At 36.0% G+C, this 131,365-nt stretch overlaps 3 protein-coding genes and 2 non-coding genes across 20 annotated transcripts; 1 reads left to right on the plus strand and 4 right to left on the minus strand.

The window, feature by feature from the left end:
• Nucleotides 1–215: 215 nt before the first annotated feature.
• On the minus strand, nucleotides 216–20,949 carry TUBD1 (tubulin delta 1). Of its 5 annotated transcripts, none has more exons than XM_039885809.1 (9): nucleotides 20,743–20,895; nucleotides 19,699–19,914; nucleotides 17,948–18,095; nucleotides 16,947–17,163; nucleotides 15,953–16,184; nucleotides 12,643–12,807; nucleotides 5,695–5,742; nucleotides 4,124–4,307; nucleotides 216–2,547 (listed from the first exon to the last, which is right to left on the minus strand). In XM_039885809.1, the coding sequence occupies exons 2-9, from the start codon at nucleotides 19,868–19,870 to the stop codon at nucleotides 2,439–2,441; spliced, it is 1,275 nt and encodes a 424-aa protein (XP_039741743.1). In that variant the 5' UTR covers nucleotides 19,871–19,914; nucleotides 20,743–20,895; the 3' UTR covers nucleotides 216–2,438. The 5 variants fall into 5 exon arrangements, with proteins under 5 accessions (XP_039741743.1, XP_039741738.1, XP_039741741.1 ...); XM_039885804.1 differs by having other exon boundaries at nucleotides 5,617–5,742; XM_039885807.1 differs by lacking the exon at nucleotides 20,743–20,895 and adding an exon at nucleotides 20,930–20,949 and having other exon boundaries at nucleotides 2,361–2,547; nucleotides 5,617–5,742.
• A 175-nt stretch (nucleotides 20,950–21,124) lies between these two features.
• Nucleotides 21,125–68,535, plus strand: RPS6KB1 (ribosomal protein S6 kinase B1). Of its 9 annotated transcripts, none has more exons than XR_005657993.1 (17): nucleotides 21,125–21,363; nucleotides 28,197–28,246; nucleotides 29,281–29,401; nucleotides 30,629–30,697; nucleotides 39,490–39,637; nucleotides 41,692–41,749; nucleotides 41,946–42,018; nucleotides 42,117–42,184; nucleotides 42,377–42,629; nucleotides 43,192–43,292; nucleotides 44,997–45,087; nucleotides 45,271–45,361; nucleotides 45,869–45,976; nucleotides 46,219–46,532; nucleotides 49,094–49,201; nucleotides 51,632–51,744; nucleotides 52,741–54,364. XR_005657993.1 is itself a non-coding variant. In XM_039885799.1 (15 exons), exons 1-15 carry the CDS (start codon nucleotides 21,223–21,225, stop codon nucleotides 68,518–68,520), a joined length of 1,560 nt encoding a protein of 519 aa, XP_039741733.1. In that variant the 5' UTR covers nucleotides 21,132–21,222; the 3' UTR covers nucleotides 68,521–68,535. The 9 variants fall into 9 exon arrangements, 6 of the variants coding, with proteins under 6 accessions (XP_039741733.1, XP_039741736.1, XP_039741732.1 ...); XR_005657992.1 differs by having other exon boundaries at nucleotides 21,126–21,363; nucleotides 42,117–42,275; XR_005657991.1 differs by lacking the exons at nucleotides 42,117–42,184; nucleotides 42,377–42,629 and having other exon boundaries at nucleotides 21,128–21,363; nucleotides 46,219–46,281; nucleotides 46,455–46,532.
• LOC120621333 (5S ribosomal RNA) lies at nucleotides 34,697–34,815 on the minus strand. The gene has a single exon (XR_005658110.1). It is a non-coding gene; the product is annotated as a 5S ribosomal RNA (ribosomal RNA).
• Nucleotides 58,108–68,777, minus strand: RNFT1 (ring finger protein, transmembrane 1). Of its 4 annotated transcripts, XM_039885821.1 has the most exons (10): nucleotides 68,636–68,765; nucleotides 68,124–68,210; nucleotides 66,493–66,949; nucleotides 66,225–66,301; nucleotides 65,036–65,136; nucleotides 63,462–63,615; nucleotides 62,709–62,867; nucleotides 61,990–62,055; nucleotides 59,604–59,705; nucleotides 58,115–58,973 (listed from the first exon to the last, which is right to left on the minus strand). In XM_039885821.1, the coding sequence occupies exons 3-10, from the start codon at nucleotides 66,893–66,895 to the stop codon at nucleotides 58,839–58,841; spliced, it is 1,197 nt and encodes a 398-aa protein (XP_039741755.1). In that variant the 5' UTR covers nucleotides 66,896–66,949; nucleotides 68,124–68,210; nucleotides 68,636–68,765; the 3' UTR covers nucleotides 58,115–58,838. The 4 variants fall into 4 exon arrangements, with proteins under 4 accessions (XP_039741753.1, XP_039741755.1, XP_039741754.1 ...); XM_039885819.1 differs by lacking the exon at nucleotides 68,124–68,210 and having other exon boundaries at nucleotides 58,108–58,973; nucleotides 68,636–68,777; XM_039885820.1 differs by lacking the exon at nucleotides 68,636–68,765 and having other exon boundaries at nucleotides 68,124–68,306.
• Nucleotides 68,778–107,565: 38,788 nt separating this feature from the next.
• TRNAI-UAU (transfer RNA isoleucine (anticodon UAU)) lies at nucleotides 107,566–107,639 on the minus strand. Its single transcript has one exon. It is a non-coding gene; the product is annotated as a tRNA-Ile (tRNA).
• Nucleotides 107,640–131,365: the final 23,726 nt, after the last annotated feature.

Raw genomic sequence — 131,365 nt, forward strand, 5'->3', positions numbered from 1 at the left:
CCCATATACCACCACATCTTTCTTGTAAAAAAGTTGAATGTGGATATGGGCAAGATAATAAGCAATAATTAGGAAATTAGAATTGCAGTACCAGACATCGTAAGCGTATTCATTTAAGACTGTATGGTATTGATCTCTATATCTTTAATATTTTGTTCAGTGCCTGGCACTGAATAGATAGATATTGGTTGAATTAATGAATTGACTGAGAACAGTGAACTGTGGCACACTTACTGAGTTCTAAGTGACAGGTTAAGTAAAGGAAAAAGATGTTGCAGATTGGACAGTATCGGGTGGGGAGAACCCAAAGCTAGAAGCAAGAGGAAGTGATGGGAAGAAACAGGTTTTAGAGTTTAGAGTTCTTGAGGAAAACACAAATCGGGGAGAGTGAAAAGGATTGAAAATAAAAAGTCTGAATTACACTGTACTCACTAGCTATAGGAGTGCATCCTGGCTCCGTGGGATAATGTCTGAGTGAAAATAGTACTCCAGTTACCCAGTAATCTAAGAAATGACATGTTCAAAGTTTCCGGATCTGTATGCCTAGGAAGTTACGATTCTAATGTTGTCCTGGCTGATTAGCCATTTTGTGCACACAAATCAAAGTACATTTCTAATGCCACCCTTTATCTTGAAGTTTGGAATCAGCTTCTTTGTGTTAATTTTCAAGTTAAAATTCCAACTCTAACAGCAAAAATTTTATATTATTCCAAATAGACAAGAACAGATTTTCCATGTAAACGTTTAAAACAACTTTGTAAATATTTAGGTGTTCACACATATCAAATAATATGGGAGATACCATGATCACGAAGGTGGTTTTCCCAGGGCGAGGCTTATCCATTGCACTCAAATAATATAGTTGTGGATCATAAAAAGGGTCAACTCACATCAGTGAATGGACCCAGAGCTCTGTCTAATTGGGTTTACTTTCAATATTCACCTGCCTTTGATTCCATGAGTTGCCAAATTAGAAATAGACTTGTCCCTAAGGTACTTCATGGTACCTTGCTCAAATATAAAATGATTTCAAACTTATGACTTTGTTGAAGCTTAACTTTTCAGCAAGTTTCTTCATAATCAGCTTAACCCCTGGGGAGGTCATTCAGTTACAGATCTTCAATAATGCTGGTTTAGTTTGGTGGCTGTAGTCTTTGGATCTCTTCAATGCTAAACAATTACTTTTAACTTTATTTTATAAAAATTATGATCTAATTATTTTTCAAGTAGACTTGGGTTAACAAAATGCAGCAGTGGGGTGTGCCTTTTAGCAGCTGAACAGACCACTTTTTACATTCTTTAGAAATAAGATATGGTTCAGTATTTTAAATCATAGCAACAGTTGATAAGAAAAACAGCAAAAAAGGTAATCATTTCCATATGGAAAGAAAAGGAAGAACCAGTGAAGCTGTGAACTGTCTTTGTTCCAAATAAAAATAAGTCACCACTGGTAGATTTGGCAGAGAGGGCAAGCAAATGTTCCTATTTGTTTTCCATTTTACGTTTGTTAATACATTGCATGTGATGTCTTTAACTGAAATACACCACTCCCCTCAAATTCAGCTGCCAATTTCCAAGTGTGTTTTGTCCTTCTGAGTGAAACCTGAGTGTACCAATTTCATCAAGCACAGTATTTCCTTCGTGATAATTTTCTCAACATAGTGAAATATTGGTGAAAGCTCTTAACGCCTTTTACTGAAAATCATATAACCTTCTTTCACATCAGCTAAATACCTATAAGTAATTTTAAAGCACTAAAATCAGTTTCTGCCTTCGCATTCTAAGGTCTAAGAGAAAACTGACCCAATTTTCTTATGCCCAAAAAGTTGAAGAAAAGCAAACGAAGTAACATTTACTTATTTTCTTTAGTATTTAAACATGATGTACATTTATTAACAAAATCCTGAAATTTATATTTAAGTAGTTGCTTAAAGTGGAAAATCTTACCTGTTACAGAATATTCAAGAGAGGTTCACACTATAGAGTTTAACAACAGCTCCCTCTTGTGGTTCAAAGCATTCATTTCAGAGATGAATACATTTATATACAGAATTGCAATTTCTTAGCTTAAAATTGTGCTGCGAAAGTTTAGCTCATATTTAGTGAATCCTTTTTGGAATAGAGAAGGAAGAGTTAGGAATTTAGGGACAAAACAGAATATTCCCTTTTTGGGATAGTTCCAGAGTTCTAACATCTCAGCAAAGTATTTCCAAAGTTCTTATAGAAGCACCAATTTTTTTCTTACAAATGAGAATACCAAGTAGATGTTTTCATTGAAAACATGCTATTTTCTCCATTTAAAAGGTTTTCCTCCTGTTCTGTGGGCATAGTATACAGAAGGAATCGGCATGTTACTTTGTCGTTTGAAACCTTATAGGGAAAGCAATATGGAAAATATTTTAGTCCAAAAATGATGTAAGGTACTTTTCCCCCTTTGTTCAAAATCGGAGGTTGCAGTAACTGGCAATAACCTGTTCTAACAATGTGAAACTGTCCAAAAAGTCCTCTTCTTCAATTCCAAATTTTGTGTACTGATGAATGTAGGCTCTGGTAAAAGAAACAAAATGTAAAATAAAAAAATCTCAGGCAAATGAATAATTCATAAAAATCATACAATAAATATGCCTTCCCCAGCTCATGAACATTTTAAGATGAGAGAATTTCTTAAGTTTTATACTTGCTTCAAAGATTAGCAAACTTTCAAAGTTTATGCAGGCTGCCTGTCTTTTTAGCACCCAAGAGAATGACAAAAAGCAGCACATAGGAAAAAGAAGCAGGTTCAGATTTGGTTGTCCACCTAGCACATAATCAACACCCTAAAGGAGGTGATGGGGTTTAATATAAACCCTGAAAAGTGCCTGAGAAGTTTTATGTAAAGCTTGAAACTGTAGAAACACATTAATCCAGTACTAGGAATAAGGTGAAGCCTTCCAAGTGTTTTTCAGACAACACTTAATTTGTAGTTATGCCAGGTTTTCTTGATACCTCTAGCCCTGCAAAATGTTCTGAGGCAGGAGACTCGCGTTAAAATGCATAGCAAGGCAGACATGAATTAAGTTGATGTAATAATGGCTACTATCATTTAATGAGTGGAAAGAGAATGTATACCAGAAAAGGGCAGAGTTCACGGTCCTGAGGAGTAGGGGTCTTAGACTGGCCATGTGCAGGATGGGGGGCCATTAGGAATCCTACCTAATCCAAGTAGAGGCATTGTCCAATCATTTGAGGAATTTTGCTTCGACATTAATTAATTGTGGCAGAGGTCAGGAAACCTGATAATACATTTCTTTGTATCAAGTGGAGTTGAACGTGTAGGATTTCTTACTGAGCAAGATTAGGATCTCTTCCATTCTTCTAAGGATCTTGTTTTGGAAAACTATCTTATTGTCCCTGCCTTGTAATGAAATTTCTACTATAATATCATTTCATTTAGAAATTACTCATTTAGTCAACAATCATAATATCAAAAAATTATTAACCATTAACTAGTCAGGTACCGTACTAGGTATTTTTACATGATTATCTCATTTAATCCTCACTACAGATCCTCTCAGTTTGGACGCATTGTACCAATCAGGAAATGAAGCCTGAAGTAACACGACTACAGTTTCACACCTACAAAGTGGGGGCCATGCTTATTCCATGCTATAGACTGAATGTCTATATTCCCCCCAAATTCACATGTTGGAATCCTAACCCCCAAGGTGCTGGTATTATAGATGAGGCCTTTAGGCGGTGATTAGGTCATGAGGGTGGAGCTCTTGTGAATGGGATTCGTGCCCATGTAAAAGAGGACCATGAAAGCTCTTTTGCCTTTTCTGCCATTTGAGGACACAGGGAAAAGACACCACCCATGAACCAGTAAGTGGGTCTTCTCCAGACATCAAAACATCTGGCAAATTAAGTGTTGTCTGAAAAACACTTGCTCAGCACCTTAATCTTAGACTTCCCAATCTCCAGAAATGTGAGAAGTAAATTTCTGTTCTTTATAAGCTACCTACCCAGTCTCTGCTATTTTTGTTATAGCATCCCAAATAGACCAAAGACACTCCAAATTCTGCTTCGTGTTTTAACATTGTATTATCTAAGGTTAGAAAGATTTATAGATTTATCTTTTACTTACTTTGAAGCAAACATATTCCATGCTTTGCCCACAATCATATCAAGTGGTTTTACTAAGAACTGGCTATTGCTGACCAACGCTGCAGACTTTTCATATTTGCTAAAGGCTCGCTGGGTTTTCCACACACTGAAAGCATTGTCAGGCTCTAACCAGGAAGTATAGAGAGCTGGATCTTTAAATCCCCCTAGAGTAAAATAACATAAGCCATTGTTTACAGAATAAATCATTAATTTTGGAAACAAATTAAGAAAGGAATATTTTCTTATCCATTTCACCAAAAATCTCCTTTTATTTTGCTTTTTTAAAACTAGCTTTAAATTGCTTTTGGATAAATGATTCATATTCATCATTAAATAGAAGGAATAATTCACATTTAGAAAATTTTATTACAAAGAAAATTTAAGTCAGCTGAACAGATGAAATGCCACTGTGCAGAAATAATGACCATGAAGTTTGCTGACTCTCTTGTGTAATTTTACATACATGCTCTTCTGTAGTCTGCATTTTTCATTTACCAGTATGTTGTGAACTACTTTTCTATTATAATAATATCACTCATATTTAAAGGCTCCTTACACGAATATGCCATAATTTATTTAACACATTTCCTACTGTTTGGACATTTAGGTTATTTCCACATATTTGTTAGTGTGAAAGATATTGCAATGACTGTCAGTGTAAGAACACTTCTATGCACCTGTGTCGTTTGCTGTGGGTAAGTTTTTAGAAGTTAGATTATATATCCTTTTATTCTCTTATTTTAAAATCTACAATGAAGACTATGAAGAAAGTACACCATCTAATTGACTTAAAGTGACCTCTTTTTAATTGTTACTAGTTTTCTTTTATCTAAGGGGTATTACCAGAACTAGATTGTTTGGTTTTCTTTATAGCCAATTTGATACTGCTGAAATCACCAAATAAGGATAATAAAAACCTAGAGACTTGTCAAGAGTATTGCTCTTTCAACTTTGTGAAAATGTTGTAACAAAATACTTGGCAAAGATAACATTAGTTGTCTCACAATACCTGTTCTCTAGTAAACAAATTCCAAAATTTTAACTGTGCTCATGGTCACCATTGCAGCTAAGTGTAGCACATAATGATTCAGTTCCAGTCAAAGGGATATAAATACAAGTGTGGTGTGTGACCCTAGGAGAAGGAGGTATGCCTTCTTTGCTTATTCTTGTGTGATTTGATGGCTGAAACTCAAACACATGTCTTAGACTAAAAGGAGGAAGCCACAAGGTAAGGACAACAGAGCAACCATATTCAGGAAGAAAGAATTAAACTTGTGTCTTGTTTAAACCACTTCTATTTTGGTGTTCAGTCACATACTAACTGATAAAATGGTTACATTTTGCTACTAAAACACAGTTATTATTTCCCTTTCTCTAAAAATAAATTCGGGGACTTTTTTCTCCTTTTTTATCACGTGTACCATGGATATGTGCCAAATGTACATCTTAATTTTCACCTTAACTTCTGCTCACCCAGATCCGCAGTGTGCACACTTTTCCCACGAAGGATAACTAAGTTAGCAATGGAAGTGTTAAAATGGAGCTCCTTACTGAGAGTAGGAAGTCCTGATACAGGAGGCCGTACATGCCAATTGATACCTACCAAAAGAAAAAAAGCAAGAGACTTTATCAATGGCTTTGAACAAGAGAAACGTGTATAATGGTATGTGCATTTTATATGTATTTTTATTTGATAACTAAAAGTTTGTTGTTGTTTTTTTGTCCGATGAAAGTTTAAAAAAATCCTTATCTGGTAGACCTAAAGTGATCCAAACTACTCAGTCCTGAGAAAGGCATGAAATATTCTTCATTGACTATTAAAGGATAGGGGTAGGTGCATGGAATTCAACTCAGCAATAAAAAGAAAGTAACTCCTGATACACATAACAACATGGATAAATCTCAAAAGCATTATGCTGAGTGAAACAAGCCTGACTCAAAAGATTACATATTGTATGATTCCATTTATAGAACTGGAAAAGGCAAAACCATAGGAATAAAATTCAGATCAGTAGTTGCTAGGGACTAGGGGTAGAGGGAAGAGACTGCCTACTAAGGGTATGAAGGAACTTTCTGAGATGATGGAAATACTCTATCTCAATTGTGGTAGTGGTTACACACTGTATGTTTGTCAGAACTGACAGGACTATACGCCTAAAATGGGTGAACTTTATATACCATTATGAACAAACTAACAAAAAACATACAAAAATGTTAAGGAATGTAGAAACATAAAACCAAAATAGGATTGCAAATTGACTAGTCATGTAGAAATATCAAGAAAATATTCTTAAATTATACATAGGATAGGGATAAAATTCAGTGTGCAGTAACAGATGGATTTTCAGCAAAAATGGAAATACAACAAATCAAAAATTTTGGTATGCTGAACTCAATAAGACAAGGCTAATTTAAAAATTGGAGAGGTATTTGAATAAAAATTTCACCAATGAAGATTAACAGATGACTAATAAGCACATGAAAAAATTCTCAACAATACTGTCATTAGGAAAATACAAATTGAAACCACAAGGAGACACTACTGTACATCTATTAGAATGGCTACACTCAAAAAGACTCACAATATCAGATGCTGGCAAGGATGTGGAAAAACCGAAACCCTCTTAAACTGCTTGTGGGAATGTAAAATGGTGCAGCCACTATGGAAAAGAGTTTAGCAGTTATTTAAAAGGTTAAACATAGACTTATCCTTCAACCTAGCAATGAGTCTCCTAGGTATATATGCAAGAGACGGAAAACATATGTCCACACAAAGACTTATATGTGAATGTTCTTAATGGCATTATTCATAATAGTCACAAAGTGAAAACAATCTTAATGTCCATCAACTGTTGGACATATAAACAAAGTGTGGCATATCCATTCGATGGAATACTATTCAACAGTACAAAGGACTGAACTAGTGACATATGCTACAACATGGATAAACCTTAAAAATGCTATGCTAAATGAAAGAAGTCAGACACAAAAGACTATATAGTATATAATTCCACTTATATGAAATGTCCAAAATAGGCAAATCTAAAGAGACAAAAAGCACATCAGTGGTTGGTTGGGGCTAGGAATAAAAAAGGAAATTGAATGCAAATGGATATAGGAACTTTTTTGGAGTGGCAGAAATGTTCTAAAACTGGATTGTGATAATAGTTGCACAACTATAAATTTACTAAAAAAATCCTTGAACTGTACTCATAATAGGTGAAGTATATGATATATAAATTATACTTCAATAAAACCATTAAAAATGACATGCAAAAAAACATATCACATGCTGTCAAAGCTCTATTTGTTAGATAATTCTTCACTCTATATTACTAAAAAATAAAGGTAATCAACTCTAAAAGTTTCAAAAAGAAAAAAAAAAGAAGCCAATCCAAAGTTGGGCCCTTGAAAAACTGATGTTCAAAAAATAAAAAAGAAAAATTAAGTAAATAAAATTTAAAATGGGAGAGGAAATAACAAAGAAGGCATTATCAAAAATAAAAAGAGTAGGAGGGAGGGGGGAGGAGTGAGGTGGATGGGGTAGAAGGGGTCAAATATGTGGTAACATTAAAGAACTAAAAATAAATTAATTAAAAATAAATCCCAGATGGGTAAAAATTTAAATATTAAATATAAAACGATAAAAAATACGGAGAAACAATAGAGAATATTTTTATATCTTTGGAGTAGGCAAGGCTCAGAATCTATAAAGGAAGATTTATAGCTTTGCTTGCATAAAAATGTAAAACTTCCATATGGTGAAAAACATCATACAAAAGACAAAAATGATGGACAGAAATGTTTGTAATTCATGTAACAAAAATGGGGTATAAATCCATAATATTACATTTCCTTCCAAGATACCATTGATTATAAGAAAAAATATTATCAATTAAATTATTCACTTATATTATTAAATTTTATACTTATTTAAAGAGTTCTTTTAGAGTAAATTAGATTTAGATTTTAAATATATATACTTATATATAACTATATATAACTAAATCAATTAGTTAAGGTTTTCCTAAAATGCCTTCACATTCAATGACTATTACTTTTTGACACAGCATTAATCATGCCTGTATTCTCACACATTATCCTCTGTGCCTCCAGAACATCAGCAATTCAGCATTCTTCAAGGGAATCCATGAAAACACTGTTATTAGCTCTTAAATTGGCTTTGCAATCATGTAGAGCCCATTCACCTTTGACTCCTGCTTAAGAAATGTTGCTAAACTTGTCTGTTTATCATGATGACTGCCTCATCTCTACCCTAGCAGAAAACGAAAGGTTTATTTTCTTGAGAAGATATGACTGAGGGTCTCTGGTCTGGAGAACACCAGGCAGAGGTAAGGGTAGGGTACACACTGAAACCAGAGAGATCAAGTGAAAACCAGGAAAAACATGACCACTGGGGCTTTGTCTAAACCCTCTGAGCAGAATATCCACCAGGCAGAGGGAAGGGTAGGGTACACACTGAAACCAGAGAGATCGAGTGAAAACCAGGAAAAACATGATCACTGGGGCTTTGTCTAAACCCTCCAAGCAGAATATCCAACATTGGAGACAGGCAAAGAGAATACCCAGGATGACAAATGTACATTGGCTATAGAGAGTGAGAAATCCACACTGAAGCAAGTCAGAAGACTCTAGGAGAGATTTCTTAAAGAAGATGAAACTGATAGAATACTTCAATATATCGAGAAAAAATTTAGACAAGTAGAAAAATAATTAGGGTTGAATAATTGACAGTACGTAGAAAAACTAAGCAAACAAGAAAACAAGGCAACTATTAACTCCGAAGAAAATTTAAAAAATTATACCGGAAAAGAAAAGTAATCACAGGATACTACAGGGCTCAGCTGTGACTAGCATTTATTTGGTCTTGATCGTGTAAAGCTGGATATTGCTTTAACCCAGTGATGACACTACTATATTAGACTGATGACAAGACAGAAGGGTGTCTTGTCTGTAGGCCTTAGGGGCCAGTGTTGGGGGAAAAAGATCTAAATCCTAACTCTACAGTGGGAAGTAAATAGGTAATACCTAAATAACTGAAAAAGCAATGAACAGTAACGAATAGTTGAAAACAGTCAAAGAACCAGCAAAAGAATTTTGAAAAATGGTTGCCTCTGGAAAGGAGAAAATAGAGGAAGGTTATGGACTAATAGTTTTAACAACCAGCTTTGTAGAACTGACTTTTTAATCTATGTGCATATAATAAATTAGAGTACATATATAGTAAGTAGAAAACTGTAGCTATTAAAGTGAATAAGGCATGTCTAAATGTGCTGAATTGGAGGCCACAAAATATTATGTTGAAAAAAAGTTATGAAAAAAAATACATACAATGTGATGCCAGTTTCATTTTTAAAATGTCTTTTTATAGAGAGCTTTAGAACTGACTCTATTCTTACATGCATGAATTAATCCAAACTAGAAAAACAAATCTACTAATAAAATTTAAAAAAATATTTTAAATAAAACATAAAAATAAATAAACAAGTATATTATAATTGTTTGATTCAGAGGGGCAAGCGAAAAGCCCTGAAAAATTATTCCCAGGCCTTACATTTTAATCAAGAAACTGCCAGCACATGCCCTGATGAATTGTTAGGGACCAACGACTCCTGCATGCTTTTCATTTACCCATTTTTTTAAAAGGAGTGTCTACCAGTTACCCTATGCCTGTTCTACCAGGATCTGTTGGGGCCAGCTGGGAGGAACTGTACTCAAAGAGCTGTACTCAAGAACTCTCACCTGAGAAGTATAAATCCACACCCAGACTTGCTTCTAGATGACAGGATCCTGCACTTTAGGCTAATGTGCTAATGGGACATAGCTTTTGGGGTCCTTGGGAGGAGTTAAATATATTCTGCATATGGGAGGACATGACTCATCAGGCAACAGAGGACAGAGAATGGTAGCTGGCCTCCAAGATGAACCTCAATGATCCTTGCCTCCTGGTATTCAGGCCCTTGTGTGGTCTCCTCCCACATGGGATAGGGCTAACCTTAAAAATAAAAAGGATGGTGCAGAAATGATGGTGTGTGACCTCCATAGCTAGGTCATCAAAGGCAATGTAATTTCTGCCTGGTTCTCTCTTAGATCACTCATTCTTCCTGTTGCTAGGACCTAGGGAAACAAGTCAGTCGCTGATGGCAATATGAATGCGGTCAATCTTCATATAGAGGAGTCTGAAAACATCTGATGAGATTTAAAACTACATTCTTCAACCTGATGAGTGATGTGTGTGTGTGTGTATATTCATTCATATTTATTCACATGCATATATACAAACATTTATATGTTCAAAGCTCCATTTAGAACTGTGAAAAAATATTAATATCTTAAAGTTCTGCATGGGAGCCCAGGGCAGCACGCCTCACACTACCCTGAGGAATACTGTGATCCTTGAGATGTTAACAGGTATTGCCAGGAAAAAAGAGACATACTGTAACCAAAAATTTCAGGAAGCATTTAAGATATGAACTATCTCCAAACCTCAGGCACTACAATCTAAAATTGTAAAAATAAGATATTACAAATAAATGTAGAGGAAATCCACTTCCACAGTATTGAAACCTAAGTTAGTGTAATTTGTGGTAAAATACATGCTGCAAAAATAATATGAAGTAGTCATTTCCAGTTAAACATGACAGACTGAATATATCAGTTTACTGCCACTCTCTCCTCAAAGCTCACTAACAAGATAATACAGAGATTGTAAAAAAGACATAAGCAAGAAAAAAGGGAATGGGAGAGGAGAGGAGATAATGGCAACAAAATTTTAGAAGCTGGAAAGCAAATGAACCAGTGGTTAGCAACTTAGCAACCAGGGAAAGCTGAAACTTCTGTCCACAGTGGAGGACCTGGAAGCAGGCCAGGCACTTCTAAAAAAATGAAGAAACAAGAGGATTAGCTAAAAACCTGAGAAGCAGTGAGAGCCACAGACCCTTCCCATTCCCTGCAGCAGGAGGAGCGCACCCCTCCATTCTGAAAGGTTTGTGCTCAGGAAAGGCTAAACTCGGCAACACTATGTGCTGGGCCACTGTTCCAGGCTCTGAAGAGATAGCATTAAACAAAATAGATAAAAACCCCTGTCTTTGTAAAGCTTACATTTTACCGAGATAAAACTTCCACACTAAGGAATCCCAGAATGCTAGAAACAAAGAGAAAAACCCTAAAAGATTCACGAGAGAACAAAACAGGATTAGGAATCAGACTGACACAGGACTTCTCAACAGTAACACTGGAAGCTGGAAGATAATAGAGCAATGCTTTCAAAATGCTAAGTAAAAATAATTCCCAACTTCAAATTCTGTACCTGGCCAAACTATCAATGTGCTGTAAGGGCAGAATAATTACATTTGCAGCCTTAAAATTTTTACCTTCCTTGTACTCTTAGGAAGCTCATGGAGGATATGGTATAGAAATATCGGGGAATAAACCAGGAGAGAGAAAGATATCAAACCTAGGAAACGAGATAGAATACAGAATTAGGCAGAAATGCCAGTGCTGGTTGCTTATCAAGCCAGGAGAGCAACCAGTGCAGACTGAACAGGAGGATGAAGGTCTCCTAAAGGGACATCGCCAAGCAGATAATGAAAGTATTAGATTACTTGATGGGCTTGAACATGTTAAGGGATTCATTTTTATGGAAAAGTTTAGGGATAGATTATTGACAGGTACATAGAATATTGACCAAATAAATATAATTTAACTCTAGGAGGAAAAAATAAACTGTACCTGAAATAAAATATAATCTGTGTATATAGTACCTGGCTCAACTGTGAATAATATTTATATATCTTAAGTAATTCAAACACCGAAAAGCGATCTAACCCCAAAGTGTGTGTGTGTGTGTAGAGGAGGTATAAGAAGATTCAACCCTCAGTTTTCACATTTAGAAGGCAACCGATAATTTCTAAACCTGGAAAATAAAACAAATAATAGCATAAGTAAGATATTTAGAAATATAGAGGCGAATACCAGAAGAAACAGCTAAAAACGTTGAAAGCGGGGCATCGGTTGGGCAGTGGAGAAGTGTAGGACAGACTGCTGTTTTCCTCATTACAAATTCATGCAGGACTTTTCTAAAAAATAGAGATATAATACACATACAACGAAATGTATGTAAACATAAAATCTATAAATATTTTATGTTTATAAATAAATACAAATCTGTAAAAATTAAAACAGATTTAAGCATGTACTTAGATGAATTCTGACTTGATTTTTTAAAACTATGTTCATCTATTACTTTGATAAAAATAAAATAAAAACAAATGTCACACTCATCAAATTTTTTTGGGAAATGACATTGTGAAAATGTGACTGAGAAGGCCTGTGATATACTGGTTAGTTTTTGCACGAACCTCCCTGGGCAGAAGAAGGGACCATTATTTCAACTGGCCCAAGCCAGTTTATACTGAGAACTCTAGTTAAGGCATTTTTCCCAGCTTGTGGGCTACGTATTTTTAAAATACCCTTTACCTTCTTCCATTTTCGCATTTGAAATGAGCATCTGTCTCAAATGCTTGAGGAGGCCAGCCCAAGTAAATGTGCTGTACGCCAGTGAGTTCTCAGACATTTGAGGAATGTTACGAACACCCAGCATCTTGAATTCAGGATGGGGAACTAAATTCTCCATTAAGTCTCCTGTAAAGAAAAAAAAAAACCTGAACTAAATATTTTAATTCCACACTGTTTCTGTTGGCCTGTACACAACCATGATATGATGGTCTTTGGGTGTTTTCTCCTCTAAGTCTAGAATTGCTTAAATTTTAAAATGTAAATAAAATTTCAGAGACAATGTCTATTACAGACTACGTATTTGCTTAATTTTTGGCACCTATTTTAGCATGAGTGAGAATCCACACTTTGCCAAAAAGGAAACAAGAATTTACAAGCCAAGTAACCAGAACTATGAATATTTAGCTAAACCCCAGGAAAACAAAGTAAGCATGAGAGTTAATATGTTTTTGTTGTCATTCTGTGTTCACTAAATATTCCTTTAGAAAATTTCCTAGATCTCACATTTATTTTATCTAGTTAAATGATAATCAGAACCTATTTACATCAAACTGTACTAGAGAAGAAGACAGGATTAGTAATTCTTGAAGGCAGGAATATGTCTGCCTTTAGAAATCTGTATTTGTAATGAAACAAAATTAAGGAGAAAGGCTAATTTATTTTGCATTCAGAGCTGTTTTACATATTTAAAGAAAATACATAGAGAGGAAAAAACATATTACCATAACACGAAAGATAAATTTAACGATAACATTGAGTGCAAACTCATATACTATGACCTAATGAAAAGAACCAATTTTGATATAACATCTATGAATTACTGTGCAAATGATCTTACAGCTAGTGGAGTTTCCTCTAAGCATAAGAATCCTTTTCTGTAAAATACCTAGAGCTGATTTTATTGCATAACACTAACAAACAAACAAAAGTCAGCAAATGGTGTTTAAAGCCATGGAACTAGGTCAGTCATCTGAGAAGAGGGCCCAAAACTAACATTTTGAGTTTGGGAAAAGGAGGAGGAGCTGAAAAAGGAGGAAAAGAGGGGAACAAAAAAAGTAGTCTTGGAGATAGGAGGAAAATCTGGAGAGGGGGTGTCACCAAAGACAAAGAGGAAACTTGGAAGACAAGAGGTAAGCCATGTCACATTCTACTGAGAGGTTGATGGAAATGAGGGCAGTAAAGTATCCACTGAATTTGGCAATGTGGACATGCCTGTGACTTTAAAAAGCAATTTCAGAAACGTGATGGGGAAAAACTAGATCAGTATGGGCTGAGGAGCAAATAGATGGTGAGGAAATGAGGACAGCTAGGATAGACAGCCCTTTGAGGATGGTTATTCTAAATAATAGACAAACAGTACAATCAATAGAGGTGATGTCAAGACAGCATTTTTCCAGCGTGAGAGATGCCAAAAAGTAGTTAGTTGTAAGGGGAGTAAGCCATGAAAGAGGCATAAATTAATGATGTGGGAGGATGAGAGATGAGTGAGGAATTAAGTCCCTGAGAAGGGATAAGTTATGGGTCCCAGAACCCACGTGAGAAGTTGGCTTTTAATAGGAGCAGGACTTCTCCCACTGTGAAACAAGGTGAAATGCAAATGTGGGCCTAGTGCAGTAAAATTTTTAGAGATGGTGGTAGGAGTCAAGGGAGCTCCCATCTAATTAACCACCTCTATTTTCTTAGTACAGTTCAGTGAGATAAAGCCATCACAACCTCTCCAGGGAATGACTGCACCAGTCTCCAGATGCAACCTCCAAACAGCTCTCCACAGGCAGTGCGGTGGACCTTTTCAAGAGTAAGAGTGATTATGTCACGAACCTGCTTAAAATCTTTCAATGGCTTTCCCCTATGCTTAGGCTGATGAGGAAGGCCTTTAAATGGCTTACAAGGATCTGCAAGTTCTGCCCATGCTCACCACTCTAGCCTCAGATTCCAATCATCTCCTACATCACTCTCTGTGCTCCAATGATAATGGATTGCTCTCTGGTTTTGATATGGTACGCTTACTTTAGCCACATGGCCTTTGCACATGCTATTCCCTCTGCACACCTTATTCCCTTCTCCTTCCCTTTGCTTAGTCAACTCCAAATCCTCATCCAACTCCTGGCTTGAGTCTTATTCCCTGCCCCTGCTACGTCTGGTTCTTTCAAGACACATTCTCTTGGAACTGTTCTCTTTTCCCTCAGAGCATTTAACTCAGTTTTTAGTTATATATTCTTAGTGTAATTATTTGTTTAATGTCTCTCCTTCACAGTAAACACGACATCTGCATTGGCTTCCCAATGGATGCCAACATTTAGCATAGTGCCTGGCTCCTGGCAGGCAGTCAATAAATATTAGTTGAATGAACAGATGTATGATACGGTAAGTATGGTAAAATGTACAGAAATGAACAAGACGCAGATCTGCAAATTAGTGGGGAGTACAAAACATGCACAGGACAGAATCCCTCTCTAAAGAAACACATGGTGCTAGTTACAGTGGCACTATCTGGGAAGGAGTGGGAGAGAGACTAGAACAAGGCTGGTTTGCCTCGTATTTGTACACAATATTAGTTGAGAGATATTGTTACCCTGAACCAATGTCAGAGAGATAGGGAAGAAGGGGAAGAATACTGACAGATGGCGCCTACAAGTCTGAGCCTACTGATGAGATATGAGGACAGTAGGAGAAATCAGGTGACAGGAATTGAGGAAGACGGGGTAGGGGGAAGAAGACAGGAAAAAAAGGGTAGATCCATTCAGAACATGCTAAATTTGAAGAAGCAGAAGGCAACTAAGGAAACTGGGACTGGTACTATTTGGAAAAGAGATTAGGACTAGGGGGCATAAATTATGGAGTTGTTTACATCTAGATGATTTGAATTGATAAGGCACCACTTGCTGAATAAGCTGAAAAAAGAATAGTGGGTTTCTTTATGGAGTGATGAAAGTGATAGTTGAATAACTTTGTGAATATGCTGAAAAAGAAAACCCTTAAATGGGTGAATTGTATGGTATGTGAATTATATCTCAAAGTTTTTATAAAAAAAAAAGAAAGAATCTTGAAGAATGGAGTCAATGTGTATCTACCACTCTTTTGAGAAACTTAGTAACTTCTCAAAACTTTTCAATAAGACAGTTCAGAGAGCTAAGCAGCTCTTTAGGAAGGTTGCTGAGATGAGGGGGACCCAAGTGTATCTTCAGGCAGAGGGGAGGAGTCCATGAAAGATAACTTTGAGGCTTTCAGAACATAAGACTTTACTACAAATAACATACAGGAGGACAAATACCTAAAGGATTTCTTCTGTAGTGAAATGAGCCTTCCACACTATAAGTCGGCTGGAACACACTTCCCAGCTGATGGGCGAGGACTTGATTTATATCGCTAAAGGAGATCTGCTTGATATTCATCAGTTTCGCACAGATCTTATGAACAGCATCATTCTCATGAACAAGGAGGGCGTCTGAAGATCGGTACAAGTGAGAAAGAGTCAAAATGGAGTTGTAGTTCTGAACAATAACCTGGAGAGAAAAAGGTCAGAAATAAGAAAGGCAGGAGAGAATAGCGGTTAACAGGGTAGATTTTTTAAAGGGCATCCTGCCTGAGATCAAATCTTGCTCTGTTACCTTTTAGCTATATGATCTTGGAAAAGTTATTTAATCTCTCTATGTCTCAGTTTCCTCATTTGTAAAGTGGGAATAACAATTATACCAGCCTCCTAGAGTTGTAAAAGTTAATGATAGAATGCAAATAAAGAACTTAGAACAGTGCCCTGTATATAGTAAGGTTTCAATAAATGGTAACCACTACTATTATACTTTATTCCTAAATTATTTCCTATAGTGACTTATCGCATCTTTTTTTTTTTTTATTTCTCCCACTAGGTTGGTCAACAGGAAGTTGGCCTAGGTAGTAATTTCCTCTTAATAGAAAGAAACGAAAAGTCTTTGAAGGTTGGCAATGGCATGCTGAACCCCAACATGAGGTCAAAGTCCCTGCTTCACATACTGTCGCCAGAGCCAGAGAGACTAATCCAAAAATGGGTTCTTAAGAAGAAATGCACAATTGCCTTCTTTGGAATTTTTAAAAACAAGGACATTTCATTTGTTTGAAAAAGTTTAAGCAAAGTTAAATGAATTGTTTATGCAATTACCAGACGGTATAATCATTCCTGACGTAGTAGTTTAACATTTCCAAAGAAAGGGTCAGATCAATCTTTTACCTACATTGATTTTAACTGCAAAGAATACGAAATATAAAAATTTCAATTAATGTGTTCGTACCTCACCAGTTCCATAAGGCCATATAATCTGATTCATTTTCAAAGAGTTGGAGTACTGATCTTGTAAATTCTGTGTAACGAAGGCTCCTAACCCTGATCCTGTGCCCCCAGCCATACTCATTATGATGAAAAAACCACTTAATGAGTCACATTTTTCCACTTCTTTCTGAATTAGGTTCATTATAGATTCTTCATGCCTGGGTCCATGAACAGAGTAACTATGAAATGCAAAAAGAACAGATACAATCACCTTTAAATTTAACCAGAGAGATGTAAAGTAGAAAGATATAGGATAGAGAAGGCTTTTTAAACCTATGAAAGTGAACTCTCATGAAAAGCACATAATTTAAAATATACAAGTTAAAAATATCTAACAGGTAAATAGGACTGCTAAGAGAGTGAATTTACTGGGTACAGAAATTCCTTTTTATAGGCCATTCATTTAGCTATAGACTTCAATTACCAGGTAGTCCTGTTAGTTTATGATACAACATAATCAATTCTCATAACAATACTCCTAAAGCAGTGGTTCTTGAACTTTGCTGCACATTACAATCACCTAGAGAAGCTCTGAAGAATCCCAACATTTGGGCTCATCTCAAACCAATTAACTCAAAATTTCTTGAATTGAGCCCTAAGGACTCAAATTTTCCAAAGAACACCAGGAAATACTACTGCCTTGTTGTATTCCTTATTAGCTGGAATATCTGCCAGATAAAGATATTATATTGATAATAAGTTAGCTGGCAGAACAACAGTGAAGAAGTGAAAAATTCTGCTGCAAGAGATCTTTGGTTTCATTACCTGTACCTGAAGCACAGACATACATGAGATGGAATGAGAGTTTCTTTTGGGTGAAGTCACACCCTAAATTTTAAAACAGCAATTTTAAGACTATGTGCTCAGTATACCAACTGTGTAGTTGTAACTACACTGTATTAATTGACTATGTATGAAACTACATTGACTATGACTATGAAACTCGTGATGAATTAGTCTTACCCGTATGCCCAGTTATTTCCAGAACCTTTTTTTTGACAGAAGCATGAATGTTGGCCATATTTCCATCGGCCAGACTGGGCAGCCTTTGATAGTGTTTGATTGATAACTTTAGGTTCCATGTCAACAAGTACAGCTCGGGCAATTGGAACTGGAGAGGGGGAAAAAAAAATCAAAAGAAAAATATTTCATATTTCTTATTTGGGTTAACACAAAGCATAAACTTCTAAGTCCAAAACAAAAAACAAAACAAAAAAAAAACAAAGGTTGAGGATAGAAAGGTCCATCATACTGCTTAGAAACTGAGGTGGGCAGCTGCAGGTATATATAGATGTTTCATAATGCCTAGCATTCTGCTAAACAAGATGAATCAGTGTGGGCTAAAATGATCACAGGGTCAGGTCTACAAACATCTGCTCAATGCTTACAATGTGCCATGTACTGTGCTGGGAACATAGAGATGAAGACCACATCAATCTAGCCCTAGAAGGATAGTGGGAGAAATGAAACACATCAACACTTAGTCACTGTATCATGTGATATGACCCATAACTAATCCACACCAACGGAGTAGCATATTCAGAGGTACAAAATACCCTGACAGAACAAGCAGTTTAGGATTGTTGAAGCACAAGATGGAGAACAAGGAGGTAGAAAAAGTGATGAATGGGAATGAAAAACAGGCAGGGCTCAGATCTTGGAAGTTCTTGTATGCAATCAAAACTTGAAATTTATCTTTTAGGTAATGTGAAACCATTGAAAATGTTCAAGCAGGGGAAGAACAGTCAGACATCTTTTTTGATATAGCAGTGTGAAAGATAGATGTGACAGATACAAGAGTCTAGACAGGGAAACTCAGGAGGAGTGTTTTGAAACAGTCCAGGTGAGAGAAGACTACAGCCAGAACTAAGGCAATGACAGTGAAGATAGAATGGAGAGAAGAATTTCAAGAGATATGTAGCTGATAAATTAAGCGTATCTTAATGTCTGATGGTATGTGGGCAGTGAGAGCCCAAGACGCTCTTTAAAGGAAAGATAATGAATGCTCTTGGGTATGGAGATGTTGAGTTTGAGGTACACATGGGAGATACAGGTGGAGATGTCCACTAAATCAGTCTGCAGCTTGGAAGAGAGGCTAGGCTAGAGATTTGAAAGTCATGGTGTAAAAGATGTAGCAAATTATGAGAGTAATTAAAATTGCCCAGAGAGAACTATACAAGTGAGGACAGAGTAGAGCCTGAGATGCAACCACCGGAGAAGAAAAGTTCAGACACTAAGGAAAAGGAGTTTCAGGGAGGGCGTTTTATAGTTAATGTTATCAAACCCCACAAAAAAGTTAAGTGAATTAAGAAAAGAAAAATAGTCATTGGATCTGGTAATTAGGAAATCATTGAGAACGTTTCCTAGAGCAGCTTTAGTGGTTTAGGGCAGAAGCAGGATTACAGTTGGTTAAAGAGGGTTCTCCTTTGGGAACCTTAGATGAGAAGGCAAAGAGGTAAGAAAGAAGGAAAAAGCTATAGTCAAAAGATAAGTTTTGTTTGTTGTTAGATTGGCAAGATCTGAGCATGCTCTTGTGCTGAGAGGAAGATGCCACCATAGAGGCAAAGGTTGTTAACATAGAAACAAAGGGTCAAGAACAAAAGTCATTCCTTACTAAAATGAGAAGGGACTGGGTTCAGACATCATGTGGATGGCCTGGCCTTGAAGTGGTTGGTTATATCACAGTGAAGGAGAGGGCCGTGGACCACACGTACCTCCATTTTCTTCCTCACTGAAGAATCTTTCTTTGCAAGATGCCTGATAGGCCTCATTCTCTCTTTTAGAGCAGAGTCCCTGGTGATAGTGTGCATCACTAAATAAAGCATCGAACACTTCAAAACCAATCTGATTGCCACACTGACCAAGTTGCAGTGTTACTATTGACATGCTGAGACACACTCTAGGCCTATTTCCTCAAAAAATTGAGCAACCTGTAATAAAAAAATATAGACTTTGAGAACCACTACATTACTACTAAAGAATAAAATGCAATATGTGTTTATATCAATAAAAATACATAATTTTAAAATATCATATATGTATATGGTGTTATAGATGAAATAGTTATGTTGTCTAAGGAGCCAATCATTCAAGCAAGTTGTTCTCTTTCTCTATATGGTTTTTGGATTTGGGATTTAATATACCCAAATCCACTTATACAAAGCTCAATAGTTTCCAGAATCTGATTTGTATTCACTATTTTCCTATATACACATTTAAAACAAAATAAAGCAAAATGAATGAAGGAATTAACAGTATATACTTCTCACCACAGGGACACATAGAATGCAGAAGTTAGCTCAGCAATTGTACATTTAGTTAATGTTAATTTTCTATTTTCCAAATAATGGCTTTCTCCACCAAATCACCTTTCTGCCCTGGTAACTACAGTTAACACTTTTAAGAAAGACTTTGTATGTATTTAGTTTAGGTAGGACAGCAAGGAAAAGCCTGGAAAAACTAGACCAGATGAAATATTAGAGCAAGTCTTCATTATTTTTTAACAATGAAAAGAGACAATTTTTGGTAAATATCTCACACCACGTCTATGCAGTAGTGGAAAGAGCAGTGGCTTGTGAACCATACTCTGTACTTGAAATTGTCAACCCAACAAACTGGGTATCACTATTCTCATTTTATTGATAAGGAAACTGAGGCTCTGAAGGCTATGTGACTTTCGCAAGGCCACTGAACTAGTAACTATCATAGCCAAGACTCTCCCTTTCCCCACCAACCCTAGGAGTTCCCCATTAACTCACTGACAACCCCAAGACCAGCCGTTTCTGTCCCGTTCAAACGTCAGAGAGCGATTATGCGCATGCTCACTTTCAACTCCCCAAAAGCTAGGGAGAACGAATGCGCATGTTCCACAAATGAAGAGTTATGTTGTGTTTTTTTTCCTATTCAGAAAGGTTAATTACGCATGTTCAATTTCAATTTATCAACCTCAGATACGGTACGCATGCTCACTGTCCATCAAAAGCTTTAGCTGACAATGCGCATGGTCTAGCTTCCAGGAGAGGCTTCGGCTGGGGTTCTGCGCATGTTTCCGCCAGCACCTGGCTCTCGGCGATAGTTCTACGCATGTTCATTGCCCACGGTTTGGCTTCACAGAACCCTGTGCGCATGCTCTAGCGCTGAACTTGAGGAGCCAGTCTAAGGCCTAGGCGCAGACGCACTGAGCCCAAGCAGCCGGTGATGGCGGCAGCGGCGGCGGTGGCTGCGGCGGGTCCGGGCCCATGAGGCGACGACGGAGGCGGGACGGCTTTTACCCAGCGCCAGACTTCCGAGACAGGGAAGCTGAGGACATGGCAGGAGTGTTTGACATAGACCTAGACCAGCCAGAGGACGCGGGCTCTGAGGATGAGCTGGAGGAGGGGGTGAGGCCCGGGGTCCCGGGGGGCCCGAGGTGACAGGGCCAGGGCGGCGGCGCGGGCCCTGGAAGCCGGGCGCGTCCGAGAGCGCGGAGACCCAGGGGGCGCGAGTAGTCTCCTGGAGGAGCCGAAGCGCCCCGTGGCCCGAGGCAGGGGAGCGGGTGGGGCGGACCTGGCCCTAGGTGTGAGGCCGCTGTGGGGTTTGCAGGTGCAGGTCGCGCCCCTAGCCCCAGATCAGCGCAGCCTGGAGCAGTCTGTGGAGGGAACGAGAAAGGACGCGTGGTCGATCCCTCCAGCTGTTGGACTTGAGTGTGGCGGGCCGCTAGTGGTGTAGCGTGTGTTGGGGGAGGGGGACTGCGCTTGCTGGGTGTCCCGTAAGTGCAGGTGAAGTGCGGAAGGGTTACCCTTCGAGTGTAAGATTTCAAATATTAAATCTTCAGACCTCCCACAACCACCTCTCTTCTCGGCCTGTCGCTTCTCTCCTAGGAAGCGCTCAGCTGTTAGAAGTGACAGCTGAAAACTTCTGTCGGGAGTAGCGCTGCCGCTGCTGTTACAGCCACCAGGAGTTTTATTTCGGGAGCAAGGGGGCTCTGCTGCATCTTCCAGGGTTTGTTTGTTTGCTTTTTTTTTTTTTAACCCCCTTCCGTGTGACTTCTTTTTAAAGCATTTATAACGACACACGGCGGTTTTAACTTACTTTTCCCCCAGCTGAAGATGTCTACATTTTTTCAAAATACTTTATGTAATTTTGGGATGGAAAAAAACCAGCGTTGACAGCTGTGATTTGTCTTGCCAAAAATAAGTTGCTTGAACTGAGACTTGTGAATGGTGGTGTGAGGGCTTTCCTTGATGTAATTTAGGGTGCTAAATTTAGAATTGTTTTTTCTAATGCATAGCTTGGTTTTACCTTTGCTATCTTAGTTGTTTGTTATTCTTTATGGAATATTATTATTTTTTCCAAGATAAATTTATTGAAAAATCACAAATTGCACCTCAAGTTCAAAAATGGTGTTGTCATACCAAATCACTGATTCTGGGCAAATGATCATCTATAATAACTTCATAGTAATTTAGATTCTAAATTCCATTGTCTGGATGAGTACATGGATTAATGACTGATGTCAGATGTTTGCTTTAACTGCATAAGGAGCTACCCTTTCTTTCCCTCACTCAATTTTCTTACTCTGGCAAGTAAGTTATTCCCTGTTTGTTGACAAAAGATTGAGATTCTATATATAAAGAACTTTGAAAACTTTAAGAAACTAAGTGGGCTAAAATAATTCTGTTCTTTTCATGATGAAATCAATCTAAATCAAAATTACACAGTTTGGAAGGTGAGTATTGAGATGTGTACTTTTAACATGTTTGCATATGTAATTCCAGTTAGCCTCTTAATCATACATGTGATACACTAAATACAATTGGAAACAAAATGAGATTACATATTGCATATCCTCATCAATTACGTTGGCTCCATATGGAACTGGCTTTGGAGCAGGGCAGAGAAAACTTGATAGGAAGGGTGCTTTATAAAATCTTTATCAGTTGAACTAGAGTTTTCTAGAGCTTGGGTTTATCAGAAGTCTTAAAGGAGTTAGAAGTAAAATACTGTATTAAGATTTCTGTTATGGACTGGAACCTTGTTGGGTTTTGGCCTACTCTGGGACATTTGTTTTTTTGGGTACAAAGAAATAGGATTTTGAGAGGGTGTGGAAGAGGAGACCAGAGAAATTGGTGAAAATAGGAAAAAGAAATGTGGCCACTACCCTGGGGAGATGAACTTTGGGGAAAGAGCAAAGGTAATTAAAGAGGATTTTGAGGAAGAACTTTCAGCAAAATACATCTTAGCAATGCTTTTGGAGTTGAAATGTTTCTTTTGAGTGTGTTGTCCTGAGAAGTGCCTCAGGTGGAAAGCTAAGAGTTGGAGTGGGATTGGGTTGACTACCTTAGGAGATTCGGTGACATCCAGGTTCCTCTAAAATAAAATTTAAAAATTATGAAAAATGAGAGAAGTTTAGATTTTTTTGAAAAATCAGACTTTTGTGAATTTATACTAATATAATTTATATTCTGGCTATTGTGTAACCTTTAGTACACAAACTTTTTAAACATTGGTACATATCAAAGTAGCCTCACTTCTTCATTTTCATAGTAAGGAAACTGAGGCATAGGCCAGAGACGATTGCCCAAGACCACATAGATAACTAGTGGTAGTGTCTTCTGACTCAATTCAACAAGCTTCACTGTACAGCTTCTTCACCGCATTTACTAGTCTTGTTCATAATGTACCTCTTTGTGGTGTGTCGAAAGTGAATTCAAATCCTTCCAGCCAAGCTCACTGACTGTGACCTAGAATAAATTGCTTAATCTCTGACACTTTTTTTTCTCTAAAAAATGAGGATTACGTGAGATAAAGTATATAAAGTACTCTTAAAAATATCCTGGCATATTAAGCAGTTAGCTGGTTCATGGTAATTTAGCTTGTCGGTGTTACTCATTGCCAAGGAACTGATCATTCAAGTTTTCTCTTATCTATGCCTAGAGACTTAATAAATGCAGTTATACTAAGAAGTGCTGTATTTTTAAAGCAATAGTATCCTTTTTAAAAAATTAAATCATTGGTCCTATTTAGAGATATATGCCTTTTTAGGCATGTTACATTGAGTGAATCTGTATTACTAAGTATATGTATTTACATAACATCGTTAATTCTTCAATGAGTAGAAGATGAGAAGAGTAATTTAATACATTTATGCATAAAGTTGAATGTCTGCTACCTAACTGAAAAAAAGACACTGATCGAATACTTCTAAGGACTATTTTAAAACCAACGGATAAGAGGGTTTTTTGAGGAGAGATTGGGTTTAAGTCTTTTTTTTTTTTTTTTTGGTTTACTGGTGATGGTATAATTTGAGGGAAAGTTTTCCTCTAGAGATTTTCATTACATTTTGAAATTGTTGGTAACCTCTGCTTTCTGTGGAGACACAGAATTAAAAGAGTAATAGAAAATTGAAATGCAGTAGTAAAAATCCTCAATTTTTACTCTATTAATTCAAAATTTGAAGTAATCACAGAACTTGCACAAGTTTCAGATTGGGATATCAGATTTTTATGAGCAAAAAGTTTAAAAAGTTTTAGTGCTTTGAAAAAATAGTGCTACATAAATAGTATACATGTAAATATTCATTATTATAAAAATTATAGAGAAAAATCTCATTATCAGTGCTTATCTTGCTTGTAATAGATACTTACCAAAAAGCGTTTTTAAGTAGCCCAAGATTTTGGGCAGAGTTCATCCTTTTTTTCTCACTCATCTGAGTTACTTAATTTTATATTATAAGGAAATGTCTGTGGACAGCCAGGCAAGTGGATAAGCAGTTTAATGAATACCTGCATTAAGAATATTTCACCCATTCTGTAACAATTCATTTAAATTTTTATAAAATGAGCTCTTTCATTGGGACTTGAGGCATATTAAGTTGAATTTATATACAATTTTAATTTAAAACTCAGCAAATAGTCATTCTGATAGGCTAGTTTGAAACAGTGTATCTTGTATAATACTTAGAAGAGCAAGATTCTACTTTGTCAATCATAGTAGCTGACCAAAAAAGCATTGGTTGGGTCATAAAGCTTAGGGCAGCAGAAAAAAATCTGAATAAAGAGATTCCTGTAAAAAAAAAAAGTTGTCAGTATGTATTATGTAATGTTAGTTTAATGCTTCTGATGTGAAACTTTTCTAAGAGTAACTTTGAGTAGCAGAAAAGAATGCTTCGGGAGGTAACTGTAGGAAGTTATGAACATAGATGCAGGTGTTAATATAGGCTTGGCCAGTTCCGGAAATGAAACATAGCCACAGGCATATATTTCTAGGTGGCTTCAGAGTCATGCTTCAGTGTTAACTACTCTGTGGTCTTTAAGTTAGAATTAAGTAAAACTTAACATTAAAGAAAGAAACAATTATGTAATACCAGTTTTATTATAGCTGAGAGAAGTCAGTCTTTTGTTCTTAAAGTGACAGCATCATAGGTGATTATATGAAACCCCAGAGACCAAAAAACTTTTAGCTGTAACCACCCTGACTCTTCGCCCCTAAGAAACTGTTTCAAGTAGAAACTGCAAGAATTTTTTTCCCTCGATACTGACCATCCATATTCTTCAGTCCAATCATGACTCACACATCCCTGGTGTTAGATGTCATCTTGTTCACACCATGAGCAAGCTATGACTAAAAACTTGTTTGGGCATTGGAACATACATAGTGTAAGAATACTATCAGTATTCTTTGTGTATCTTGACTGTGTAGTAGTACCTTTAAAGAGAGATGTTAATATTAAATATTTTTAAATATTTAAGATATTAAATATTTTTTGAATTATTTCAAATTTTCAACAAAAACTTAACTTCTGTTTTAGAGCCCATTTTCAATTAAGTGATATCCTTTTGTATAAATTGAAAGAATTCATAATCAGACCATATTCAAGAATACTCATTTTAAAACCATATATATTTTAATATTAATATAACTGAATTTCTGCTGCTAAGTTACTATTTTTACAGTTCAGTGACTTTTAGTATATCGAGTTGTACAACCATCACCACAATTTACTTTTAGAACATTTTTGTGACCCTAAAAAGAAACTTAGGGCCCATTTACAGTTTCATTGCCACCTTGAACTCCATTGGGCTAACCACAAGTCTACTTTTCATTTCTATAAATTTGCCTTTTCTGGACATTCCATATAAATGGAATTGTATAACATGTGGCCTTTTTAGTCTGGCTTCTTTCACTTAACATAATGTTTTTGAGGATCATCTAGGTTGTAGCATGTATCACTCCTTCATTCCTTTTTATGGCCAAATAGTATTCTGTTACATGGATCAACCACATTTTATTTATCAGTTCTTCAGTTGATTTTCATTTGAGTTGTTTCCATTTTTTGGCCGTTGGGAATAATGCTGCTGTGAACATTTGCGCCTCTGTCTTTGTGGACCATATATTTTCATTTCTCTTGGGTAGATATCTTGAAGTAGATTTGCTGGATCATATGGTAATTCTATGTTTAGTTTTTGAAGAAACTGACAAACTTTTCCAAAGTGGTTGTACCATTTACATTCCTGCCATCAATGTATGAGGGTTCCAGTTTATCTACATTCTTGCCAAACTTGTTATTTTTCTGTCATTTTCATTTTAACTATCTTAGTGGGTATAAAGTGATATCTCGGAATGGTTTTGGTTTGTACTTTCATAATGGTTAATGATGTTGAATGTCTTTCCATGTGCTTATTGGCCATTTGTATTATCTTTTTTGGAAAAATACCTTTGCAAATCATACCCTATCTTTTAAAAAATTGGATTATCTGGTTTATTTTAATTATTGAGTTGTAGAAATTCTTTATGTATTCTTATTCTGTGAGTTTTCACTTTCTTGATAGTGTCTTTTGAAGTACAAGAGTTTTAAGCTTTGAACAAGTCCAATTTATTGATTTGTTCTTCAGTCGTTTGTGCCTTTGATGATGTGTCTTAATAAATGTTTGTCCACCCCAAGATCATGAAGATTTACTCCCTCTTAGGTTTCTTCCAAGAATATTATAGTTTTATCTCTTACATATAGGTCTATGATCTATTGAGGTAATTTTTATGTATTGTGTGAAGTAGGGGTCCAAATTAATTTTTTGTATGTGGATATCCAATTGTCCCCAGCACCATTTATTGAAAGATTTTTTTCTTTCTCATTGAATTTTTTTGTCATCTTTGTCAAAAATCAGTTGACTATAAGTGTAAAGGTTTATTTCTAGGCTTTCAGGTCTATTTAATTGATCTCTATGACTGTGTTATGCCAATACTACATCGTCTTGATTGCTACCGCTTTATGGTACATTTTGAAATCAGGAAGTGTCAGTCCTCCAACTTTGTTCTTCTTTTTCAAGATTATTTTGACTATTTTTGGGTCCTTTGCTTTTCTATATGAATTTTAGGATCAGCTTGTCAATTTCTGCAAGAAAGGAACCTGGGATTTCAATAGGATTAAGTTGAATCTGTAGAGCAATTTGGTTAGTATTGCTATCTTAATCTTAAACCGTCTGATCCATGAATGTGGAATGTCTTCAGTTTCTTTCAACAATATTTTATAGTTATCAAGTGTACAAGTATTGTACTTTTTTCTTACATTTTTTCTAAGTATTTTATTAATGATGCTATTGTGAATGGAGTTATCTTAATTTCATTTTTGAATTGTTCATTGTTAGTATACAGCAGGTTAATTAAATTTTGCATCCATTTATACTGTAGTCTTAATAAGTGTTTGTCCAACATGACTCTTAACAATTTGAGAACGTTGCTTAATTATTTTGCTTTGATCAGCCACATTGTATGCTATAATATCTTGGACCGGTTGTGGTTACCTTAGGCTTAGTTAAGTTCTAATTACATAAGGCTTATAGTATTTTGTTAGTCTTATGTATCAGAACAGCACTTTGTATGAATCATTAGATTTAGTAAGTCATACTAGAATATAGTACCTTTAGTTCATAATATGCGTAATATATTTTTTGAATAAATGTAATTTTTGAAGGAAAACTCACCTGGTTTTATTTGTAGGTCATTAATGAGTAAGTAGCATCTGTAGCTGAGTTGTCATATAAAATTAAAAGTGAAATCTCCATGGCATTCTTTTGTGTACCTTATTTTGTTTATCACCACATTACCTGTTATTAAGGTATAAAGAATTTTTAATCTGATATCTGTTATTCTCTTGTAGTAATGGGGTGAAGCATTAAACGTTTTTGTTTTATGTTTGTGAGATTATTTATCTTTAAAACTTTAACATATTTTTCAGGGTCAGTTAAATGAAAGCATGGACCATGGGGGAGTTGGACCATATGAACTGTAAGTTTATATGAAAAGATTTCATTGTGCTGTCTTTCTTACAAGTAGGTTATATCGGCTCCAGTTTTTAGTCATCATGTGATTCCAGTAACCTGTTCTGAAATATCTAGTCATATATACATAGACTTGGTTTATTGAGTTTGGTACCAATATAATGACATATCCAGAGGTTTGAGATCATGTTTGGATTTTGAGAAAAAAGATATTCATTAAAATTTAGAGTGAACTGAATATGAGTCTGAGTGGGTTAGGGATTTTTCTTAGTTTAATATAGAGAACCACCTTTTCTTACTGAAAAATAAATTTTTTAGAAATGCCCCCAAAAGTCAAATGGTTTTGTTCTTTTTGTAATACACCATTCAAACAGAGATTTGTGCAATCTTAAGTCATTTTAGGTAAGCTCTATTAGGTGAGTATGGTGATTAATCCACTCTGTACCCCAACTCTTGGGTTGTGGGGAGACTGAGAAGATCACTCATATAGAAAGCACTTAAGTGTCAGACAAAATTGCCACCCTTTTTGGAGTCTTTAAATCAAGCTTGTAGCAGATATGGAAGATGTGTGAATATATTTTGTCAGCAAGAATTTTTGTAGCATAATGACTTGAACTAATTGGGTACTTCTAGAAACTCCCAGGTTTTCTGCTAGAGTTGCCAAATGAGGTTGGATAATACCTAATCTTATAGACATTTTAAGTGAACTTAATTTGAATAACTGGAAGACTTTTTCTTTTGTCAACATCATAAACTTGTTCTAATTTATCTTAGTTTGGGGGTGCTTGATGCCTATGAAAATAATTGATAGTACTTTATATAAACAAACAGATAAGTAAGCAATTTATCAAACCACCTTAATCTTGACATACCATGTCATCGAATCATTAGTTTTAACTTAGAGCACAGGTACTAAATTTGCTATTAGATACTTTTTTTTTTCTGTTACTAAATTGGATTACATTTCTTTTTCTCTTCTCTGTAACAGTATGCTGAAAGTAATTTAACTTTTTGCAAATTTGGTTTTGCTTTTCTCCCCAGTGGCATGGAACATTGTGAGAAATTTGAAATCTCAGAAACTAGTGTGAACAGAGGGCCAGAAAAAATCAGACCAGAATGTTTTGAGCTACTTCGGGTACTTGGTAAAGGGGGCTATGGAAAGGTAGGAAGTATTTTTGAAATGAAAGCTGTTGTCTGTCTTGGGCAGAATGATTGTTATTCCCTGGTTTTAGTCCTCTTCAATTTTTGTTTGCTACCTGTCAGCGAAGGAAGGATATGATCACTTGCCCTGTATTATTTGAGGGATATACGGTAGTTCTCTTCCTAGCACCATACACGTAAAAGCCTGGCATGTAGTAGACAGTATTTGTTGAATAAATAAATAGACAACTTTGCTAGACAAAGTCTGTTATTTGAGGATTCTTTTCTTCCTTTGGTTAGTTGGTACCCTCTATAAGTATCCTCTTAGAAAACAAACTACTCCTTACTTTTAAGAGGCATGGCATATTAAGTTGTTATCTGTTAGTGAGAACTTAATCCGAATTGGTTTTCTTTGATTTGCAGTATCTAGAGCAATAGACTTAGGGAAGTTGAAGAGTGTGAGAGACAAGAAAAATGAGTAGAACTTCTTAGTTTCGTAGTTTTACCCAAGACTTTCTAATTTAAGTCCTCACCTTTGTATGGTCTGCCTGAGAAAATTTATACCTGGCCATGCTCTATCAAAGGACAATTTAGATAACATTTCAGTTAGGATTACGTTTGAGAATTATTTATTGTGTAGTGTTAATTTTTGCAAAGCGTGACATTTGTAGTTTATTCTTAGGCTTTAGGATACATTCTAATATGTTCTCATCATCTTGAATGTGTGGCACATGTACTTTGAGCCTCACATATTTTAGCTGTTGCATGAAAGTGTTTTATAGCAAGCTGTTTCAGGGAAAAGGTAAATGGTAATTCTTGTCAACTATTATTAAACAGTTTTATGCGAAGCAAGAACAGTGGCATCCGTTGAAGAAATTTATGACTATTTTGTAATTTTTAAGTTTTGTATTTTGCTTCTGGGAACCCCGAGTATAGCTTTTTCTAAGCAAACTTGGATTTTAAGTACAAAGTAAAACATGGAGTGCTCATCATTAGATGATCATTGCCCAGCTTTGCCACCAGATGTCAGCAGACCAAATGAGACAGTCTCATGCGTAACATTTCACTACTAAATCTTTAATATAGTCTGTTCTTTTAGCTCCTCATTTTTGCACATAGCCCTTCTTGGTACTAGCTTTTGTAAGAATATAAACTACTGTACCATTTGTTTTTATAAATAGGAATAAAGGGGAGTGTGACTAGCATAGCTTAGCGTTTAATAACACAAACACTTTTATTTTTTGTACAGGTTTTTCAAGTACGAAAAGTAACAGGAGCAAATACTGGGAAAATATTTGCCATGAAGGTGCTTAAAAAGGTGATTTCTTCCCCCCTCTTTCTTCTCCAAACTATATTCTTAAATGCTATAAAATCCACATTTTGGCCTAAAATTCTTAGTCAAAAATTGTATTCTTAACACAATTGTAAATCTCCTTAGAATATGAGATATGTTGATTATTATTTCCACTTTATTTCTGCTTGGTGAGGGTGGAAAGGAGAGCTCTTTCAGTTCTCTGAGGTTACTTTTACCTCTTTGTTCTGGCCTCCATATTTCTAAGTAATAAGCATATAATGCTGTCACTTAATTCAGCAGTTGTAAAGTTATGTATTGACTTCCTATTTTACTCTTTTACACCTTCCTCACTTCTTCTTACCCTCTCATTTTGCTTTGATTTCATTGAATCTACTGTTGTCTTCCCATACTTTCCAACAACTCTGTAAAACACTTTTCAGGCCAATATTCTATGGTCACACTTATTAGATAATTTATCAGTTCCATTTATTTTTCTAGAGATGTCCCATAGAAACCTTCTTTACCGATAGCTCCCTAGACATAGCTGTCGTTACTGGACTTGCCCTTCACCGCGATGCATGGAATCCTCTTGGCTCCTTCAACATTGGACACCTTTGTTTCCTGGATCCCATATCTTCCTTTTTCATAGATTATGCCCTTGTTCCCTTGTTTTAGTGATCATCTACTAGCGGCTTCCTGAGAAAGGATGCATGAAGATAAATTTTTTTTTTTAATTTATTTTTCAATTGCACTTGACATACAATATTACGTTAGTTTCAAGTGTACAACATAGTGATTAGACATTTATATACCTTACAAAGTGATCACCTCAATAAGTGTAGTACCCAGGTGACACCATACATAGTGTGAACGAAAAAGGAGTCCTATGGAAAGTAACCTGACAGGGCGATCTGATCATAAATTCCCAACTGGGCATGTCAAGGAGAGTAGTCATGCCCCAAGCATGTAACTTTAGTAAAAGGTTTATCTTTGCCTTCAGCAAGCCCTGTTAATTGTTTCTGTGTACCTAAATTAACATACTTTTGAAATACTTCTTTTCAGACCCTCAAGAAAAATCACCCTTAAGAGAACACATAATCTTGTTAACTCTCCCATAATCCAATCCTCCCTTGCTTTCTCCCACTTTCTGTGATCTTTGCATGAAGAAATTTTTTTTGGAAATATTGCATATTTGAAAATATCCTTCTTATACTCTCATATTTGTTTGTGTAGGTGCAGTTTTGAAGTCGAAAATAATTACCACTCAGGATTTTGCTCCATTTTTGCCTGGCTTTGAGAAGTCCCTCGCCATTCCGATTCCCAATCTTTTAAGATTTGATTTTCTTTGATGATATTTAATATTTTCTTTTTATTTATGGTGTTCTAAATTTTTATACTGCTGTGTCTTGCTTTGATTCTTATTATTTTGTTTATTTTTACTCTTTTAATCTTAAAAGTTTCAATCCTTCAGCTCTAGGAAATTTTCTTATGATCTCTTTGATAATTTATTGTTTTCTTGTCTTGAAATTGCAGTTTGTTGGATGTTGGACCTCCTGGCTTTAGCATCTATTTTTCTTAGCTTTTCTGTTTGTTCATTTCCTTGTCTTTTTGTTTATTTTCTGAGATTTTTCTAGAAATTTATTTTCTAATCCTTTTACTAATTTTTTTTTAGCTATCATATTTGTGGTTCCTCAGAGTTCTTTTTGCTGTTTTTCTTTTTATAACAACCTATTTTAGAAGTACAGTATCTTTTCTTATCCCTCTGAAGGTTGATTATAATTCTTTAAAATGTTCTTTTGTTCCGTGCATTGTGTCTTTTTCTAAGTTCCCCCTTTTTTTTTTTAACTTTGATTTAATCTTTTTCTTCCTTGTCAAAGGTTTTCTTAGAAATCTGGTATGCTTCATTGATCATATTTAAGAGTGGAACTCTGAAAAGCTAATTAGAAGTTTTATGTGCTGTGAGATTCTCAGCAGTGTAGGCATGTGGTTACCTGGCAATTGACTGAGAACCTCCGTATATCAGTGTCTGTAGGTCTTTCTTCTAGTATGGATAAGTTGGGGCTGAGAAAGATCCTCTATTCCTTTGCCTAGAAAAAGCACGCTGGAGCTGAATGAGAGAGAAGAGATGGAGATCTCACTTTTCAACATGCAGACTTTCACTGAAGTTGAGTTTTTACTTTAGTATTTCACTCTGTATCTGATCCTTCACTTTTTTTTCCCCCCCTGTAGGGTACACCTTTCCGAATGGTATTCCCTGGCTAGTTAGTGTGGGGATGACAACCTTGTTGGTATATATGTTCTCTATACATACGTTCAGATAATCTCCCTGTTTTTAGTTCTCTACCTTCTGCAGTCCCTGATGACTCTGATTTTTTTCTTCTTCTTTTTTTTGCCTCTGATTTTTGAACCCTGCTACGGTTCTGTAGATGGAATCAACTTCTTTGAATTATTCCTCTTTGCAGGCATTTAAGTGATCATATCCCACTTAAGTCATGTATTATTGCTTTATCCCAATTCTGTCTTTGCTTTTTGAAGTGTGGAGTCACACGTGTTTCCTAGTTTTATTGAAGATAGATTATGTATGTTTGGTTTCTTGTTCTTTTTGTTTGGGTTTGATTTCTGAAAAGATCACACTGTCTTAAAACAAGTATTAGTAGAAAACTATATTAAAATATAATCAAAATGACTTTTTAAAAAAATGATAGGGTTCGTAATATTTTGGTCCTTCTTGATTTTTACTTAAGCAGTATAACTTCTTAATTTAAAAGCTGAGAAACAAATACTATGACCACACTTTATAGGTGATTGTTTTAAGGAAGCAGTTTAGGTATTCTGAATATCAATTTCTGCATCAGTAAGTCAGGATTACTCTGCTGTCTGGCTTTTTTTTTGGAATCGTGATATTAATGATTTTTTATTTGTAAACCATATTAGATGTGAAATTGGAGACAGGATGATAATGCTTGTTCTAGAAATGTTAAGTACTGGTCAAGATTCTTAGAGTAATCCTTTCCTTTTTATAGGTTGTTTATTCATGCCTGATAATCAGAGCTGACCATAATCAATCATAGTTATATCTTGAGTAAAGTATGTGTCTGGAACAGATACCTGTAATGAAAAGGAAGGTGGTGTTTGTTTCCACTGTTGGTGGGTGGGTGTGGTGTATTGGGAAGTCCATAGACTTAATTACTGCTGAATGTGAGGCCTCCTTTTTGGGCCCAGGCATCTAAGAGCTATCTTGCTTGCCTCTCCTTTTACTTAGTTACTACTCCTTCTCACTCTCAGGGTTTTTCTTTCTTTAGGCCTGACTAAAGAATCAGATGCTGTTTTATTCTTTTTTCTATTGTCTTTAAAAAAGCTCACAGCAAAAATAATGAAGTAAAGAGGTTGCTAGGGTTAAGTCCAGGGTTTGAATTTCTAAATCCCTAGATAAGATGACTGTATGCTCCCTTTGAGTTTCTTCCTTCTGATTTTTTATCCTGGAAGCAGAGAGTACTAACCCTCTTGAACTGAGTATGTGGTAAGAATATATCTCTTTCCAGCCTTGAAGATGGAATAAGAGTAGAACCAATTGTCCCCTTTTATTAAATGAGTTGTTTGTATCTGGACAGTCTGTCTGGATTTATTGGTTCTCCTGGGATTGTATACTTCTTACATGAATGGTCCCATTTGGGTATTTGCTCATGGTGGAATGTTGAGGAAAAGACTCTTTCCAACAAGTATATCTCTCCCTTACCAGTTTCAACAAAAATACACCCTGGAAGCAAACTGCTGTTGCTCATGGCATTAGTTTGGTACACACTGTAAATTTTAGAACCTTTGGCCAAAGACTTGTGGCTCATAGATTGGTTATACTTCTTCCATTCCTTTTGTTGAACCAATTGAGAATTTGCAATGTGCCAGGCATTATGCTAGATACTAGGATTTAGCATTTGAAACAAGTGTAGTGTTTGCCTCTCACTCTGCTTACTGCATAATTCAAAGGAAGAACTAATAAGCTTATTTATTTATTTATTTTTTTAGTGCCTACAGCACCTGGTATTCCTAGGTGGTCTCCCACCCTAGTACTAACCAGACCTGACCCTGCTTAGCTTCCGAGATCAGATGAGATCGGGCACATTAAAGGTGGCATGGCTGTAGACTTAATAAGCTTATTCTTAAAGTTGCTCTTTTACCTTTTGGTCAAAACCATGTCTACGTTGAGGTTTAAGCATATACTGCTCTTTCACCTTTTATCTGTCTTTTTCTTCCCACTTCCAAGTCTTGTCATCCTGGGTGTCTTCATTGACTTTGTATTAAATGAACAATCAATACCCTAGCCTTCTGATTCTTTGATGATCTCAATTCCATTAGCTTTTACCTTCTTTTCACGTTAACAGCCCCCATGGCTGTATCCTCTACCTCTGAAATGTTGGGTTAAAATAGAAGAATAACTTTCTTCTTTATTCTCATAATCTTGGTCTTTGGCCCTTAAGCCCTTTAGTTCTTTGACTTTTCTGTTTTTTTCCTCAAGTTCATAGCTCTTTTCTTATTTCACTTTATTCTGAATCCAGCCTAATCAGCATGATCTGCCACTTCAGTCACTTGCTACCTCCATTGACCTTATGTTCAGGAAAGTCCTAATCTTATTTAGTTTAGTTGATAGTGCTCCTTTTTTCCTGTATCTTAGCTACTGAGCATTACTGGCAGAAATCACACAAACTTGTAGATTGCTGCTAAACAGATTCATAGTCCCCAATTATTTGGATCCTCGGTACTCACCAGACATTTTTCTACATGTCCCTAGACAACTCCCATTCTCTACAACTGTTAGAGCCTTTACTGTCAGTTCCTCTACTTCTTTAGCAGACTGCCTCTCTTCCTCACTTCCTGTTTGAGGCTGTCAGATGTGATTCCCTTTGACTTCCCAAATTAATGCCTACCCCCAGTACTTTATCTATCATCATTTTCACCTTTCTTTACTTCCTTCTTTCCAGTCTTAGTGGGAGATGTGTTCCTTCTTCTTTTCCAGGCCAAGCCTTCTCTTTATGTTTTGGATCCATCCCTCTCTGCCTCTTCAGGGTCTTTTCTCTGTCACTTCTCTCTTTTCCATTCTCTATCCTGACTTTTTAAATTTAAATATATTCATGTCTTTGTCATATTTAGCAAAACAAATCTTTCCTTTACGTGAGGTCTTTCCCATTTTTTGGCTTTCCCTTTTTTTGGCTTTCATGGCTGAATTTCTTGAGAAGTCATGTTTTTTTTCTTATTTTCATTTAGTATGTTTTGACTTAATGACTACTGTTTCAATGAAACTCTTATTCCCTAGGTCACCACCACTCTCTTAATTGCTGAATCCAGTTGTCTTTACTTAATTCATCCTAAATTTACTTCTCTGTTATCTTGAAGCTATTGACCACAGCATTTTGAAACACTGCTTCCTTGATTTCTGTAATTCTACTTTACTACTTTTTCATCTTACCTTTTAGTCCCTTGCTTCTCAGACTCTCTTAAAAATTCCTTATTTAAAAAATTCAAATCTCCTGAGCAGTTAAAAAATAATATATCTTTGAGGTTTTTCAGCCTTTCCAGAGTTGCAAGAATACAGAGATCACCAGTTGTTAAGTTTGCCATATCTTCTTTGTCTACCCCCCTACCCTTCATCCCTTCTCTCTCTGTGTAGATGTATATTCAAAATTTTATTTTTTTGCTGTACAGTTTGAAAGTTAGTTGTAGGCATCATGATACTTTGCCCTTAATTTTTTTTTTTTAATCTCTCTGTATGTATCTCCTAAGAATAAGGACATTTTCATACATAACTACAGTTAATTATCACACTTGAGAAATTTAACATTGGTACACAATACTGTTTTTTTAATATATCGTCCATACTTAAACTTTCCCAATTGTGTCAGTAATATCCTTTATAGCTGTTTTGTTTTTAGCTATACAGGATTTAATCAAGGATCACACACTGAATTTAGTTGTCTTGTCTCTTTATTTTCCTTTACCCTAGAGCCATTTCCCACTCCCCCTCCTCTGTGTGTGTGTGTGCGTGTGTGTGTGTGTGTGTGTGTTTCATGACATTGACATTCTTTTGAAGAACCCAGGACAGTTTCATTATTTCCTCATGAAAACACATTTTAAATTTAGGTTAAATATTTTTTGCAGGAACATTATATCCTCAGTGCATGAGCTCAGGAAGCACATATGTCAGTCTATCCTACTATTTGGTAAGATTGAGTTCAGTAACTTGGTTAAGGTAGTGTCCACCATACTTTGCATTGTACAGATACCTTCTTCCCTTTGTAATTAACAAGTATATATGGAATGACTGAATATTCCCAATAATCTTTTCCCCAGTGGTTTTATCATCCATTGTTTCTTGTCCAAATCAGCTATTATTATGGTAATTATAAAATGGAGACTTGTTTAGTTTTATCATTTTTTCTATATTAGTATAATTCTTCTATATTAGTATAATTCTTCTATTCTAATATAATTTTCTATATTAGTATAATTTCTGTATTAGTATAATTAGTAAATAAGAGTTTTTCATACTTTCTTTTTAAAATTTAATTATTTTAAAAGTGTCAATATAGACTTTTTTCCCCTAGTGTGTTATCCATTTCTTTCATTATTCATTTTGGTCCTCAAATTGTCCCAAATTTTGCTAGAGAGAGCTCTGTTAAGATGACTTCTATATTCTTTTAACGTATATCTGTCAGTTTTTGAATCTTCTTTGCTTTCTGGTACAGTAGAGTGGTCCAGGTTTACCTTGTGCTTTCCCTGTCCCTGGCCCAGGACCACCCATTTCTCCAAGGAACTTTGGTTTCTTTTGATAGAGAAACCAAGATACAGGTGTCAGCTACACTCCTTGCTACTAAAATGTCATTGTTTCTGGCTCTTTCAGTGGGCAGAGCTAGGAAGTTTTTGTTTTTGTTTTAAATTATGGCTTCATATTGATAGCCCTAATCCCAGTCCAGTTCCATAGGGTTCTTCTTCTTCCCTCAGTCCATATTTGCATCTGTTTTTCTACAGTGAAAAGCCTGATAGCATTGATAAATTTACTCATTTGCTCAGTTGTACAATATATGCAATATAGTTTGAGACTATACCAGTACTATTAATAGCTACAAACCTACAAAGGGTGTTTTAAAATTTCTTTGCTATTTTTGTTATGCTTACATATGTCGCTAAGAGTGTACAGTGTAAAATTGTTTAAATTTCTTTTTTCTCCTGTGGTAAAATTATCAGTGTAATGTTCAGTTATGTATATGTGTTTCTGTTGTATTCAGTTTATTTCTCTTCCTCATCCTTGTTTAATTTTATTTTTGGAATGTATAAAACATTAACATGGTGCAGAATTCCAAATCTTTGTTTTATAATCACAGTAATATTTGATTTAGAAAAGATAAAAAAATGAGTGCTAAAACCATTGAGGTATATATCTCAGAAGGTAAATTTCATTCTCTTTTCTACCTTTCCACTGTCCTTAGCTTTGGTTTATCTTAGTTATGTTTATCATTACAGATGTAAGCAGATACATATATATATATTCTTATTTTTCTCTTACATAAAAGGTAGCATACTGTGTATATTGTCATGTCATGTATGCTCCTTTGTACCTTGCTTCATTCTTTCTTTGTAGAGCTGTTCCTCATTCTTTGTAGAGCTTTTCTACACATTGTGTAGCTAGTCCATAGGTTTTCAGCCAAATGCTACGCATGGGCATTTAGGTTGTTTCTAATGTTTCACTTTTAAAATGATATTGCAACTAATAACCTAGCATATATGCTTTTCTCATGTTGCTGGAGGTGCGCCAGAATTTAGTAATAGGACATAAACTTAATACATCCAAAAAAATGCATCATTTTCCCCAAACCATTTCCCGTTATTGAATGACACCATTATCTATCCTATTACCATTATCTATCCTATTACACCATAGTATTATTATTTCTTATCACATCTAGTTAGTCAGCAAATGCTAATGATATACCTTTACCCTTTCTTTTTTTTTCACCTTCATTTTCTTAGTTACAGGTCTTCTTTGCTTAGTTTACTGTATTGGCCTCCTAAATGCTCTCATTTCTTTTCTGGAACTCCACATTTTTACTAGAATGGCCTTTCTTAAAGCCACATGATATTATTTTCCTTACTTCAGCATTTCTCTTCTGCCTCTAAGATAAGATTCAAACATCTTTGCTTAGATGCCCAAGCCTTCCATTTCCTGGCCTCCTCCTAATCTCTAACCACTTGTAACCTTACTGAACTACTTATAGAATCCCTAGATGTGTCCTGACAAACCTCTTTTGCACTAGGAATGCTTTTCAATGTCCTCCACATTTTATCTTAATAACTTTTCACGGTACAACTTAGGTATGACCACCTCAAGGAAGACCTCTTGCCAGGTCAGATGCAGTTCCCCTGTTCACCCATAGCACTTTATGCTTACCTCCATTGACTTGTCTCTCTTCCCTGAGACTTTGGGCTCCTTTAGACTTGAGACTCCTGCTAGTTTTGCTTTCTTGTTACAGAGCCCAGAGCATGGTAGACATTCAACAGTTAATGAATATATGAATAAACTTAATAAGCTGTTTACATTTTTAAAAAATTATCTTTAGATTTTCATTTACATGTTCACTACAGAAAATCCAAACAGTACAGCTGTATATAAGTAGTAAATGTCTTGCATTTACCCCTATCTCAATTTCTAGTGGGAACTGTGATTCATATTTTAATATTGGCAAGAAAAGCACAAATTAGATTTTCCAGTTACTGCAGAATAAAAATGTCTACTATTTTGTTCTTATAGATCATCTCTTTTCCTTTAGGCAATGATAGTAAGAAATGCTAAAGATACAGCTCATACAAAAGCAGAACGGAATATTCTGGAGGAAGTAAAGCATCCCTTCATTGTGGATTTAATTTATGCCTTTCAGACTGGTGGAAAACTCTACCTCATCCTTGAGTATCTCAGCGGTCAGTACACACAGTTTGGTGTAATTATTTGCATTTGCTCCAGAAAAAGGGTCAAAACATTATTTTCCAATGGAAAAATGCTTTTTCCCAATGTGATCAGATAGTTCTTAAAATTGACAAATACATTGACATAAGGAATTCAGATGTGACCAAGTGTTTCTTTTTTCAGATAAATATGAAGGAAATTTTAAAGGTTAAGTTTTTTTCCCATCTGTAAAATTTTATCTTAATCCTTTTGTAATCAATTAACTAAATAACAAACACCTAATTGATACAGAGCCATCAAATTGACTGCACTTGGGTAAGATACTATAATTCAAATAAACCATTAAAGTGTTTCTTTCTAAACTGAAATGAAAAACTTACTTCAGAATATTGTTTAAGATACTGAGTATTTTTAGAATTGCATCTTAAAACAAGACTTTTTTGGTTTAATGTAGTTTTATTGATAGATTATGCAGTTTACATTAGAAATCATCCACATTTTCCAAAGTTTACTACCTCCTAGGAACTAGTCGCTTTTCATATCATTTCTAGATCATAGGTATTGTTTTCCAGCAAACACACTTGAGTTTTCTGAAAAACAGATTTTCCAATAGCCTGTAACATGGAAGAGAAAGCTGCAGAATTTAGTAACTTTTTTGTGACTGTTGCCATTTTTTTCTTGTAACTTTATTTTGACATAATTTTATAGATTTATTCAAAAAAATTTTAAGTATAGCACAGATAGTTCCCACATACCCTTCACCTTGATTTCTCCAAGCCTTATCATTTTAGTTTTGTTTCATCCTTCTTTCTCTCTCTATGTATGTGTATATATATGTATGTGTGTATATATCTTGTATATACACAAATGAATACATATATAATTTTTTTCTGAACTCTTTAAGAGAGTGTTGCAGATATGATTTCCCTTTATTCCTAAATACTGTAGTGTATTTTTTCTGAAATCAGTGACAGTATCTTGCATAACTAACTAAAATTATTAAAAATAGGAAATTAACAATAATAACAATAATATCTCCTTAGTTTCCTCTAATCTGGAACAGTTCCTCAATCTTTCTTTGTCTTTCATGACCTTGACATTTTTAAAGAGTACAGGCCAGTTATTTTGTAGAACGTATCAATTTGGGCTTATCATTGTTTGCTCAGGATTAGATTCAGGTTATGCATTTTGGGGAAGGCCATCTAAGTAACATTATTTCCTTCTTTGTGTATCAGATTAGGAGGTACATGATATATATATGTTTGTATCTTTGTTCCATCACTTTGTTCCAGTAAAGTTGATGTTAAGTTTGACCACATGTGTAAGTTGGTGTCTGCCAGTTTTTACCCTGGTGAGGTTTGCCCTTTATAATTATCTTGATATATCAAGCTTTCACATAGTTTTAGCATCTATTGATTCTTGCCTGAAACAGTTAATTATGATGATTGCCAAGTGATTTTTCTTATTCCATCATGCCTCCTTCATTTATTATTTGACATTCAGCTGGAATGAAGAGCTTTCCTTCTTCCCCATTTTAAAACTTTATCTATTTGATTTATATCACTATGAATTCATGGATTCTAAGATTATTCAGTAGGATATAACCCTTTATTAATCATTTATTTTGATATTCAAATCATGTCATGCTTTTTAAAAGGCCACTACCAGGTTCATCTAGTTTCTGACAGTTATGAGAATATGGACATTTTCTAATTTGCAAGGGTGATTTTAATCATGTACTAACATTTTTGTACTTATGGGTAAAATGTTAGAGAAGCTTTAATCAAAATTTCTTTAACTCCAATCTGGAATCTATAAACATTTTGAAGTTTATAAGTATAAAAATCTAGAATTCCAAATCTTAGATATTTCACATAAGAATAAGAACACCACTAAAAGCAGAATTCTGAGGACTTAGTTTTAAACCTATAATTTTGAAGATTTTTTTGATTTTTAAGGGGCTGATGTCTTTTAATTATGGTTAAAAGGAGAGCACAAACCCTCTCATTAGAAATGGGTTGGAAATAAAGATCGTTTTATTTCAAATGTCTTTTCCTTTTCTTTACAGGAGGAGAATTATTTATGCAGTTAGAAAGAGAAGGAATATTTATGGAAGATACAGCCTGGTAAGTGAAATTTTTGTGGTTGCATGGATTCAGGTAATGATTCATATAATTAAAAGCAAAGCCCTATTCCCACTGTGGGCAGCCAAATGATTTAATAAATTGTTCTGGAGCCAGTCAGTCACTCAGGACTTAAAGGGGGAGAAGCAGCTTTTGGACTGGGCAGCTATTGGAGGTCACATCATTCCTTTGCCCCCAGGCCTTGGGTGGAACGCTCTTCACGCCAGTTCCTAACAGAACCATTCTCACTGGGGCTTTCTTTCCTTGAATTGGTAAGCTGCCTGCCTTGGCTGTGGGTGAGTGTGATTTTCCAGTGAAACTTTATGTGTAGAACAATGGAAAGTATCAGCAATCATTTCTTTTTTTTTAGACTTTCCAGTTCCAAGGTGCAGTCTTAGGGAGGTGATAAGCCTGCACACATCATCTGTGGATTCTATGGTCAGAATGGGATATACCGTCCTTATTTCTTAAGATGGCATCTACTTCAAATTAAAAATATATACATCCTTTTGAGAAATGACAGTATTGGGTAACAATAAATCAGTTTATCCTACACATTAATTGAATAGAAAACACTTAAATGTTTTTTCTACCTTAATTACCAAACTGCATTCCATTGTTTAATTTCAGGCCTTTTCTAACACAGAAGCTGCATTTAAGAGCCTTAGGGATGAAGTGCCCTTTTTTGGAGGAGGCTCTCTGAGCCGTGTTGGAGGCTGTGTTTGTGGTCCTGCTGGCTGTGAAACTGCCTCAGTCCTCTAGGACACACCCTCTCCATCCTGGAGTAATCTGCAGGATTGCAACATTGTTATGCAGCCAGTATTGCAGTGCCTTGTGCTTTTCGAATCCAGACAGGGTTGACTCAGCCCTTTATTCTTTTGAGGTAGATAAATTTGAGTGTCACACAGTTTATAGTTGTGGGCTGGCTGGCAAGAGGGAGGGCAGATACTGTGGGCATGAGCTGTATGAAAATATGCAGCTGTAATAAGTAAGGGATGAGTGGGCTTCTAAGGGTCAGTTTATAAGGTATCTTTTGAAACTAAGATTTGCTCTCTGAGTATAACAAAATTCTTATTTCCTATGGGGTTTTAAAATTGGGGGTGGGTGGGAGAAATTTGCTTTGATCTGAATGACTATTGGCCCAATTCCTACACAGAACAAAACATGACCAGTAACAGTTTGGCATATTCTGGACTTTGCAATTTTAGCAGTATGTTTTAATGATAAAATAAAATATTTTTTAGTTTCACTAAATGAGTGAAACAAATGTCTCCATACCTTTTGGCAGCATCCTATGCCATCTCTTTCCCCAGTGCCCCCTCCACCCGCCCGCCCCCCGCACTAGTCTTTGGTGCATGTCTGTTTCTTCCAAGGTATTTTGCTCCATACATAAACTGCTTTAAGTAGATTATTCTTTAATTTTGTTAAATCACTTTTGTTTCCAGCTTTTACTTGGCAGAAATCTCCATGGCTTTGGGGCATTTACATCAAAAGGGGATCATCTACAGAGACCTGAAGCCGGAGAATATCATGCTTAATCACCAAGGTGGAGATATACTGTAAACAATTCTATAGTAAATAATCATCTTAAAATCCTCCCACACAGGTTATGGTCATTTTAAAGCCCCATAGTCATGTGTCAATTATTATATATTTCTCCTGCAGAATTTATGGCATCATGCTACTTGTTGAGATTTAAATATTTAGATGTTTATGGTTGATGAGATTAAAGGGAGTTGAAGATGCTTGGCCATTCAGTTACCTTTTTGATTTAATCTTTACTCTATAGCTTGTCATTCTTTAGAAATCCTTACATTATGTGGGGTGAGTCAAAGCCAGTCCAAACACAAATTTTGTGTTATTCCATAAATTGGAAAGTGAATCTTAACCTTTACAGTTTACAGACTGAGTTTTCTTTAATGATGAAAATACATAAATATGAGAAGCAATACTTTTATGATAATTTTTATTAATACTGTACAAAAGGACAGGATTAGAATTGAACCAAAATATATGATGTAGCCGTGGAAATAAAACGTTTAATAGGCATCAATTTATTCTTGCTGTTGGTTTGTGACAACAAACATAAAAATCAAACAGGTTAATATTCTTTACAGCTACAGGTATAATCAAAGTGGCCTTGATTATAACTACATGCTGCTACAGACAGTTCAATTTATGTGAAAGTAATCAGGGCTGGATAGACTTGGCAGTTCACTTCATACCCCAAAGGAGCAACTAGACAACCAGGAGGTCTGGTAGCAGCTGCTGATCCTTAGATGTCTGTAAAATTCTTGTGCAGAAAATGGTATATGGACAATTGATGCCCATATGAATGTTTCAAATTGTGCTCCCTCCCCCTTTCCTTTTTTGTTTTGGAGAGTGCTATGCTTAACCAAGCACCCATCACCCCCCAACATGAATTCTGATTCTGAATTTCAACACAAAGGATAGGATAGGGAAGTGACTAGTTAACATCTTTGATTCATGAAATTGTGTATCAGGTGCTTTTGTGAAAATAAAGGTCATATTTCTTCTGTGTCAGAGTAAAGTACACATTTACATTTGAATCAGGCCATTGCCTCTTCCTTTTTCTGAAATAAACCTGGAATAGTAAGGTCTCTGGGGTTGTTGAACCATGGATATCTAATGACAGCTCAGTAAAGCTCACCTTGAACTGAAATTTTCTTTGTGTCAGGTGGTGAGTTTTTCACTCTGGATCAGGGATGATCTCATGCCATGTAACAATTTCATTTATTTTTCTAAACTGTTAGCATTGGCAGAATAAGCTAACTTGTTATAATGACTTTCTGAGACTATTTTAAGAACTGTCAAGTCACAGTTCACTGTGATAAAAGCTATGTATTTGAAGTAGAGTTACACCTTTGTTTAAAAGGTATAGAATATCTGTATTAGGGTCTGTGTACTTAAACCAGACTCACCAAGAAGTTTTCCTAGGACTTACTTTTTCAAGATGGTAGAGAATTCTAGGTATAGGTAAAGCTGGAGCCTTAGACAAGCTTTTTCACTTATCTTTATTTTCCATTTACCAGATAGATAATCTCAGTGGCAAAAGATGATTCTGCCCTAACCTTAAATTGTTAACATCTCATTTTATGGATATCTTCAAAAAAATTAAAGCAGAAAAAGTTAAATGGATCGATTATTGTCTTGTATGATGTGTTCAATGTTCAAATATTGCGCATACTTAGAAATCTCACAATAACCATGCTATGATCTTTTATTGTAGGTCATGTGAAACTAACAGACTTTGGACTATGCAAAGAATCTATTCATGATGGAACAGTTACACACACATTTTGTGGAACAATAGAATACATGTGAGCTGCATGTTAAAAGAAATATAACTGGTTTGGGGGTAATAGCTAACTTTTACCTGGTTTAAGTAATAGTGTGCTAAATTTTTTGTAGCATCATTGCCTTCATATTTTGTTTTTAAAATTCTAATTCAGATGATATACAAATGGGTGGATTTTTTAGACATATTATTTTTCTCATTGTAGGGCCCCTGAAATCTTGATGAGAAGTGGCCACAATCGTGCTGTGGATTGGTGGAGTTTGGGAGCATTAATGTATGACATGCTGACTGGAGCAGTAGGTGCACAGTTAAAAGCTGCATGAATTTTGTATGGTCTGTGCTGAGTAGTTGCCAAATCACTATAGCAAGAGACCTTTCCTATGCTTCTTGAAAATATTACCAATGGAGTTGTTTTTTTAAAATTTAGCACTACAAATGCTTTATTAGTAGTAGTATGGTCCCCCGTACTTTTAAAAACAATTTCATTTAAGTGATCTATGTCATGGCAGTCCCATGAAATAGACGTAAAAATAGATACTGCCCTAATTTTATAAATGGAGAAAGTGAAGCACAAAATCACATGGCTCACCCATTATCACACAGAGTTAATGGTGAAAACCCATTTTCTTCCAGGATATTTCTATTTCCTCTGTCACATTGTTTAAAAACTACAGGTATTTAGCAGTGCCTACATCACAGTATACATTTCTGATCTCTGTGCCTGACTAATTCAGTAAATGGTAATTGTTATTTAAAATTTGATTTTTTATATGCTAATGTTTCTCACTCTCTTCTACTCTTAGCCCCCATTCACTGGGGAGAATAGAAAGAAAACAATTGACAAAATCCTCAAATGTAAACTCAATTTGCCTCCCTACCTCACACAAGAAGCCAGAGATCTGCTTAAAAAGGTAGGGTTCTTAAATAGGCACTCAACTACTAGGATTTAAATAGATAAAGATTGAATGAAAAAGCCTATAGTTTTTGTGGGGGAAGTACAAATTTGTTTAAGGATTTTATTTTATTATTATTCCCAAACAATATTTAATAGTAACTAACAAATCATGTTTTCTGAAGGCAAAATAGACAAGCAGATACTATAAAGAAAAAATTTGACTAAAGTTCATCCATGTTTTCTTTTTCCTCCCTAAAGCTGCTGAAAAGAAATGCTGCTTCTCGTCTTGGAGCTGGTCCTGGGGATGCTGGAGAAGTTCAAGTAGGGATTGGCATGTTTGGTGGTTTGAGGGGAAGATAACGCTAATTTTATGAATTTGTACAGTTTGTTTGTAGTTGCTTATAAGTATAGCTTCTTTTGTTATCAGTAACTTCAAACAGGGAGTGGTCAATCCAGTGAAGTCTGTTCCCCTTGACTTCCTGCTTTTTTTCTAGGCTCATCCATTCTTCAGACATATTAACTGGGAGGAACTGCTGGGTAGGAAGGTGGAGCCCCCCTTTAAACCTCTGTTGGTATGTATACATGAATGCATATAATTTGAGGGACCTGATACTTTTCTAGAATATCTCAGTCAGAAATATTATATTTATTAACAGTTTAATAAACTTTGGTCTATCCTCTTTTCTCTTCAGAATCTTCTGTAGTCTTTTTAAGAACTACCTCTAGTAGCAATTGATGACTGTATTAATTGTTTTTAAGTTGGTTGCCTCAGACAAATATTTCAAGTACATGGGAATTTTTTTTTTTTTCTTGGCGCTTTGTTTAATTCAACCCTATTTTAAATTTGATTTTCTGGGAATTTTTTTCTTCAAAATATAGAATATATGTTTGCTAGGGTTGCAGACAAATATTACAAACTAGGGGACTTAAACCACAGAAATTTACTGTGTACTGTTCTGGTGGCTAGAGGTCTGAGATCAAGGTATTGGCAGTGTTGGTTCCTTCTGAAGGCTGAGAGGGAGACTCTGCTTCATGCCTCATTCCTAGCTTCTGGTGGTTTGATGGCAATCTTTGGCATTCGTCGGCTTATAGGCACATCACCTGATTTCTGCCTTCATGTTCACAGGTCATTCTCTTTCTACGCTGGCCTCTGTTCCATTTTTCCCTTTTTATGAGGACACTAGTCATACTGAATTAGGGTCTACCCTATTCCAGTATGACTTCTTAACTAATTACATTTGCAATGACCCTCATTCCAAATAAGGTCACATTCTGAGTTAGAACTTCAATATATGAATATTGGGGAGGGAGGTGCACAATTTAAACCATAACAATATGTTTATATGTATATGAGTTAATATGTTAGTTCTTGTGTTTCTCCCACCTTAGAATTTGAGGAAATATAATTTCTTTTTCTGTTTTATGGGATAAAGGTAGAGTTGGAGAGGATAATGATGATTATCCTCTTGTCCTTGGTGCACCAGGTGACTTGCTTTAAAATTTCAACATACATAATTGTAAGGAGGATAATTAAACCCTCATATACCAGTTGCCCAGCTTCAAAAATTATCAGGTCATCTTGTTTAAACATAAACATAAACCTAACCACCATGCTATCATCACAGTTAAAAAACTAACAATTTCCTTATTCTCTTTTTTTCCTTGCTGGTTTGTTTCAATAAGGATTCAATTAAGGCCTATCCAGTTTTGTTACTATGTCTCTTAGGTCTCTTTCCATCTATAGATATCCCCTTTCAATTCCTCCCCTGAGAATTTACTGAAGAAACTGGACCATTTGTCCTGTGGGGCTCCTCACATTTTGATTTTGCTGACTTTAATCCCATGGTGTCATTGACCATGTTCATCTTTCCTTGTATTTCTAAAAACTGGTGGTTAGATTTAGATACTTGATCTGATTCAGATTAAACTTTTGATATTGTGTATTTTGCTCAGGAGACAGAATGTGTATTTTTGTTTCTTTAGTGATGTGTTTGTGTTTCTTTCATTGTCTTTGCCTACAACAATGGTTCTCAGCCAGGATCAATATGGCAATGTCTGGAGATAGGTTGTCACAGCTTGGGAAAGGGGTGCTACTGGTATCTAGGGGTAGAGGCCAGAGATGCTGCTAAATATCCTGACAGTCCCCTACAAAAGTTATCAAGCCTAAAATGTCAGTAGTACTGAGGATGAGAAGCTGGCCTAGTTTCAGGATTTCGTTAGGGGTTTGTAAAATCGTCTTATTCTAATATTGTTATTCATTCTTTATTTGTTGGAATTCTTCCATAAAGAGAAATTCTTTACATCAGTTGTTTGCTTACCTGTTCATACAGGAAAGGTAGGATATGTTTGTTTCTTTCCCAGTGTTCAAAATAACGAATTAGTTTTCCGACATCTTCTAAAATTGACCAATGAATTATGTGTTTGTTTTTTTAAGTATGATTATGAACTCATGCCTTTTAACTTATTTGTGTTTCAATCTATTGTAGTTTTTTAAAATTGATGTTCAGCTTTTCTCATCTTTGGACACTTTGTGCTTAAACACATTGGTTCCTGAGTTCTTTTGACACGACCTCAGTGTCTGATGTACCAGAGAAGGAATTAAAAGAACAGATCTGGTGGTTCAATTTACTCTTTCACAAGAAAATATACTTGTGCAGAGTAGAGTAGTAGTTTTGCTCCTTGAGAAATCTAAAGGAATGAAGTAAGTTATGAGAAGAAGCTTTAGAGCATCTTACAAATGTGTTTTGTGTTTAAACTCTGCCTTAATAGTTTTTCAGGTTTATTACAAACCTGCAGTGGCCAACTAATAAATTATCTCTAAAAAGGGATATGGCCAGTGGATGAGGCATATTGATTCTTTGCGAGAGGGGACAATTGGTATTCAGATTTTTAATAGGAATGATAACTGTAAACCAAAATCTATGTTAATATATGTTTAAAATTTGAATATGTAATTTGACCTTTGACATTTTCCACATATATTCTTCAGTCTGACTGCTAAAACTATTCTGATACTACAGTCAGACGCTGTGAAAGCTCTATCTAGAGCCTTCTCTAAGACTTGTAATGCCTGTAATGCATTTAATATATATAATAGATTATTCATCATTTTGTAATCATTTTTTTTATAAAGCAATCTGAAGAGGATGTGAGTCAGTTTGATTCAAAGTTTACACGTCAGACACCTGTTGACAGCCCAGATGACTCAACTCTCAGTGAAAGTGCCAACCAGGTCTTTCTGGTAAGTGAAAGAATTGCCATGTAGCCATGGGAAATTTAAATATGAGGGTGGCCCCGCTTATTGAAAAATAAGAAATGCCATTGTCAGTAAGAAAATTCATTTTGGTTGCTTTGCAGTTTGATGTAGATAACCTGAGGTTCTATTTTTTTTTTTTTTAAGTTATCCCATTATAACTTATCGATGTTAGAATATTCTCATAATCCATCATTTTATTTTAGCAGTTACAGTAGGAGTGTATGGTTCTTCAGAGTGTATGATTTCTTTTTTTGATGGGCCACTGACTTAAGGTAATGTTTGGCTCTGGATATTAACTGAAAGCCACATACCTTAAGCAGCAGGAACTATTTTATTCCTGAACTATTTTATTCCTGAAGAGCTGCAGATTTTTGATACTTTTAACATAAGTCTGTAGGGGAATTTTAGCCTATTAGTTATGAGTATTTGACAGCAAAATATATTAGTTCATATGTGGCAGTTATTAAATTAATCCGCAATGTAAAAGTATCTATACCTTGTCTCCTCAGATAGAAAAGCAAAAGTTGGATTTTGATCAACAAAAAGGATAGATTTATACCTGATGACCATCATTGCATATTATTTTCCTTTAAGTATGATCATATATGCTTATGTTTATTACTATACTTAATGTGTCACATGAACATCTACCTCATTTTGTAACCTTTGTTTCCTTTGTCATTTTGTCATTTTTTGGTCTACCTCTAGAGAGAATGGAATATGGGCAATATAATCATTTGGAAATTTTTTTCCCCCATTTCTGAGTTCACTGGATTTGTCACTAACTTAATTTTCAAGCTTTTTTATACTGCTCACAGTATAACACAAAGTAGTGTTGTATATTTTGGGGTAGAGAGTAAGTGCTACAGTTAGCATGGAATGCAAAAATTGTGTATGGTCAGAATTACTCTTAAATACTGTAATATAGTATGGTTTTGAATAAATAGCATTGAATAGAAACAATTCTATAAATGTATGATTGTGTAGTGGTATAAGAATAAAGCATATATGCAAAATATAATTTCACGTGAACACATGTAAAGTTTATGTCTCCATTATATGAAGGCCTTATATCCTCCTTAGTAAAATCTCATGTTTAGTTAAGGAAGGTAGGCATGATTCATTTTAATTCTGGCATTGCTTTATTTTTTTTTCTCTTATGATGTGCAGTTTTGTTTTCTACTGATGTGATGTGGCATTTATTCCTTTGATGTAACATACAGACCTTTTCCTCAAATGAGCATTGCAGTTTCAACTAGTCTGACAATGTTTCCCCTCATAAAAAAGTCTAGAAACATCTTAACTAGCTAAAAAGAAATCCAAACTTGAGGTTATAAAAGTTATATAAGCTAAGCTTTTGTTGTTAAAGTAGTGTTTAACTTTTCATAATTAATTAAATTGGCTACCTAAAAGAACAATTCATTAGTTAGGTTGTAGCCAGAATTCTACACATAAAATAGATCTCTTTAAAAATTAATTAAAAAATGGTTATATCCACATACCTGGAGATTGGGGTTGTAGCAACTTCAGTTCAATAAACATTTAAGTTCCTATCACAGAATTAAAAGAAATTCAAAGATGATTAAGGCACAGCCTGGTCCTCTTGGTAGTTACAGCTTTAGCCCACTAGAACATGTGGGGAAATGGCCTCTGAAGTACACATGTAGCTGTCTCAAAGCATACTGCTCCACATAATTGCACCTCACTCTTTAGGACTTTATTGAGTCTCTTTATTATAACTCACAATGCCTACTCATACCTGACTAGAATAATAAATAGAAGGGAAGATAGGTGGAGGACTGATTGTTAACGGGGTGAACATTGACAGCAAGAGAAATGACAGCTGGTAGCCTAATAATAGCAAGGTCCAAGAAAGAACTAAAGCTAACAAAACTACATATTTGTCTATTGCAATTGAGAGTTTTCACAGTGCTGACCTTTATTCATTAAGAAATTACCAAATCCATCCAGTCATTGATAGAAAACCAGAAAAATAACATGTGCCATGTTAGAGAATTCTATTTTTACTTTGGCCTAGTAATGAGAAACGTTTTTGGGGGATGATCATCTTAGTTGCTTATATGCATATGGTTAAAAACACTGGAATTTTCTTTGCATTTATTTATCTTGATATTTAACATCTTAGTGTGGAGCTTACATTTATCTGTTTTTTTCTACTCCTTTCAATAGAGTGGAATTTTGTTTGATAGCCTGCGGGGCTCAATAATATTCTTTCTTGAGGTGTGTGTGTCTGGAAAGAAGTTAACAGGTGTGAAATGAGATCGAGATGGAAGAGTACAGATTAGTAATTTTAGGCATGTATGAATGTGTTGTTGTGTCAGAGACTGAACAACCACATTTTCTTGATGTATATGACAAAATGCCCTTCTGTAGTCCACTGTTACTTTCTTTCAGGGTTTTACATATGTGGCTCCATCTGTACTTGAAAGCGTGAAAGAAAAGTTTTCCTTTGAACCAAAAATCCGATCACCTCGAAGATTTATTGGCAGCCCACGAACACCTGTCAGGTATTCAGACTTTGTTATTCTCAGTCTTTTTTTCTAACCTAGATGAGCCTTGCTTTAGAAATATATGCCACATTACATAAATAAAAGATCTGTCATCATACTCTTTTTGGTTGACATAAGCATAGCATGTATGCCTTATTATATTCCAAGTGACTAGTCTGTGACTAATCAATGATAATATGCTATATAGTTTACCTTCCCTCCTAAAAGTTAGCTGCTATACTGGCAGATGTCCTCTTCACCCATTTGTTCCCCATTTGTTGTGTACCAGGGGCTGTGCTGCATGCTTGGGGACACATGATTAACATAGGAATTGTCCTTGTCTTGATGAAGCTTACAATTTAATGAGAGGGAGTCAACAACAAACACAAAAGAAGGAAATAAAAAAATATGTAATTGCAAGTAGTGCCAAGTGCTATACGAAAAAAAATTTAAAATGTAGTGGTAGAGAGCAAAGAGTAACAAGGGGGCGTCTATTTACGGTGGTCGAGACAGGCCTTACTGGTAAAGTAACATCTAAGAATGAAGAGAAAGAGCAAACCATACAAAAAATAGAAGTACAAGGGTATTACAGGTAGACCAGCTTTTGCAAAAGCCTTAAGGGAAGAAGAACTTGGTTTTTTCTTGGAAATTAAAGGTCACTGTTCCTGAAGGATGGTGAGAGAGGAATAGAATGGCAAAGGTTTGGAGAAGTATTTTATTTTAAATACAATGGGAAGCTATGTTAAGTGGGAGAGTAAAATGATTTTTTTTTTTTTTTAAGTTTCATTGAGGGTTTTATGGGAGCAAGTTTAGAGGTAAAGAGACCAGTTAGGAAACTAGCAATTAGTTTGGGAGGGAGACGGCTCAATTTTTGCCTTTTTGCTAATCCACACAAAAATAAAATTAAATGAAAATAAATGTCATGTTACCCCACTCCCTTTAAATATAAGGGAAACATTTCTTGTTGAGATAATTCTTGAGACAAATGAATGATAGCTCTTCCTTGTCTTAAAGCCCAGTCAAATTTTCTCCTGGGGATTTCTGGGGAAGAGGTGCTTCAGCCAGCACAGCAAATCCTCAGACGCCTGTGGAATACCCAATGGAAACAAGTGGAGTAGAGCAGATGGATGTGACGATGAGTGGGGAAGCTTCAGCCCCACTTCCAATACGACAACCGAACTCCGGGCCATATAAAAAACAGGCTTTTCCCATGATATCCAAACGACCAGAGCACCTGCGTATGAATCTATGACAGAGCAATGCTTTTAATGAATTTAAGGCAAAAAAGGTGGGGAGACGATTTGTGAGCATCCTGCAGGGTGAAACAAGAAGACTCAAAATGATAGTCTTGGAGAGTCAGTGTTCTTACATAGAACACTTTGGACAGAGGAAAAATAAACATGGATTTTTAAAAATCAATCAATGGTGCAAAAAAAAAAAAAGCAAAATAGTATTGCAGAACTCTTAGGCACATCAATTAATTGATTCCTAGCGACATCTTCTCAACCTTATCAAGGATTTTCATGTTAATGGCTCAAAACTGACAGTATTAAGGGTAGGATGTTGCTTCTGAATCACTGTTGAGTTCTGATTGTGTCGAAGAAGGGTTATCCTTTCATTAGGCAAAGTATGAAATTGCCTGTAATACTTGCAACTAAGGACAAATTAGCATGCAAGCTTGGTCAAACTTTTTCTAGCAACATGGAATCAAAGACAAAAAGAAACTTATCAATTGATGTTTTACGTGCAAACAACCTGAATCTTTTTTTTATATAAATATATATTTTTCAAATAGATTTTTGATTCAGCTCATTATGGAAAACATCCCAAACTTTAAAATGCGAAATTATTGGTTGGTGTGAAGAAAGCCAGACAACTTCTGTTTCTTCTCTTGGTGAAATAATAAAAATGCAAATGAATCATTGTTAACCACAGCTGTGGCTCGTTTGAGGGATTGGGGGTGGACCTGGGATTTATTTTCAGTAACCCAGCTGTAATACCTGTCTGTAATACTAGGGGAAAAAAAAATCTATTTAATCATTTCTATTTGCAGTACTGCTATACGCTAAGCCTAACTGGAAGCCTTGGAATGGGCATAAGTTGTGTGTCCTACATTTCATCCTTGTCCTGGGCCTGCATTGCACTGGAAAAATACCACCACCTGTTTTTATACCAGTATTTGGTTCAAGACACCAAATGTGTTCAGCCTGAGGCTGAAGAAAGACAGAAGAGAGTCAGGATCAAATGCATACTGAGGGCGGCAAAGTGAGGGAGACAGGGAGGTCCAGGGGAAAGAGGGTGTTGCCATGGTCCACGCTCTATCTCTTTACAGCAAGTTGATAAAGTTTTAAGTTTTACTTCTTTTTACTGTTTTTGCTGTCTACCTTCCTTAAATTTTTCCTCAACAATTTTAAAAGGAAAAAGGTTTTTTTCTCCTATACTGGGGCTACATTTTTTGATTGTAAAAATATTTGATGGCCTTTTGATGAATGTCTTCCACAGTGAATAAGTAAACTTAGTGGCTTAATTTAGGAAATATGTTAACAAGACACTGTTTTTGAAATTGTAACAAAATCTACATTAAGTGATTTATAGGTACAAAGAATAAAAATAAAGGTAATTTTACCTTTCTTAAATACTTCCTGCCTTAAAGAGAGCATTTCCATGACTTTAGCTGGTAAAAGGGTTTAATATCTGCAGAGCTTTATAAAAATATATTTCAGTGCATACTGGTATAATAGATGATCATGCAGTTGCAATTGAGTCTTATCACCTCTTTTTGTTTGTCTTTTATAATGTCTTCAGTCCGAGTGTGCAAAGTCAATTTGTAATATTTTGCAACCCCGATTTTTTTAAAATAGATGCTGCTTGCTTTGTTCTCCAAACCTTTTTGAGCCATAGGATCCAAGCCATAAAATTCTTTATGCATGTTGAATTCAGTCAGAAAAGAGCAAAGCTTTGCTTGTTTAAATAGCAGTTCAAGTGAAATGAAATTCTATGACATTAAGCAAAAAATGAACCATGAAAAATGATTGGAAATATACCTTTTCAATTGTGGCAATAATGAAAGAATTGATAATAGTTCATCTTTGGACAGAAAGCCTTTTTTTCTTTTTGAAATCACTCTCTAACTCCGCTTTCCCATTATTGCAGCATCCTACTGAGAATTTTATAACGTAGCTAGTAAATTAGCAGCTACAACAAGGGCAGAAATTGTATTTCAACTATAGATCTTTATTCTCTCATAGTTATGATGTCTGAAAAAACAGACCTCCTAAAGCTTTGGTGATATGTATAGACTTTATTTCAGACTGTAAATGGCTTGTGCTACTCTTAATACTTGTTTTCAGATGTGTTCACTAACTATAGTGTTAACTGCCTGACCAAATTCCAGCAAAAATTTCACAACAAAATATTCCTCCTCAATCCTGTTTGCTAACATTTGCACTGTGATTGGCTGGCTATAACCACCCCATAGTTAAACCATTTTCATAATTAGTACTGCCAGCAATAGTGGCAAACACTGCAGCTTTTCTGCATAAAAAGCATTAATTGTACATCTACCATCCACACAAAAAGTGTTTCAGACTTAATATTGAGATTAATTTCCTATGCTGTGGCAAGGTTATTGAGAAATTGTTTCATAAACGGATATCCCTACTATGACTGTGAAAACATGTCAGGTGCCACTTTAGTGTCACAGACAGAAAGCACACACCTATGCAATATGGCTTACCCTATATTTATTTGTAAAAATCCAAGTATAGTTTAAATATATGATGTCAATATTACTAGTTTTGAGTTTCTAAGAGGGTTCTTTATGATTCTTCCAGGTAAGTGTATAAAAGAGATTAAGTGCTTTTCTTTCATCACTTGATTCTTTAGAATCAGCTATTACAAGATATATTTTTATTTTGTATACATGCTGTTTTTTAATTAAAATATAATCACTGAGAATTGAAATTTACTAATTTTGATTTTATAAGGTTTGTAGCGTTATAGAATAAACTGGGATTTATAAACCAGCTGTGATTAACAATGTAAAGTATTAATTATTGAACTTAAACCAGATTTTCAGGAAAATTGTTATTTTCTCCCTTTATGGTCTTAACTAATTTGAATCCTTCAAGAAGGATTTTTCCATACTATTTTTTGAGATAGAAGATAATGGGGGCGGGTGGGGAGAAAGCATGTATGATGCTCCATAAATTCAACATTCTGTAAGTAATAAATGATTATAAACAAGATGCATCTTCAAAAGAATTAATATACTGAGCCTTGGATTTTATATTTAATATAGGACCTATTTTGGTTACTCAGTCATTATGGTTCCTAGCTTACAAGGGCTAGATCTAAGATTATTCTCATGGGAAATGTTGAATTTATGAAGTATGGATTTTGAGGTTTTGAAAATGGTTAATTTCTCAAATAAAAATATCAATGTCCAAATATTTACCCATTTTAGTAGTAGACACTAGCAAGCTGGACAAAGCAATCATAAAAGTATTTGTCATACCATGACCTGTAGTCTTTTGCTGATTGATATAAAACTTTTCTTGTGTGATTAATTTACCACTATAGCACAGTATTATCTCAGTGGATTATCTGAAGTAACATCTGAAAGATGGGTTCATCTGTGTTTGCTCGTTAAACTATTTTTTTCCTATCCCAAGTTGGCTTTGCATCTATCTATCAGAGTAAATAAATTCTTCAGCTGCCTTATTAGGAGTGCTATGAGGGTAACACCTTTTCTGCTTTTCATCTTGTATTTAGTTTACTGTATTATTTGATTTCAGATTGAATGAATGTAAATAGAAATTAAATGCAAATTTGAATGAACATAAAATAGAAGTGATTTTTTTATTATCTTAAGATAGGAAGAAATAATTATCAAGTACACAAATGGTTTCAGTAATTTTTTTCATTAACATGGCAGATGTGTTCAGGTTCTCATATTTAATAAACTGTACAGCTGACCCTTGAATTAAAATGGGTTGGAATTGCATGTGTCCACTTACATGCAGAATTTTTTCAATAAATATATTTGGCCTTCCATATCTGCATATGCAAATAGCCAACTGTAGAGTCAGAAATTACATGTGGATTTTCGACTAATGTCTCAATACATCTAGTGTAAGACGGGTAAAGTTTTGTATAGGCTACTTATTTATGAGGCAATTCTAGTCACATTTGCCAAGATGATTTCTCTATAGAAGTTCTCAAATTGACTTTAATAAAACATAGAGTAGCAACTCTTAATGCCACTGAAATAATCTTTCAGAAGGTGTGATATGAATTCACATAAAAAATGGGTTTTTGAATCCCTATTCCCCTATTTTTGAAGTGAAGGAACAGAAGTAATGTTTCCAGTTCATCAGCGTTGTTAGTGGATGGCATAGCTCTATTACATTTTCCCCCTCTTAAATTCATGTGAACTGCTTTCTTGTTAAAACAAACCCCACTGTCCACTTGGGACTTGTTATTAAATCATATTAAGAAACAAAGCTATCTGTAATAGGGTAAATAGATATAAGTAGATATTGTAATAGGACTGAATTAACTCATGTAGTAAGATGATGTTCTTGTGTTTTTAACAAGAAGTCAGCTCATCTATTTTTCACACCCAAATTCTAATCCCAGATTGCCTTTCTCACTTATCCCTTGCTGTATACTTAAATAACAACTAATTAACTTCACCACAAAGTCAGAATGTGACATAAGGCCAAGCAAGCTTGTTTCAATATTTGCAGTGGTTCTCAAAGTAGATAACAGGGTTAAATATATCGTCACTGAAAGGACAGAAACAGGTGCAACTATAACCTGGCAATGTTTGCCTCAGGAAAAGTTATAGGCTTTCTAACATTCTGCTGCCAATTTGGGTGGCTCTATGATCATGAAAGTGACAACCTGTAGCCAGTTGGTCACTATCCTTATTAATCTATATGTTTGTTTCACCTTTGTCTTATCAACACTGCAAATTTGTTTTCTACCTGTACCTCCTAACTTCTTCCCTCTGTCTCTTCCTTGTGTGCAAACTGATAGATGGTAATAGAAAAAAATGGGCAGAGGCTTTGTACTCTAAACTTAGATATAACCAGCCCTTCGGACTTATTATAGATCTTGATTCCCCCTTAGAGGTTTCAAGAGGACGAAGTGCCTCACTCTATTTCTACCACACTGCAGAAATACTGAGGCAGCCAGACCACACTATCCAAAGCTTTTGGTTGCCTCTGAGTACAAGCTTTAATCTCTTAAGTAATTGTGATTCAAGCAATAGATGCCAAATTCTTCTGGAGAAGACTAGTTATAAGGGGAATTCTTTTCTAAGATTTGAGTTGGTCTTGTTTGTTACACTATTCAAATTATCAGTAAAGTCATCTATTTGTAATCCATATGAATTATTTTAATAGTTATTTCAAGATAGTCCATGGCACTGTACAAAAAGCAAGATCATGAACATTAAAGTTGATGGCAGGATTGTGTGTATAAGATCCATAAACAAAATTTAAATCATCTATTCTCAGTGATTGCTAATCATACTACAGAGAATAATACAATATTAAAATTTATCATCTTCAGTAAATTAATCTCCACTTAGAAAATCTGATTGTTACAGATAAAATATAGCATTTAGACTTTTGTTAAAAATACAAATTTTATGAGAATTTTAATAATTTTTAGAAAGGGAATTATAAAAGTCAGTTAAATTCTACTTTTAGATAATGTGTATCTTAAAATAGTATGAAAAATATTCTTTATTTTGAAAACAATGTCAAGAAAGAATACCTGAGTTCCTCTAAGAGCTACTAGTTCTAGTTATCTGTTTTGGTAACATTAACAAGAAAACACAATTTAACACTGAACTCACTTGTCAAAAAATTAGGATAGACTAAATGTTCATATGCATTAGGTTGAACATTACTTATATATTTTTTAAAACAGGGTTCTTCAATATTTTGATAAATTGGACTATAACTTTTAAGTCTTATGATAATCTAAAACCATTTGGAAACATTTAACTTCTGACCCTGAAAATCCATTCTAATATCTTTATCAATACTCACTGTAACCAAATGAAATCAGTGTTTTGTGGCCTTAATAGTTTATACAACTTAATATATTTGAAGGTGTGATGAAGTGGCTCCATCTTTCCATTTGTTTATATGGTCTGAAATCACAGTTCTGCACAGTGGACATGTTTTCTCTCTGTTAAACCATAAGGTAATGCATTCTTCACAAAATATATGCTGTAAAGGAATTAAGAACTACATTTTATACTTGATAACATTTTTGTTTTAAATTCACACTGTAGACAATCATGCCCTTCAGAGCTGAAAAGGCTTTTGGAGAACACTGATTCCTTCATTTTACAAATGAGAAAACAGTATGATATTCACGAACATAAAGAACAGTATTAGTGGTAGAGCCACTAGTTCTTTTGACTGTACCATCCATTTAATCACTTTTAATCAAATACAGGCTATCCTTATCTAGGTGATAACTTTAAGATCAAGTATAATGACTTAATGGCTTAATAAAGTCTTTGAGTAACTGCCATAAAGTATAGGAAAGGGTCTTACACAATCCAGTAACAAATGCAGGTCTTCTAAAAGACTAGTATCCAATTATTAAAAATAGCCTATTTTCCAATCACAGTGGTAACCAATTTGCATAAAAACCTCTGCATAAAACCATTAGAACATAAGGGGCAAGGTTTAGCTAATCTACCAAACCCCCAATCACAAATAAGAAATTACTAGTATGTGCTCTGAAAGCTACTTTCTGCTAAACATGAGTCTCCCCGCCCCCCATAACTAATGTGACTTTTGCAAGTCACAGAGAAGTGCTGTATTTAGGTTGCTTAAAAACGTAATTACCTGACAGATGAGAAGAATTGGCTTTTGAAATTCAGCTTGACATACTGAACAAATATCATCTGCTTCTGAACACTGTCTCTTGCTGGCAGCCACTCCATAACTCTGTGAAAATAAATTCTTTTCATCTACAAATTTCTTTCTTGTTCCTCCAATATGTAGCTGGTGCTGTATATCTCAAATCTCCCTGAAACTAGGCATTTGAAAACTCTCCCAAAGGATACGAACACTTGAGAGTTCAACTACATATGTAGAACCACGTCTTGATGAACTGCATCAAAATGAACTCATTAAATAATACATAATATGATCTTGAAAGATACTTAGATTTTGCTGGACTCCCAAATAATGTTAGTGCTTCAAATTCATGGATTCAACTGGCTTAAGAGACTAAGCACTCTGAAATAAAACTATTATAAAATCTATATTAATGTTTCAGGTGACCTCATATTGCCAAATTGAGCCCACTTATTATCTATGGCAGTGGTTCAAAATTTCAGTCCAGAGCTTGGCTAACTGAATATAACATGTGGAGAGACTGTTTTAGAAACATTTCTATGCTCCACACTAGGAATTGATTCAATAGGTCCAAACATATTGGGATATGACAAGGAATCTAATTTTTGAAAGCTCTCCAGGTGGGTTCAATATGAAGGTTTGGAGACCACCAAACATTGTCTTGCCATTAAATCAAAATCACTTTATCATCAATCACCACAAAATTCAGAGCATTCAGTACTAGGAAAAAATCAAATTTTATAAAGGAACTGTAATTGCAAAACGTCACTTGTGTAGTTATACTGTCAAAATTAACTGGCTGAACAATAATGCAATTTTTAAAATTTCTTCTAAGGTCCTAAGATCAAATGTTTTTGATCTCTTCAAGATCTTAATAACTTCCACATCAAATTCAGCAGAATTTAGTCATTAACTAGATGTGACAAAATGTTACAAATAAGCTTTCTGTAGAAATGAGAAAAAAAGTGGCTGAAGAACATAGAAATGAGAGAAAAGTCTGACTTGACTTCACAACCTGAAGCTATGATCTAAACTTCTTGTACTAAATGTCAAGGGTTAACAAAATCTAAAATTCAAAGGATAAAAATATTAAAATTAAGATTTTTTTCAGGTTACTGATGACCTTGGTGCCAATTTCCCTTCAGTAAAATGTCATTTAGCAGAGTACACTGCAGATACTTATGCGACAAGCTTTTACAATAGCACTCTTCTCTGGCATTTTGCAGACTCCCTTCAAGAGGTTTATTTTGATGGTCATTGCCATTTCCCTGCAAAGTTAAGGAATATACATACATGTCCAGGACATGTGTATATTTTTGAGACTCAGGAATAAATCACTGTTGATGACTGAGATATTTTCTCTATGACTCATAAAGAATATCAAACTATTTCAGCACAAGCATTACTAATTATAGTAAAGTAGCTGATACATAATGACCAGATCTGACCAAAGATGAATTCTGAATTATACTGTATCTTATATAAAGAAAGAAGTCTGAATAGTAAGTAGCAAAACTTGTTATACATTACTATCTTAGGGAAAGGGTGCCTTAGCTAGTTAGTGTGGTCCACTATGTAGATATATCATTTTTTTCCACCCCATCACACATTATTAGGTTGGCATTTTTTTAAGGCAGAACCCAAGTCCTGACCAAGTAATTTACTCAATGGACTGCAAAACTGAGGACCAAACTCTGAAATCTGGTGACTACATCTAAGTACTGAGAACCTTGGAGGCTACTGAATAGCAAATGAGCCTATGACACCCTTTCTCTGCAATTTGTAACATCAGTAGAATCACATAATAATCACGTTTATAATTTGACATTGGAGTCTCAATACATTGTTAAATTCCATGCCATGAACTTATTTGTGCATACAGAATTGAGTATTGGAAGGGAAATTTTTCCAGTAAGAAAATTTCAAGGGACATAATTGTGGTAATGAGCTTTTTCATGCACACACTAAGTTACAGTTGGAAGAGATTTTATTGAAGCTGAATAAGGAGTTCACAGAAATACACAAAGCTAATATTTGTGGATTAAAAAAGGAAGAGGAACAGAAGTTCATGATAAGATTTTTAATAGACTGTTCATAAACTCTTAAGAATGTCAAATGATTTGAAGGGGTAAGAAGCACATTCAAATATATAAGCATCAACTATCAGGTAGTGGTTAATGTGCAGGTCAAGACACTGATCACAGCTAGAACTCCTAAGTCGTTCTCACAGCTCCAAGTGCCACAGTACTAGAAAAGTTTTTTTTAAATCATGTAATTATTAAATCCACACTTGTAAAGTTGCTGAATTAAATTTTTATAATGAAGAAAGAAAGGTTAAACGTTTTTTCTTAACTTACTAATAAGTACTTACTGGTCGTGTAAAAAATATTCGCAAAACCCGTCTGAAAGTTCTTAGATGTCCAAAAAAGTCCAAAAGCTAAAAGGAAATAAGTGATAATTCATCAATTCAAAGAGCCATCTGCTTAACCCAAAGATCAAAGCTAAAGTCCTCAAATATCGAATACTGATATTAATTCTCATGGCATATCACAATCATTTCAATCTAAATATAAATTCCAATTATGGAATATTTTATTCAATTTATGGATTTCAACCAACTCCAAACCAAAAAAAAAAAAAAAAAAGTAAATCTGAATACCTAGAGTAATAATTTGGTCAAGACAAATATAAATTAACTATGTCAAAACAATTTTTCCTGGTTCACATGTTTTTAAAATTAGATTTTAAAATTTCATAAAGTGATTAAGTTGAGGAGAACAGGATAAGACACTCCACTAGTTTGAGAATTGTTTGATGGAGGCTACTGTTGCAGATGGATATGTTCTATTCTACTCCTCCCTTTCTGGTTAAGATAATCTATGCTATGTGGAAGTCCACTCCCCCAATAAAATCTGAGAACCACTGGATTAAGATATATTTCCATTTCTCCATTTCTCAGTAGATATAGAACTTGCTATAACTTCAAACTAGTGACATGAAGATAAAACAAAGCAGAGAAAAGCAATGGTATGTACAATCTGTAATTATTATATGAATCATTAATTCAATGATAAGATTTATGTTACCTACTTTTAGTATGAGGTAGAGTAAAGCCAGCAATATTCCAAGACTCCATCTAGTTACATTACCAAACTCCCCATAGCTTATAAGGTAACGAAACCAAACTGGTATGGGAATAAAAATTCGGTAATACTGACATAATTCTTCTAAAAGCATATACCAGTAACCCTAAAAATGAAGGAAAAAGAAAACAGCTACCAACTGCTTTTATATATAGCACAAAACACGTCATATTATACTGAGAACAGCATGATTATACAGCAATCACGAGATAACTTACTATAATCTTCATGACAACAGTGGTTAAAGACTGGCAATCTCAACCTGGTTCTCACATATTATAGTCACTGAATGTTTGTTTTCAAAGAATTTTTAAAGAATGACATAATGAAAATGTTTTATGTATATGTTTTTTATAAAAATTGAAAGGTTTTATTGAATATGGGAAAAACACTGTATGATAACATACAATCAGTTATCAATGATCAGTTGATAATGCCCTGAAGAAGTTCGAATCTAAATAATATTTTTCTATATATGGTGTGGGGACTGATTTTTAGATAATTTGAAGCAAGTATAATTCTGATTTTAATGAAATAGATTTTCAGGTTCAAGTCTTTGAGCAAATGGTTGCCAGTCTGAGATAATAAAATCAGATTATTTAGCAAGCTGAAAAATTATAAACAAAAGAGTCATTTAAGTAAAGACTAAATAGCATTAATGTGGCTTGCTAAAACGTTCAATAAAACATTAATTTCTTACCTTGGATTTAAACGGCATGATGAAAGAAGGCACCAATAAAATAAGGCATTTTAAGCCCATGAAGAGGAATTTCAGAATGAAGTCTGTAATTCCAACAATCCAAAGTACCTCCCAGAAGCTCGAATGGTCCAAAGTAGGATTTAAAAAAATTAAGCTACCAAGAGAAAAACATCAAAACTTACCAGAGCAACATACTAAAGTATTCAAAAGGGTTTTTAATTTGCTACTGAATATTTTACTTTAATTTGGTGTGTAAAATATGTGAATTTGTCAAGGTATTAGAGTTCATGTAAACAGAAGATCATTTCACTTATTTTAAAGACTTTTAAAATGTTTGAATTTCAGATCTTTCCTCCATAGAATTAAAAAAACTATGACTAGCTTGTCATAGTTTATACCTTTCTAACCTGCAATCTAAAAAATTCACTGCTATTAGATATCTGCCATTTTCTCAACCAACTCCAATCAGGATTCCATCCCCTCCTTTCCACTGAATTGCTTTTGTCAAGATCGCCAACTCCCTCCATCTTGCTAAATTCAAAGGTCACTTCCCTTTTTCCATCTTCCCTCCCTGAATTTTCTTCTTCCTAGACTTCTGACACTACACTCCTTAGTTGTTCTCATATATGACTGATGGTTTCCTTTGCTGTTCCTCCTCTAATTGTGGGCATGTCCAGTCCTGGAACCTCTTCTCTGTCTACACTTTTCCCAGTTAGTCAAGTCCTGTGGTTTTAATTAACAATCATATACTGATAACACCAAAATTTATATCCCTAACCTCTACTCTGAGATCATAGGATATATCTATAATCACTTTAACAGTTCTACATGGCCTCTCAAACTTAACATGTTCAAAACAAAATTATTGATTTTCCCTTCAAAACCAGTTCCTTCTCCAGTCTTTCTGAGCCCAGTAAATGGTACCACCATCCAGCCAGTTGCTCAGACTAAAAATCCATGCATCATCCTTGATTTTCCCCCTTCTACCTATCCACCCAATCCAGTCTGAGTGGTATTAGCTCCACCTACAAACTATATCCTAGATTGTCCATATCTCCCCAACTCTGCTGAAATCAGGACATCTAGTTACCTAATTAAAGCCAAATATTCAGAATACTTCCACTTGACATGGAAACTTACAAACTACTGTCCTTTAGCAAGTCTTCTAGAAACAAAGATCAAGTGTTCTCATCACATAATGTACACATATATCAAAATATGTTGCATATACATTTTACATACATTTTTACATTTTATATACATTATATACATTTTTTGTCAAAAATAAATAAAAATCAACAAAGACCACTGAGGACTACCTAATGGTACTTAATAACTACTGATTATATAAGTAAAAAGTATCAAAAACTAAATATTTATTGAGCACCTCCTATGAGCCAAGGCACTAGGAATACAAATCTGAATAAGTCACTTAGAGCTTTAAATATTAGAAGGAGATGGACAGGTAAAAATTGAAGTCTAACAATAAGTATGTGCAAGTAAGATATATGCAAAGGGCTATGGAATACATGATTACATAAAAAATGTGATTGTGTACTTGGACCTCTAATTACCTGTAATAAAGTGACTGAGAATGAAAGGTGTAATATAAAAGAACAGAAGATCCTGCTAAGAATACCAGTAACCAAGCACACTGAATCTTTGAGCACCTTTCCTGAAAAAAAAAAAAAAAAAAAAAATTTTATAATTTGTTACTTTTAATTATGCCAGAATTTTAAATATCATTAAATCATTTTACTTTAATGACTAGTTTAACTCAGAATGTTTTAATACATTAATCTTATTAAAAATATGGAATATCTGTTAAATTGTACATCACCATACTTTTATATAAATCTTTAGTGAACAAAACAACTCATATTTAAACAAAACTTTTAAAATGCAAGTTTATTCATTGTAGAAAAACATTACCTATATTTCAAAGAAGCCAAGTCTTTTACAAGCTTATGCAAAGGACACACCTGAATGCAAACTTTACCTCTGCAGCTCCCTATTTTTGCCTTCCTGACCGAATTTTTTTAAATGCATTTAAGTTATCAGGGTTTATAAGTATAATTTTAAAATTCTCATTCAATAAGAATTTAATAAGATAATTTGTTTTTAAAGTTAAATTTTAATCACTAAAATGTTACTAGTTTTAAACCCTGAATTAAATTTTTATGGTTTGATAGGTTCTAACTACAAATTTCCAGGCCAGAATGTAAGATCTTTTACACAGATGAAATTTTATAAACTAATCCTACTTTTCCCAATGATTTATATGACCAGGACTCTCTTACAATTTGTTGTGGAAAAACTTCTTGGGCTTAATTTTCTTTAAATAAGAGAGACCCAAATAATTCAATACCCATATATTCAATGTACATTTTGTTTAACTATTTTAAATCTTATAATGCAACAGTTAAAGTTTTTAATGATGATATTACTAAGTATGGTTAAACTAACTCAAAACATAAAGGCACTTGACAAATCAGATCAAATAGTGTATTCTAAACCTTTTAATCCTTTCGTCTAATTTTATTTTCTTTTATCAGAAACCCAACATACAAAGAAAATAAAGTGAAACAATTCATCAGCATTAGTACAGATTATTTATTCCAGGTCATTTAGATAACAAAACTTAATATGTCATGTTACAATATACCTATTTAAATTTGTTACTCTTAATTCCTATTTCTGTAAAAAATGAGTATGTAATCTGCGAAAACATTTAAGAATTTTTTAGTTGCTTGTTATACTTACTCTTAGAAAAACCTGATTTACAATGCTTTTGTTTGCATACATAAAAGTTGTAAGCAGCCCAATTCCAAGAGAAATTCCTGTTAGAAAATAAGTTCTAGTTAATTGAAAGAAAAAAAGTCAACACAATGACATGAATTTAAGACTTGTATACAATTTTAAAAGCCAGCAGAAAATAAGTAACTGAAATACATGAGTTAAAGCAGATTACCAATAAATAAAATTTACTTAATTTAGCAATGAAATAATTCAACATTTTATTATACCCTACCTGTTATATGCTGCATAACAAGTTTGACACTCAGAATCAAAATATATGGAAGGCTTTTTTGCAGCCACTTGAAGAGATATCGGAATTCTGAGAAGGAACTACTACTATGATCTCCAGACTCCATGGCAGTATCATCAGGCTGCCTTGCTTCGGTATGGGAGTGACTCCGTAAGCGATTATGTACACATCCATGGGTACAACTATGGACACCTGACCTTAAATTTCTGGAGCTTGGCTTTTCAGCACATTCTTTAGGTATGGAGTTGATTTGGATATGCACATCTCCAGAATGAAGATAAGAACCTTCTCCTGTCAACCTTGCGTGAACACATTGAGAGGCTGAGGCATCTTCACTGCCTGCAGCTCCTGGAGGACTGTGCAATTGGCTACAGTTGGGTTGCATGACCCTTGAATACTTTTTTGTGATCCAGATTTCTTTGCTTCCAGGCTCTGTATTCTAAAAATCAAAGAGCAGAAAACATTCTAAGTGAACAGTTAAATACAGGCAATATAGCAACATGAATGGACCTAGAGGTTATTATGCTGAGTGAAATAGGTCAGACACAAATCCCATATGATTTCACTTATATGTGGAATCTAAGAAACAAAAAGAACAAACTAATCAAAAACAGACTCACAAATACAGAGGACAATTTGGAGATGGCCAGAGGGGAGTGGTGTTGGAGGGCTGGGAGAATAGGGTGAAGGGTTAAAGTACAAATTAGTAGTTGACAGATGGTCATAGGGATGGAGAACATGGCATAAAGAATACAGTTAGCATTAATATAATGGCTAGGTGCAGAGCTAAAGGAGAGAAAGAGCAATTAGGGGGATCGTTTTATAAACTATAGAAATGTCTAACCAATGTACTGTATACTTGAAACTAATAATAAAATTAAATTTTAAAAAAGTAATCTTAAAAAAATACAGGCAAAATATTGCTCACTAGCAATCCTTTATTCACTAAAGGAGAGGCTGATAATCACAGTAGATGAATTATTTTCAAGTTATCTGTCACTTGTTACTGGACTCCTCCCTCCCCTAGTGCCAAAGCTCTGCTGCCTTAAACTATCTTTTACTGAACATCTGCTACAAAAGAAGTTGAGCTACTGAGAGAAGGAATCAGCAAAACTGTCAAAGTACGAGTGCCCAGCAGATGTGAATAATATGAGTACTAGTACTCATTCACATTTGAATACTTCAGTACATTTACCCTGCCCAACTGGAGCAGTTTCATCTCTAATGTAGATTCTATATTTCATAAGAATCACATTTTTTAATGCTTGGAAAGGCTAGGAAGAAAAATCTTAATGCCTTGTTAAAAGTATCACCATAGAGAACTAATAAACATTTCACTTAGGTGACCTGCAAATTTTGTTTTATGCTGAAACAGCTTTCCCAAAGCTAATAAAAAAGCTTCCAATAATTAATACCAAAGGTATTACCTTTCCCTTAAAAAGATTACACAAATACCTTTAAAATAGGGAGACATGGGGAGTCACCATGTAATTGCTAGGTGACTTTTTAGTCTGAAAAAGGATAGTTTGCCCAGTAAAAATGCCACCATTGGGGGTGTGTGTGGGGGTGGGAAGCGGGTTGTCAGGAAAGAGAACACTGGCAGGGAAGAATACCTAAATGACCAGTAAGGGCAGCCTCCAGGATGCCAGAGTCGGAATTCCAGCTGACGAAACGCAGAACCATATCCCTGTCTGCCTTTTCTGTAGGAGGAAGCTAGGGTTAAATTAACGTCAGGGCGTGTTGTGTCATTCTATTTCATTCTTAGGTTTGAATTTTTTTTTTTCTTTCAGTTACTGTACGGCGATTTGGTTTTCAGTGCCCTTCACTCAAAGCTTTCACCAATGCTCCGACGCCACAGCTATTTATTTCCTCAAACCTCTGACGTTGGGCGGGATAGTGTTTTTTTTTCTATTTAAAAAAAAAACAACCCAACAACATAGAAACCTTCCACTTTCCTCTATGCACGAGCAAGAAAGAGGAGAAAAAAGGAAGAAAAGTAAACGCAAATAACTCTTCCGGAATCCCCAGGACAGAATTTTCCACCCACTTTCGAGCTTCGAGCGCTTTAGTTACTCTCCCCAGAGCCCATTCTCAGAGGCCTCCGCCCGCTTCCCCCACGCCTGACCTCTCATGACGAAGAGCGGACGGAGGCGTCGGCAGCCACTGCGGGGAGAGCCGGGGACGCGGCCCCACGGCCCTCAGTCAGGGGTACCACCTTCAAGACACGATACCGGCAACTGCGGCCCAGCGCGGAGGCGATGGCGGCGCGCCCGCGCTCCCCGGACGTCACGCACGCGCGCGCGTCCGCCCCTGCGCGACGCGCCGAGGGCCGGGCTGCGACGAGGGTGCCGGGCTGGCGCGAGGTCGCTTGGGGGGTGTTGGCTGTGGAGCGGAGTGGGCTGCGCCCGAGACGGCCTGAAGGCGTCTGCATTACACAAAACCGCCGACACGTCTGTGCGTATATACGTGTAACTCGTCATACGTCTCAGAAATCGGGACGTTTCGAGGTTAAAAATGTGGCTTCGAGAACCCTGCCCTCGGAGGAGGGGCCTGAAGTCGGGCGCTGCCCTAGTCCCACCCCTGGCTCGTCCCGCGATGTCCCAGGCCCGGGGCCCGGGCTCCTCCTCTCTGGAGTCTGCCCAGTTCCCAGGTCCCGCTTCGCGCTTTCCTCCCAGGACCGGAGTTGGAGTAGCCACGTTGGCAAGGGGATTCTGCGTGTTCCTCGAAGAGCGGGGCCGGGCGGGGCAAGAGCGTTAGAGTTTCCGCGTTCGGATTTCGTGAACTTAACTCCTGACCTAATTGAGGCTGGGCGAGCAAGTTTTAACTGAACTGGGTTTTCGTTACAATCCCGAAGTTGCACTGTTCGAATTAGGCCCTGCCAAAACCTGAGGAGAGCAAAGAAATGTGAAGGGAGAGTTTGGGTGGGGGTGGAAGTAGAAGTGAGATTTCAAAAACCTTATCTTGTGCCGGTATAGAGAACGCTGTACTATTTTCACTCTAATTATGTTAACTACGTCTCTTCTTTAAAAGTTTAAGCAAAAGAAATATAAAACTCTGTCTCTTGTCCACCCCCCCCAGCCAGAATATACTTTAGGTGATAATGTATTCCATGAATCTTCCCCATCTCCCACAACCACCAATAGCCTTTCCGTTCTGAACCCCAAGCTTTTATACCTTTATAGAAATTCACAAAAAGTAAATAACTCTTGATAGTCTTACTGCAGTTGTTGAAATTAAATATTCCATGCCATGTGGAATGAGTTAACTTGGGAGAATTCAGTCTTTTCTCAAAGAAAGGGGGTGAATTTGCATATATGTACACACATGTTATGAGTTGAATATCTAGTGAAAAGAGTGATACTTTGTCTTTTTATTGGTCACTTCCTAATTTAAAACCATTCACAACTTTGCCCAAGTTCATTTGTTGCCGTGTGATTCTTGAGGCTCCTGAACCATGAAATTGTTTGCACCCTTATTTTCTCCTATATCAGAGTAAAACTGCATCTACTGTTTAACCTCTGTTATCCACTTTGAGACTACTTAAATCAGATTAGTTCAATTACGAAATCATTTCCTTTGGTTAGAAAGGCACACACGCTCTTACCCTGCCCCAACTGGTGTTAGATCTGTTTCTCACTATGAATTAAGATATTGATATTGGGGGTGGGGTGGTGTGTGTCTGTGTGTGTGTGTGTGTGTGTGTGTAAGTCTCCATGAACTTAACTAATGTAAGTCTTGCCAACAAATTAAATTTGTGGGTTAGTAAAGCAGTGTTAGTCCGTTTAGGCTTCAATACTATAGACTAGGTGGCTTATAAAGAACAAATTTATTTCTCACAGTTCAGGAGCCTGGGAAGTTAAAGATCAAGGCACCAGCAGATTTGGTATCTAGTGAGTACCTGCTTCCTGGTTCATAAACAAATATGGTCTTGCTGTGTTCTCACATGGTGGAAGGGTAGAGGGAGCTCTTTGTTATATCTTTTATAAAGGCACTAATCTCATTCATGAAGCCTCTGCCTTCATGACCTAATCACCTACCCCCACTTCCTAATACCATCACATTGTGGGTTAGGATTTTGACATATGAATTTCGCGATGGGGTGGGGTGGGAGTGTACAGACACAAACATTTGGTTTATAACAAAGGCTGAGGTCGAAGCTCTGGACTGTAGTGAATTTTTCAAGGAGACATATTTGTATATATTCTACCATTCCAACTACAGCATGGATATTTTTATTTTAAACTTTAAAGTGTGTGAGAATTTAGGAAACAGAAAAAGACTCAATCTCACATAATCCAGCTCAAGCCATAATAGGGCATCAGTATGTTTTAGTACAGTGATAATTTTAGTGTATTCGGTACATTTGAAAATTTGTACACATTTTGTAAGATGTACATTTATACACTTTAATGTGATGTTTAAATTCTCATTTTAACATATTCATAACACATTGAAAGTATACTTGTGCATATTGAAAGTTTATTAATATCTTTAGAACTTCATTCCATTCACATGACTGAAAGTAACATTTGAAGGAGTAGAGTGCTGAGTAGATGACAAAATTTGATAGTGACAGAGTTACCTGATAAATTTTCTTTCCACTGGCATCTAGAATGTTGGAAATGGACATTTTAATTGATTAATTTAAAAAGCATTTGCTGAGTACTTACTAAACATCAAGAATTGTACTAGATGTTAGAGAGAGACATTAAAAAAGACATAATCCCCTTCCCACAGTGAAATAGTAGTTAGGTCTCCAAACAAATAATTATAGTATATTGGAATAAACACTATAATTGAAGGTTGTGTGAGATGCAATGGAAGCAAGAAATAGAAACATTTGACTTTGTCATGTGAGAAATGCTTCATTAAATTTGTGGTATTTGAGATGAATCTCGAAGAATAAGTTGAAATTTGCGAAGACACAGGCAGTAATGGGACATTCCAGATAGAAATGACATTATGTGTAAATTTGTGGTATTGAAATATAATTGAAGGACTTATTTTTTTCTGAGAGTAGGGTGCATTATGACAGAATAGTGAGATAAAGAAGGGGCTAGAATATAAAAGGTTTTTATGGGTCTCATTTAGGATTTTTCTGTAGTTTATTCTAATAACCAAAGGGAAGCTATTGAATTTTAAGCAGCAGAGTTATGGGACCAGATTTGTGTTTTCTAGAAAATGCACATGCTAATAGCATACAGCAGTGCAAGTTTAGTTAGGAGACTAATACAAGTAGTTGAGGTAGGAGATGAGAAGGTCTTGAAAACCTCAAGTGAGGTGAGATTCAAGAGGAAAAATGAGGTTGGAGAGATGATAAAGTGATAGAATCAATAGAATTAAGTGTGGTAGATTGTTTCAGATATGCACCCGCCCACCTTCTTGAGCCAGTTTTTTACACCTACTTGTATCCATACACTTGGTAATCCCCTTCCACACTGACTAACTCATGTGACTGGCCATCGGGATAAAAGCAATTGTAATTTAACAGAGGCTTGAAAAATGTTTGCACACCAGAACTTGCCCTCTTATTGCTGGCAACCCATCTGCTCCATATAATCAAATCAGGGCTGGCCTCCTAGAAGACAAGGAGCTACTTAGAGAGAGGCCCCAGGTGTCCCAACCTTCCAATTGAGGCCCCAGACATGTGTGAGGCCATCCTAGATCATCTATTTCCAACTGAGATGGTTCAGACTAGAAGAATCAGCCAGTTAACCCACAGATTCATCAGAAATAGTATTTTGTTTAAAGCCTCCGGATTTGGAGCAGTTTGTTTCATAACAAAAGTTAATTGATAACCCTAAGTGACCAAGTAGATGTGGAGTTGATAAGAAGAAGTCTAAGATGAATCTCCATTTTGTAGCTTGGGTGGGTAGATAAATCAATTTTGGAAAGCTATAAATATTACAACAAGTGGTATTACTGAAGACAATAGGGAATATATTTTTTAAAACCAGGTTTTTAGGGATAATGATAAACTTTGGAACTACTGATTCTTAGGAATTCTTAGCCCATATAGATGAAGATATCCAGTTAGCAGTTTAATATAAAGATTTGGAGATAGAAAATTTGGAGTAAAAGCCGTAGCTTTGGTTGACATTGCCCATTTCTCATTTATGAATTTTTGGAGCTTTTTTTAGATTTGGTATTTTATACTTAGATAATGTTGTCTCTGACTAGAGAGAGTCTCTTCCTTTCCAATCTGTATGCTTTTTCTTTCTTTATTGTATTAGATAGAAGTGCTAGTAACATATTGAATAAGAATGATGAGAGTAGACATCCTTGCTTGTAGGGACAAAATATTCTTTCACTATTAAATGTTAGTTATAGCTTTTCTTTTGTAGATGTCATTTTTCATGTTAGGTAAGTTCCTAGTTATACTAAGAGTTTTTTTTTTCCTGCCTTTATTGAGAAATCATATGTTTTTTCTTTAGTTTGTTAATATGGTGAATTATGTCAGTTAATTTTTAAATGTTGAATAAACATTTCCAAGATAAACCCCACTGGGTTGTAATGTATTGTCCTTTTTATATGTTACATTAGATTTACTAATATTGTGTGGCGGATTTGTCCATCTGTATGGACATAGTATGAGAGATAGTACACTTTTTAAAGATGTCTTTATCTGGCTTTGGTAACAGGGTCATGCTAGCCTGACTCAGATATGTTTCCTCCTTTTGTTTTCAGAAAAGACTGTATAGAACTAGTATTATTTCTTACTCTATGATTTGGTAGAATTTGCCAATGAAGCCATCTGGCCTAGAATTTTCTTTATGGAAAGGTTTTAAACTACAAATTTAATTTCTTTAATAGATTATTCAGATTATATATTTCTTCTTGAGTGCACTTTGGTAGTCTGTGTCCATGAAGGAATTGGTATATAAAGTTGTTAGTAATACACACTTTTTTTCTTTTAAATATCTATAGTATCTGTGATGTTACCTTTTTCAGTCTTGGTTTTGGTAATTTTTGTCTTCTTTTTTTTCCCCCTTGGTCATTATGGCTAGCAGTTTATAGATTTTATTGATGTTTTCAATAAAATCTGGTTTTACTTACTTTGCTTTTATTTCTTTTTCTCTGTTTTTCTGTTTTCAATTTTATTGATTTTTGCTCTTTATTATTTCTTTTCTTCTGTTTGCTTTGGATTTAATTTACTCTTTATCTGGTTTCTGCAGGTGGAAGTTTAGATCATTGATTTGAGTTCTTTGTATTCTTCTAATATAAGCATATAATTTTATACATTTTCCTCTAAGCACTGATTTGGTTGACTCTCAACAATTTTCATCTGTTGTGTTTTTATTTTAATTCAGTTCAAAATATTTTTCATTTTCCTTGTGACTTCTTTTTTGTTTAATTTCCAAATATTTGTGACTTTTTCAGATATCTATTATTGGTTTCTAATTTGATTGTAATATATTTAGAGAACATAACTTTTATGATTTCAATTCTTTAAAATTTGTATTATGGCTTAGAATATCATATGTTTTGATAAATGTTCCAGGTGCACTTGAAATCAGTGTCTGCTGTTTGGATAAGGTGTTCTAGAAATGTTTTATTAGGTCAAGTTGTTTAATAGTGTTGTTCAGGTCTTCTCAATCCTTGCTGATTTTCTGTTTACTTTATCCATTGCTGAGAGAACTATTGAAGTCTCTAAGTATAATTATAAGTTCGTCTATTTATTCTTTCAGTTCTTTCAGTTTTTGCTTCATTGGGGAGATGCTCCTGTGGGACTGTTTTAGACTTCACCCTGTGTGCCCCTTCATCTGGCTATTCATCTGTATCCTTTACATATTCTTTATAAGAAACCAATAAATGTAAGTAATTGTTACGCTGAGTTTTATGAGCCATTCTAGCAAAATATAGAACCGGAATGGGTGGTTATGGAAACCCCTGACTTTGTAGCCAATTAAGACAAAAGTGTAGGTACCCTGGGGACCTGATACTTGTGACTAATGTCTGAATTGAGGACAGTCTTATGGGACTGAGCCCTTAAATCTGTGGAGTCTGACACTAAATACCTAGAGTTGAATTAGGTTATAAGACACCCAGTTAGTGTCCAGAGAGTTGGAAAATTAATTGATTTGATGGAAAAACCCTACACACTTGGTGTCAGAGTGTTCTGTGGGTAGACAAACAACTTTCCTTTCCAAAGAAATGGGATTTGCTAGAATGGTCCTTGTCTCAAGGAAACATGTGATTTGTGAAGAGAAAGGATGAAAGGTTGGGGGATGAGGAACATCTTATCCCTGGATGGCTACCTAGTCTCTTGTGGTATGAAACTGCAGCTGCACTGCAATCAGTTACTAAAGGTGAAAATTACCAATGGAATTTAGAAATGGTGGTAGACCTGACTCCTGAGGAATTGGCTTATTAGAAATGTAAGGAAATGTAACTTCATTGCTGCAAAATCAAACGACAGTCAGAGAAGTTGTTTGCTGTCTCAGCTTCCTAGTGTAGTACTTACTCAAACCAAGATCATTAAAGTAATTGATAAGAAAATGGGGGAGAGACAGAGGGAAGGGTCAAGGAAGCGACTTGTCTCAGCAGAGTGGAAGTCTTTATTATTGAGAAATAGGATGAATAAGGTAGACATTGTTGGTATTGAAACTAAGGTGTTGATATAGCACTATCAAAGTTGGGTAGACCAATGGGATCCCCTAATAGTCCCCCAGCATTAAAAGGCCCCAAATAAGTCTGCTCCATATACTCCAGTTTAGAGGAATTAAAGCCAAAAGACATGGATTATAATGGAAAACCCAGAATTGCCCTGGGATAGTGGTTAGGTAGATTAATAAAGGTTAAGATTTATCAAGGGGCCAGGTTTTTCTGGCCCAACCCCTGAGGCCATACACACTTGTGTGGGTAAAATGGTCCTAGGTGGAAAAATTTCTGGGACTTCTTTACAAAAGAACCCCATGCATTGTGGTATGGGAACCCATTTATAAAGCCCTAATTTGGACTATAATCAGATTGAGAGATACAGAAATATAAGAGTTGGTAGGATTATAGAAATTGGAATGTTTAAATAGACTTTATGTAAAGAGATTGTGTCTCTTTTATCTTAATGTTTTATGGGACTGAATATTAGTCTGGGGAATGCCTCCCCTAGCTAGTATTATAAAACTAGAACTTGTCGATAAAGTCCTAATGGAGCCTACAGCTGGGAATGTAAGAGTTGATTGGGATTAAGGTGAGAATTTGGAGGAGAAATGGTATGTTTGAGCAGGCTTTATGTCAAGTGGTTGCATCTCTTTTACCTGATTGTATTGTGGGAATGAACATTGTATTTGGCGAACATTTCACCTACCTGATATTGTAAAACAGAAGGCATATAAATCCACCCTTCAAGCAATATTAATTGGTTATGCTAAATGGGAACCAATAAGATTGCCTGAGTTCAAACAGTGTAGCATAGAGTAGAAGCTGGAGTGCTTATATGGACAAATTCCTTGTGCAATAGCTGTATGTGGAGCACAGACTGGGACTTATCACAAAAGCCTGTGAGCATCTCCCAATGCTGACTACTGGGACTTTTGTCTAGAGAAATCCCACTTGAGAGGCAATTACTAGCTTGCTGTCAGACATTAATTAAAACTGCCCCTATGATTCAAGGACGTAAAATAATCTTGAAACCTAAAATGCCTGTGATGTCTTGGATGATGTCAAAAAAAATTACTATGCCCAGAAGAGTTCCATAATAAAGTGGAAATGATTGATACAGGATTGTTCTACCTGTGGAATAAAAGGGTGATATACATACAAGTAGGGAGCCTCTTTTCTCTAGGACTGACTTTGAAAGTGTCAGGAGTCACCAGATTCTGTCATCACGGGCCCTATAAACAGCTCTCAGCTGACCAATGGAGAGCTGCTTGGTTTATGGGTGGTAGTTATAAGGTAAATGGACAACATCCTGTTTGGGAGGCCACCACGCTGATCAAAGAAGGTAAAAACAAATCAGCTAGGTGGGCTGAATTTTATGCTGTTTTCTTAGCAATAATGGAAGAATTGAACAATGATAAAAGCCCGTTTCATGTTTTACCAAATCGTGGATGATGGCCAGTGAAGAGCAATGGAAACCTTGCCTATTCAAGAGATGCTTGTATGAGACACAGCTCTGTGGAAATCACTATGGAAATTTTAGGGATATGTTAAAGTAGGACATGTTGATGCCTGTTGGAAGAATCCCTTTCCTGGATATTTTGCATATTATTAGGATGCTTTGGGTCCTGTTAAAATCCTCTGTAGAAAGTTGATGTTTGTTATTGTTTTCAGCAGTCAGTCATCCTGGTTGGATTGAGACTATAAGGTTTTTTCTTACGTTTTTCCTCCTATGGGTTTCAATATCAGGACAGTTTTCAAAACCTATGCTGTGTCTTACATCTCTGCTACTCACAGGCTGGTCTCAGGCTTGTGCTTTGCTTCATATTGTTGTTCAGTTCTCAGGAATTCTTCTGCGCTGCGTTGGGGTGTTCTGTGTATTTGTACTTCAGAAATGAGCCCTGGAGGTGTTTTGGTTAGTACACAAAACTAGTAGAACTCTTTCTCTAGCTCTCTCTTCTCTGGGATTCTTCTCAACTTCTACCTCTATCCTATAGCTAGAATGGTGGGGAAAACAATTAAGTCTCTACCAGGAGATTGTGTTTGTATTACTAAGGACAGAAATCATTTGTATTGACAAGAAGAGCAATCGCTTTGTTATCTACAAGTTAACCACTACCCTTATAAAGTTGTAAAATAGCCTAGTCAAGAGAAAGTCAAATTAAGATGCATACCCCTAAATTACATCCTGCATTCCATTGAAAGGACTCTAGTAATCTGCCTGTTTTCAAGTTTTGGGTATTTTTTCTTAATACTCTTTACTCTAGACAAGAAAACTTTACTTTCTCTTTTCCTTTGTACCTGTCCCTCTTCCTTCATAGAATGTTTATTCCTCTCCTCATGCCTAATTATATCTCTTTCTTTAAATCTTGACCCCAGATTGCTTCTTTTGAACACGCAGTTTTGTTTTTTCCTTCTTTCACCCTTATATGATGTGACTGATCCTCAGTTCATTTTCTAAGCATTTGAAGAGTAATTTGAAGTGTTAGTTTTTTTTATTTGGGGGCATAATAAAATGGTTTTATTTTTATTAAAAATCATCTTTATTGGTTTGACATATGTATATTCTAAGTTTTACTTTAAGCTCTGTATATAAACGACAATTGAATTTTAAAAAAATAGTCCAAGGCTGAAAAGTTTATTCCACCAATTGTATCCACTAATTCAAGAAATGTAAATACATAGCACTTGTGCTACCACACTACCTACCCATACCTATGGCAGAAATTGACAATTGATATCAAACTCATTCTTTTTCAGCCTGAACTCAGCTTCAGATTTCTTCTTAACACAAAATTCCAGTCATTCACTATTAATCAGTTGAAGTTGGTACAAGGTGGACATGTTTTAAATGAATGCTTTTAGGAAAGGTATCATAGAACAATCTGGTTCTAGAGTTGGTGTAAAGGGAGGCAATTTTTGTCTCTCTCCCCAAATAAAAATGTCTTTTAGGAATTGTTTGAAGATAATTGGTTGCATACAGTCAAATATCTTTTTAAAAAGTATGTTTTTTTCTTTGTCTTTTTTAACTAAAAATCTAAATTATCAAAGTAGATACATTTCTTATATAAAAATTTGTTTTTATCATGTATTAACCATCTGGAAAATAAAGATATGGATTTATTAACCTTTTTTAACAGCTTCGCAGCTTTCATTTGTGCTGCTTCATCTCCACAAATAACTTGTCTCTGCCCTGACAGTGGGTGTGAAGGAAGTATCAAAAAAATAGAAGACATTCCTCCCACATGGACCTTATATACTGGCCCACCTGACCAAGGCTGGGGAGACTCTTGGCACATTCTCAGATCCATGTTCAGAAGGGAAATAGGTGACTGGGATGGCATCACAAGTGAGAAGGGACCTCCCTTCCCCAAGGCACCACTCTGGTCCTGGCTACTGGTCCTTGTGCTTCTTGGTCCTTGGTGTCTTCCTGGTCCCACCTCCAGCCCCAGTCCTTCCTCAGTGACATCCCCAATGCATTTTTTTAAAAATGTATTTACATTTCATTGTAATGTGCTTTAGACTAAAAATTTGTTTGGATTCATTGAAGTTAGAGTTTTGTCACATATCAAAGAGGGTTCAAACAAATTAGTTATCTCTTTTCTTATAGAAAAACTTCACAATAAACTTTAGCTGTGTCATATGTCCAAAGGAAGCACTTGGTGCTTTATAGAAAGCAGTTCAGAACAAGAAATACGAAGGATCAGTTGGCTTGTTTAATGTCCCCAGAGCTCTTAATATATACATAGAGTAATTGTTAAAAACATGAGCTGTGGTGCCCAACTCCCTGGATTCGACTTGGAAAAATTGTTTAACCTTGCTTTGTCTCAGTTGCCTCATCTTAATGGGGTTGTTATGAGGAATTTTATTTATTTATTTACATAATTGTGAGCAACATATACATGAACATTTGTATACACGTGCATGCATGTATACATACATATATACACATACTCATGTATAGCATTTAGAACAGTACTGTACATCTTGTTATTATTTGTCTTTACAGATTAATACATTCCTCAAATGCTTACCAGTTCTAAGTCTTTTCTCATGAAAGTATTCAAATTTATTTTAAATATTTATATCATAATTATATCAATTTTATTTCTTTTTATAAATAAGTTTCTAGAAAGAGCTGTTTGCTCAAGAAAAGAAACTCAATTTGTTCAGCTCCAGAAAGAATAGATCAATTTGAAATATTTTTCATAAATGGCTGTAAGTGGTAGCAGTGCTAAGAAACATGAATTTATGAACATAGCCACATGCTATTTTTCCTTTCAGTTTGATTTAAATTTAATATCCTCTCACAATGGAAAATGATTTACAATAAAGAAATAAACTGAAAGGAATAGGGAAATAGAAACAAGATGTCATTTCTTTTTACTATCCAACAGATTTACCATCTGTTTTAGAATGATGTTTGACCATCTACAGTAAATGAAACAAAATGCTTTTTAAAATAATGTAACACTTTAAACTATTTTTACTACCAAATTCTTCCCTCCCCTATGAACACATTCATCTTACTGAGCAAAAATTTATTTAAGCGCCACTTACATCTATGTTGTTTTTAGCTCATTTCCCTTTTTTAAAAAGCGATTGGTGAGTTTATTTCCCAGTTTAACTGTTATAATAAAGTATAAAAGGCATTTCTGTTTTGTCCTCTCATATAGCATTATCGAAAGCTATGAAAGTCATAGCAAAATATAGGACAACATAAAATTAGAAACTACAGCAGTTAACTGCACTTGCAGTCCCCATCCCCCCTGCTACCAGCACAAATCTGAAAGTCACTTCTGTGTACCAAACAACAAACTGTGTGTTTTTAATAACATCTTTATTGAGATATTCACAAAGCATGAAATTTACCCTTTTAAAGTATATATACAAATCAGTGGATTTTAGAATATTCAGTTATATAACCATCATTATAAATTTAGAACATGTTCACTCCCAAAAGAAACCCAGTGCCCATTATTTCCCCATCCTCCCAGCCAAATTTACTTTCTGTGTCCATGAATTTGCCTTTTCTGGACATTTCATAGATAGAGAATCATACAACACATGACCTTTTGTGACTGATCTCTTTTACTTAGCATGTTTTCAAGGTTTATCCATGTTCAAGCATATTTTAGTACATCATTACCTTTTATTGCTCAATAAAATTCCAAATGTGTATGCTGCATTTTTTATCCATTGGTGGACATTTGAATCATTTCCCTTTTGTTGACTATTTGGAACAATGTTGCTGTTACTATTCATGTATAACTTTTAATATACACATGTTTTCATTTTTTTCTTGAGTATATGCATAGAGTGAAATTGCTGGGTTATATGATAACACTGTGTTTAATCTTTTGAAGAACTATCAGACTATTATCCAAAGTAACTGTACCATTTTATATTCCCAGCAGCAGTGTGTGAGGGTACTAATTTCTTTATATCCTCTCCAAAATTTATTATATGTCTTTTTTATTGTAGCTATGCTTATGGCTGCTAAGCATAAGCATATCTCATTGTGGTTTTGATTTGCATTTCCCTGGTGGCTAATGATGTTCACCATTTTTTAATGTACTTATTGTCCATTTGTATGTCTTCTTTGGAGAAATGTCTTTTCAGATGCTTTTTTTTTTTTTTTGGTTTTCTTTTTCTTTTTTTAAAAAAATTTTATTATGGTGACATTGGTTAACAAAATCCAACAAGTTTCAGGTTACAATTTAACAGTAACACATATATCTATATATATGAATATATATATTGATTGCATTGTGTTTGGTTTTCTTATTGATTTTAAGACCTCTTTATATATTCTGGATACAAATTCCATATCAGATATGTGATTTGCAAATATTTTATCTCATTGTGTAGATTGTCTTTCACTATATTTTTTTAAAAATATTTTTAATTTTTAATTTTTTATTAAGTTTATTGGAGTAACATTGGTTAATACAATTATATAATTTTCAGGTGTACATTATAATTAAACATCTATATATTCTATTATGTGTTTACCACCCAAAGTCCAGTTTCCTTCAGCTACCATATATTTGATCCCCTTTATCCACGTCACTGTCCCCCTCACCCCATATATTTGACCCCCTTTACCCTATCTATTTCCTCCCTCTTTCCCTACCCCCTACCCTCTGGTAACCACTAGTCCATTGTCCATGTCCATGAGTCTCTGTTTGTCCTGTTCATTTGTTGCTTTAGGTTTATATCCCACAAATAAGTGATATTATGTGATTTTCAACTTTTTCTGTCTGGCTTATTTCATTTAACATGATTATCTCGAGGTCCATCCATGTTGTCGCAAATGGCAGTATTTCATCTCTTCTTATGGCTGGGTAATATTCCATTGTATATATGTAGAACAGCTTCTTTATCCAGTCATCTATCATAGGACACTTCAGTTTCTTTGATGTCCTGGTCACCGTGAATAATGCTGCTATGAACATTGGTGTGCAAATATCTTTTCGGATATGAGTTTTCAAGTCTTTGGGGTAAATACCCAGTAGAGGGATTGCTGGATCATATGATAGATCAATTCTTAGTTTTTTGAGGAACCTCCATACTGTTTTCCATAGTGGCTGTACCAATTTGCAGTCCCACCAGCAGTGTATGAGGGTTCCTTTTTCTCCACATCCTCTCCAACATTTGTTATTACTTGTCCTGTTGATTATAGGTATGAGATGGTATCTTATTGTGGTTTTGATTTGCATTTCCCTAATAGCAATGTCAAGCATGTTTTCATACGTTTGTTGGCCATTTGTATGTCCTCTAGGAAGAAGTATCTGTTCAGGTCCTCTGCCCATTTTTTGACTGGATCATTTGTTTTTTTTGTTTTTATTGAGTTGTATGAGTTCTTTGTATATTTTGGATATTAGGCCCTTATCAGAGGCATTGCTCGCAAATATATTTTCCCATTCGGATGGTTGTTTCTTTACCTTGTTGACGGTTTCTTTTGCTGAACAGAAGCTTTTTAGTTTGATTTAGTCCCATTCATTTATTTTAGCTTTTCCTTCCCTTGCCTTTGTGGTCAAATTCATAAAATCCTCTTTAAGTACAAGGTCCTTGAGTTTAGTTCCTATGTTTTCTTCTTGCATTTTATTGTTTCAGGTCTTATATTCAGGTCCTTAATCTATTTTGAGTTAATTTTGGTGTGTGGTGATAGACAACAGTCTAGTTTCATTCTTTTGCAGGTGGCTTTCCAGTTTTCCCAAAACCATTTATTGAAGAGGCTTTCCTTTCTCAGAACACTGTATGTTTTGGCTTTTTGTTGAAAATTACTTGCCCATATACATATGGGTTTACTTCTGGACTCTTGATTCTGTTCCACTGGTCTGTGTGTCTGTTTTGCTGTCAATTCCATACCGTTTTGATTATTGTCGCTTTGTTGTATAATTTGAATTGGGCAGAGTGATGCCTCCAGCCTCGTTCTTTTTTCTCAGGATGGCTTTAGCAATCGGGGTCTTTTATGTTTCCATACAGATCTAGAGAAGAATGTATAAACAGCTGTTTTGGGATGAAAGGCTCTGTAAATGTCACTTATATCCAGTTGGTCTGATGTGTCATTTAAGGATGTTATTTCGTTATTGGTTTCCTGTTGGGATGATTTGTCCATATCTGACAATGGGATATTTAGGTCCTCTATTACAACAGTGTTTTGGTCTGTTTCTCCCTTTAATTCTATATATTTTGGGGCTCCCTGATTGGGAGAAAATAGATATTAGTAAGTATTATGTCTTCTTGGTGCATGATTCCCTTTATCATTATGAAATGTCCCTCAGTATCTTTCTTTACCTTTTTTTATTTTGAAGTCTATTTCGTCCGATATTAGTACCGCTACTGCCGCTTTTGTCTGAATGAGATTTGCTTGAAATATCAGTTGTCCACCCTTTCCACCACTTTGAGTCTATATCTGTCTTTGGAACTGAGCTGTGTCTCCTGGAGGCAGCATATGGTTGGATTTTGTTTTTTGATCCAATCTGCAACTCTGTGCCTTTTTGTTGGTGAGTTTAGTCCATTTACATTTAGAGTGATTATTGAAATATGAGGTCTTCTTATAGCAATTTTATGTTTTCCTTTTTGGTAGCTCCGTGTTTCCATGCTTCCTTGTCCTTGTATTTGTTTCCTTTATTTTGGTTGAGTTTTGTGAGTTTTCCCTGTGGTCTTTCTTGTTTTATGTTGTATACTTCAGTTCTGAATTTTTGGCATGTGGTACCATTACGAATATGTAAAGGATAGTTACATATATGTAGTCATCCATTTTCTTCTGTGCGTCTCTTATCTCCATTCCCCTTTGTGAATTTGGATCTTTGAATCCTCCCCTTTTTAGTCATTGTTGTCTCAATTTGTCCCTATGTGTGCCAAACGTTCATTACTATCTCGCTATAGCAAATCTCTTCTTATTTTAAGCTTATAATGCCCTGTTCTTAGTAAGGGTTGCACTCCTCCGCTTCTACCTGCCTGCTATTCACCTTATTCCTAATTATGCATTTTTTTTCTCATTTTGTTTTAAGTGAGCCGACTCTTTTCAGTATTTCCTATAGTGCAGGCCTTGTAGTGGAGAATTCCCTCAATTTTTGTATGTCTGGAAAGGTCTTTATTTCTCCTTCATATCTGAAGGAGAGCTTAGCTGGATACATTATTCTAGGCTGGTAGTTCCTTTCATTTAATAGTTTGAATATTTGATTCCACTCCTTTCTGGCTTGTAAGTTTTGTGCTGAGAAGGCTGACGATAATCTAATGGGTTTTCCTTTATAGGTTACCATCTTCTTTTCCCTGGCTGCCCTGAGAATTCTGTCTTTGTCATTGATTTTTGGTAATTTTAATACAATGTGTCTTGGAGAAGGCCTTTTTGGGTTGAGATAATTGGATGTTTTGTTGACTTCTTGAAACCAAGCTCTAGCTCGTTCCTCAGATTTGGGAAATTTTGTCAACTATTTATCTGAAAATGCTTTATAATCCCTACTCCTTTCCTCCCTTTCGATAATGCTCATTATTCTTATGTTTCCTATCCTGACGGTATCTTGTATTTCTCTTTCATTATTTTTCAGTCTTCGGTTTCTCTCTTCTTCCTTCCAATTTATTTCTAGATTTCTGTCTTCGATATCACCAATCCTTTCTTCCATTTGGTCAATTCTATTTCCCGAGCTTGCTGTTTCATTTTTCATCTCTTGTAGTGTGTTCTTTATCTCCAGAAGTTTTATTTGGTTCTTTTTGAGGGTTTCAGTCTCCTTGCTAAAGAACTCATTCTGCTCATCCAGTTGTTTTTTCAGTTCCTGAAATTGTTGATATGAACATTTTGGATCTCATTTTTTTCAGAAGTACTATTCTGAATTCTCTGTCATTTAAGTCACACATTTCTATGTCTGTAAGCTTACTTTCTGGAGATTTTTCTCTTTCTTTCTGAGATGCCTTGTTGCCTTGATTGTTCATGGTGTTTAATGGACTATTTCTCTGCCTGGATATTAATGGATGTGTAATCTGCTGTTTTTCCAGAAAGAAGATTTATATAAAGGTCTCTCTTTAGCCTGCTGCAAAGTAGGTGCTTTTCTTTTGGTTTCCAGTAGGTGGCGTCTAAGCCTCTTGGATCCCTGCTTTATATAACGCCTAAATAATGCCTTTTAAAAATCTTTTTGTAGATATTTAATCATGCTCACTACTCTCTGTTTCAGTCCCTGTCAGTGTTAGCAACAGTTTTGGTAGCATTGGCTCAGATTCCCCTGGGGCTCTGCAGTGATCACTCTCAGAGGGTATGGGAGGAGAGGCCCTCTGGTTTGGGGGTTGGAGGCTGTGGCTCAGCTTTGGTTTTGCAACCGGGGCCGGTAAAAATCAACTGCTGTTTCTCTGTGGACCCGTCCCGCTTCTCTGCTTTCTGCCCTGATGACTGGGCCCTGCTGCCAACTGAGTGGAACTCACAGCACTTCTAGGCAGGGCTGTTCAGGGAAGTCACTGCATCTTCACCCCTCCCCTCCTCCTGCAGGGAGCTCTGGAGACTATGAGAGGCACCTGTTGGGAGCCGAGCTAAATTGGTGAGCTTTGAGATAAGTGGCACTAAAACTATTTTAATCACTCAGTGCTTTCTAAGAAGGGAGTTGTGAGAACTTCATTTGTTTTGCAGGACGAGTAATTGGGCTGACCTTGAGTCTTGACTGCTGTTTTCTCATTGCAATGCTATAAGTAGTGTGTTTTGAATAAACTCGGGGACACAGACACAGCTTGAATCTGTGATCCCTCCTGCAATTCTGTCTTCTTTCTTTTCCTCAGTCCATGCTCCCCCTTTCAAGTACCCTCAATTACTTTGTCGGCTGACTTCCGACAGGCACCTTCTTTATTTCTCTCATTCTACCACCTGACACCCAGGGTTCTGACCTGTGGTACCTCTTATGCGCAGATCCCATGCTCAGACATGCTGGCGTGAAGTTTGGGTGTTTTTTTTTTTTGAGTTTTAGATGTTCAGCTTATTGTTGTTTCAAGGGGAGAGATCTGAAGACGTCTCTCACTCCGCCATGTTTCTCACAATCTTTCTTTCACTTTCTTGATGGTAGTTTTGGAGCACTAAATTTTTTTATTTTGATGAAGTCCAGTTTATTTTTTTATTTTTTTAATTATATATATAAGAAGACATTCTTTAACCCAAAGTCAGAAAAATTTCTGTTTTTGTTCATCATAGATTGAGTTGTAGAATTTCTTACTCTTGTGCAAGTCTCCTTTTACTCAGCATGTTTCTGAGATTCATTAGTACTGTTCATTCCTTCATACTGTTTGAGATTCATTCATACTTTTGTGTATCAATAGTGTGTTGCTTTTTATTGCTGAGTAGTATCCATTGTATGATGTCTCACAGTTTATTTATTCATTTTCTTGTTGATGAATAAATATACAATTAGCAATTCCCCCGCAAAGTTCAGATAACTGGCTTTTGTTTACATTAAAGTTATAATTATTGTAATAATAATTATAGTGATAATCATCTAGAAGCTTTGTAAATGTAGAAGTGCTTTCTGGATTAAATAAATGCTTGTATCAGAGTCTTTAAGTAGCATACACTAGAAATTATGCAGACTAGTTACCACATAGGACTATAATTTAAAACAGCAGAGAGTCTTATTGACCTCCCTATCTTTATTGGGAGAGAGAAAAAGTTAAAAGAGAGATTCTTTCTCTTCCTTTATGGTAAGACTTCTCAAACTTTCACAAGCATATGAATAACCCCAGTCACCAGAGGATCACGTTAAAATTCAGATTATGATTAGGTAAATTTGGGGTGGAGCCCAAGTTCTGCATTTCTAATAAACTCCCAGGTGATGTCAATGATGCTGGTCCATGGAGTAGCAAATATCTTCAGAGATATTGCACTGTTTATCTTTCTCTGAGCCTATCATAAATTCCCATTTTCATGTCTTAAAATAAATATGTTTAAAATGTTCAAGGACAGAAAGGAAAATAATAAAGCAGGAATAGAATATTATGAAAAAAGAAAGGTGGATTTTTAAAAGAATTATGTGTTCTATAAATGAAAAACGTTTTCATTAAAGTTAAAAAATAAAACCTCAGTAGAAAGGATTGAATCTTTTTTATTCACATTAATCATTTTGGACTTAACATGTTATCTAGATTATTACATAGTATTTTTTATGTCTGTCCTCTTTAATTAGATTTTAAGTCCCTTCAGAGAAAGACAATGGCTTATGTACCTCCCTTCGCTCATTGCCATATATAATGAGTACTGAATAATGTTTGATGAACAAAATGAGGATGTTTGGGGCTGCCAGTAAAAGAAAATCCACCTCAAAGTGGTATAAACAATTTGAGAATTTATTATCTTACTTATCTTATATAAGAAGAATTCCAGAGATAGAGTCCATGGACTGTATGATCAGGATGCTGGCTCTGTTTTTCTGTGTTTCTCCTAGCTTTGCCCTCCTCAGTTTGTCAGCTTTACCCTCATGCTTCTTTTCTTCATGGTGACAAGGTGGCTGCTAGCAGCAGCTGAAACAACAATTTTCATTGTTTATTTCCTGCGGGAGATAAAAACTTCTTCTGTAACTACAGAATACAAGTCTTTCCTTGTAGTGGAATTGGTTTTAATACACAGTTGCTAGGGAAATGCCATGCATGGCAATGGGATGAATCATCTTTCCCCAAGTTAGGGTGTCCATGGGGGAAAGAAGTGAATACCCGAACAAATAATTTTTCTCTTAGTAAGAGAAGTAGGGAATGAATGCTCAGTATGTAACCGATAGTGCCTCTGTAATGAATAGGCAAATTTCAGAGTCAGTAAAAATTATAAACGTATAATACCATGCTGGAATACACATGGAAAATAAGAATGAAAAAAGCAACTGGAGTGATTCTACGTCTGTCTTTGTTTATATTTGCTAGGACTATTTGGTTGCACATTGAAGAAAACCCACTTTGAACTGACTTTAATTGTAAAAGAAGTTTTATTGAAGGGTAATGGGATCTCAGATGGAAAAATAATGCTGAGGGCAGTGAAGAGATATAGACCAACTTCTGGAAAAATAGGCACCAAGGGTGTAAAAGTCATCAGAGTTCCTTTTCCATCTCTTCTCTGCTCTTTTCTGAGTAACTTTCCTTTCTTTCTGTCTCTACAGACTGACTGCCTGTTTCCTACCCAAAGGAAAATAAGGCTGCTGAGAGCTCCAGAAATGTTGACTCTACTGGAGAGAGACTGGCTCAGCTCTTGACTATTTGAATTTTCTCTTCTGCAACTTGCCTATTTGTATCTCTTTTCCATTCTTCTATCGGTCATTTGTTTCTAATTAGTCTTTAGAAACTCTTTATATGTTAGAGACTATAACTCATATGTTATAAATATTTTTCTAGTCTGTTTTTTCTTTTGATTTTAGTTTTGCTTTCACCATAGAAAAAATTTAATTTTCATATAGTCACACATTTTATGATTCTTCTTAATTAAGGTAGCCCCTTACCTCCATATTTTTATTATTTAATATTTAGATATCTGAATATACTTATACTTGATATATTTATATTTGAAATTCATTTTTGTACATGATCAGAGTTTGTAATCAGCTATACATTATAGAATCTCTACTATAATGCCTTAACCAAATAGGTTTTTTTTTTTTAATGTAACATGAAGAATAGAAGTAAAAGATCAGGACTGGTGTGGTGGCTCCACTATGCCATTAAAGATCCAGGCTTCTCCATTTCTGTTCCACAATCTTTAGATTATCATTTTCTTTCTCATGCAAGACAGTTTCTATACTCTTAAGTGTCACTTCTTTATGTTATAACAGAAAGAAGATGTCAGAGTGAAGGGCAAGAGACAGATCCCTTTTTATCAAGAAAACAATAGCTTTCCTGGAAGCTCTACCAGTTAGACTTCGCATTATGTCTCATTGAGCAGGACGTGGCCAGTGAGCCTAAAGAGGTGAATAATTTTGACTGGGCACATTTTCAGAAGAGCCTAAAGAGATAAATAATTTTGACTGGGCACATTGCTACACTAAACAAAATCAGGTGTCTGAATGGAAACTAGCAGTGTCTGCCATAAGAACTAGGTTTATTTTCTTCTAGATGTATACATTAGTCTCCCCTTATCCACAGGGGATATGTTTTAAGACCCCCAGTGGATGCCTGAAGCCATGGATAGTACCAAACCCTATAGATATGTATACTATGTTTTTTCCTATATATCATACCTTTTCACTTAAAGGAAGCACTTTATGGCTTATTTTTGGCATGTACAAATAGCCAGCATCACTACTCTTGCGCTTTGGAGCCATTATTAAGTAAAATAAGGATTACTTGAACACAAGCATTGCGATACCAAGACAGTCAACCTGATAACCAAGAGAGCAGCTACATGATTAGTAGGCAGAGAGTGTATACAGGGTGGATATGCTAGATAAAGGGATAATTCATGTCCCTGGTGAGACAGAAGGAGTTGGTGTGAGATTTCATCAGGCTGCTCAGAATGGCATGCAATTTAAAACTTATGAATTGTTTATTTCTGGGATTTTCCATTAAATATTTCAGATCATGGTTGACCTCAAGTAACTGAAACCTTGGAAAGTGAAACCACAGATAAGGGGGGACTACTGTACCCAGTTATGCTGGCATCATATAATAAATAAAAGTGTCTTTGTCCTTTGTGAGATTCCTATACGTAGTTTAATTGATTTCTAGACTCACTATTCTTTCTGATCTATTTGTCTGTTCCTGTTCCAATATCATACTGTTTTGTTTACTGTATCTTCTTTCTAAGTTTAATTATGGTAAAATAAGTCTCCCTTTTTTGGCTTTCATTTTCCAAATATTCTTGACTATTCTTATTTTTTCTTTCATATGACTGTTGAAATTACTATCCAGTAAGATCAATGTACCATTCAATACCTTATTGATGTAAAATCATTGTATTCTAACTGGAATTTCATTTATATTGGAATTTGGCAAGAGTTGGCATCTTTACAATTTTAATTCTTCCCATTCAAGAACATGGTATGTGTCTTTTTAAAGGTAATATATTGATGTTTTTAAAAAAGGTCTAAGTTCGATTTTTATATAGCCAAAATTTATAAAAAATTTTTCCTTTATAGGTTCTGAATTTGGTAACATATGCTTGAAAAGGCCTTTTCCACTCCAAGATTGTAAAAATATTCAATTATTTTTCCCTTAGTACTTTTATGGTTTTATATTTTATTTTTAAATTTTGATACATATAGACTTCATTTTGACATAAAGTAATGGTTCTGCTTTTTTTTTAAAAAAAATAGTCTAACCAGTTGTCTCATTATATTTATTGAAGAAGCCATTTTTCTCCCACTGATCCTGAATGCTGGTTTTATCATGTATTCAGTATATATCTGGGTCCAGATTTGGTTTTTGCAGTTTGTCCTGTTTCTATACTAATGCAGTAAACATTTAGCTTCCTCAGAATGCTAGGTGATTTCACCAGGATATTTAACTTTCAAGTCATAGTGAATTCAGTATTTTTCTTCCATTTTGAGATAAGAAAAATGAACCTAGAGAAGATAGGTTATTTCTTATGTGTCTGAATGTGATAGGGAAGCAATTTGTTCTTTCCCCATGGACAGCAGCTAGTTTTCATTACCTTAGGGTAAGGGTGAACATCTGTATTAGAGGACACAAATGAGGTTCTAAGGTATTTTTATGGTATTAATCTAGAGACCAAGAGATGCCTGGATCCTATCCTCCCTTTGATTTTACAGATTGGGGGATCTATAGGGAGCTACATACAAGGAATAAGAATCCAATAACTCCCACTGTGGAGTTCTGTTATGTTGAACCTTTTCTCCCTTCTCCTTGAAACAACATGGCACAGTCAGCAGAGAAGGCCACACAGTAGGAGGCAGAAAAGAAGATAGACTTGAGTTAGGAATAAAAAGCAGATTAGGCCCAATGAATACTTTGGACTCTAGCCAATCATATTAACCACTCTTCCTAAGAGCTGCAAAGTCCAGGAAAGCCTTTTAGGTTGACAGCATGAGGAGACTGAGCAGAAATGTCTCCTTCCCTGAAATCTGCAAAGGTGATCCATATACCTCCAGTTTAACCAAAATGTTCCAGAGATTAAAAGTTGAGGTGGGGTTGGCAGTAGTTGTGGTTAGAGCCATTTGTCTCCTTAGTCTTTTTGTGTTCTCAGTCTATGATTTTTTACAACTTTTACAAACCCCATTTCCTCAGAATTTCTCACTAGAAACTTCAAGAATTACGTTTAGGGCATTTGACCTCCTAGCTGCTGATATTTTCTTTAGTCTCTCTGAAAATATCATTATTTCAAGATCTTTCTTGAGGTATTTTTGCTAGGACATAATTTTAGGTTGACAATTATTTTTCTCTCAGACTTTAAAGATATTATTCCACTGTCTTCTGGCTTCCACTATTGCTATTAAGAAACGTCCTGTCATTTTTATTTGTTCCTTTGTAGGTAAGCCGTATTTTTCTCTAGCTATTTCAGGATCTTTTTCTTGTCTTTGGTTTTCTGTAGTTTGACTATGATGTGTCTTGATGTGGATTTCTTTTTATTTATTTATATAGGGATTCATTTAGTTGCTTCAAACTAAGAATTTAAGTTTCATTAATTCTGGAAAATTATCAGTCATAATTTTTTAAATATGGCCTCTCTTCCATTCTCTCTTATTTTCTCCTTCTGGAACTTCAGATATATTTTGGATCATCAATGACCTGTAATCTTTTATCTTTTCCACTGTGTTACATTCTAGATAAATTCTTTGAGGCTATCTTCTAGGTCATGAATTATTCAGCTAAACTATTCATTTGTTTAATTTTTCCATTGATTTTTGTACTTTCAGATATATTTTTTACTTCAAAAATTGTTTGATTCTCTGATCACTACCCCCTGTAATGCTATGTTTTAACCAATTCAAACTGCTTATAGTTCCCCCTATGGTGATAGTAGTTAAAGCTGGATGATAGGTACCTGAGGGATTCATTATATACTTTTATCTACTTTTGATATGTTAAATAATTTACATAATAAGTTTAAAAATCAGAGGAGGATACATCATCAAACTTTAAAAGTTGGGAAACAATTGAGCAATAGGCTATATGAAAACATGGGAATTTAATGGAAGAAGACAGAATTGTAGAGCATGGAGAACTGTGGGGCATGCAGTGGAGGATTCTGAATGGGTAGAGGACAGTAGGATGGGAGGCTGAGGAAGTTGGAAGTAGGAAATGGGTTCTTACTCTTCGTGGTAGGACAACAAAACCCTATATTCAATTTTCCACAGGGCCTAGAATCAGTCACTAAGAAGTTTTTAATATACTACCTTCATTTGAATATCATGGATTGCTGGCGTTTAGTTTCAGAGATTTTTGGAAGGTGAAAACTCTGTCTTCTGCCAGAGTAGCATTATTGCCTCATTCTGGCTAGTCTCGTATAGCCAGTCTGACCTCTTGACTTAATTGGTGTCATCACCAACCAATCCATGTCCTGCCTTGCTAAGAAAAAGAAGGTAATAGGCAATGAAGAAAAGAATAGTTCAGAGTTCTTTTCTTAGGAGACATAATTCTCTCTTCCCACTTTCTCTCCTGTCATGACAATTTGGAGAAAATTTTTAATTAGAAAAAATTAGAGCAGAGCCTCACATTCAAGGATTTTCCACACACAAAGCAACCCCTAAAATATGTACTAGAATCATCAAGGTTTCTCTTGTAAACATTTTAATAATACTTCTCTCTTTAGAAAACATGGTTACACATGTCATGTTATTAGATCTTTACAGCAGCTCTCTTGGGTGAGGCAGTTATTATTAAGTCATTTTACAGAAGTAAATAAAACAATATTTTTTTGCTTTTCTTAAGTAGCTTTGGTTTCCTTCAATTTGACATATCCATGGCACATAGTGTGGGCCCTCAATAAATATTTGTTGGATAAATGCCATTTAAAATATTACGATTTGAGAATTTTTATTTTATGTAGTTTTTGAAAAAGTTAGATTCTGTTTTGGCTCCTTCCAGTATAGTCTTTTTGAGTAGGAAGAAATGTTTTGCAATGATTTAGACATGTAAATTTTTACTTGGAAAAACAGAATTAGCCCCTTGAAAGAACTAAAAGGCATTTAAATAGGGAAGGAAGATGTCAAATTGTCACTTTGCAGATGACATGATTCTTTATATGAAAACCCTAAGTACTCCACTAAAAAACTATTAGAAATAATAAACAAATACAGTAAAGTATCAGGAAACAAAGTCAATATACAAAAATCCATAGTGTTCCTGTACCCTAACAATGAATTTTCAGAAAAAGAAATGAAAAAAAAATTCTTTTCCAATTGCAACAGAAAGAATAAAGTACCTAGGAATAAACCTAATGAAGCATGTGAAGGACTCATACACTGAAAACTATAAGACATTATTAAAAGAAATTGAAGAAGACAGAAATTGAAAGATATTCTATATTCCTGGATTAGAAGAATCAACATAGTTAAAATGACCTTATTACCTAAAGCATTATACAGATTTAATGCAATCTCCATCAAAATCCCAATGGCATTTTTTAAAGAAATAGAACAAAATCATCAGATTTGTATGGAAGCACAAAACACCCTGAATAGCCAAAGCAGTCCTGAGAAGTACAAGGCCAGAGGTTTCTCTCTGCCTGATTTGAAATTATACAACAAAGCAACAGTAATCAAAATAGCATGGTACTGGCAGGAAAACAGACACATGGACCAATGGAACAATTAAGATCCCAGAAATAAACTCCCATATATATAGGCAAATAATTTTTGACAAAGGAGCCGAAAACATACAATGGAGAAAGGAAAGCCTCTTCAGTAAATGATGCTGGAAAAAATGGAAAGCCACATGCAAAAGAATGAAACTAGACTGTTCTCTCTCATCATACACTGGAATTAACTCAAAATGGATCAAAGACCTGAATTTAAAGCCTGAAACAATAAGTTGCATAGAAGAAAAAAATAAAATGTTAATAAAATAATAAAGAGATTTAAAAAATAAATAAATTGCATAGAAGAAAACACAGGTACTAGATTCATGGACCTTGGATTTAAAGAGGATTTTATGAATTTGACCTCAAAGGCAAGGGAAGTAAAAGCAAAAGTAAATGAATAGGACTATATGAAGCTAAAAAGCTTTTCTGTACAGCAGAAGAAACCATCAACAAAACAAAGAGGCAGCCGTCAGAATGGGAGAAGATATTTGCAAACAAGGCCTCCAATAAGGGCCTAATATCCAAAATACACAAAGAACTCATACAACTCAACAATAAAAAACAAACAATCCAATTTAAAAAATGGACAGAGGACCTGAACAGATATTTTTCCCAAGATGACATACAAATGGCCAACAGACACATGAAAAGATGCTCAACTTCACTAGCAATTACGGAATGCAAATCAAAACCACAATGAGAGACCATCTCACACCTGTTAGAATGGCTCTCATTAATAGGACAAAAATAACAAGTGTTAGAGAGGTTGTGGGGAAAATGGAACCCTCATACACTGCTGGTAGGAATGTAAATTGTACAGCCACCATGGAAAACAGTATGGAGGTTCCTCAAAAAACTAAGAATAAAATTACCATATGACCCAACAATTCCTCTCTTGGGTAAAAAACCTGAAAACATTTATCCACAAAGATATATGTAGCCTGATGTTCATAGCAGCAGCATTCACGGTGGCTAAGACATGGAAACAGCTGAAGTGTCCTCTGATAAATGATTGGATAAAGAAGATGTGTTACATATATGCAATGGAATATTACTCAGCCATTAATGGATACCACAGGGACGAGGGGATGGGGAGAGGTAGATGAAGTAAAGGGGTTCAAATATTTGGTGATGAAAGGAAATTTAACTTTGGATGGTGAACACAATACATATGATGTATTATTGGATTGTACACTTGAAACCTATTTGATTTTATTAACCAGTGTCACCCCGATGATTTTAATAAAACTAAATAGATCAGACAGACAAAAAAATAATTGGCCCTTTGAGCTGTTATCCACCCTTAAAAAAGGTGCTGACAAGCTATCATATACAGTTAATGACTTAATTAGCTACATATTTTCTTTCAAGAATGATAATAAATTATTTTATGTTGAAAAACTTAGGAGTTTTAAGGGAAAAACTCTTTAATTCATAAAAATTTAAACCAGAACAAAATAACTTCATTACTTTAGAATAAGATTTGGCACATGAAGTTTGATAGTGAACTGTGTAGGATTATCACACTCTTTAGAATTTACTGAGTGATACTTGAAGCTATTATAAATGGGAAAATAAAGAATTGTATTGCTGCCAGGATTAATCCTTTTCAGATACTCAAACATTACAGCAAAGACACACACGAGGGCGCTCTAGTCAGTAAGAAACTGCAAGTGCGTAAACAGTTGTTGCTAGAAATTAGACGTTTAAGAAGTCAAAACCAGTACTCTACATTTACAGATGGAAAATTAAGGCCTAAAGCGATTGTGACTCTATATGCTCTATTCTTTATAGTAAATAAATTGGGCATTAAGATTTTTTAAAAGATCGTATAGCAGTCTCTTGTCAGTGAATTTATGCTGGAGAATTTTGACTCACCTTGGCAACTTCTTATTTAAAATCTTTACCTATGGCATGATATGTTTTATTTATAAGATGTAGGAAGAAACAATTAGAATATTTATTTTTATGAATTTTTGCTCCACGAGGTGTTAATTATGCTTTATTTATACTTAAAGCTAATTCTCAACTTTCTTTGGGTACATCCTTAGTCGTTTCCCCATCTCTGATATGTTCTTTGTTCTTTGGCTTCATATCAATATTGAGTTACCAGAATGCCTGCAGATTTTCCAGAGACAGTGCCTATAAACATCTACAAAGAGTTTATTAGATGCTATGATGAGAATATAGAATATAGATATCCCCCCTGCCCTAAATTAGTAAGTATATGACTTTATTTTATATGGCAAATTTTTGTCAAATGCTACCATTGTCACAGGAAGGTTTACCTCATTAGGCACCCCATACAGATTGGCCAGTTCCACGGTTCTACATTTTCAAAGGAGTTTCTTTTCTTTAAATAATAAACTCATTTTTTTTTCCAAAACCAAAACAAAGCAAAAAATGAAACAAAGCCCAGGGCTCTAAATGAAAAAGATCTCTCCTTTAAGAGGCTAGGTGGTAGGAAAGAAAGTATATCATGAATCTCATTTTCTGATTTGTCTTTATTAATGACATACATAATATACATATATCATACGTTCAGTTAGAGGCATGGCTATACATTTGATTATCTGAATTCATTTGTCTTTTATGAATCAGGAATTAAGCCTTTTCTTATTCATGAAAGTACTTGACAATCCTGTAATACAAAACATAGGATTTTTAAGTCCGGGATGCAAATAACATTACATTACAAATAATAAAAGATGTATTTTTATTTGTATTTTGTCTATAGTTAACTATATCAGACAGGTAAAAATTTAATAGTATGCATATGACTCTATATGATCTGGCTCTGCCCACCACTCTGCTTTATTTCTTATTACTGTTCATTGAGTCATTCAATGTTGATCGCATTGGTATTTCTGCAGAGCAAACATGCCAAGCATCAGCCTGAAACAGCACCATTTCATTTTCTGTTCCCTCTGCCTGGAATATGCTTATTATTTCTTTTCTTTGATCATTAGAATGAAAGCTGTAAGATAACAGGGGTTTTGTCTGGCTCGTTTAGTAAGGATCTCAATAGAAAACAGATGGTACACTCAAAATAATCTCATGAAGATTTATTTACAAAATGGTTATTTATTAAGGAGTTATTTACAAAGATTCAGTATAGGAAAACCACAAAGACTACTGAAGTATCCTGAAGCTGATAGCAGCTGTGATGTTACCATCTTTAGACCCAAAATTGCTAGAGGAATAGTTATAGTAGTTAATAGAATCTAAAAGAGACAGTATGTAAAGTTAGCTGCCTTGGAAGATAAGTGACCTTCACTGGAGAGACATACAGGTCTAGAGTGCCCTCTCAGTGAGGGAGTCAAAAGAATAAATGCCCTGATTCCACTCTGATCTGCTTGGGTTCCCTGTCACCCGCACCCAGTCAAAGCATGAGAACTCTTTTGATGTGGTCTGTTAGATCAGCTTCTAGGGGCAGAGCACAGTATGGAGAAGAGTGGAGAGTGAATCTGGAAGGCTAAATGGAAAATATATGTCAACTACTGTATTTGCAGCACCTAGATTATTGCTAAGCACAAAACTTTTTTTTTTTAATGTAACAGTTTTATTGAGGTATAAGTCACATACCATACAATTTACCCATTTAAAGTGTATAATTTAGTGAGTTTTAGTATGTTCATAGAGTTGTGCAACCATCCTCACAATCAATTTTAGAACATTTTATTATTCCCCCAAAGAAACCTCATACCCGTTAGCAGTCACTCCATTTTCGTCCATCCCACAGCTTTAGGCAACCACTAATCTTTCTGTATCGATGGACTTCCCTATTCTGGATATTTCATATAGATGGCATCATAAAATATGTGCTCTTTTGTGATTGGCTTCTTTCCTTTAGCAGTTTTCAATATTTGTTTGCATTGTAGCATGTATCAGTACTTCATTCCTTTTTATTGCTCCATAATATACCACGTTTTATTTATTTGGTTATCAATTGATGGGCATTTGAATTGTTTCTGCTTTTTGGCTAGTGTGAATAATGTTGTTATGAACATTTGTTTACAAGTTTTTGTATGGATACATGTTTTCATTTCTCTTGGAGATATGCCTAGAAGTGGAATTGCTAGATCATATGGTAATTATATGTTTAACCTTTTGAAGAACTGTCAGACTGTTTTCCAAATCGATTGCACCATTTTACATTGCCACCAACAATGTGTGAGGGTTCCAGTTTGCCCACATCATCTTCAACACTTGTTATTATTTGTCTTTTTAATTATAGCCATCCTAGTGAATGTGAAGTGGTATCTTATTTTGGTTTTGAGTTGTATTTCCCTGATGGCTGATGATGTTGAGCATTTTTTTATGTGCTTATTGGCCATTTGTATGTATTCTTTAGAGAAATGTCTATTCAGGTCTTTTGCCTATTTTAAATTGGGTTATTTCTCTTCTTAAAATTGAGTTTTAAGGTTCTTTATATATTATATATTCTAGATACAAGTCCACCATAGATATATAATTTGCAAATATTTTCTCCCATTTTCTGAGTTATCTTTTACTTTCTTGATGATATTCTTGGAAGCACAAAAGTTTTAAATTTCGATAAAGTGTGATTTATTATTTTTTCTTTTATCACTTATATCTATCACAACAAGAGATACTTATGGATAGCTAAATAAACAACAGAAATTTATTTCTCACCGTTCTGGAGGCTGGGAAGTCCCAAGATCAAGGCACTGGCAGATTCATTGTCTGGTGAGGACCTGTTTCCTGGTTCACAGACTGCTGTCTCTCACTGTGTCCTCATATGGCAGAAGAGGCAAGGGTGTGCTATCTGAGGTCTCTTTTATAAGAGCACTAATCCCATTCATTAGGGTTCCACCTCATGACCTAATTCCCAAAGTTTTCACCTCCAAATACCATCACTTTGGGTGTTGGGATTAGCACATGCATTTTGAGGGTACACAGACATTCAGTCTATAGCAATTTTTGTCTGTGAATTTTATAGTTTTAATTTTTACATTTAAGTCTATGATCCATTTTGAGTTAATTTTACACATAGACATTTAATAAATATTGTTGGTAAATGGGAAATATATATGTTTCATGTATGGATGCTAAGTGGCCTAGACTTGCTTTATGAAGATGAGCTTCCTGGAACACTATCTTAGATAATTCAGCATGCAGGGCAGCAGCAAAAACTTAGCACTTTAAATCTGGCTAGATTGTAGATAGAGACTGACATGTTAGATTTAGTACAGCTATAGAATTAATACTCAAAACCCCCATGCCGCACAGTTTTCCCAAATGCTACATAAAAATGCTATATAGTTTCTCACTGATAAGCTGCTATATTAGAGTACTAGCTGATTTTATGCCTTCAACTTGCTTAATGTTTTCATTTATATACAATAGAGTTTTATACCACATCGGTCAAACAATCTATTTCAGAATAATTTACAGTAAAATCATAATAAATTTATACAAAGTATTGATTTAACATTAATTTTCAAACTGTGAAAATCAATTAACCATAAATCTGTAAATAAATTGGTGAAGCAAAGGACATAAATGACAAGAAAAATTAGTCACTCTGTTGTATATGTGCTTTTTAGATAGCTACATGGGGAAAATATATGGGAGGAAGCTTCATAAAGTTTAAAATTAGTAACATAAAAATAACCTAATGCACAAAGAAGTAGACTATCTCAACAAAATTATGAAGAAAATTACCCAAGAATCTGGTTCATAATCTTGACATACTGGCACCACAGTTCAGTTGAATGATACCCTGCAAAGGGAAACATCTTCACATTCTTGTGCTTCCAACAAATTTTGGAGCAGATGGATAGCACAATCAATTTAATTTTTAGAATATCATTTTTCCATTTGTGTGCATATGTTTGAATATCTTTGCTATTGAAAAGACCACATTGAAGATATCACCTTAGCAATGTAATAGTCCACGTTCCCAGTGGATGTTTGAGTCCCCTCTGCTACTTATTTATAAACAATCACCCAGCATGGGTTTGATCACATGCAGTGATAGGAACTCACTACCTCTGTTACATTATGGTCAATTTGTTCTAGCCTTAACTAGTTACTTAGAGATTGTGGCAATGACAGTTCAATCTCCATTTTGATTAGAGAAAACCTTTTTTCTAAGATCAAATTTACTAGACTTTTTGCAGCTCAATCTCAGTGGTGTCAACTGGGCACAAGGGAGACCAAACAAAGGATTCACTATGTTAAGGAAGATTAATATCATCATTGCTTGGAAAAAAACATAAGTCCTTCATTTTGACATTTAATTGATATTTGCTGTCTTCATTAAGGTACTGTTAGTGTGAAAAAACATCAGGGTTTTCTTTTGGAAAATTACATCCTAAGATCATACCTTCCTATCAAGAATCTGTAATCCACTCTGATTTGACTAATTTAAGTTTAGTTTACCTCTTACCAAGGGTCAGGGGAATGGATCCATTAGGCCTGGTCATGTGTTCTAACTCAAGGTAGGTCATGTTGACTATGACTGGGTGAGCAGGGAATCACAAAGGAAAGTTAGGGCTGTGGCCAGGTCTACTGTGAGTGTTGTGCAGGTTGTACCCTCCATAACCTCAAAGGTCACTCACTGTTCATACAATTTGCAATGTGATTGGAATTCTGCAGTGCAAACCTACAGAGCTGTATGAAGTAACCCTAGCTGTGACTTGGAAAAGGAATAGTAAACACTGGGGAGGCAAATTACAAATGTCTACTATTCTGATTAACTATATTTGCTTATCTGTTTGTTCCTAAAAGGCTTAAGAGCATACTTATCCTGAATCTTATCTGTTTCTCTGGTCTGTTTATTTATCTATCTTTACAACAGTGGCTTTCAATTTTTTTTCCTGCTACAATATACAAAAAGCACAATTTTCATATAAGTTTACCTTGGTTACTTACAATATTGATGTCTGTTCTCAAACTATACTCCTTTGTCACTCACTCAAGAAAGCACATCTGTGGTCTCTTGAGCACCATAGGGGAAGAGAGCTATGGGCTTGGTGGGGAGTGCAGTGTTCGTGGTGAAGTCCCTCCCTTCCCCACAGTAAGCCAAATAAAATGGGAGATGCTTAGAGGATCTCTTGTAAACTGTGTTTTGAGGGGGGTGCTTGCAAGAAGGGGTGACTGGCATTTTGGTATTCTAGATGTCCACATCTGTTTAGATAGTATGCCTGATCTATCACCTGTGTCTATCTGAGCAAGAGAAAATAGAGAAATAGAAAGACAGAGACAAGAATCTATGGAGCAGCCTGCATTTCCCTGGACAAGGATGTGAGCATTTCTCAAGGGATAGGGAGCTGCAGAAGACAGCTACCTGTCCAAGAGAACTACCCGCTGGCCAAAAGCTACCACAATAGCAAGAGGCTAAAGAAGATGAGAACAGTGGTGGCAGAAGTAAAGCTGGAATCAGGCCTCTCAAAACCAGAAGCTGAGTTGTAATGAGGTCCCATCAGGCTCTCCAAAGAACCCACACAGTAGCCTCAGGAGGGAGTGTGCAAATGGACACCTGCCACATGGAAGATACCTGTGGCACTCACAGTTGTGAGCTGTCCAGTCTCCATTCAAGAAAGAACTGCTTTTCAACTGAAGGGAGTGCAGTCAGCTGACAGCCTCCAGCTGTAACATTTTCAGGATCAGTTGCAGCTTTTGAACTGGAGCCTATGCTTGTCCTGGGTACCCCTAGGTCACTGGCAGAGCACAGAAGGGATACTAAGACCTGGCCACTTCTGCCCAATGGAAGACTCCTTTAATGTGCAGTCTTTGCTCTGGAGCCCCCTGTGGTTAGCTGAGACTTCATCAGATCTGCATTTCAGTCTGAGGTTCTCCCTGCCAGACCGTTTCTCCCACCCTATCTTTTATCTTTTACAGGTATTACTCCTCAATAAACCTCTTGTACTCCTAACTCTGTCTCATCTACTTCTTGGAGGACTCATACGTACTAACACAGTATCCTTGACCAGTTAGCATTTACCCAGTTAGAGGAAAAGGTATTTTCCTTTTTCACCCTTCTTACCACCACCAACAGCAGGGGAGCAGGACCAGAAAGACGAGGAGTGAGGAGTACCAAAGCAGACTACTCTTTCCCTACACCACATCCTTCCAGCTAAACCTTGAACCTCGGGTAGCAAGTTCATCCCATCAGTGTCTAGCTATTGTTGCCTGCTGCAGAAAAAGAGGTAGCTACCAAGTCCTCTTCTCTCATCCCTCTGCCAAGGTTAGCAGCTAGCCCACAGTGGAGGGGGTAGAACTTGAAATTGCTGATGAAATACATTTGTTCTGAGGAGGAGCTGAAGGGTCAGTGTTTGAATAGCAAGTTCCAAATGAGTAAACAAGAGACAGTTTCCAGAGGCAAGGGAACAAAGTATCATTAAGAAATATAGCTCGGACACACGTACTGCACTATGTATGTGTCAGGCAATTATAGGTATATGGTTATGAATGAATGGATTGAATAAGCAGATATTTCTTGGTTCTCGAATTTTAGTCACACATATAAAGAATATTTCTCTAACAATTTTAAACTTATTTAAAATCAACAACCAATAAAATACTTCATGGCAAAACACTAAAAGTATTTCCATTAAAATGAGGCGTTTATTAACTCTGTTGTTAGGTAATTTTAGTTCTTACCAATGCAATGATATGGGAAACAAATGGGATCAGTTAAAAAATAATGACATGTCTATGAACTTTTGTATAGACACTGAAATGATGTTTCCAAGAATTTTGAAAGACATGAAAAATTTTATATTGTGAATGAAAACATAGGATACAAACTCTTTGTTCATGGTCAACACCAATAATAGGACAAATTGACATCATGTGCCTCCTAACAGGATACACTGAGAACATAACATCACTTATATAATGTTTTTGCCAAGAAAGCATGACTTGAACCTAATCATGGGGAAAGATCAGACAACTATATATTAAGGGACATTCTACAAAATAACTGGTAATAATTCTTCAAAAATGTCAATGTCATGAAACACTAAAAAAGACTGAAAATTAAAGACAATCAAAAGCAAAGCATGACCCAAGATCTTTTTTCGTTATAAAGGACATTTATTGTTGGGAGAATTAGCAAAACATGAACAAGATTAGATATGTTATTGCATCCATATTAATTTCCTGGTTTGATTATTGTACCGTGGTTATTGCAAGAAAATTCCTTGTTTTAAGGAAACACACAATGAACTATTGAGGTGTAAAGGGGCATCATATCACTAAGTTACTCTCAAAAGGTTCAGAGAAAGGGAGAAGGAAGGATAAAGCATGTGTAGTTAAGTGTTAACATTTAGGAGGTCTGGGTGAAGGGTAGAAGGGAGTGCGTTGTATTCTATTTGTCACTTTCCTGTAAACTTAAAATCATATAAAAATAAACACAAGAGAAGAAAATGTCTAGTATATGAGGAGGAAAAAATGGTGTAGATGATTGAGGCTCTGTTCTTTCCTCTAGCGACCAAATCAAAGTTGTGATGGAAACAAGGAGCAGCAGCAAGGAAAAATCGCCAGGGATCTTGATGAACAAGCCATACAACTAGGGAGAAGTCCAAGAAACCACCCTGCAACGGCAGAAGGTAAGACTGGGCAAGGATGTGGGGCTGCCCGGTCTCAAGTGGCTGAGTGAGATGGAGGCTGTGACAGTGGCAGAAGCTTCTTAAAGGGGCCACTTCCGTGAGCGGATTTTCGTGGTGATGGACGTGCTTGCTCTGAGCACCAGTGCCATTTGGCTGCACACAGGGGGCACCAGGGACTTACAGGGGCACATTGTCAGAGTGAGGGCCAAGGCGCAGCTAGTTTTGTACAGAAGTGCTGGCATTATCCATTGTTTCCTGTTGAGCCCTCCCCCACACCAGTGCGCTGGATGTAGCACCACCATAGCTGTGACACCATCAAACTGGGTAACAGAGGTCCCTCTGCCCAGAGGATTCCCTGAAACACTGCCTCACCCAACTTGCGGCCCCACCCAAGCCACATCCAGGTATATCTTCAGTGAGTCAGGTGCTCCTTGCTGAACAGTGCCTAGACTCACACTGGAGGCAGCTGGCCTTGGTTTCTGGTGTGGTCTTTTGAGGTAACAATCCACAGCATTTGTGGATTGCTTGCTGAATCTTAACAGGTGGCCCTGGAGGGGTAGAGACTTGGGCTAAATGTGGCCTGCAGCTGAACCCCCTCTCAGAACTATGCCACTGGACACCTACTTCACAAATCCACACTAATAAGACTGGGAGACTTAGGAGCTTTGCTTAGTACATAGAAATAGACATGGAAAGGTAGCCAAAATGAGAAGACAAAGAAGCAGAAACATTATAAAAGAACAGAACAGAGATCCAGATATAATGGAGTCAAGTAATCTAACAGATGCAGAATTCAAAACATTGGTTATAAAGATGCTCAATGAACTTTTGAGAAGTGTAGAGCTTCAACAAAGAGATAAAAAAAATAAAAATGGAAATGGAAATTATAAAAAGGAACCAGTCTGAAATGAAGAATACATTATCTGAGATGAGAAGTATATTAAATGGAATAAACAAAGGAAAAACAAAGTGAATTTAAAAAAAGGATTAAATGCCCTATCTAGAAGATGGGAAAGCTAAGGACATGTAATCAGAATGGCAAGAGATAAGATGCCAAGACTATAAAAATAATTTAAGGAGCATATGGGACACTATTAAGGGTTCACATATCTGTCTGATCAGCTATTTGAACAGCTATTTAAAGTAATAATGATGGAAAACTTACCTAAATTGGTGAAAGAAATGGACAGAAAACCCCAGGAAGCGCAGAGAATTCCAAAAATCAGGGATCCAAAGAGGCCCACACCAAGACAACATAATTAAAATACCAAAGGTTAAATACAAAGAAAAAATTAAAAGCAGCAAGAGAAAAATAGGTAATTACTTATAAGGGAACACTCATAAGATTGGCAGCTGATTTCTCAAAAGAAACTGCAGGACAGAAGGGTTTGGCAAAAGATATTTGACAGGATGAAGACTCAGGATCTACAATTAAGGATACTTTATCCAACAAAGCTATCATTTAGAGTTGAAAGACAGATAAAGAGCTTCCCAGACAAAAATAAGCTAAAGGAATTTATCACCACCAAGCCAGTACTACAGGAAATGTTGGAGGGACTTCTTTAAGAAGAAAAAATACAAAAGACTTCAGATTAAAAGACACACAAAGACTAAAAGGAAGGAGATGGAAAAAGATATTGATGGACCTAGAAGATTTTTAAGTCAGAGAAAGATAAAACACTATATGATTTCACTTATATGCGGAATCTAAGGAATAAAAAGTACAAACTAATCAAAAACTGACTCACAAATATAGTGGACAATTTGGCGACAGACAGGAGGGGGTGGTTTGGGGGGCTGGGAGAATGGGGCGAAGGATTAAAGAAGTACAAATTAGTAGCTGATGGATGGTCACGGGGATGGGGAGAATGGCATAGGGAATGCAGTTAGCATTAATATGTTGGCTAGGTGGAGGGTCGGGGAGGCAGGGAACAATTGGTGGGATTATTTTACGAACTATATAGATGTCTAACCAATGTACTGTATACTTGAAACAAAATAAATTTTTAAAAGGTTCAGTATATTCATTTAAAAATACATACTACAAATATAAAAATACATATTCATATATAATCAACATAAAATACATATTATATAAAATACATATTATGACTGGAAAGAAATACACCACAATGCCATTTCTTAGTTGGAAGATTTTGAATGATTTTTGATATATTCTATGAACTGCATATAAATCATTTTTATGATTCTTAAACAGACCCATTTGTGCTAGCATTTCAATGCCTATAAATAAGTACTCATAAAACAAATTTTTTAACTTAACGTTTTTGACTCTTTGCTATTTTCAGTGTAATGATTATTTTTTTCATCTGAAACTGATTTGCAAATGATTATACACTTCCCGAAATCAGTCATATAAGTGGAATGAGTAATGGAGAATTCTGATTTTACCCCTTGAACTCCCATGGCCTTTTAGAAAAGGTAGATTTGTAGGATAATAACTTCATAATTGAATGTAAAAGACGGACCTAATTTGTGTGATACTTTGTTAATACAAATGTAGTATACATTTAAGTGAAGTAAATACTAGATTGATAACAACTATCAAATTTATTCTTTTAATATCAGGCATTTTGTAGAGAAATATTCTATAAAAACTATATAGAACCTGGATTCCACAAAATCCAGTTATAGATTTTACATCTATAAATCAATCTGATCTTTATGTGGATGCATTCCATATGTGCTACATAATAAATTTAAATTTAAAACTATGCATATTTTACATATTTTTAATAGAATGATAAAATTTCAGTGTAGAAGTCATCAACTCAGCCTCATACTTTTAGGCAGAACCATAATTAAGTCATCTTAAGACAAGTAATGTCCATCCAGTGAGAGTCTATAACATGCTTAGTAATCCACTTATGTGGTATCAATAATATATCTTTTTCTGTGGTATCAATAATATATCTCAGTTATGATTTTAGTTGGGTCTTTTTTTTTTGTTAGTCTAGCTAAAGGTTTATCAATATTGTTTATCTTTTAAAAAAACAGCTCTTCAATTTGTTATCTTTTAAATTGTGTTTCTGGTCTCTTATTTATTTCTTCTATAATCTTTGTTATTTCCTTCTTTCTGCTAACTTTGGGCTTATTTGTTCTCTCTCTCTCACTTTTTTTTTTGGTAGTTCCTTAAGGTGTAAAGTTCGGTGGTTTATTTTTTTCTTAATGTAGGCATTTATTGCAGTAAATGCTTCTCTTAAGTGCTCCATTTGCTGCATCTCATAAGTTTTGGCTGTGTTGTGTTTCCATTTTTGTTGCAAGATATTTTGATTTTCTATTTTTTCTTCTTTGACCCATTGATTATTCGGGAGTATTTTGTTTAATTTCCACATATCTGTAAAATTTTCAGTTTTCTTGTTATCGATTTCTAGTTTCATACCACTGTGGTCAGAAAAGATACTTTGTATGATTTCAGTTTTCTTAAATTTGCTAAGACTCATTTTGTGTTCTCAATATATTTTCTATCCTGTAGAATGTTTCATCTGTGCTTGAGAAGAATGTGTATTCTGCTGCTATTGGATGGAATGTTCTATATCAATATCTATTAGGTCCATTTGATATAAAGTATAGTTCAGTTCTAGCATTTCCTTATTGATTTTCTCTATGGATGATCTATTTATTGTTGAAAGTGGGGTATTAAAGTTCTCTGCTATTGCGTTATTGTCTGTTTCTCCCTTCAGATCCGTTAATATTTGCTTAACATATTTAGGTGTTTTGACATTCAGTGCATATATATTTATGATTGTTATAGCCTCTTAATGAATAGACCCCTTTATCAAATTCCTGGAAGTGGATGTTAGTTCAAAGGATTTGTGCATGTGTAATTTTCTTAGATATTTCACGATGGCTCCATAGAATTATGTCAATTCAAGCCCTCCAAAAATGTATGAGAATGTTTGTTTTTTCACATCACACCAATATAGTGTGGAATCTACTTGTTTGCTTTTTTTTAATGCCAGTCTTTTAGCTGAAAAATGGTATCTCAGTTGTAGTTTAAATGTATATTTCTTTTATTACGAGTCTTTGAGCATCTTTTCAAATTTTTGAGTCATTCACATATCTTTTTCTATGAATTGTCTGTTCATATTGTCTTTTTCTGCTAGATTTCTGGTCTGAGTTTTTAAGAGCGCTTTAAAAAATAATATCTTCGTGATGTGTATTGCAAATTATTCCTAGTTTTTCATTTTTTTCCTTCGTTTATAGTGTTTTTTAGTCATATGGGTTTTTAAAAAATCGTTCTAAGAACATTTAACCTGAGACCTATCCTCTTAACAAAATTTTATATAATATTGTTACTTTTAGGCACAATGTTAACAGCATTTAAAAAATTTTTATGCAGTTAAATTTATCAGTTATATTTGATAGCTTCTGGTTTTTGATCATACCTCAAAAGGTTTCTTCTGTTTTAAAAATATTTAAAACACTTTTTTCCCCCTCTTTAATTTCTCCTCCCCCGCTTCCACCCCTGAACCATGGATGTTGCCGTCTCCCCTTAAGAAATGGATCTCTGAAGGCGAGTGTCTCCTCCCACATGCTCGCGGTGAGCCCAGCGCACTTGGTGGGCCTGGTGCACTTGGTGGGCCTGGTGCACCTAGGGCCTGGTGCACTTTGGGCCTGGTGCACTTTGGGTATGGTCTGTGGCTCCACCTGGGGCGCGAACCCAGGACCTTCTACATATAAAGCAGATGTGCTAACCACTACACTATGGAGCCACCCCTAAAACACTTTTTTCTGGTACTTTTATGGTTTTGTTTTTTTGTGTGTGTTATATATCTTTTATCCATCTGGAATTTATTTTGGTAAAGAGTTGGGTAGAAATCAAACTTAATTTTTTTCATATGACCATCCATTTTTTTCTAACACCATTTACTGAATACATATATTCTTTTTGCAGAGCATCATTAATAAACACATTAAACCTAGAAAATGAATGAGCAGGCTCACATACTGGCATATATACTGTATATATTGTGCCAGAAATGGTGCATAGTATTTTTATATGATTGATCTCATTTAATCTTCAAAGAATTCCTAACCTTATGAGGTATTCTCATTTGTGGCTGAGGCGCCTGATCCTGAGAGAAATTTAAGTAATTTTCTCCAGGGAACAAGGATAGAAAGTGGCAGAGCCAGGATTTACACCCAAGTCTGTTATGTCCCAAATTCTGCTCTTACTGACAATATTGTGCTATAAGTGGGGATTCCTGGCTTCAACTGACTATGCCATTTAGCTTACCTCTTCGTAATAGGTAGTCAACAAATATTTGATTTAACAAATTAATAAGAGTCCATTTTCAATTTAAAAAGTTAATGATACTATTTTATGGCTGCGGAGAACACCTGTTTCAGAAAAAGGGCTTGTTGGGAGGGAAGTGGCTTTGTGCTGCAAGTCTGCTTATGCTAGTGGAGCAGTATTCGTGGTTCACCTGCTACCTGTCCACTGTGTGTATTATCTCCCTAGTCCATTCAAGGTAGCTGAGAAATATGTTTGATTGCCAAAATATCTAAGAATCTTCAGTTCAAATCCATTCCAACCAGCTATAGATTGGAAGTTCCAATGCCCCTCTCCTTGGATCCGATTAATTTGCTAGAGTGGCTCATAGAACTCAGAGTAACATTTTACTTACTAGATTATTGGCTTATTATAAAAAGATATAACTCAGGAACCGCCACATGGAAGAGATGCATATGGGAAGGTATGAGGAAGGGGCATAGAGCTTCTATGCTCTCTGAGCTCACCGCTCTCTCTGAATTCCAACTGTTTATCAACCTGGAAACTCTTTTAACCTGCACTTGTTGGTTTTTATAGAGGCCTCATTACATGGCCATGATTAATTAAATCACTGGCCATTGGTAATTGAACTCAATCTCCAGCTCTTGTCCCTCACCCGGAGATTGGGGTTTGGGGTAGAGGGACCGAATCACATAGTTGGTTCCCCTGGTAACCAGTCCCCATCCTTTGGTGCTTAACAAAAGTCACCTCCACATTTCTAACATCAACAGTACAGACATAGACTCAGCTGTGGTTGAAAGGGGCTTGCTATGAATATCAAAACATCTTTATCACTCTTGTCACTTAGGAAATTCTTATGGTTTTAGAATTCCTATGTCAGGAACAGGGACAAAGACCAAATATCTATTTTTTATTATGAATCAGAATATCACATAAGAGTACTAATGAGTTTCATTCCTGGGTAACTGAACAAATTATAGCCTTAGGTTTGTACACATTTACTATAATTTTTAAATGTTTCTAATTCTTAGTTCTGAATTTAATATCAAAATTCTACTTCCAGAAAGATAGTGGCAAATAATGACAATAGATAAAGTCTTTAATGTCGATATATTTTCTTAAATTCTGGTGATCTGTTTATAATTTGTTAATAAATTTATTTGACAGTTATATCTTGATTTTTTCATTTATTTTTATTTCCTTAATATGGAGAATATTTTAAATCAATATGGAAGGAAATAAACCATTGGTATTACAAATGGACATTTGCTAGCAACAGCACAGAAATAATGTTTTGTTAAATATCATATTTGCCACTTACTATAAACTATTAATAATTGATTTATAATGGGTCAGTAAATGTTATTAAAATAGTTTAAAATCTACAAATGTAAAATGAACTGGGAAAAAATCATGTAAAATATCTGTGCTAGAGAACCATTATTTAAAGTGGTATTCAATAAAATAATTAGAAGTTTGGTCTGGGAAAAACATTTAATTGTTTAAAACAATATGTGCAAACAATGGAAAAAATCCAGTAGATTGTTGGATTGCATATGGCAAGGTGCTGGTTTGCATAGTTTTTAAAACTCTAGGATTTGGACTGAAACACATTGAAGGCTTGGGCAAGCAGATGCTTTATATATCCTGGCATAGTTCTGTCGCCAAGCGTTTCTTTCACATCTGTCCCTTCATTTCCATTCTCAATGCTACCAACCTATTTCAGTTCCTTATGTCTTCTCCCACAGTCTATGGTAATAATCCTTTAATTGGTGTCTGTCTTGGAGCTTCTGTTTCTCTGACTTCTTTGTACAGACCTTTGGATTAATCTTAATACAGTTCTCATCAATTGTTCTTCATAACCTTTTGAATGAAATCAAGCTTCTCAGCTAAACATTCAAAATCAATTGCGAATTCTAATCTCACTTCCTATCTTCCTATCTATCCTGAAAAACTCATGTCTCCTGAGGACTCAGAGACCTGGGAATAAAAACAACAGACTCACATTCACAAACATAAACATCATTCTTCTAACTCGGCCCCATCCCCACTGCTACAAAGACCCCTATTACTTTTGAGGCTTCTTTCCCTTTTCTTTGGCTCTGTTTTTCCCTTGTGTTGTCTGCTGAAGCATCTGCATCCTGATGAGCCCCTTAATAAGAATAATGACACTAAATATTGATAATTTCTCAGTGTATACAAATGTCAAATCATTATGTTGTATACCTGAAACTAAGATTATATGTCAATTATATCATTTTTTTTTAAATAGGAAAAAATAACACTAAAGATTACTATGAACCAGACACCAGGTCACACTGTTCATATATTACCTGAGCAAATCCTCACAACCCCCTGTGAAGTAGATATCAATAGGAACTAGTAAGTGGCAATGCCAGGATAAAGGCCAAGAATGCCAACTCCGAAAGCCAAGCTCTCAACCACCAGCCACACTATGAGGACAGCTTCTGAGGTCACCATGCACCATTAAGAATGAGGAATTCCACAGATGTCATGCCCCTGAGCTGCCTTCTCTTGTTGCTACCTCATAGTGCTGCTCTCCCTGCTTAGAAGTCATTGGTGCTGGTGTCACCAGAGCCTCAGGTCTGGACTTGGACCATTTGAGCTTCTGGTGAACTGGAAGCTTTGATGTGTCAAAGCTACATTCTGTTTTCTGGAGCCCTTATAGTGTCATAGCCCTGTGGGTCCCTACCCAGGTAGGCAGAATACATTATTACCTTTTGAGCTACACTCTGATACAAGTGTATGCAAACTGTCCCTATGACCATCTTGCCTCCCCAGATTCTTTTAGAGATTTTAGTGCATGTAGATCTTCCATTTTTAGCTTTGAACCCTGTTTCTCTACCTGGCACTGAAATGTGGGCCCATGGGCTGAGCTGAAAGATCTAATATGAACACTGGCCACTGGGATGTAATCAAAATCCCTCTCTCCCTCATTAGGGGACTGGCATGGGAGGGAGAAGCATTTTTCATTGGATACCTCTTTGAACTGTTAGAATATGTGTCTTCTTTTCTCGACTGACAAATTCTAGTTAAAAATAGCAAATAAAAAATTCAAATCTCCCCTCTCCACATATCTCATAATATAGTTATTAGGTAGCGTTTGTGTAATTTTTTTCCTTAGAGGCTGCTCTGTCTCAAACAGATTCCTGGCAGATCCAAACTCATGAGGCTCCTAAGTTGAGCTCTGTTTAGATACAGAGTTGAACCCCACTATGCTTATTTCCTCTGGAATCCACCAAATGGAAACACACCCCAAAACAGCCCTGTGCTTCTTGCAATATTTTTCATGATCTTTTCTTCACTTAAACCACCTTCACCACCTTCATCTCCTAAAATCCTATCTTTTAATGTTCAAGTCTAAGGTCCTTCTTCCATGAATCCTTCACTGAGCACCAAGAAGTGAACTCTCTCCTAAACTCTTGAGTGCTTTAAGTCACTTTCCTGTCTTTTGTACTGGACATTTGTTTTGTCTGTCCAGCATCCCTTTCCAAAATCTCCAGTAACAGGATCTGCTTCCACCTCTTTTTCTCTCTACTCCAGCCATTTAATTCTAAGATAGATACTAATCACAGTACCCCATTATACTGGACATAGGTAAACATGTACCCAGCATTGCTGATCATAACACCCTACTTCTTTGGCTTTAAAGATTGGTGGGGGATGGAGACATGTGACCAAAGTAGACCAATCACAGTCTTTCCCTGGGATCTACATTTATAGACGTGGGGAAAAAAAGACATTCTGTCTTTTCTCTGGGTCAAAAAACTGACATGGTATTAAGAGCTGCCTTGATGTGTGTGTGTATCCAACAATTTTGAGTTTCTCAGTCTACTGCATCCTTCCCAGCGCATGAGCCAATAAATCTCCTTTATTGCTTAAGCCAGTGTGAATTGGTTGCTACTACTTGCAACAGAAAAAGCATGACTGTAAAAGAGCCTGCTCCTTATATGTAATTAACATAATTACAAGCTCCTGCTGGCAAAGACTACACCTTTTTTATATTTGTATCTCCATAGAACCCAGCACAATGAAACCAATTGCATAATAAGCCCAATAATATGTTCTTTGAATGATTTTGTATGCTATGACTCAGTTGACAGGCTAAGATTAAATTATTTCTTCTTGGACACTTTGTCTCTACATAAATTTAGTTGTTACCATGTATGCACTAGTGTTTTGTTATATGATCTGATCTGAATGATCAAGGCTGTACTAGTTGGGGTTCTCTGGCCAAATTAGACAAGAGAGAAATTTATTTGGAAAATGTGGGGTAGCTTATATATTCATAAGAAAAGCTGAACATCCAGTGTGCCACTCCTGGTCCTGGGGGATGGAGCCACTTAAACTACACAGACATAGTGAGGGTAACAGTGGTTTCTCAAAGAGAAATTAATACTAAGATACAAGTCTCTTCTAAAATGGACAGGCAAGTACACTTTAGACATGTACTTTTAGTTAGGGACAATTTAAAATACTTTCTGTGAGCTGAGAATTATGAAGGATAAAAAAGAAGTATAATATGTGGTCCCTGCCTGTTCTTAAGAATGGGGAAGCAAGACTTATACACATAAAAGTAAATATAATGAACAAATTAAGGCAACATAATATTAACATTGAATTGAAGGTATAGGAGGTGGATGCTATGGTAGCAAGGATTAGCTTCCTAAAGACTCATGGCTGTTTACCAAATGTGCCAAGTGTTTTTGGGCCTCTGTGTTTCCTTAGTCTGAAATGCCCTTTTCTTCTATCAACATTCCATGTATCTCCGTAAGACTCAGTTCAAAGACCACTTTCTCATGAAGTTTTTCTAGATGGCCCCCACCCAAAACTCTACCCTTCCACGGAATTTTCTTCATGCCTCTAGAGTCTAGCTTTTGCTCCATTGTTCTGTGTTTCCTACTTGTCTTTCCTACCACCCCTCAAGAATAGGGATTGTATAGCTTTCAATTATAATAATTTTTTTGTGTGTTGTGGTGGTTAATTTTATGTGTCAACTTGGCTAAGCTGTGACCCAATCATTTGGTCAAACAGCAGTCTGTATGTTGCTGTGAAGGTATTTTTTAGATATGATTAATATTTACAATCAGTAGACTTTGAATAAAGCAGATTACCCTCTATAATGTGTATCTAATCAGTTGAAGGCCTTAAGAGCAAAGACTAAAGTTGCCTGAAGAAGAAGGCAATTCTTTTCAAGACTGTAACATCAACTCTTACCTGAGTTTCTAGCCTGCTGGCCTGCTCTATGTACTTCAGACTTGCCAGCCCCCACAGTCACATGAGCCAGTTCCTTAAAATCAATCAGTCTCTCCTCCCTTCTTTCTCCCTCTTGGTATTTCATTTCCTCACATATTTAATGAGGTCCTATTATGTACCAGATACTGTTTTAGGCCCTGGGGATACGATGGTGCACAAAACGGACAAAAATTCCTACCCTCATGAGCTTATGTACCAGAGACAAAGGCAGATCATAAACAAGTACATAAAATACATAGTATATGCTGTTAATAAAAATAAGGCAGGGGAGAGGTACAGAGAGTACCACAAGTGGAGGCAGCATGTTATAGTATTACATAGAGAGGTCAGGAAGGCTTTATTGAGAAGGTGTCGTTTGAATAAGGACAGGAAGGAAGTAGGGGATCAAGCTGTGTAGATGGATATTTTGAGGGAGTGGGAGGATGGTCCAGGCAGAGAAAATAGCAAATGTCAAGATTCTGAGGTAGGAATTTGCATATGTGTTTGATAAACATTAAGGTGTCCAGTGTGATTGGAGTATAATCAAGGGAGAAAAGAAGATAGGCAGAAGATCATGTAGGAGCTTGTAGGCCACTGCAAATATTTAGATTTTTACCTTAAGTAAAATGGGAAGCAATTGGAGGATTTTGAGCACAGTATGTATGTATATATGTATTTTTTCTTCTGACATTACATTTATTTATAAGTTCAGCTGGGCATCTTTTCATATGCATTAGTCTTTTTCTATTGGATTAATGTTTTATTGAGATATAATTGACATATAACTTTGTATAAGTTTAAGGTATATAATATAATGATTTGATATATGTATATGTTGCAAAATGATTACCCTGGTAAGTTTAGTTAATATCCATCAACTCACAGTTATAAATTTTTTTCCTCGTGATGAGAACTTTTAATATCTACTCTTGGCAATTTTCAAATATACAAAACAATATGTCAGCTATAGTCATGTTGTATACAGAAGAGCTGTTTTTAAAGGAGCACTGACTGCTGTGTTGAGCATGAATTCTGGCGGGGTGGGTTGAAGTGGTAGTGATGGTGGCAGTGGAGATGATGAAATGTCGTAGATTGTAGCGGTATTTTGGAGGTTGAGCCAACAAGCTTTGCTGAAATAGAGTATGAGAAAAAGAGTGGAGATTATGGGTTTTAGAACTAAAATAATAAATGAACATGGTAACAAATCAAATTGTGTAGATGTGGCTATGAAAAGCCAGTTTCCCAGACCTCCCTTCTCCACCACAGTGTCACTTCCCACAACTAACTTCCTCTAACAGTTTATGGTTTCGATTACCTTCATAGCTCAAGATAAAATGTTTACAGTTAACTCTACAGCCATTCTCAGCTCTCTTCTCATTTACCACCTCCCACTATCAAGTTTAGAAGACTGGACTTATCTTCCCAGACTTCTTCACAACTAGTTTGGTCATGTACCCTCTTCTGGACAATGAGATATAAAAAGAAGTCTGTAAACGTGGTAATGTGGTTCCTTTAAAGAAAAAAACAAAAAACAAAAAACAACAAAGATAAGAACTAGGTGGGAAAAACCCTAAGCAAATAAAAGTTTTAAAAAGCCATTGAGGCAGAGCACAGAGGATTTTTAGTACAGTGAAAATACTCTGTATGATATTACAATAATAAATACATGTCATTATACATTTGTTCAAACCCCTAGAATATACAACACCAAGAGTGAACCCTAAGGTAAACTGTGGACTCTGGGAGGTTATGATGTGTCAGTGTAGGTTCGTCACTTGTAACAAATATACCACTCTGGTGGGGGACATTGATGATGTAGGAGATTGTGTATTTGGGGAGGGGGGCAAGGGGTATATGGTAAATCTCTGCACCTCCCTCTCAATTTTGCTGTGAATGGAAAACTGCTCTAAAAATTGTCTTTAAAAAAAGCCGTTAAGACGTGTTTTCTTGTTTGTTTCTTTTCAAATAAATACAGTTGATGGAGAGGTTAGTCAGATTTTGGTACCTTTACTGAAATAGAGAAATATTGTTATCTGCTTGAGATTGGATTTATCTCATTTCCTTTCTTAGGAATGAATGACAGTTGTGAAGGGTATTTTTGTGTTTGTTGGATTTTTGTAATATTCTTAGCAAAGACTTGGAATGGTCTTGCCCTCTATATCAATTCGCTCCTCTACAGATATATCACAAGTGTCACTGAAGTAATTAAAACAACATGGATTTATGAAATTTTAAAAAATAACTTCAGGAGTGAGGGATTCTCAAAAAAATAAATCAGCCTTGTTTCCTCATAAAGGAAACAGATCACAGCTGGTGCTCCCCTGTTCTCTTCCTTCATGGCTTGACCTTGAATATGATACTGGGGCTACAGCAGTCATCTTGAATCCAGAAAGTGATCAGCATTAAGAGAAAGAGCCAATGGGCTAACAAAGGCAGAACAGAATGAAAGAGCCTGCATTCCTGATGGCACCTTAGAGGAGCTGAACCAACTGTAATATCTACCTGTCTTTAGGTATATAAGATATTAGACTTCTGTAATTTTTAAACCAGTAGTTCTTCAAGTGTCATCTTTAAACTAGCAGTGGCTCAATATCACTTGGGAACTTAAAAATGCAAATTCTTGGGTTTCACTCTAGACCTACAGAATCAGAAACTCCAGATGTGAAGCTCAGCAAGCCGTGGTTTAACAAGCCCTGCAGGTGATTCTATTACACACAGAAGTTTGAGAACTAACACCAATGCTTCTCAAACTTTAATGTGCACACATATCATCTGGAGATCTTGTTAAAATGATGATTCTGATCAGTTGGTGTACTGATGCAGTGGTTGAACCCGGATCCTCTCTTCAGTACTGAGGCACTCATTCCTTAATCTACTAGGGATGTTGGCAGATGAAGGCTCTCAGCTGAGTTGCTGAGTCTCCCTGGAATTGCCTTCAGCTAAAGAGAGCTACCTAACATCATGCCGCCTGCCATGGGGCAGCCTGCATCCAATGTCTGGTTGATGATAAAGTCCTGCCCCACTTCCTCAAGGCAGAGACCCCTCATTGGAATCTCTGATATCTAGACCTCCCTGTACAGTCCACAGAAGCCTCTCTTCCAACTGTTCATAGTTCAACTTCTCCCCCTTCACAAGCCTGCTTTCCTCACCTCTTATAGATGTTGTTCCCTACATAGACTTGACAGGTTTAGCAAATGTAGACACAGAATGCCAAGTTAAATTTGAATTTCAGATACACAAGAATAATTTTTAATATAAGCATGTCCAAAATATTTTATTATTTGTTGTTTATCTAAAGTTCAAACTTAACTGGGCATCCTGTATTTTATCTGGCAACCCTATCCCTCTAGCGTTCCCAAGTAAACTTTCTGCATTTAAATCTCTGCATGTAAGTCTGAGTCTGTTTCCCAGGGAACCTAATTTATGATAGTTGGTATCAGGAGGTATTATGAGAAGCAGACTCTAAAATGAGATTTTGAAGCTGTTTCACCCAACAGCCAGCTTACAATGAAAACCTGATCATTAGTGTAGGTGCTGACCCTTGGCAAAAGGTGGTGGTTTAATTGTTAATGAAATTAATGAAACTTTAAAAAAGAAGTCTACAAGAGTGAGGGATTCTCAAAAAACAAACAAACAAACAAAAAACAAAAAATCTTTGTTTCTTCATAAAGGAAAGAAGACTGATAGACTGGTAGAAGGGGATACACTAGAGAGTCATTTGAAAGTTTCAAGGAACATAATTATATAAGGACTTTGAAATTGGATGGCTGTTTCTCCTGGCTATTAGTGCATTAGAGAAAGACAATGAAAGGCTGAGGGTCATTAATCACCTATATAAGGTGAGGTATGAAACCAGAGGCCGACCTTGGCAGCACATAAAGAGACTCTCATTGCTTATGGCTAGAGGGCAGAAAAGGCTGAGGAACTGGAGCTGGACTTAGTTATAAGAGTAGCAGGGTTCCAAAGAAAACTGGATTCTCTGTCATGTCAGGTCTGCTATACTAAGGTCTGAGTCCTGGTTGGGAAGGAGCGTGACCCTGAGATTTGGCATAAGGACCTCTGGATCAATGAACTGAAAATTCTCTGAGTCTGTGCACTAAAAATTTCTCTGAATCTTCTGAGCCTACAGAAATACCTGACTCCTTCCTGTTAAAGGCTAGCATTCTCCCCTTTCTTGATACTGGGGATTCTGCCTTGCAATACAATTCCTGATCTCCATAGGATCTATTTTCATTTCCTCTTCTAGCCAAAAAACTGATAACTAGGGTCAAGTCACAACATAATCCAGCAAGTGAAGCGCTAGGCCTGCTGAAGGAGAAAAGGACTGTACGCCAAAGCAACTGTAGGCCCTAGCAAACATGTACCCTTAGGAGCCAGGAGAGCATATGGGCCATAGATTAGGTTCCCTGGGAAACAGAGTTTGAGGTTGCTGGGTCAGAGGGCACTGAATAAAGTTGGATAACAGAGTATCAATATAGGACACATATCCTATGATACAAGATTTAACATTTGTTAAGGATCCTGGGAAATGGTGCTGTTAAGCTGCTTGGTCACCTGTTAGAGGCTTGAAGAGTGACAGTCCACTATAAGTGAAGTAGAAATGCTAAAACTGTCATGGAAAATTATGGAGGAAGGCATCAAGGCTAAGAAAATTGGTTGCGTTAGAGTAGATAGTCTGTATAATGCTATAAACCCCACCAGCCAACTATATTCCACATGAGCCTGGAGGACACTGTTTACCAAAGCAGTAAGAAATATGTTGTTCACTGAGGGAACCAGCACTGTTAAGAAACTTAGTGTGATTGTTGTGTATCAAGCCAATGCTTATGGTAGGAAATGCTGTTACAAAACTGGGCTCCTGAAGAGCATTGGGGCTGATAGGATTCTAGGGGGTAGCACTTAGGCCTCAGCAGCAAAGTGGGCACAATTATAATGAATGGCAGCACCGTAGAGACAGGAGGATGTTACCCAAAAAGAGCTGTGGGAAAGGTTATTAAGAACATGGTATTCCCAAGGACAAGATAGATGAGACAGTTAAAAAGAGTATTGTTCAATCTGTATAACTAAAAGAAATCAAAGATGGATGATTAAGAGTTTGAGGACAGTCAGATAATCCATAATCCATTGACTGAAGACGAGGCCAGGTCTCCAAGAAGCACCACAGCAAGTATACATGACCATGATTCCCTCAACCCTTCTCCAAAGGAACTAATGTCCATTTCCTCAGGAAAGGGCAATACTCAAACATTTTGAGGAAAGTCTAGGTTGACATTGATACTTGAGGTCCCAAAGCTTCATCATAGTCTCCTTGGGAGTATATTGGGGCTAGGTAATAAATAGATCACGCTGTAGCTCACAGTGAGTCCAGGGACCCATTTGATTTCCACAGTCTCCAAATGTGTAATGAAACGGGCATACTTGAGAGTTAGCAGAACCCCCACATTGCTGTCAGGGACTAGGATTTTACCTTTCTTACAAACTAATAAATAAGCCTGTTATTGTTTCATGGATGCTGGTAGGATATGAGACTCCTGGGTCAGAAACAAAAGACATTATTACAGTACAGCAAGCAGCATGAGGAGCATATTTACCTCAGTTCCTCTTGCCCCTCAATTCCCATGCAGAAAGTCTAGATGGATGCTTGCACGCAGTGTATTGCATTACAGGAGATCACTAAACTTGGGGAATGTACCATTTTTATAATAAGCGGTATGTATATCTGTTCTTTGTCTTGGAGGGAGATGTTAGTTCATCTCTCAAGGTTCCTTGCTGCAAACAGCCCTGAGGAATCTAGATAGAAGTCAGTACCTTAGCTTAGGTCTTGGCATAACCGTCAAGAATATGCAGGGGTATTCCTAAGGCAGATTGCCTCTTTCAACAATCTGTTCTTTTTTCTGCAGGCTAAGCACTATTATAGTGGGGAAGGTCAAGTAGAAGCTTCTGCAACTGCTCCTTTCTGCCCATCCAAGGGAGAGTAAATCAAAAACATTGCTGTCCAGGGAGCACAGCAGAGATGAAAGCCACTCTTAAAAAGTTAACAAATGCACGGGTAATGTTCCCCCATTTAATTCACCAGTCAGACTCAAAAATGCCAGGTGGAACTTGAAGAATGAAAAACTCATCTAAGTAGTAGCCCCAGTTGTAGTTGCTGTTACAAGTGGTATTTTTGTTACAGCAGACTAACATGGCTTCAAGTATGTGATATTAGCCATTAATCTGATGAATGCATTCTTATTCATCCCTATCCGGAAGAAGTTAACATTCATATGAGATGGACAACATTTATCCACTTACAGTCTTGCCTCAGGGCTATATTAACTCTCCTGCCCTCTGTCATAATAAAGTCTGAAAGAACCTTGACCATCTGGACATTCTGTAGAACATCACATTGGTCTGCTTTATTGATAATATTGTGTTATTTGGACCAGATGAACAAGTAATAGAAATACTTTTTGGAGGCTTGGACAAGCACATGTGTTTCAGAGGTTCCTGCAAATATCAGGGGCCTGCCACACTAATGAATTGTTTCTTCCTCCCTCCTCTCTCTCTCTTTAACAGCAACTTGGCATTTGCTTTATATGCCTGCTTGCTGCTACTCCTCCCTCTCTCTCCTCCTACTCCCTCTCTCCTCCTCCCCTCCCCTCCCTCCCTCCCCTCTCTCCTCTCCCTCTCTCTCTCTTTCTTTCGTTCTTTCTCTTTCTTTCTTCTAGAGAAGTTTTGGAGGGACCAGTGGTTTCAGGCATGCTGAAACATTCCCTCCAAAATAGAGGTCACATTAGTCCATCTTGCACTTCTCACCATTAAGAAGGAAATATAATTCTTGGAAGGCCTCTTTGGGTTTTAGAGGCAGTATATTACATATTTGGGGATATTGCTTTAAACTTTACTAAGTGACAAGGAAGTTATTTAGCTTTGAGTGAAGACCAAAGCAGGTCAGGGCTCCACAGCAGTTCCAGGCTGCAACGCAAGTAGCCTTGCTCCTTGGACCACATGACTCATCATATTGTATGGTATTAGAGGAATCTGATAATGCATCATGTGCAGTTTATGCCAGCTCTAATATGATATGTGTAGGGCTCTGGAGCAAGGCCATACCACCTGCAACAGAGAATTATATACTGTTCAAAAAACAGCTCCTGGCATGCTACTGGTGCCTTGTAGATTGATTATCTGATCAAGTGACCACGTGGCCAGAGCTGCCCATTAAGACTGCCCATTAAGATCAGCAGACCTAGCAGTAATGCATTGTAAAATGGAAGTGATACTTCCAGAATAGGGCATTTGCAGGGCCAGATGGCACAAGTAAGTTACATAAGCAGATAACCCATACTCCCATGTCATGTTACACTGGTACCGTTCACTCAACTCAAACCGATGTATAAGCTGACTTCAAGAAAGTCAGAGTAAAGGCTTTTGAAAATCTTTCCCATAAAGTCAACAAGATCACTGGAAAAAACTGTCAAAATCAACTTTTTCAGAGATTTAGAAATTAACAAAAGGCTTGCACAACATGAAGAATGTTTACTCAGAAAAAGAGCTGAATTCAGTAAAAACTTGATGAGCTTTATGGTGTTTTAACTTGATTTAATTCCATCCCCACCCCCACCTACAGCTCCACAATAGCCTTGAAAACCAGTGGCCTCATGCTTACTATATCTGTGAAAACCAAAAGCCTAGCACTACTGGAGGGGGCAGAATGGGTTTGGAGCTCTGCCAGAGCCTCTTCCCCAGAGAATTGTCACTATTTAACCTGTCTGATGTCTTGCCGAAGAGCTCTATTATCAGAATTTGTTTTTATTTGATTTGTCTTAGAACTTCCTCTGTGCAAACAGTACAATTCTCAGGCTATTTGTCGAAGACTATCAGTGGCAGTTGTTTAAGACTATAGCTATCAAACGTGTTATTAGAAGTTGGGACTAACAAGAAGCTGACCAAATCACATAAAAAGAAAGATGGGCATGGGAGGTTTGTTGGAGTCTTTTAAAAGCTCTTAAATAGTCCTTGAAACCTAGAAGGCCACATGCATATGCAGAGCCATGTAGATACCCAAGAAAGGTCCGAGAGGGCCATAATCACTCACCTCTGTCTGACTTTGAGGCTCTGCACAAGCAGGAAGTATGGATATGGCAGTAGGCACCTCACCATGGGACCTAGAGGTCCTATCACATTCCACACTACCCAGAAGCATCTTAGCCTGACAGAGTGATGAAATGGACTTTTGTAAGCATAGCTGAGACACTGGCTTAGAGATAGTACTCAGTGAAAATGGGACGGCATCCTTTGGATGCAGTATACACCCTAAATCGATGACCTCTCTAAGGTGCTTTGTCCTTAATAGGTAGATTATATGAGTGTGGGAACCAAAGGGTAGAAGTAGGAGTGGTTGCTTACCATCACTCCCAGGAACCCATTTTGGGAATTTGTGCTTCTAGGCTCTGTGGATCTAGAGGTCTTAGTTCTCAGAGGGGAAATATTTCCACCAGGGGACATAAAACTTCTATTAAGCTGTAAGTGATGGCAGCTGTTCAGTCTCCTTAGCCACTTTATGTCAGGATACCAGGAGGCAAGGAAGAGAGTATTCTGGTGGGAGTTATGGACCCCGATAATCAAGAGGAGATAGGACTGTTGTTACAAAATGAAGGCAGGAAAGAATATGTTTGACATTTAGGTGATCCACTGGGGTGTCTTTAATATTCCCCTGCTCAATCTTGACAGCAAACAGACAAATGCAGCATCTGCAACCTGAGAAGGATGTAATAATCAGGGACTCACATTACTCATAGATGATGATCAGAGTCCACCTATCAGATAGATTTTCTACACCAGAAGAGGTGCTGGTTGAGAGGGAAGATAATCTAGAATGTGTAGTAGAGGAGGAGACGATGAGTATCAGTCACTGTCTTGAGACCTGCAGTACAGAGTTAGGGGGAGGGTTCTGGCTCATCCCACTGCTCTTATAAGTTTCCCTAGGAAAAGAAAACAGTAAGAACCCTAGAGGAGCTCTTCCAAGACAGGGTGAAATGAACTTATTATAGGAAACAAGTGGATTCCAGCTAAAGGTTCTCTACTGAGTCTTTCCCTGCGAATTTCCCTCAGCTAAAGAGAGCCACCTTACTCAAAGTCATACTTTGGGAGCAGTCATATTCAATAATTGCTTGATGAGAGGGTCTAAAGATTTAGCAGATGGGATAACTCTGAAGGCCATTCCAGCTCCAGAGCTCTCTGTAGGCTCAGCTAAGTTTTCTGTTACAATTGCATTGCAGATCAACTTCTCCCTTTACCCAATCCTATTTCCCCAACCACCCCCCCTCAAGATGACTCCTTAATAAATATGCATGCGAATTTAAAATCTCAATTCCCCTTTCTTTAGTAACCTGATTTATAATAATAGGTCTTCAGTGGAGGTGAGGTTCAAAGTTCAGCATTTCTAACAAATTCCCAGGTAATGCCAATGCTGCCCATCTAAGGAATTCAATTTTGAAATCAGGTTTATTGGAATATAATTTACATAGAGCAAAATTCAATGCTTTTTTGAGTGTATATTTTAACGAGTTTCCACAAATGTATAGAATCATGTAATCACCACCACAATCAAGACATAGAACATTTCCATTGCCCCAAAAAGTTTCCTTGGGCCCCTTTGTAGTCAGTCCTTTCTCTCCACTTACAGCGCCTGGCAACTACTTATCTGATGTCTGTCCCTTTGGCTTTGCTTTTTCCAGAATGTCATGTAATTAGAAATAATGGCAAAACAAAATTCATAAGTACCTGAGTACATGTTACTCCTTTTTCAATAACTTTAACCTTTATTTATCACTTAACGATCTTTTTCTGGTTTTCTTACCAGGCTTGAATGGAATACTATTTTCTAACTCACTTTAAATGCTTGTTTTAGAGTAATGTCCTGTTCAAGGTTCATGTAGAGACTTCAGGACTTGAAGATATTTTCCTACCAAAACCTCTACTCTGGCTTGTCCTGTCATAGTCATTACCCATCCTGGTGACCCTGTTTTGGGGTTGGGCTAAGTACTGAGGTGTTCTGCCTCAGGTTCTACTTCTTGTTTCTTCCTTCCTTCCTCACAGCTGACATAACTGAGAAGCTCTTTCTGGTCCTGTAAGAGTATCTTCACACAAACAGCTTCTGAGAGAAAAAGAGCACCTCATAGAAGATTCCACCTGTCCCATCTATTAGTTTCTCATTCAGCATAAAATCACCACCTTGGCAATCAGTAATCTGCCTCTGAGAGAGCAGATTATGAAACCTTCATTTAAGCCAGGCACTTTTTTCTAGAAAGGTCAACATCTGTAGCAGAATAAATGCTATCTTTAAGTTAAAATCCAATATTTAAGTCAAAAACAATTTTAAAACAGAATTATATTATTATAATTTTTATAACAGTTCACTCTGAAGAGAGCAAAAGGAGAATGGGTTTAAGTTCAGATTGCTAAAAGGAAGCATCTTCTCAAAATATAGATTATATATTGAAACAGGTCATTAGGGATTGCCTTCCTTGGGGATCTTCAAAAATAGAATAGATAACCATTTTTCTTGAATGATTTAGCTGCAGACCTGCTTGGTAGCAGAAACTGCAATAAATGGTCTCTCGAGGTCCCCTATAGTTTGTCTAATCTATGATATCTGACAACTCTTACCCCCACCCACCGACTTTATTCCCACATCATTATTTCATAGCAGAGATGCAGAAGTTGATGAGAGGCAGATGATGGTAGTGACATTTGGGATTACTTCACCACAGGAATTGAGAAGAAATGATTATAGTGCTGTTGGTCCACCAACTGAACAGTTAATGTAGACAGGTGGTTCAGCATAATCCTTCAGTTATTTCTAGTATCTTGATGAATTAGTCAATCCATTTTTGAACAAACTAAGGGAAATCATTACCCTACCCCCCCCAAAGAAATACCGTAAAGCTGTGATTCCAATCTGGAAATGATACTGATCAGAATACAACAAAGTTGCTCTTTTCTTCATACTCCTATGTGATGTCTAATTCTTATTCAAAGTCTAATACATGTGACATTTTAAAATGTGATCTGTAGTGTACATTAATTAGAGATTCTATAGGATACATGTAACTGGCATAAATCTCATAATACAAATCAGTTTTGCAAGAAATATACCTCTCTTCATTTTTCTACAACTTCATTTCCTTTTTATTTTTTTGAGTGTCATTCTGCCTAGTGATAGATACTAAACCTTAGTTGGTTTAGGGTCCCCACTTCTCTTTTCCTCTGAGATCTGGGGACTTATGTGGTGCCACAGCATCAGGATGGGGATGGATAGTGTCTTGTCCTTGTTCATCAGCTCATGCTAGCATCTGCCAAAGTGTGTACCACATCCTGTCTGATTCCTCGGTCTTTGGCGCAGGTGGCTATTCTGTTGTCTCTCCTCCTGACTGCAGAGCCTCTATAGATATACTCTCTTTCCCTACTTTCATACTTCCTTACCATTCCTATAATGCAGAAAACTAGGTGGGGGTGTTTAAGCCCCTGCCCCATGTCTGTGTTACTCTCAGATGTGTGGAAAGCATTTTGCTTCTCCCTATACCACACTGAGGCCTGAGGGATGCTTTGAGGCTGCCTCTGTCCCACCTGCCAAGGCACAGATATTTCTTCTGTGCCCTCATCATGCTGCGTGAGGAGGACTCTGATATCTTGAAACCTCCCTGGTATCTATCTGGGATGCATCCCAGGTTTTCTCTTCCCCTGGATTCCTCTTACCAGATACAATGAATTAGGGAAAGACTCTGAACTCTTTCTTAGGAACCCACTCATGTCTTGACCTTCTCTCCTTCTGATTTTCTCTCTTCATATTCTAGTCTTAGTTAGTCTCAGAGGTGGCACCTGCAGATCTTCCAAATTGTCTATGCTTGGAGAGCTTCAGGGTTTGGGCTTGTCATACTCAAAAAACTTTTTCTGCTATAGCAGCCTTTCCCCAAGGTAATTGATCCTTTGTGGTATAGCTTCAAATAGGATGTAAAGGAACTACCAGGAATGAGAAACATATCTGTTAATATATTAAAATATGGTGCCACTATACTGATAAAATACATTTAATGACAAGAGGCAATGCAAACTGGCAGATTTTAGTCCCAGGTGAAAGGCAAAGCATTTCTCTCTCTCTCTCTCTTTCTCTCTCTCTCTCTCTCTCTCTCTCTCTCTCGTCCGCTCTCTCCCTCCCCTTCTCCCCACCTCCATCCCTTCCTCCCTCTCTCCTTCCCTTTCTCCTCTCCAATGTGTCAAAGGCATGCAGCTCTTTCTTGTGATTTGGCACAATTTTAGTTCTTACTGCACTTTCAGGCAGGTTCAGGCAGGTATATATTTCTACATCAGTTGAAGTCTACTTCATCTGCATCTCAAAAGCCCTTTCCAGGGAAAAGGAGAGTATATTTCTCTGCTACTTCAGGGTTTGATTTAGAGCCTAAGGCTCCTAAATCTTGGGAAGTAGGTGTGAGTGTGTGTGGGGGCCGGGGGCGGGGCAGGGGCAATATGGGTGTCTCTCAGTGGTTGCATGATGGCGGCCCACATAGCCTTAGACACATAGCCTTAGACTGGAAAACTGGGAAGAAAAAATAGAAATAAATGAATCTTCCCTACCTTGGAAATTAGTTCTTTCAACAGATTGCGTTAGCACTTGAAATCACTGCCTTAACTACTAAAATTGATTAAATTAGCAGCTCTGTATTTTGCCAAGATTTTTATAGGCTTTTTCTCCTCTTCTCAACAAATTAAAACCTGGCTTGGAGGGAAGTGTAGTAGACTGGAGACATTTCTCCTCCTGTCGCTGGATGCTGGTGTAGCAAGCTTTTGACAGTTTTTAAAAAGAAAAACTTAATTCTTGATTACTACTCCTTATGGTGTCTTATATCAGGACTACAATATGGGTGAGTGGGAGGAAAACTGATGTAACATTGAAGAGTTTAATAAATATTTGTAATTTGGAGTTTTTAAATCATTGATTTACAGAAGAGATTATTATAATAGAATTATTTTAGTTTAAAGATAATGAATTGAATAAAATATTCCATGATATGAATGTCAGACCTAGTGCAAAGTAATTAACAGATTTAAAATAATATTTTTAATTTGTCATAAAATATAATAACTGCTAGCAATTATATTTACTATCCAAAAATAACACTGTCCAAAATCTAGAAAAGATATAATGTTCAACTTAAATAATGTAAAAAGGGAGTGGTAATGTGACGAAGAAATATATTTTATGATGTTCAAAGTAATATAATCTCAACTTCCAATTCAAATGAAACACATATTTTTACTAAACCCTGTACTCACATCAACTTTGAAAGTATACGTTTTTGCCTGTGTTATAATTGGAAGTGAAAATAGGACACAAAAGTACATATATACTATATATAGGATGATCACAGCAATGTTTTTTTAACTGCATGAATATGCCCCAAAGGAAATGAACTGAAGTATTATTTTTTTATTATTATTAGTTTCAAGTATCCGGTAGATTGGTTAGACATTTATATAGTTTATGCAATGATCACCCTGATTACTGTATCTTCCCTCTGGCTCTACACGTAGCCATTACCTTACTACTGACTGCATTCCCTGTGCTGTGCACCCTATCCCCACGACCATCTATCAGTTACTAATTTGTACTTCTTTAACCCTTCACCGCTTTCTCCCAGTCCCCCCACTCCCTTCCCCTCTGTATTATTAATGATTATCTTTGGATGGTGATTATAGACATGATTTTTTTATTTCTTGTTTTTGACATCTTCAAAATTTTCTATAATGAGGATGTATTTCTTTTATATTGACCACATGAATGAAAAACTGCTTTTAAAATCACAGTGACAGTCTACTTTCCCAGATTTTCACTGTGATTATTAAGTACAATATTTTCTTTCTTTATGCTCCTCATGACCGTTTGTAAAAGTATGAGCAAGAACTAAATGCTAAAGTGGATGCTGAGATACATCAATGTGCTCCATACAGTATTACTAGGAAGCAAATAGCAGAACAAGGACCAAACACACTTTGGTCTTCAAAGTAATAAAGACACTGAATAGTCATAATTTCAATTTACTTTTTTCCCTCTATGACTATATTTGTTTTGCCTTTGAATTGCCCACTGGAAAGATCCACATGTGTAAATACTCAGATCTTTCTAAGGTTGACAACTGATTCCCTTCACTACATTTTGTTTAAAATAATGATTTCAACGTAAGAATGTCATGGTGTAAAGTGGTAGGGAAATATAAGGTGCCAAAATAAGGTAGAGCAATAGAATTAAAAAGCTGTAGAGTTAGTTGTCTTTTGATTGCTGAGGTTTCTGCAGATTTTATCTATAGACCCAGTGAATTGTAATAAAATGAAAAAGGCAATAGAATCTGAATAACTAGGATAAAAAGGAGATGTCTTTGATTACTAATTTGACTAAGAGTAATAGTCGCAATTTACTTGAGTATTTTATAAGTGCTAAACTCATCCAAAATAACTTCCTCATATACTTTTAATGTAGCCGTTGGAATTGGTTTGTACAAAAGTTTGTTCAAGAGTCTTTAGGAAAACAGGTATGCATTTTCCTGGTTTACCTCCATATTGGAGTATAAAAGAAAACTGTCAGGTGTTAGTTAAACCATGAATCTTATAGATGTTGCCAGGGTAGACAGATTCATGAATTAGTTACTTTCAAGCGGATCATAATAAACATGTTTATAACAGTACCTATTTCTTCAGGCTCTATTCTGCCCCAGCTCTATACTCTTAAGAAGAATCATTATTTATTAGACTTGTATTGAGAGCCTTAGGGGCAATCCCTAGTGCCATATGTCAAAGATCATCTTTAAATTTTTATAAATGAATGGTTTAAATGAATCTCTAAAGATTGTTTCAATATTTCCCTGTCAGAGAGGGGATCTTGGGTAATTATTTAAGATGTTAATTAAAAGAAAAATCCAATGTATACAAGTTGTAAAGTAAAAATCTCAAAAATTTAGGTTTCCAGGACGGAATGAGCCTTGATGGGTGCCCCACCTGAGAGTGTTCAAAATATGGTGTAGCTCGGAAACCTGCCGAAAAAAGACTCCCAAATTTACTATTACCTTTGTGCCTGTCAGAGTCCATATACTAAGACTGATTGACCAGGGCAGCAAGGAGGGAAAGGATGGGCTGGAGTATTGGCTGAATGGGAAGCTTCATAGGCTTAGAACCTGGTCAGGAGTGGGTAATGACCCTCAAGATCTGGCAAATCAGAAGTGGGCAGCACAGGTGTAGGTAGAACAAAGCCTACATCTAAGCAAACCTAGCTAAGTCAGTCGGGCCCAGGTAGATGGAGGTGCAAGGGAGAAACCAAAAGTTAAGAAATGGTAGAGTTGAGTTGGATGATAAGTCTACCTGTAAGAAGGATTCTAGGAGCCGAGACTTGCTAGCCAGAAATGGTGTGGAGAATTGGGATGGATAAGGAACGACAAAGTCAGGATCAGTTCCTTTTCTATAAAAGGATGGTAATAATAAAACTTACCATTAGGGTGGTAGTAATAAAACCTACTTTGAAAGAATTAAGTGAGATAATGCCTGGGGATGGGGGTACCTCAGGACCAGGTAACCAAAAATGGATCCAGAACAAGAAAGTATTAAATAAGTAAGCAAGGAACTGGGGTGATGCCCAGGATACTTTGAATGGTTTTTATATGTCCAAGTATTCTAATCAGTGCCTCTTCTCTCTTCTAGAATCTCAGACTGGAGCTTTTCCTATCACACCATCCAGCTAACACCAACTTTGTAGAGGTATGATTTTGTTACCACAACTAAGGTAAAGATCTGTATAACAAAGCTATTTCTGCAGCCCCCACATAATGCATATAAATGGCAATTTATTTTCATCTGTTTAGCATTAACTCCCCACCAGGGAATCATCTTGTAGGCAAATGCATCATCTCATACCTGCTCATAGACTCTCAAAGAGACCATAAAAGACAAAATAGCTCAAGATACCTGAACTGTCTATAACATCCCTGTATTTGTTCTTTTGCTGTTTAACAAATTACCCCAAGATTTAGGTTCTTAAAACAATTACTGTCTCACATGGTTTCAGAGGGTCAGGAATCTTGGAATGGCTTAGCTGGATGGTTCCAACTCAGGATCTCTCATGAGATTACAATCAAACTGTCAACCGTGGATGCAATCAACTTAAGATTTGACTGAGTCTAGATTACTCACTTCAAGTTCAATCACATGACTATTGGCAAGAAACTTTCAGTTCATCATGTGGACTTCTCCACAGGACTGCTCAATACATGACAGCTGACTTCCCCCAGAGCCACACATAGCTTTTTATGACCTTGTCTCTAAATCAAACACCAGCATACTGTCTAATTCTATTCATTATAAGTCATTTGGTCCATCTCACAGTCAAGGAGGGGATGACACAAAGGCACGAATACTAGGAGATATGGATTTGGGGGGCCATATTGGAGACTAGCTACCACATTTTCTACAAGATGTCATCTAATTTTTGCAAAAGCACCTTCAGAGATGAGTAGTTAGTTTGAGAGGCAGCTCAATCCATTTTTGAAGAGCAGCATGGTTTAACTTATACCAAGTTAATATCTCTGATAACTTCCACACATCGATTCTAATCCAATCCCAAAATGTTCTTCCCTAAGACAATCGCTCAACTATTTGGAGACATGCTACCCTTTCAGTCACTGGAGGGACAAGCAACTCAAATTCTTTTGAATATTTTTTTATATGATAAAGGTTTCAGTCTGTTTTTGACTTCTGATTGCTTGTGGTGGGCGTGGCTTCACTTTTCAAGTATATAAGCAAAGGGAGCCCAGTACTTTGCTGGAGGGCAGAAAAAAATGGAAAAGACAGGATCCTAACTTGAGCTGAAAACTCTATTCATATCGATTGCTTTTTGCCTAGTTATACAAGCATGCCCCAAAGATGTTACAGGTTCTGTTCCAGACCACCACAATAAAGTGAGTATTGCAATAAAGTGAGTTGTAATCTTTTTTGAGGTGGAGGGTCTTGCCTTCAATTTGTAAAAAACATAACAGTTGTCAAGCACAAGTACTCAAAGTGCAATAAAATGAAGTATACCTTACATAAATAGATAGATAGGTAGATACATACATACATACATACATACATACATACATACATACCAGGAGATGAAACAGAGAAATTTTTTCTGTATTTTCCAGAAAAGACAGATTTCTGTATTAGAAAGCAGAGAGAAGTTCTTAGTTAGGGAAGAGACAGAGTTGGGCATCATCCTGTTAAATAATAAGAAATATAAAATTGACCTCTACCCCGCTTCCAGACACAAAGCTTCTAAAATAGGGGTGCTAGGGGAATCTTGTTCCAACATTTAGTATTTGACCCCAGTACCTGGCACAGAGCTCCTAAACCCTTGTAATTTCCTAAATGATAAGAGCACTAGGAGCATCTTCTGTTCTAATATTTGAACAGAAGGGTTCCTAAATCCCTTGGAATTTCCTGGGTGATAGCAGTATCTTTTGTTCTAATGAAGCAGCTCTTGGTGGACTCTTGGACAGCTCCTGGACGAGGCTAGTCATCAGAATGACAAGGTCATGATTAGAAGTTTGGAATTTTCAGCCCCAACTCCTATTCTCCAGAGAGGGGAGAGGAGCTGGAAATGGACTTATTAATTGATCATGCCTATGTGATGAAGCCTCCATGAAAATACCAATAGTATGAGATTTGGAGAGTTTCCAAGTTAGTGAACACATTGATGTACTAGCAGAGTGATGCACACCCACTCCACATGGACAGAAGCTCCTGTGTTCAGGATCCTCTCAGACTTCTCTCTTCATCTGACTATTCTACTGTATCCTTATGTCCTTTGTTATATAATGAATGGGTGAACATAAGTAAGCATTTCCCTGAGTTCTGTGAGCCATTCTAGCAAATTATTGAACCCAA

Source organism: Pteropus medius, unplaced genomic scaffold (assembly GCF_902729225.1).
Source record: "Pteropus medius unplaced genomic scaffold, Ma_sr-lr_union100, whole genome shotgun sequence".
Classification (NCBI taxonomy): Eukaryota; Metazoa; Chordata; class Mammalia; order Chiroptera; family Pteropodidae; genus Pteropus; species Pteropus medius.

Bases quoted from the DNA above. Each gene is read 5' to 3' on its own strand.
- TUBD1 (XM_039885804.1), bottom strand. From the start codon at position 19,870: ATGTCAATAGTAACACTGCAACTTGGTCAGTGTGGCAATCAGATTGGT. The intron at 17,164-17,947 runs GTAAGACTAATT...TGCATTTCATAG, and splicing joins GGAAATAACTGGGCATACGG to TTACTCTGTTCATGGACCCA. The intron at 2,548-4,123 runs GTAAGTAAAAGA...TTCTTTTACCAG, and splicing joins TGGAATATGTTTGCTTCAAA to AGCCTACATTCATCAGTACA.
- RNFT1 (XM_039885819.1), bottom strand. From the start codon at position 66,895: ATGCAACCCAACTGTAGCCAATTGCACAGTCCTCCAGGAGCTGCAGGC. The intron at 66,302-66,492 runs GTAGGGTATAAT...ATTTTCTAACAG, and splicing joins TGTTATGCAGCATATAACAG to GAATTTCTCTTGGAATTGGG. The intron at 58,974-59,603 runs GTAATTACGTTT...ATTCCTTTACAG, and splicing joins CAATTCTTCTCATCTGTCAG to CATATATTTTGTGAAGAATG.
- RPS6KB1 (XM_039885798.1), top strand. From the start codon at position 21,223: ATGAGGCGACGACGGAGGCGGGACGGCTTTTACCCAGCGCCAGACTTC. The intron at 39,638-41,691 runs GTCAGTACACAC...TTTTCTTTACAG, and splicing joins CATCCTTGAGTATCTCAGCG to GAGGAGAATTATTTATGCAG. The intron at 45,362-45,868 runs GTAGGTGCACAG...TTCTACTCTTAG, and splicing joins ATGACATGCTGACTGGAGCA to CCCCCATTCACTGGGGAGAA.